The sequence below is a fragment of the Cupressus sempervirens genome, chromosome 7, assembly GCF_028749045.1.
Source record: "Cupressus sempervirens isolate cs-2001-9-10 chromosome 7, ASM2874904v1, whole genome shotgun sequence".
NCBI lineage: Eukaryota > Viridiplantae > Streptophyta > Pinopsida > Cupressales > Cupressaceae > Cupressus > Cupressus sempervirens.
Genome location: NC_143124.1, coordinates 449,684,520 through 449,828,698, shown reverse-complemented (window position 1 = coordinate 449,828,698; position 144,179 = coordinate 449,684,520).

Here is a 144,179-nt window from a genome sequence, read left to right as displayed (position 1 = left end):
AGAAGAAACAAAAGACCAAACTCCTTTGTTCTTAGGTCTTGTCCCTTCTATTTCATCACCACAGGGGAAGATAATTTCTCTAGTGGAAGATAGTGGGGAGGTGGTTTTGAAAGATAGGAGGGGGTCATGGAGAAATTTTAACTCAAAAATGATGAAGATGGGGATACTCAGAGAGACAATGAACCCCAAGTGATGAAGGAAAAAGATGGTAAAGTCCATTTTGATGAACTTCTCAACTTGGCTCTTGTTGCAATCTCTAACAATGCAACAAAATATGGGCTCAACCTTCTCAACAATGTTAAAATATAGTATGATAGATAATTTTTGCTCTATCAAATGGCTATTTCATGAGAGAGAAGAGCTCAAGAAGAAAATGAGCCAGAAGGATGGCCACATGAGAAGTAGTGACCAAGGACACCATACTGACTAGGAGGATCATATCTTAATGGTTGAAGAAAGAGTTTTAAGGATGGAGACTTCTAATAAAAACTTGGCTAATTAGGTGATTGCAACTTTGAACACCCTAAATGAGAATATCAATGGTTTGGGTGAATCACTAAAAGAAGCTGGCTTTGGTGGGGAAAAAGAAGATAAGACTAGTATGGACAATGGGAAAACTGAGGGAGAAAAGAAGGAGATCAGGGGATCAACAGATGATCAAAACCATGATCAAGTGGGCGCAAACAAATGGAGGGTCAATCAAGCTATAGAGATGTTGCAGGTTCTAGATAGGGAGAAGTAATAGCTTTAGTTTTTTCTTTTCTTTTCATTCTTATCTAGGGTTACTGGTTTTTATTTCCTAGCCGTGGGGCTATCTTTCGGTTTTGGCATTTTATAAGCAAATGCATACTTGCTAGACTTTAGTTTTTATTTCTCTTTCAGATATTATGTAAAAATTTTTAGTTTTAGGATCCCAATAAAACATGTTTTACTTAATCAAAAACACTTAATGCTTACAGAATGATACATTCATTCAATTCATGATACAAATAAAAATACAAACAATAGGGTCTACATCTTTTATTAGACTCAAACCTAGTTTTCACAAATGGTACATAGGGTCCAGTTTTGATTCTCTATTAGATTTCTTGGCTAATAAATCCTACACACTCATTTCATACATCAGTAGCTCAAGAAAATCACATGCATATATTTAAAACTTATTTGGATAGTTGCATAAATCAAAACATAAATCTTTCATTTAAATAATCCTTTCTAAATTTGGCACACAAATTTAGTCATCAATAATTGCATAATCAATATAACATAACTTTATTCACTAATCTAGATTAAAATACTAGAATAATCATCATTAGGTATGCATATACCTAAACATCATAAACATCACCAATTAAGGAATACTAAACTATTTTAATGCATATAACCTAATCATCGAGGTACCATAATCAACATCATCATCATTGGGTGAAAACACCTCATATCATCATTAGTGAAATTTTAAAGTTTAAATAGTCAAGATAATATAGTAGCTCTCAAATCACTGAGTATTAAAACATGGATGTATCAACTGATCTCAATTTTCATTAGGGAATTCACAACATAAAACATTACTTCATATCCATTTCAATCTCCTATAATGGTTGTAACAGAGAATTTATATTTGATAATTACATACAAGGACGAACCTTACATTAAGCAAAAAAGAGTGTTGACTGAGCTCACTCAATCAATAAAGGGAAAGTTGAACATAGTCAATGTCAATAAAGTTCACTCAATTACCAAAGGAATTTTGTAAGTTCATAGTGTTAACCAAGACTTTGTTGGTTAGCACATGAAATCACTTTAAAATTAGTTTCTATTAAGCAGGATTGGCTACCAAAGGATTTTGTTGTTTTGGCATGTAAAGTTTAATTATTTTACCTATTGATTCAAGCCAACTAAGGTGATGAATATTGGCCATTCTAATATGTATTTTAGCTAACCTGACAATCTAAAAGGTATAAGTAAGAGGTCAAGTTTTAATTTCAAAGTGTGTGTGAGATGCAAATTGAATGTATATAAAGAAATAGGAAGAGAGGAAGTGAACTTGAAGGATAAGTAGATATCTTTGTGGAGAAAAAAAGTATTATTCAATCAAGAAGGGTCAAGTATGAACTAGAATAGAGATCTATAATTAGCAATTTAGTTGCATCACAAATCAGGTCATTTCATTATTACTCTCTAACCATTGTAGTAGTGAACAAAAATCTCTTAACAGAGTTGGCTTAACAAACATTAGTAAATATTATAACAAGATGGAAATTCCATTGAATTATGTCAAGAGCTTTTGCATGGCCACTATTAATAGGGTGATTAAATCCTTTAACAAGGTTGGCTCCTAATAGGGCTCACTTTAGAAGAGCGAAAAATAGTAACTAGTTACATTGGTAGTTTTTTCCAATTGGGTTTCCATGTTAAATCCAGGTGTCTTTTGTGTTCATGTTATTTCTTTCATGCTTGCAAGTAACTTCTAATAACATCTTAAGATTTACTAAAGTAATTCACATTATGCATTTATCGAGTTACAACAATTTCTGTGTGTTTACCAAGTTTTAGTAGTAATCAACTTTATCAGTCTGAATTTTATAGTTAACATCTAAGGGATCTAGGATTTATTTTAGTGGTAACTAATTCAGCCCCCTCGTAGTTACTCCCCTTATATTTCCAACAATTGGTATCAGACCTTTTGATGCTTGCAGAGAAGGTTTCAATGAACTAAGCTAAAGATTAGGATGTCTTACAAGAGAGAGATTCCAAAGCTGAACTAAGAAAACTTTGTAGCATGACAAGGACTTATGAGGCTTCATGTAGCTACCATCAATGATTCAAGATGCAAATATCTTGATAAAGAATATAAAACTCCCACTAAAACATTACCAATTGATGATATTGCTGAGAAGAAGAACCATAACATCATGATTATTGACATTGCATCTACTCTTAGTTATGCTGAATTTTATGAGATCAAAAATTGTAAAACTACTTTTGATATGTGGTAAAAATTGAAAGAAATATATGAAGGAGATGACAATGTAAATAGATCCAAAGTAGAAAGTCTTAGAGGACAATTTGATCAAATGAGGATGAGAGAAAATGAAAATGTTGCAAAATATGTGGAAAAAATCAAGGACAAAAAATCAAAGAAGAAATTATTGTGAGTAAAGTTATACAAAATTTGCTTCCTATCTACGTAATTAGAGTATCTGCTATTCAAGAAAAGAGATGTGATCCAAATAAGAAGCTAAGTGTGAATGACCTAGTAGGAAGATTAAAAACTTTTGAGCTATACAACTTTGACACCTATGTTCCTTCTTCCAGGAATATTGAGTTTGCATTTGAAGCTAAACTCGTACTTAAGAAAAAGGCAAGAAAATAAAAGATAATCAATCAATAAGTGAGGAAGAAACTAAAGAAGGTTTAGATAGTGGTCTTGAAATTGTTGAAGCTCTACTTGCAAAGAAATATTTTAGGAGTAAAGGAAAGTACAAAGGTGAGATCCCTCTAATATATTTTTCTTGTGAAGAAATTAGTCATATTGCTACTAGGTGTCCAAACAAGGAAGGCAAGGAAGAAGAGAAAAGCCACAACTACAAAGGAAAGAAGGAATTCAAAGGTCACAAATCCTACAAAGACAAAAGTAAGAAAACTTGTTTTATGGCTAAATAATCTACTAATAGTGAAGATTAAATAGTATATATTATTGTAAAAGATGAATTTGTTGAAAATAATCAAGATTAGCTAGGTTACTAAGAGGGTTGGGGTGGATCAATAACCTCAAAAACCTTTTTAAATTAGTTCAACACTTAACCATATGAATCATTTACCATTCATTCTTCTAATCTATTGCATGAATGAGAAAAGATAAACATTCATAACACATAAATATAGTCTTTGGTAACCCAAAAACCTTCCAAATAGAAAGTAAAACTGGGGTGGGGATGATACCCACAAAACTTCACTACTGTAGTATAAAGTCGGCTTGTTAGGGCTTACATTGACCACTTCTAATGATCTATCTTGTTAAGAGCAATTTGGATTGATAGGTTCACCTTGTTAGAGGCTTTAAAAATATACAATGAAGTATGCACTCTATTAGGAGATTTATACAAAGACTGTTAAGTCTACCCTGTTAAAGGATTTGAAAACTAAATCACCTATCAGGACAAAATAGTAGATCTAACTTACAACTTGATTGCTAAATAGATCTTGAAATACAAATCACCTCTTGTGATTGATATGTCTTTGTTGCTCCTTAATGACCTTGCTGAATACTCTACTTAGTTACTTATTTACATTCACTCTTCTCAAAACATTACATATCCATTCCTTAGCATTTCATGATAATAACTATTACATTACAAATGATACAACACATTACATATATATCATTCCAATAATTAAAATTGCAAGGTCAACTAAAACACAAGTAAACAAAACATTAATGACATCCAAATAGTAGAAAACTCAGGCTCTTCAAGCTAACTTGATTACCTTCTGATACTCGACATCCACTACATTACTCAACATTGTCATGCACCAGTAGAAGTAGAAGCATAGTCCATACTAATCACACAACATAGCTTGAAACTCAATAACCATTGGAGACTCAGTAGATATAGTGTCACTCAGTAAATATTGAAACCTTTGTTTACATTGTTGTCACTCGATAAACACTACATATCCATTATTTAGTAAAAACTAATTTTATATCATGCAAAATCTAACTTAGTAGATATTGTGAAGCTCGGTTACCATTATCTATTCAGTAAACACTATTTAATTGCACATTCAGTTGGTAGCTTTAGGAATACTCGATGTGAACTACATAACTACTTAATTTACAAGGTAACCACTAAATTCTTGGTATAAATTGTGGACTGAGTAACGAACTTGGTAAGCATTTAGAATCGAATAAGTTTTTTCACTAATATAAAATAAAACATAATTCCAACAATCTCCCCCTTTGGCATTAGTGACAAAAAAACTTATGAGCCAAAACTTATGTACATTGACATTTTGATTTTGATTTTCCAAAATTTATTTTTGTAAATCTATTATATATGCATATCTTACATATCTTAGCCATACATATGGCATAATATATACATAGCTTTTATCTATACATATATCATTCTATTTTCTTCCTTATTTCTCCACAAGTCTCTCTTTACTACAATGTGATCTACTATCTTCATTATCCCCCTTTTCTTTCCTTGTTCATCTCATACTCCCCATTTTTGATAATAATGTCAAGGGTGTATACAATATATTCAAATAGAGATATCAAAATATGAGAGAAATTTGGAGTGTACCTTAAGAATAAGAGCCACTGTCTTATCCCAATTATCTTGCAAAATCTTGTAGGTGGAGAGTGCCACTTGAACTTTTATAGAAAGTTTGATCTTATGATCTACTATTGAAAAATTGTTATCTTTGATCAATGTTTTTGAATATGCTATGTGTTTTTGCATTGGGTCCATAACTGGAAGGATCATATTCTAGATATCAATTAGTGTAGACATAATATTGGCTTCCTCTCTAAGTTACTTTGCATACATTTCTAACAAAAATTTCACCTTCATGTGATGTGCTGAGGTTGAACTAGGGTCAAGCTGTAACCTTTGATCACTAGCCTTCATGTCCGTATCAATCTTATTCAATTTCTTCTTAATATCCTTGTTATACTCGGTAACATCACAAAGCTTGCCAAAAAGTGATATTACATTAGTGAAGGATTGTTCAAGGTTGCTCAAAATTCAGGATAACTCTAACTAATTTATTGCAATGTGCTAAGCAATGTACTTAAGAACCTTATTGTCAAATTTCTTCTCTACCTTCTCAATGAGCTTACCTTGACCAGAAGTGTCCTCATTGGACTTATTTATAGCCTCTTCTAATTGTAGAAAAATGTGTTGAGAAAGATCAACATCAACACCTATAGCCTCAGTAATTATATTTTTTGCATTATCAATTATTATGAATTCTCTATCTCTCTCTTCTCTTAGTTGTTTCTACCTTGTCTTTCACTCTGAAAGTTGACTGACCAATCTCATTTCATTGGTTGTGGTAGTATCCAAATCTATCTTAGGAATAACAATTTCCTTATCCAAGTCTATATCTTCATCAATTTCATTACCAATAAGCATAAATTTTAGAGGAGTTTTTTTTTTTACTTCAGTGCTTACTTCCTTTGATTTAGAAATAGAAATAATAGTTGAAGTAGTTGGACTAGCAGAAAAGACTTGAATGGGTCCAACTAAAGGAAAACTAAAAGAAGTACTAGCTGAATCCAAAATTGTTGTGCTTCCAAAAAATGATGTACCAATAGGTAATGTACAAGCTAGAACAAAAATTGGTGTAGTTAAGGCTATGGTAGCCAAAATTGAAGAACAAACTGGTAGACTTACTATACATGGTGTAGGCAAAGTTGATATAATTGTAGAACTACCAACTGTGCACACTACTGAGGTGGATTGCTCAAGTGCTAATGAAGAGGGCTGTAACTCAGTAGATAAAGTAACTGATACTTCCATTGAAGATACCTAGAGTTGTGAGGTGGTAGGAACAAATGATATTTTTGATGTAGTTGCAATCAATCCTACTGAAGCTGACTCCAACCTTGATGATGTTACTAGCTTAGGTGGAGAGTGGTGAAGGGAACCAGTGACTTCTACTACAATCTTCATTGGGTCATCTTCTTCATTTTCTTCCTCCTTGTCTTCCTCTTCAACTTCTTCCTCTTTCTCTTCATCATCAATAGTATAAGGAGTGTTATCATCTTCATCATCATCACTATCACCATCATTATTCTTGATCTCAACTAAATTATCACTAGGCTTATGTAGATAATAGATGTTCTTCCACATGTTTGTTGCATCTCTTACACCATGCTCACTATCTTTGATTAAAATCAAACATGTATGGAATCTGATCATCATCTTATCTTCATTATTCTTTGTGGCTGCCTTCACTTCTACATTAGTAAGATTTGGCAATAATTTCTTCAAGGATTGTTCATAAATATCCTTGGCAGTTTGTGCATCTTACTAACAGTTCTTTTGAGATTTTGGGAGCAATCTAGGTTGGGGAATACTTCCATTTTCCCATTTTGGTGAGCACAAGCTCCTCAATCTGCATCTTCTCAATATTAGTTCTAGTTTCAAACTTTAGAGCCTTGAAGTTTGTGATGCTAGCTCCTTCTTCCATCTATTTTAAGCTTTCTTGGAAGGTAAGTGGAGGCTTTTTGAACATAACTTCACCTTTGCCTCACCTAGTGAAAATAGTTGTGGAGGCCTTTAGAGGTTTAGTAATGATAACTTCCCTTTCTTCTTAGTTGGCTCTGCCTCCTTTTTTAATTCTTACTCTTCTCCTTCTTCATCTTCATCTTTCTCTTCACCCTCTCCTTTTCCCTCAGTGAACATTAGGAGATGAGTGGCAGTTTTCATTTTAGCTATCTTCCTCTTACCTTTGTTGATTGCTTGAGGTAGCTTGATTTCCAGTTCAATTCTAGCTTTTGCCTCATCATATGTGCCAAAAACTAGTTTCTTTGGATCTACAGGCTCATCCACCAATGTTTCAATGATGTCCCTAGTTTGATCAATATTGACCTCATAAGGGAGATGTTTCACCCATGCAACTCAGAGCTTGACTGCTTGAATGTATACTATGTCATAGTCTACCATAAAACACACATCATCTTTATAATCCTTAACAAGTTTAGGAGGAATCTTGAACCTATTTTTCATTCTTTCTTTGAAATCCTCAAAATAATTGTCCATTATACAATCAAAATTTACACCAATTTCTATAATAAACTCATTTATCTGATACAAAATGGGAACACCCTTTCTCTAACTGACAGAACCTTTGGATGGAAAGAATTTTTGCACATAGAAGAAAACGCATGTCAACAATGAACCAAATTTATAAGGATCATTCTTTGATGTCTAGATGCTATCCATATTCTTGTTTAGTTGTTTGAGTAGTAGCTCTGATAGGTCAAATTCCATTTTTTTCTTCATGATTTTGAATGCTAAGTCCATTGCCTCACATGACATGCTATTCAATCGACTAGAGCTATAAATTTTATAGGCAATTACATGAATTTCAAACCTCAACTTCACATCAAAAATGGTGCTAATTTTTGAACCTCTACCTTCCCACTTGGCTAGGGTTTTCTTTTGGAGTTCATCTTGGCCCAGGGTTTTGGTGGATTTTTCTTTGCTCAGAATGGGAAGGCTAGTAATCTTCTAAATCATCTTTTTGGTTATCAATACTAGCTATTCCAACCATAACTAACCATTGTGTATATGGCTAAGAACATACCTAATCCATTTTATCTAAAAACTTCTTACTAGGTGTGTGATATGTGTCAACCCTTTTTTTTCAAGATGCTTGTGCTCATGTTTTAGTGAGCCATTAACACATATTTCCTCTAGAGCACTATCCATTTCTAGGGTTCCTATCTAGTGAATTGAAAACTTAAAATGAGTGTGAATATCATTAATTAGAATTACCTTTGGTGGTATTTGGGATTGCACATATTTAGGGTTGAGTGGCTCTGCCACTATTTGAACAAGCTTGAAATCCAGTCCTTTCCACTCCACACCCTTAACCAATGTCTCTGAACCCCTTTTTTCCTTGTTGCTACTGGTGCTTTTGGATGCCATTACTACTCAGTAAGTGATGGAAATTTTCAAACAAATTCCTTATCTACAAATTTTCTTGAAATCACTTGGAAATGCTTGTGTGCACTGGAAATATCTTTGCTCTATGAATACTGAAGACTTGGTAAAAAATGTAGTTAAATTTTGCCCTTTTTCATGAAAATTTGCCATTAATTCTAGGTACCATATTGATGTAGTGCATGATAGACTATCATCCACTTAAAATCTTAGTAGAAACTTGTAACTCAATGATCAAACAAAACTTTTATTACTCCCAACGTAGCTCGGTTGAGTCAACGATCAACATTGCTCAGTATGAACTAAACTCATGTGATCCTTTTGTATTTAATATAATGATTTGGATCTTCTACTTTCTTCCATTTGGAACTACTTGAGATATAGCTTGAGAATGTAGTTCTTGTCCCTAATTGAAGAATATAATTGGAAATGGTGGAGTCACCCACTTCTTGAGTGACATTTCCATCATTTGAATTGTTTTGGTTGGTAGGTTTAGGAATTCACTACTATCTCATTTGCTTCCTAATATTTTTCAACTTTAGATTTCTTCTCATCTTCAACTCTTCCTATGTTCATGCAATTTTTAGCTATGTGACAATTTTAGTGCATGTGAAACATCTTAGTGTTGAATCTCTTTTTCTTAAGTGATGCCTTGTGCAGTCTATGCCAATGTGTCCATATTCTCCACAATAGTGACATCTGCACCAAGTGTTGTAATCCCAACCAAATATTGCTTTGACAATTTTTTCAGCTAGATTGAATGGTTTAGATCTACATTTAGATGCCTTGTGGCCTTGTTTCTTGTATTTGTGACATTTACCTTCAAATTTTGATTTCTCCTTGCATTCATTAGCTTTATGACCATGTTTACTATAATTGAAGCATTTTCCACTGAATTTTTTCTTTCCATTTCTCCAAAATTTGTTTAATGTATGACCTAACTTACCATAGTGATTACAAGTAGGTCTCTATTTGGAAGATTCACCTTCTTCTTTGTAACCAAGTCCTACTTTACCTTTTTTTCTATGAAGATTCTGTTCACTTTGTTCATTCAATTGATCCATGTCTACATGGGATTTCATCATCCTTCCATTGAGTTTCTTTTTAGAGATTAGATCAACTTTCAATCTTTCATTGATCTATCTTTTAGTGATTAGATCATTCCTTAAGTTTTCATTTTTAGATCTTAGATTCATGATTTCCTCATTACAATTGGAGAGCTAATTGATAAGACTTTCTTGTTGAAGGGATTGATTTTCATTTGTGTTACTCCTTGCCTCCAAGTCTTCACTTTCCTTATTCCTATGTTCCAAGATTTCACACATTCTTATTGATTTAGCTTCTTGTTCTCTTTTCAATTTTCTTACCTCTTCTTATAGAGAGCCATTCTTTACTAGGAGTTTTTTTATTGCCTCATTTGCTTCATCTAAACTACTTGATGGGAAAGGGTCTTCAATCTTTTCTTCAACATACTAATGATCATTCATTTGTCTTGGAAGTTCCTTCCTTCTTTTTAGGGATTGGGAAAGATGCTCATTTTCTTTGTTGAGTTGAGTTATGGCAATTTCTATATCTAGCTTCTCATTCTCAATAACTTTGTCAAGTCTAAATATCTCTATTGTCCTTAATCTTTGCTCAAGCTATCAAACTTTATCCTAAGAACCACATAGCTCTAATACCAATTATTGGAAATAATCAAGACTAGCTAGGTTACTAGGAGGGGAGGGGTGAATCAGTAACCTCAAAAACCTTTTAAAATTAATTCAACACATAACCATATGAGTCATTTACCATGCATTCTTCTAATCTATTGCATGCATGAGAAAAGATAAAAATTCATAACACATAGACATAGTATTTGGTGACTTAGAATCCTTCCAAATAGAAAGTAAAATTGGGGTGCGGATGATACCCACAAAACTTCAATACTATTGTATAAAGTTGGTTTATTAGGGCTTACATTGACCACTTCTGATGACCTACCCTATTAAGAGCAATTCAGACTACTAGGTCCACCTTGTTAGAGGCTTTACAAACATATAATGAAATATGCACTTTGTTAGGATATTTTTACAAAGACTATTAAGTCTACCTTAGTAAAGGATTTGAAAACTAAATAACCTATCAAGACGAAATAGTGTATCTAACTTACAACTTGATTGTTGAATAGATCTTGAAGTACATATAACCTCTTGTGATTGATATTTCTTTGTTGCTCCTTAACAAACTTACCTAATACTCTACTCAGCTATGTATTTGTATTCACCCTTCTCAAAACATTATGCATCCATTCATTAACATTCCATTATAATAATTGTTACATTGTAAATGATACAATACATTACATATATATTATTCCAATAATTACAATTGCAAGGTTGGCTAAAACACAAGTAAACAAAACATTACTGAGTCAGCCAAATAGTAGAGAACTTGGGCTGTTCAAGTTAACTCGATGACCTTCTGATAGTTAGCATCCACTGCATTACTCAACATCTTCATGCACTCAATAGAAGTAGAAGCACAGTCCATACTAATCACACAACATAGCTTGGAACTCGATAACCATTGGAGACTTGATAGATATAGTGTCACTTAGTAAATGTTGAAACCTTCGTTTACCTTCTTGTCACTCAATAAATGCTACACATCCATTATTTAGTAGAAACTGATTTCATATCATGCAAACTGACAACTTAGTAGATACCATGAAGCTTGGTAGCCATTATCTATTCAGTAAACATTGTTGAACTGCACATTCACTTAGTAGCTTCAAGAATACTTTGTGTGAACTACATAACTGTTGAATTTACAAGGTAACCACTGAATGCTCAATATAAACTATGGACTAAGTCATGAACTCGATAAGCATTTAGAATTGAATAAGTGTTGTCACTAATGACAAATACAACATAATACCAATAAAATTTGATGATGAAGGAGATAAGATGGTAGCTATCTCTCATGTTAGTAAAAATGACACATGGATCATAGACAATGGATGTTTTCACCATATGACTAGAGAAAAAACTAAGTTTAAACATTTTTATCATTAAGATGGAGGTAGTGTAAGGTTTGGGAACAATGAACCTTGTTGCATAAAAGGGAAAGGTTGAATCTCATTAACCAATGAACTTGTATGTGACAATGCCTATTGGATTGAGGGACTAAAACATAATTTATTGTGGCATAGCTGAACAACATTGGATTCAAGGTAGAATTCATGAATGGAAAGGAAATATTACTAGATAAACAAGAAAATTTGATTGGATTAAGTAGACAAAAAAAAGGCAACCTATTTTATCTTGATCTTGGTAATTGTTCATATTTCATTACTCAAGTAAAAGAAAGCTATATAGGGCATAGAAGACTATGTCATGTCAACATTGATATTATGATCATGATTAGCAAACTTGGAAGGGTAAGAGGTCTTCATAGTTTGAAGAAACCTAATGTTGGATTGTACAAGAATTACCAAATTGGTAAAATGGTAAAGACTAGTTTTAAAAGAAAAAATTATCAATTAGAAGATGTCTTTGAAATTGTGCATATTGATTTATGTGGACCCATTGGAATAGAAACCTATAGTGGAGAAAAGTTTTTCATTCTTCTTTTTGATGATTATTCTGGAATAATGACTATTATGTATCTCAAAGAAAAATTAGAAGCTTTTGAGAAATTCAAATGGTATCTGGATACTATAGAAAAAGAAACAATATAAAGATTGAAATTCTTAAGATCAAATAGAAGTGGTGAATTCATCCCAAATGAATTAAAAAATTTTTGCATTGAAAGAGGAATCAAAAGAAAAGTATTAGCCCCTACTACTCCTGAGTAGAATGGAATAGTTGAAGGAAGAAATAGATCCATCATAGATTATGCAAGGACACTAATGATTGAAAAGAATGTAGCTATCAAATATTGGAAGGAAGCTATTAGCATTGCAATTCATACTTTGAACTGAGTTTAGTTGAAGAAGGACTCAAACAAAACTCCCTATGAGCTATAGTATGGCTACAAACCTAATGTAAGTTACTTGAAATTATTTGATAGAAAATGTGAAGAATCTAGAAAGGGAAAATTTGATGTAAAAGTTGATGAAGGTATATTTCTAGGATATTCTTGGAGAAGTAAAGCATACAAAAGTTTGAATTTATCTACTCACAAAATCGTAGGAACTGCACATGTTGGAATTGATGAATTTGCAAAAAAGACTAAAGAAGAAAGAAAAAAGGAGCCAGACGACTATAGAAGATTTGTAAACTCTGAACTTGATACATTACCAAACACATTTGACAAAAGGAAGACTTTTTCTCTCAAGCTCTCCAAATATCCATCAGCTACCAAGTTACAGGAAGTGCAAACCAAGTCACAAGGACTTGAGTCACATTCAAAGGCTACCAAGTTAGTGCATACTGAGTCCAAAGAACCATAGCCACAAATAGAAGGACCCAAGCTAGAAGTTGAAATTCAAAATAAAGACACTGCATCTCATTCAAAAGTCAAAGAACCTATATTGGCTAAATATGTCAAAAGGCATCATGCATCTGATCAGATTATTGGAGACAAATCTAATGGAACAATGAGAAGTAGAAAATAAAAGGTACATGTTTACTTGCTGAATTTTAACCTAGAAGTGTTAAAGATGCACTAGAAAATGAAAGTTGGATTGAGGCTATGAATGAAGAAATAGAGAAAATTGAAAAGAACAAAACTTGGATTCTTGTATCTAGGCCCAAAGATAAAAATGTAATTGGTACAAAATGGGTATTGAGAAATAAGTTGAATGAAGATGGAAAAGTGTCAAGAAATAAAGCAAGGTTGGTATGTAAAGGTTATTCTCAGGAAGAAGGTATTGATCAAATTGGAATGTGTTTACTTTAGAAAGATATGATAGTAAACTTCTCCCTCTTTGAAAACACATGCCAAAAATAATTCTAATTAGTGTTAATGTACCTTGAGTATAGATTCATCTGCAATTTGTCTTTGTCAATACTACATCGACTAATTGATATTCAACTTGGTTCCTATTGATACATCACTAAACTTTATTTAGTGAGCTTTAGATAGGGGAATGACCCCTAACTTACCTCTTAGATACAAAAATGCATCCTGAGGTAATGGCTTTCTAAATATATCTGTAATTTGTTCTTTTGTATGCACAAAGTCCAATCTAATTTCTTTGTCCTATACTAATTATCTTACAAAGTGATATTTGATAGAAATGTGCTTTGTTTTGGAATGCATCACTGGATTCTTTGATATGTTGATTGCACTTGTATTATCACAATACATTACTATTGATTTCAACCTTCATTCCTTCCAACAACTATTTGAACCAAACAATGTTAGAACAATTTACTCCTGTTGCTACATATTTTGTTTCTTTTGTGGATTGAGATGTATAGTTTTGCTTCTTGCTTATCCAAGATACTATTCTTTTACCATGAAGGAATGCTCCACCACTAGTTCTTTTTCTATCATCAAGATTTCCTCCCTAATTAGTATTAGTAAATACTTTTAGGTCAAGGTTGCCTCCATGTTTGTACCATAAGCCATAGTCTTCAGTACCTTTTAGATATCTCAAGATTCTTTTTATTGCCATCATTTAGTTTTCTCTAGGTTTACACTATCCCAACTACTAAGGCAATATTAAGCCTTGTATGTACCACATACTATAGTTTCCCAATCATTGATCTATATAGGATCTAATCTACTTCTTTGAAGTTATAATCTTTTGTAATCTTAAGTCCAGTACACATGGAGGTTCCAATTAAATTTGAATCTTCCATTCCAAATTTCTTGAGTATCTCTTTGGTGTACTTAGATTGAGTGATATAAATACCATTTGTGTTCTGTTGTATTTGCAATCCAAAAAATTATTTTATTTCACCAAACATGGACATTTCAAATTCTTGATTCATTTGTTCTAAAATTGCCTTGCATAAATTATCGTTTCCTATGAATAGAGTATCATACACAAATATCTCTACCAACACAATCTTTTTATCTCTTCTTCCCTTGATTTATAGGTTGTTATAATTTGTTCTTTGAAAACCAATTTTTATCAAATAGTTATGTAGTCTTTCATACCAAGCTCTAGGAGCTTTTTTTAGACCATATAGGGCTTTGTGTAATTTGTAGACCATGTCCCTTTTGTCTGGATCAACAAAACATTCTAGCTGCTCAATGTAGACTTCCTCATCAAGTATTCCATTAAAAAATACAAATTTAACATCCATCTGATATACTTTGAATCCTTTGTGAGTTTCATAAGCCAGTAAAGTCCTAACACCTTCTAATCTTTCTAAAGTTTTGTAGAGGGAGAAGTTAAACAATTCCTTCACAGAGGAAGAATACTAAAATCAAAGAGGGAGAAACATTTTGATAGAGGAAATCTTTTTCTCAAAATTCTATTATGGTATGACATGTTGTGTTACCATCAATTCTAAAGAGGGAGATTGTTGGATGCAATTGATTAATTGTATGTTGACCTTGATGTTACACAAATGTCATTTTAGTTGATAGTTAGTGCATGCTGAGCTCCCTTGCTTAGTGAAGATAGTTTTCCTAGTCTATCAAGTGTTCTCAAGTTTATGTAGAAGGTAGTTTCTATCAAGCACACTTGGGCGTTGAAGGAAGTTAAGTAGGAAAGAGTGTTAACCAAGCTCACTTGGTTAAAAAAGGGAAATTTGAATAGAGTTATGTTAACCAAGTTTACTCAATTACCAAAGGAATTTCATAAGCTCATAGTAATAACCAAGCTTCTGTTGGTTAATATAAGCAATCACTTTACAATTAGTTTCTACCGAGCGTGGTCGACTACCAAAGGATTCTCTTATTTTGGCATGTAAAGCTTAATTATTTTACCTATTGATTTTAGCTAACTATGGTGATGAATATTAGATATTCTAATTTGTATTTCAGTTGCCTTGACAATCTAAAAGGTATAAGTAAAAGGTCAAGTTGTGATTTCAATGTGTGTGTGAGATGCAAGTTGAATGTATTGAAAGAAATAAGAAGATAGGAAGTTAACTTGAAGGATAAGTAGATATCCTTGTGGAGTAAAAAGGTATTATTTGATTAGGAAGGATCAAGTATGAACTTGAGTAGAGATCTATAATTAAAAATTCAATTGCATCACAAATCAGGTCATTTCAACATTACTCTCTAACCAATGTAGCAGTGAACTAAAATCTCTTAACAAAGTTGGTTTAACAGCCATTTGTAAATCCTCTAACAAGGTAGCAATTCCATTTAATTATTTTAAGAGCTTTTGCAAGGCCAATCCTAATAGGGTGATTAAATCCTTTAATAGGGTCACACCTAACAATGTGTTTTGTAACCTTTAATAAGGTTGGCTTCTAATAGGGCTCACTTCAGAAGAGTGAAAAATAGTACCTATTTACATTGGTAGTTTTTCCCAAATTGGGTTTCCATGTTAAATCCTAGTTTCTTATGTTCTCGTATTGTTTATTTCATGCTTTCAAGCAATTAATAATAACATCTTAAGATTTAATAAAGTAATTCACACTATGTATTTATCGAGTTACAACAATTTTTGTGTGTTTACTGATAAGTTTTATCAATTTGAATTTTATAGTTGACATCTAAGGGATCTGGGATTTATTTTAGTGGTAATTGATTCACCTCACCTCTTAGTTACTTCTCTTATATTTACAATAGGGCATAGGTATTATGTTTGAGTCTCTACAACATTCCTAGACAACATAAAATTACCTATTTAAAAATTGCCCAAACATTGTCTAGGACAACTCTAGGTGATAGTTCATAGCTTGGTCTTGTGGATTATTGTAATGAAGATGCCCATGTGGGTTAGCATATTATAATTTTTAATTCTATAATTCCATATTTGTGGTGAAAATAAGAGGCCTTTCATGATAATAATAAGTCATGCCTTTTGGGTTAACCAATGCATTGAGTACTTTCATGTGACTCATGATTGAAGTATTGAAGGAATTTATAGGTAAGTTTTTCATTATTTATCAAAATGATATATCGATCTTTAATAAGACACTGGAGGAGAATTTGATGCATCTTAAAAAGATGTTTGATAAGTTGAGGGATTAAAAGTTGTTGATAAACTTGAAGTGTAGTTTTGTGATGGAGTTGGTGTACCTAGGATTTGTAGTTTTAGTAAAAGGTTTGAAAATGGACCCAGAGAAAGTGAAGGGTATCCTTGAATGGCCTACTACAAATAGTACTACATAGTTAAGATGTCATCATGGACTAGCTAGCTTTTACAAAATGTTCATAAGAGGTTCTAGCAATATTTGTGGACCCTTGACTAAAACAATGAGAGGGGATAGAAAATAATTTAAGAGGACTGGAGGAGTAGATAAGAGTTTTAATCTTTTGAAACAAAAAGTTAAAGAGAACCCTATTATAGTACTTCCATATTTTAAGAAAGTGTTTCAAGTAGATTTTGATGCTAGTGGTATTGCAATAGGAGTCATTTTGAGCCAAAAAGGTAGACCTATTGCTTTTTTAGTGGGAAATTGAATGGTGTCAAAATAAAAAATTATGTTTATAATAAGGAATTTTATACTATAGTTTAGGTGTTTAAGAAGTGGAGACACTAGCTTCTTCCTAAGTACCTTTTTGAGTATACCGGTCACCAAGCTTTGTAATGTTTGAATAGTCAAGGAAAATAAAACCAAAGATATTCAAAGTGGGTTGAGTTTTTCTAGAGCTATACTATTTTTTTTTTGAAACATAGGAGTGGGAATTATAATAGAGTTGTAGATATTAATAGTAAAAGAAAAAATTTTCTAACAGAGATGAAAATTAAGGTGGTTGGGTTCAAGGAACCCAAGAATTTGTATCTAGAGGATCCTAACTTTGGCTAAGCTTAGAAGGCTTTTATCTAACCTATTACACTTGATGGGACAAAGGGATCATATTTCATAATAAAACATGATATAATGTTCAAAGGAAGTCAATTGTGCAATCCCAAAAGTTCAATGAGAGAGAATATCACCAAGGAGAAGCATAGATGAGGATTCCTTGGAAACTTTGGGAGATATGACCATTGCATTTGTTACTCAAAATTATTATTGGCCGCACATGCAGCAAGATGTGAAAAAGCTTGTGCAGAGTTGTAGAGTATTTTAGATGGAAAAAGGAGTCAAATAGAATACAGGGTTGTATCATACATTTCCTATATGATAAAAGTTGTGGGAGGATGTGACCATGGAATTTTCTCTTTAATTACCAAGGACTTGGTAAGGGCAAGATTCTATTTTTGTAGTGTTTGACAAGTTTTCAAAGATGGCATATTTTATTCCTTTCAAAAAGACTAGTGATGTTTTTCATGTGGCAGAGTTGTTCATGAGAGAAGTGGTGAGACTATATGGTCTACTAAATTATATTGTTTCAAACTAAGATACTAAATTTTTTTTCTATTTCTAGCATACATTGTGGAAAAAAGTGAAGATAGATTTGAAGTTCAATTCATTATGTCATCTACAAATAATTGGATAGACAAAAGTTATGAATCACAGTTTGGGAAATTTGTTGAGATGTTTTATTGGAGATAAAGTAAAAGGATGAGATCTAATTTTAGCATGGGAATAATTCACATATAATTTTATTTTTCAATTTAAGTACTCATAAATTACCATTCTAGATTCTATTTGGGAGTAGTTCTAGAAATGCTTCTAAACTGTGACAATTGGATAAAGGAAAGATAAGTAATTCTAAAGTAGAAGAATTTGTCGTGAGGAAGAAAATTACAAAGATGAATACATATTACAAGGCTAAGGTAGATGTGAGAAGGAGGTGTAAGGAATTCTATATTGAAGATGAAGTCATGGTTCATTTAAGAAAGGAACATTTTCTAATGGGTAAATATAAGAAGCTGAAGATAGAAAAGTTTGGACTGTGCAAGATAGTGTAAAGGCATGATTCTAGAAATGCTCATGGAGTGGATTTTCCTATTGAATTGAATGATTCAAAAAAATTTAACATTTCATATTTGATAGGGTACTATGAAGGTGGTGATGGATATGAAGTTGTAAAAGTATAGTGGTGTATTCTACCAGCAAGTTTGGCTACAAAGGAGATTGAGAAGATACTAGATAGTTGTGTTGGAAAATGTGCAAGGAATAGAAGTTATGAAGAATACCTAGTCAAGTGAAAAAGGAGGCTAATATAAGATTCATCATGGATAGCAAGGGAGGAGGTTAATCATCTTTTCTTTCCTCTAAATGCCTAAGATAAAATGGTGTCACTTCTCAAATTATCCTATGTGTCTGAGTCCTGGGTGTAAGAGAAATCTTGCATCACCCAAAAATATTTCCTTTTTGTTTCTTGACTAAGGGTTGTCTTAGTTTAGAGTTGTTTTTTGTAGAGGCTTTCTACTTAACTTAAGTCATTCATACCACCTTAGAATGTCCTAATTCTAGAGGTGGATGTTCATCTTAGATATATCATCCTACCAGTTTAGGCTCACTATTATATCATGAGTATTCATGAATTTATTATAGATTTTCGGTTTTAAAGTTTTTTTTTAAAAATTTAGGCTCATGTTGAAGACCTAAATTTTCTTAGATGATACTTGAAAACTCAATGAATGGGATCTTGTGAAAATACAATTCTATAGACCAAGTGCTAAGGATTCCAAAAAGTGGTTATCATAGACAATGGGAGTAATGGTTTGAGATTTTTGGCCTTCCAAAGTAGGTCTAACCAAAATATCCAAAATAAATGTCAAAAATGTATTTGATCAACTCTATATGTATTTTTAGGGTCTACTAGCCCTAGGTATTAAGTTTGAGTTTCTATAACCTTCCTAGGTAGCATAAAACTACCTATTTTATAAATGCCTAAACATTATCTAGAACAACTCTAGGTGATAGTTTGTGGCTTTTTTTCTTGCAGATTATTGTAATGAAGGTGCCCATGTGAGTTAGCATATTATAATTTTTAATTTTGTAATTCCACATTTGTGTTGATAATAAGCCCATTTTTTTCTCACAAATCACCATTCTAGATTGTATATGGGAGAAGTACTAGAAATGCTTATGAATTGAGGTAGTTTGATAAAGGAGACATAGGTAATACTAAAGAAGAAGATTTTTTTTGCACAGTTGATCAAGGATGGACATCATCTCCAATCAAAAAATTTATTATACCTCATTTTTACATCTTCCTTATCTTAATACTATGTATTCATTTTAGTAATGTGCTTCCTCACCTTCTCATGGATGTTCTTTAAATGTTGAGAAAATTCTTTACTTTAGTACTACTTATTTCTCCTTTATCTAATTTCCTCAATTTAGAAGCATTTCTAAGACTAATCCTATATAAAATTTGGAATGGTTATTTACCAGTACTCTTGTTGAGATATTTATTTTATGTAAATTATGCAAATGGTAAAATCATATCCAATCCTTTTGTTCATCAATCTATAGATGATGTGATGAAATTAACTTCAAATATATCTTTAATTTCTTCCATAATGTATGTTAGAAATACGGAAAAAATTTGGTGTCTTGATCTAAAACTATACTCTTTGGAAGACCATGTAGTCTTACCACTTCTCTAAAAAACAAATCAGCTACATAAAAAAAATCACTAGTCTTCTTGCAAGGAATGAAATGTAAACCATCTCAACCACCAAAAAATATAGAATCATACCCTCATTGAGTCCTTGGTAATCCAAGACTAAAGCCCATGCTAACATTCTCTCATGGTTTCTCTGGTGTAGGTGACTGATACAACCTCATTTTTTTCTTTAGTCTTTTTCCATATGACATACTCTACAAATTTGTACAAAATCCTTCACATCTTGTTGCAATTGTACTAGTAGTAATTCTTTGCAACCAAAGTAATATTTTTATCTCTACCAAACTTTCCAACCAATCCTCCACTATGATTCTTCATGATGAGATTCTTTCTCATTGAACTTCTTGGAATGCACAATTGGATTCCTATAAACAACATGCCATCTTTGATTATGAAAATGAACCACTTCATCCTATCAAGTGTAATGAGTTCATTTCAATCCTTTCTCACTTTACCAAAACTAGGATCCTCTGCATAAAAATCCTTGAGTTCCTTGAATATGAGCACCTCAATCTTCATTTCTATCAACAAAATTTGTCTTCTAGAAAGAGCATATGAAACTTTGTTAAACTTCTCGTTCTTGTTTTCCAAAAAAAATGTATATTTGTGCAAAAGATCAATCCACTTCAAATGCCTTTGGTTCAATTTTTACTGACTATTTAAATATTGCAAAGCTTGGTAATTAGCATACAAAACAAAATCCTTAGGAAGAAGATAGTGTCTCCACTTCTTCAATGCCTAAACTATAGCATACAATTCTTAATCATAAATAAATTATTTTATTTTGGCATCATTCAATTTATCACTAAAATAAGCAACAAGTTTACCTTCTTGGCACAAAATAGCTCCTGTTGAAGTTCCATTAGCATCACAATCTACTTGAAACACCTTAAAATACGGAAGTACTGAAATAGGCTACTCAATAACTTTTTGCTTCAAAAAATTTAAACTCTTATCTACTCCTATAGTCCACTTAAATTCTTTTCTATCCCCTATCATTATTTATGTCAAGGGTCTACAAATACTACTAAAAGATCTCATGAACTTTCTGTTAGAGTAAATAATTAATTTATTAACTATTTATTCTATTACTTAAGCTTGCATAGGTAAATGCATTCATTTATTAGTTGTAGTCTAGGAGTTAGTTATAATTTGTTGGCAATATGGGAGTTTGTTCTCTCCTAAGTCATACTTATCCTCTCACATTGTTCAAGGACTTTCCACCTTATGTGGATGTATGCTTAGTTGTCACACTTATGTCCTAGCATCTTCTAGCTTGTTCTAGAAGATTCCTTGAGCTCTTTATAAGCAAGCTCCCTCTTTGTATTTTCATATCACATCACATTATCTCTCTCTCTTTATAATACATATTCATATTATAAATACATTTCTTCTTCTGTTTGCATAATTATCTCTCATGTTCATTTAGAGTTTTTCCCTTGCTCCATGCTCTTCCTCTTCTTCACTTCTCTTTGACAGGTTCTCACATGCAGGTGATCTTGGGCATCTTTAGAGTTAGCTTTCATCAACTCCAACATGGTATCATAGCCTTCCTCCTGCTGCTTTGTTGAAGGATTTTTGAAGCCATGATTTGAAGTCACAAACCCTAGTTTGTTTGTGCATTTTTTCTTCAAATCAGGGGATCAACATTTTTTTGGAATGCATTGGGACCAAACGGACATCACCATTGGATCCGAAAGGCCGTTTGCAGTCAGAATTCATATAAAACTTGTCGAATTTGGAGATAGAGCTCCGAGAGGCAAAAAAAATTTGGTTTCAGCCCTTCCATACAGATTGTATGGATGATCTCGGTGAAAAAATTATGAAAAAAATAGTCTACATCGTGCATCGTTGAGCGGCCACCACCATGCCATCCGACGACTACCCGCACTATGCCTAAGCACATCCTCTGGTGGTGCCTTTCCTATCATGGGAAGTGATGCTAGCATTCACCACCTTCATCGGCGGCAATAGCTTCTCCATTGGACAGTGCCACCGTCTGCCAGGTTTTCCACCGCTCAGCCTCCAGGTCTCCGCCTAGTCTCCTCCGCCTCCGTCGAATTTTGCCACCTAGCTCTATCAGTTTTGCCAGCCACATGGACGACTAATAGTAGCCCGCGTCAAAGTTTTTGGTACAGTCAGCAAGTGTATAGTAAGCCAGACAATGGGTCCTCCGGGTGGATTTTGAGCCCCTCGCTGTGTGACACGTGGCCGGTCTACCATGTGGCACTATGCCACACGGCACCTGCCACATCAGCCTTTTGCCACGTGGCACCCTTTTTTTTTCTGTGACGGGCCACAGGCTATCAAATTTTATCTAGCAGACTACTAACATTAGCATGACATCATCCTTGCATCATCCATCCTTGCATGCACCTCTCTTGAATTTGTTTTAGACCTACTTGTGGTTTTTTGGCCATAACTTTTGCATATGGAGGTTTTTTTTGATTCAAAAGAAACACCGAAAAGGTATTTTTGAGATGGAGACATTGGTGTAGGTATTTTTAGGTTTTGATGCATTTTTATTGCCTATTTTTTTAGTCAAAGTTTGAAGTTGTTTTTTTAACTCTGGCAAGCATATCTTTTGCGTCCCATGCCTATTTTTTGAAAACTTTATATTTTTGGAAAGCTGATTCTGTGTACTTTTCAAAAATGTAATCCTTTTTCTTAGTTTTTGGCCTCTTCTCTTTCTATTATATTTTTGGCATTTTTGCTATATGGTGGATATCTTGAGTGTTTTAGGCCCGAGGATCATTTTCCTGGCATGGATTCTCTTGTTTTAGGTTGTATTTTATTTTGTATCAGCTTGTGTTCAGTTTTGATCATTGTAGCTATAATTTTAAAACATTTTTATGTATCACACTGAAATAAAGTGCCACTTTTGCATTTCGGGGGTCATGAATGTTGTTTTGAGTCAGTTGTACTTGCACTATTTTCATAAAGCACCATGGGAGGGATAGTTGTTTGCTATTTTAGTCATTCTCCCTTGGTTAAGTGAGTGTCCCTTCCATGACATTAGCCCCATATAGAGTCATTTTGACCATGTCTTTGTAGGTGTTTGTACCTTTTTTCCTCTCTCCTCATTCTTGGTTCGTTTGCAGGAGACTTTGGCCCACCTTCTTAGTTGCCTGTCATCACACCCTATCTGCATTAAGGGGGGGTTATGCTATTGTTCTAATGCATCTGTGGTTCGATGGTTCGATAGTGTGAACTATGTATGCAGTGGTTGATCCTATATACAAGGCGATTGTAGTGGCTGGCTACCTATGCATTTCAGTGAGATGGATCATCTACCATATAGACATGCTCAGTTCATGCCTTCTTCTTCCATGGAGGTTTTTCAAATCAGCAGCTTGGCAGATTTGTGGCTCTTCATGCTTTATTGATGCTTCTTCATGATCACTCCTTGTTCCTATTTTAGGGGACATTCTCCTAGTTGGAGGCTTCTTTAGTTCTTCACTAAGTTACCTCTTTTTGGGGGAGGTTTTTTCCCATGTGGTTTTCTCTATTTCCCCATTTATAGAGGTTGCATCTTCTTGCATTGTACATGGGTACCTAAAATGGCCTTCTTGCCGGGACCCATTCTACATTCATCTTAGTTTTGTGAGCTTAAGGCATTTCCCTAAGTTGCACTTAAGGGGGGGTGTTAGAGTAAATAATTAATTTATTAATTATTTATTCTATTACTTAAGCTTACTTAGGTAAATGCATTCATTTATTAGTTTTAGTCTAGGAGTTAGTTATAAGTTGTTGACAATACCAGAGTTTGTTCTCCCCTAAGTCATACTTATCCTCTCACATTGTTCGAGGACTTCCACCTTATGTGGATGTATGCTTAGTTGTCACCCTTATCTCCTAGCATCTTCTAGCTTGTTCTAGAAGATTCCATGAGCTCTTTATAAGCGATCACCCTCTTTGTATTTTCATATCACATCACATTATCTCTCTCTCTCTTTATATCACATATTCATATTGTAAATACATTTCTTCTTGTGTTTTCATATTTGTCTCTCATGTCCATTTAGGGTTTTTTCCTTGCTCCATGCTCTTCCTCTTCTTTGCTTCTCTTTGACAGGTTCTCACATGCAAGTGATCTTGGGCATATTTGGAGTTGGCTTTCATCAACTCCAACACTTTCTATAAGAACTAGCTAGTCCATCAAAATATCTTAGCTCTAGAGCACTCTTTGGAGTAGGCCATTCATTGATAGTCTTTACTTTCTTTGAGTCCATTTTCAGACCTTCTACAGAGACTACAAATCCTAGGTACACCAATTCCTTCACAAAATTGGACTTCTTCAAGCTTATCAACAACTTTTCTTCCCTTTACTTATGAAACACCTTTCAAATATACATCAAATTCTCTTCCAATGTCTTGCTAAAGATCCAAAATCATTTGGGTAAACAATGACAAACTTACTAAGAAAATCCTTTAGCACCCCGTTCATGAGTTGCATGAAAATGCTTAGTACATTGGTTAGCCCAAAAGGCATGACTAACCACTTGTAAAATCCTACCCTTATCTTGAAGGCATTCTTCCACTCATCACCTTCTTTGATTAAAATCTAATGGTATCCACTCTTCTATACTATCTTTGTCAAATACATAGTTCCATTTAAACAATCCATAATATCATCCATCCTTGGTAATAGAAATCTATACTTAATTATGATCTTTTTGATAATATTAGAATCTATGCACATCCTCTATTCTCCATTCTTCTTTGGTGCTAAGATTGTTGGTACAACACATGGACTCATAATCTCTCAAATCAGCCCCTTTTGAACCAAATAATGCACTTGTTGATTCAACTCCTCACTTTTTGTTGTTGTCATTCTATGGGCTGCCTTATTTGGAAAACTGACTACTACAATCAAATTTATCTAGTGATTGGTCTTCCTCATTGAGGGGTAACCCATTAGGTACATTATCTACGATAATATATAGAAACTCTCTAAACAAATTTTCAACTTCTATAGGTACCTCCTCTACTTCTTATTTACCTTTTTAATTTATTGAAAAACAAATATGCTCATGCTTCATAGCTTGGAAAAAATATTTTTCATCAACAAAATATATTCTAGCAGCACTATATACCTCTTCTTCTTTCTCCTTCAATGTTTTCAACTTATGATTCACTTCATCCATTGTCAAAGTGTAAGTAATTTCTTGCCCGTCATGTATAACATGCTTGTCAAATTTCCATGGCCTACCCAACAGCATGTGACATATGTCCATATGTATGATATCACACAACAACTCATCTTGGTATCTTCCAATCTTGAACTTCACTAAGAACTACTCATTGACCATGAAATTATGGTCATCTTCCACCTAGGTAATACGGTATGGACATGGTTGTTTCTACATCTTTCGCTTCAAATTTTCTTACCATCTTCTTTGATACTATATTTTAAGAACTTCCACCATTAATGATCACATCACAATATTTATCTTCACATTTGCACCTAGTGCAATATAAACTTCTCCTTTGATCAAGCTCATTCTCTCCACTCAACAACACTCTTATATTGACAAGGACTTGTCCTCTTTGAGAACCTTTAGAATATGAAGATTTAGGATCTTCATAAACTTGCAAAACTCTAGCCTAGCATTCTATTCTCTGATCTAGCCTTCCTTAGTGTTGGAAACATTCAAATACTCTATTCCCTTATTCTTCACAATGAGAACATTTTCTATGCAAATATCCTCTTCCTCTTCCTCTCTAATCTCTATTATTCTAATCAAGGAAATGGTTAGAAATGTTTCCACTCAAGAATTATTCAAACTAGAATTTTTTCCTCATCCTTGTTATTTTTATCATCCTTTCAGCCTGTGTAAGACTATTTGCTAGATCTTCCACCACAATCTCTTCCACTGTTCTTATTATTAAACTTTTTTCTTAGCCTCTCCTCAACTCCTTTGGAAAATTGGCATTCCTCCTCAATATTGGTCATTGATATTAGACTCAATCCCTACAAAATTGTTTCCTTTAACCCATTGAGATAATGTGAAACTCTTTCCTTATCAAATTGTATGGCCAATTCTTATGTAAACTCGATAGAACTCCTTGGTATACTCTTTAACAAATCTTCCAACCTAATTCAACCCTTGCATTTTCTTCAATAGATCAAGCTCATAATCCATAGGAATGAATTGACACTTCATTTAGTTATCATTCAATCTCATTTGGTGATTTTGTCCTACCCTCTTTGATTTCTCTCCAACTTGATCTCTTGCCACAAGATCTTTGCATAACCCATTAGTTTGTCCTTTGCAAACATGAACCTATTTGGATCTTCAATATCTTCATATTAAAATTAATATTCTAATTCATTGATCCAATTGATTAGCTCTAATATGTTAAGACTGCCCAAAAATTTGGGAATATCAAACTTAGGTCTTTTCCCAATGTTGTAATGGCTTTAAAAAATCTTTTCCTCCTTTGGGTTCAAAACTCCATCTTCTACAACTTAATCAATGTTTTCTTCTCTCTCATCCTCACTTTCATCATCTCCTATGGAAAGATTCACTCATCTATGCATTTGTTCTTGCAAGGCTTGAATTTTCCTCTAGAGGGATCTAAGACCCCCAGGTGTAACACCTATGAATCCCTGATTATCCTCTCTTGATGGATAAATCTTCTCACTTCTATTGAAACCCCAGTGCAAACTACCTCACAATTGGTAATATGTCTACACACTCAGCCCAAACTACAATCTTGGTGTGAACTACATCATAATTAGTTATATCTCCACACACTTAGGAACTCTATCTTTGATACCACTTGATGAAGTGTGCTCCCCTCAATACAATAAACACATAATAGAAATAATTAAATAAAAACAATTTCTGAGAACAAAATATGAGCCTCTTATTATTGCCATAAATTTGGAATTATAGAATTCAAAGTTACAATATGCTAAACTACATGGGCATCTTCATTACATTAATCTACAAGACAAAGTTGCAACTATCACCTAGAGCTATCCCATAAAATTTTCATGCATTTCTTAATTAGGAACTTTTATGATGTAGTCCAAGGTAGGAGAATCCCCAAAAGAGATTTCCTAGCCCCTAACAAATAACCACAAAAAGAAAACACAACAACAATGTAAGATTTGAAGCCAAGTCACAATAATTTATTCATAGATATAACTAATTATATGCAATGGGTTGGGCTATAAGGCCTTCTCAATTATGGCCAAATACAAAGAAAGTAATAGTTCTCCAAGATCCCTCAAGATCCAATCCAAAACCTTACTAGTCTAGATCCACACTCTAGTAGAAACCTCCAAGGAAGATCCAACTAGTACTAGCAAGCCCACCAAGAGATCTCCTTTTTTCTCAAGCCCTAGCTACTAGATCCTCTCAAAATTTGCACCTCTACCACCTCCTCTTCTCCAAGATGGATAAATAATGATTAGATAATTCACCACAACCCCTACTTATACCAACCTAAGCCAAAAGTCAACCCAACGGGCTAGAAACTAAAATATCCATTATACTAAATACTTGAAGAGTCATAAGTTGGGCTCCACGAAAAATTAAATACAAAATGAATTGAAGACTTACAATATTTATTAAATAAATAAAAAATAATCACCGAAGAACCTAATAGGTCCACTCAAACCCACTAAAATCCCTAATCATGCAGGATAACCTGCTATCCTAGGATCCTCCTACATCAAAATACCTAGGTGTAAAAAGATGTTCTTAGTAGTTGGAAGAAAATCCTCTCGGATTCAACATATAAATCCAAAACTAGTTCTTCACATACATGTCCTCCAAGTCTTGACTTGTAAAACCTTTCCCTTGTTCCACTTTTGGTTTTGCACATCCATCCTTGGTGTTCCACAGGTTTCTAGTCCATAGTGATTGCTAACCCTTTCAAAATCTATCAACTCAACTTAGTTACCAATAATAAGGTTCTTTTTACTAACCTCTTCATTCTACAAGGAATGCTTCCTACCATCTTTCTCAATTGTAAACACAGTCTTGACAAAATCATACATAGCCTTGCAATCATACTACCATGGTCTACCAAGCAACCGATGATATCTATTCATGTCCATAATATCATAGAACACTTGATCCTTATACTGCCCAATCTAGAAATCAAGAAGGCATTGCTCGCTCACTTCCAAAGCATGGTCACCTTGCAACCAACCAATTCTATAAGGATAAGGATGTCTCACTCTCTTCAAACCATGTTTTTGAACCATCTCCTCAGTAACAAGGTTATTAGTACTACCACCATCCACAATCTTATTGCATCCTTTACCACCATACTTACAATGAGTCCTCAACAAATTACTCCTTTAACAAGATTATCATGTCTTCTAACCAACCAATATGTGCTAAGCTAGTAAGCTCTCTCCTTGCTTAGGTTCATGGTCTTAAACCTTATTTACAATACCAACTCTTCTATCTTCAACCTTTTATAGACACTCATAAGATCTATGTCCTTCTTCATGACATCTAAAACAAGTGCCCTTAAACTCATCTCTACCTATCCTTCTCTTCTACTCAACAGATTTTGATTCATCTTCCATACTTGGATCAACCTTTGCCAAGTAATTTTGTCTATCCTTCACTCAAGAACTACCTTGATTCATTCTCTTCAGCTTCTCTTCTACTCTCAAAGCATACTAATAAGTATCCCTGATCAAAAAAATATTCAACATACCACTCTCATCCCAAATATTGAATCTTAAACCATTAATGTACCGAGCTACCTTCTCCTTTGATAATTCTCTATGCCTAGAATAAACAATCAACTTGTAGAACTCCTTGATATAATCTTTCATAGTCATATCCTTTTGCTTTAGATTTTGTAACTTCTTAAACAACTCAGTTTCATAATTAGCAAGAATGAACTTAGCCTTCAACTTAGTCAACATCAATCTAGACATCTAGTGATCTTCATTTCACCTTGCTTCTATGTCTCTTTGTAGTTCCTTTAACCAAAGAGCAACATGTCCCTTCAACTTGGTTTGTTCCAACCTTACTTTGAGTGGATCCTCAATATTCTCAAGCTCAAAGTAGTCTTCCAATTCACCAATCCAATCAATTAGGTCCTCAAGATTCAAAGTACCTGTGAAATTAGAAACCTCCATCTTATGCTTCAACTTCAACTGAGATCTAGGCCTAACAAACTAACCAACCCTATTTCCCATAGGTCTCTCCACATGACTAGTTCTAGCCTCAATACTCAATCTAGCAACTACAAATTCTTTTGTAGCTTCCTTATAACCATCTTTAGTATCCATATGCTGAGGTACACTACCTATAGCACTTATGATCTTGATGATCATATCACTTTTCATCAAAGACATCTTTGATCTGAAACTATCTCTAACCTCCTTTATTTCAGATCTAAAAATCTACTTTAACCTTCTTTGAGATCCTTTCTTCCATAGCATCTATAAGATCATCAATCATCTCAGGTTCCAATCTTCATAGAGACATCTTCCAGGATTTTTGTAAACCCTAGTGAATCCCCTTCACAAGACCCTTGTGCAAAATGCCTCAACTTTGATGCTCAATCTACACACTCATGATCAACCTTCTCTTTGATACATATTGATGTAGTACAAGGTAGGAGAATCCCCAAAGGAGTTATCCTAGCCCCCACCAAATAACCACACAATGGAAACACAACAATAATGCAAGATTTGAAGCCAAGTCATAATAATTTATTCATAGATATAATTTATTACATGCAATTTGTTGGGCTATAAGGCCTTTCCAATTATGGCCAAATACAAAGAAAGTAATAGTTTTGAAATATCCCTCAATATCCAATCCAAATCCTAGCTAGTCTAGATCCATAATTTGTTAGAAATCTCCAAGGAATATCTAACTAGTACTCACAAGCCCACTAAGAAATCTCCTTGTTTCTCAAGCCTTAACTACTAGCTCCTCTCAAAAATTTCTTCTCTACCACCTCCTATTCTCCAAGATGGATGAAAAATGACTAAATACTTCACCTACTTATACCAACCTAAGCCAAAAGTTGGCCCAATAGGCTACAAACTAGAATATCCCTTACACTAAATACTTGAAGAGCCATGATATCACACTCATCGTCAAGTATTGTGATGATATATCTAAGATTAATTTTCACCTATAAAATAAGGACATTCCAAACTTTTGTGACTAACTTACTAAGTAGAAAGCCTCCAAAAATGACAACTCTAGACAAAGACAACCGTTTTACAAGAAATAAAAAGGAAATATTTTTGGGTGATGCAAGATTTTCTTACACCTAAGATTCTCCTACATCTATTTCTTTCTAGGGTTGTAGATATCATTGTTGTGAGGTAAAAAATCATGTTTTTGACTCATATTAGGACTTAAACATGGATCTTGAAAGAAAGAGACGGTTGTGAAGATGGGAGGTTGATCATTTTGAGTGAAGATTGGATATGATTGGAGATTTTTTGTAGAGGGTTTACAAAGATCTTGGAAAATGTCGCTTAGAGCAGTTAACTCCAGGATGATTGAAAACCAATGTGATGTAGTAGAGAAGAAGATTTTATAGGCATCTTCTTAGTTGGAAGCTAGTTTGACTGATCAAGTTAAGGTAGGGATAGTTAATTTTTGTATAGATTTTTGGAGCTAGAGTCAACTGATCTAGAAGTCAATTGTCTAGCCAGTTAGAAGACTTTTTTGAGAGAGAAGAGGGAATGGAATGGTTGCAGTGGAAGTTACTTTTATTGATTAGTTTATGGAGTGTAATATGAATCCTATGGAGAAACTTATGGTTGTGGTTGAAGAGGTCCCTAACCTTGTTGATCTTGCATAGGATATATGTTTTCATGACTAGTTAGATGGATCTAGTATGAAAATTATAAAGAATCTTATTCTGGATAATGAGATTTCTGATTGTTAAAATTTACATATGGATGTTTCTACTAATATGGACTAGCATGTTATTTGTGTGGATTCACTAGTTTCTAAGATGGTTGAGGATCTACATGATAGTATATATTTGTATGTTCATGATTTCCTATGATTGACTTGTCCAATGATTTAAATATTTCTCTTATTATGGATTTGGGCATACATTTTACTAACTTGACTTTGAAGTTACATAGTTTTTTCATGGGTTTCATGTTTAAGGATATTACTAGTACTAGTTGTGATCAGTTGTAAAGACCATTGGTGAAGCATTATGTTCAATTTATTCTGTTGGTGTGAATTTTTACAGTGTAGAAATATTCTAAATTTTGGGGTATAAAAATTTTTGAAGTCAGTTAAGTCTTTGAGTCTTGCAAATTAGGGTTTTATGTGTGAAATCCTGAAAACTATTAGATTACCCTAATTATGCCTTGTTATTGTAGGTTGTATCTTCCTTTCAATTTCTCAGCGTTTGGTTTTAAAATTATCCACAAAAGGCCCTAAGTGCATAAAAAACCTTTATACCCTCATTTTGTGTTGCACAAGTTTTCAAAATTTTCTAAAGGTTATTGTTTCAAAACATTTTGGCACGGTATTTTATCTTTAAGATTTGTTTGCATCAGAATACCTTTATTCATTATGATAAACCTTTTATGTGCTCTAATTGGATATTTTATTACAAAAAGGATGGCAAGTTGAAATATTCTGCAACACCGTGGATCTAGCTCAGATCAAACATTCCTGCATTATCAAAATGCACGATCTTTAAATAATGCGGGCAAGAAAATTTGTCACACGTAGCCCCGGATGGTTTTTGAGATACAGTGCACCGTAAAAGGTCTAGTATGTCAGCATGGGTCAGGACACTTTTGCAGATTTGTCATATTTTCTTGGACATGTTTTATTTTCCTATGATGTCATTGATTGTCTAAATCAATAAAGCTTCACCTTATGAGCAATATTCATCAACCGTGGATCTAGTTCAAATCAATGGTTCCAGCATTCCCACATTATCAAAATGCGTGATCTTTAACTAATGTAGGGAAGTTGGCTCATGACATGTGGCAATGGTGATATCATGGGCCTACCTTTTGTAGAAGGTAATTATGGTGTGTCCTCCATGGAAAATTGTTAGATGACATGGAACAAAGAGAAAACATTTCATTGATCCGTTTAGATTAAATGAATGCACAGTCATCACATGTTTCTGATCACCATTGATTAAAGCAAGATCAACAGTTCTCGCATTCCTGCATTATCAAAATATGTGATCTTTAAATAATGCAGGCAAGTGGAAATGGTGGGACCTGGACAAAGCTTTAATAATAATGTCGAGTCATGCCACGTTGGAAAAGACTAAATGAGATGGAACATGCCCATTGGTGGTCGAAGATAGGTAGGCCAAGTTAGAAATGGCAATGTTGTGGGCATGAAAACTTTAATTGCTATCAAAAAGAATATGGAAAAAAGAGTAAGTTCTCATTGGTCAAGTTGATCTAGTGGGCCACCAAATTAAGAAATCTTACTTCACCATTGATCAGAGTAAAATTGATGGTGCACGCATTCTCGCGTTTTCAAGTTGTGAGGATTTTAAATAATGTGAGAAAGTGGGTTCCCAACACGTGTTCAAGGATCCTAAAGTTTTAAAAGGATTCTTGTTTTTGAAATGAAGCTGTTTGATGTATGGGAGATCAATGGGTAGAATTCAAATTCAAGATAAAACTTGAAAATAGCAGTTGCAGAAATAAATATGACACAGAGCTTCCTTCGTGCGACCTAAATATTATGATATAGCACATGAATTTTCTTTTTTTGAAACATAATTAGAGATTTTTTTAGTACAAGAGGATTTCAAGATCTAGGGCATAGAATTTTTCAAGGGTTTCAGCGTAATTTGCAAAAGACATTGCAGAGAAAGGAGGGCAAATCTAGTGGGTAAGTGATCTGTAACTAGTAGAAATAATAATTTGTTGTTATAAATTTTTTGAACTCTTAAAGATGCCTCCACAAAAGAAATTTTTTGAGCAAACTGAATACTCAAAAATGGGTGTGCATGATGATTTTCTAAAACAATTTCCTTTGTCAGTACATGAGATAACTAAAGGGAGGGAGTTAATTCCTAAAAATCCTATAGTACCTATAGCAGAAAGTTTTTATGATAAGGCCAATTGGGTACGAGATGCTTAGGTATCCATGGGAGGTTTGGAATTATTCAAAAAGTGGTTTTCAGATTGAAAACTGGATAATCCTCTGAGAAATTTTTGGGAGTTTGATATTGGAAAGTTGACAGTCCCTATAGTTTTCTTCGACAGTGATTTATTAATGGATATGGCCGAGAAGTATGACCCAATTACAGGGTGGATAAAGAGTCATGCTGGAGTAAACCTCTTTAGGGTCTGCCCTGAATTGATTAGAGAAGTTTTCAATCTTAACCCTAACCATGTTGTGCATGAAACCATTGACATGGATAACCTACAAGGAAGGTATGGTGCACAAAACATCTACTTGAAAAGAGGGCCGCTGCAGGAGCATGCTACTAAGGTTGGTAATTTGTCTTTAATTACTATCAGTACCCCAGAGTCACTATTAAAAAGACATTTTAACATTAGGGCTAAGGCATTATATGTTTTCCTTTGTAAGATTTTTGGAATAGATGAGGTAGAACAAATTTCGGGCCCAATTGTCCTCATCATGGCACAAACTCTTAAATTTCGAATGAGCTCCATCCTGGATTTTGCAACATTTCTCACAAAAGAAATTCACAATGGTTTGGTTGGGATAGCAAAAGGAAAAGTAAATAAACCATTCTATTGGTATTCATTGCTTATGTATATATGCTTGTTATAGAGTATAGATATGTCCTCTGAAGCCATAGGTGCCAGTTATGTGAGGTTTGATAGATATTTTGCATCAAAGCCTAGACTTCTTTTAAGAGGAGATAGCCCTAGAATCCCACAAGCATTGTTAGAGTTGGTCAAACCCAAGGACCATGCTAAAGGGCTCCTTGTCAGTCATAACTGGGGGGATATAATTCGCTACAATGTTTCAACAATAATAAGAGTGTATGGTTTTTTGGGAAAGCCTCATGTGCTACCATTTCATGTGTCGTTGAAGATAGGAGTTACTGAGCTGTTATGGCAGATAGGTACCATAGATGAGAGGGAGTTCACTAGGAAGGGCATATTTCTTCCAATTCTCACTGTGGCCCATGATTTTGCTTTTGTAAGGAAAGGTTGGAAACATCTGAACTTGTTTTTAGACATATATAACATGGCAAAATCTCATGCCAAATTTATTAATCCTAAAGGCTTTTATGATATCTTTAGGGAGAGAATAAAAGATTCTCGCATGGTCCAACAAGTTTATTATCTTGAAGATGTGATTAGAAACATTTTCACCTTACAAGAACAAGAATTGAGGAAAGACAAGTGGATGGTGTTTAGCAAAACTCTTGAATTCATTAATGCTTTTGATCCCCACTATGACCAATTAAAAGAAAAGAAATATTGGGGAGCAAAGATGCAAGCCTTGATGAATAATTTTGCTGAGATAACACATGCTATGAATGAAAAAAGGGCTCCATATATTAAGGCATACCAGAAAAGGCTGTAGATGTGCATAAAAGAGTTAATAGTAAAAACATAGTGGCTCCTTGCCAATATACCTTACAAAAAAGGTCAGGTTATGTAATGATTCAAAGTGTGCAACATGGTCCTCCTCATCAAGGAAAAAGACCAGGAAGTCCATCTATAACCAGTGCTCCAAAAAGGAAAAAATTAGAATAGGGACCTTCTTTTTCTCTACCAGCACAATATTCCTCGAGCCAATCCCCAATCAGGATAGATGATGAAGCATCCTTAAGGGAACAATTAAAACAAATTGGAGGAGAAAGGGATATAATTGTTACTTCCACAGATCTAGAGATTGAGGAACCACAAGAACCCCTTGCGCCTTCCTTGGAGCTTATTGTTGCTGACTATAAAGGTAAGGAGATTGATCCTATAGTTGCCCAAGCCTCCGAGAGGTTTGTAAATGATGAAAACTTTGTCAAATCTAGAGCATTTGCACAATTTTCGTCGAGGCTGAATATAGGCAATTTTGAAAATTCTTGTAGCAAAATAAAAGTAGAGCAACCAGATAAACCAGACTCTATTATTAAAGAAGAGGTAAAATCTAAATTTTTGAATACTTTTTCCTAATTTACACCTGAGGCCAGGAGGCAATTAGTTAAGCAATCAGGAGTTCTTATCTTACCAGAATGGGATATAGTGAATGCTATGGTTTTTGATTCAATAAGAAAACAAAAGGATGTCCAGTTACAAACTGAAGAAGAAATTTTACAAGCCCATAGAGGAGTTAAATTTAGAGATTATCACCAAGGCCTTGTAATTTGGTCAATTAAGGAAAGGGATAAACTAGGATGCAGGAAATCTCTACTACAGAACATACTGGTACATTGATAGTATAGAGGGATAGTGATGTAAGCAGCAAGCAAATAATGGGGATGGCCTCAGAAGTGCTGAAATATGGTGGTGTTGTGTCTAACGAGGAAGAAGATAGATTTTCCCAACTCAATGCTAGATTTGAAGAAGTTTTAAAAGCATATGAGGAAAGGGGAATACAAATACAGTCACTAGAAAGAAAAATAGGAGAATCCAGTGCACCTAGGATGACCTACCCTTCACAATCACTTGTTGGAGCAACCCCCATTGTTGAAATACCAAACACCCCTGAAAGGCGCCACTTCTATACTGCAACGGACTTTGAAGAAGAAAAAACCAAATTACATGAATTGCAGGTAGAATTGAAGAATCAATATGAAAGAAAATTGAAGCAGGGTGTGATGTATTTAAGGGATAAAATACAATGGTCAACTTTCTTTGATCAGTTCACAATAGTTACAGCTCTCATGAATGAGTTGAGCAGAGATGAGGATAAATTAACTCCTCTAGCATTAAAATGGAGGGAGAGAAACAATGATATCACATTCATGTGTATATCTGTTGTCCAAATGCCTTGTCATCAAGTAGAGAAAATTTTTGACTTATTAATTAAACTAGGAGATTTTGATGATAAGAGGGGTTCTTTGCAAAAAAGATAAACAAATTGTTTTTCCAAATATATTGCTAAAAAAATCATTTTATTTCCTTGTGCTTTAGAATCTGTTGACACAATAAAGGAAAAAGAAAAGTGGAAAAAAGAGTTAGACGAAATATTTCATGAAAGGATCAAGAATATCATGAATGAAATTGGTCACTGGTTTTGGGCAAGAACAAACAAAGAGTTAGTAAAGATATAGTTATTCTATAATGCCATCAGAAAAGAGCTTGATGATTTAGAGGTATTGGAAAATTCTTTAGTGATTATACAAAGAGAGGCTCTAAATATTGATTGGCCAAATGATGTTGTTTATAATGAGTGGAGAAATTAATTTTTAGTACAAATGTTAGAAGATGATGAGGAGGAAGATGCAAAAGTAAAGGTTACCCTCATAATTACTAATGAAGATATGGAAAATCCCCAGATCAAAGTAAGTTTGCAAGTAGTTAAAGATGATACATTACTTTTTAACCTTATGGCCACTTACTTCGAGGATGAAGAATAAATGAAGAATGAGATCATATTCTCTTGTTTCAACAACCGATAAGCATAACAAAAAGGGACCCACCAAGGAATGTTTGATGTAATAGCTTTTTTTTTTGTTTTCTTTTGTCTTTTATGGTAGACATTTTCCAGTACCTTTTAGAAGACACATGTCACTTTGTCTTGGCCTAAAGCTTGTTGCATCTCACACTATTTAAGTGAGATTCCAAGGCTAAAGAAGGGTTCGAATTCTTTTTTTCTAAGTAATATGCTTAGTCCATTTTTGGTCCAAAATTTTTTGAAAGCAAATCTATGATGTATTTTCTCTGTCAATTCTCTGAGAATACATGAATATAGAATGAACTATGTCTCTTTTTGAAGGTGATTCTGAGTTTATTGTAAATGATATACCATCTTCAAAGAAATGAATATAAATTGTGAACTATCCCCATATCAGTTCTTTATGAATCTTGTCTCCTTCCAATTACATGGTTATCTTGATATTATATAAGTAAAGGCTTGTGCAATTGAATGCAATCTAGTTAGGTTGTATATCTATTTATCACTACTATTAGTTCAATGGATTAAATAAAAGATTTGATGAATGTGATGAGGTTTCTTTAGTAATGGAAAGGATTTTGAATGATGAATTCTGATAAGAATTACTAATAGAATTTGTTGTAAAGCAACAAATTAGATCTAAGAATTAGCATCAAATCAAATTTTACTTTTGTTTCCTTTAGATCTTCAAAGGCTGGCCAATACTTGTTTGCATGGAATGTTTTAGCTTCAGTTAGCCACTATTGTTAAGAACATCTGCAGATCTATAGAAGAAATTTTGGCCATATCTGTTATATGGGATGTGTTTATCAAGCTATCAAGAATTGTGTATGTGCTTGAGGATTTGAGATGAGAATCAGAATGAAACTAAAAATAATCCTCATATAGTTTCCCCAGTATTGAATCATCCCTGGGTATACCCACCCTGGTCTTGTAGAGCCAGACGAGTAGAAAACCACCTTTGGTTTTGTTGAAGTTGGGTCCAAATGCTTTGCACATGCAATTGTTACACAAGAATTGGCTAGTCTTTAGATTGTGTGAGTAATGTCATTTTGGTATTAAGCATTTTGTTGCTTAGTAGTTTTAGTACATTTTAAAACACCAACAAAATGGCGACTCTGTTGGGGAGTTGTCCAACACATTTGTGAAAAGTACTGCAATTTCTTTGGTCCTGTTGTGTACGTGTGTGTCATCTTGTCTAAGTTTTTCCCGTGGTTATGAGGGAATCTTTTAGTGACAAAACTTGAGAATTTAAAGAAGTTAAAGCCCAAGTACCATAACTACACACTGACATATCTAGCTTACCCAAGTGTCTTATCTAACAAGCAAGAGTTGCAGTCTTACGACATCAGTAATTGGTTTGTTTGTGCTGGATATTTTTGTTTCTACTTGTGTATTGTTTTCCTTGAGTCAGCAATAAGTGTCATTACATATTTTCTTGAAATAGGGTGGTGACTCAGTCAAGGTTTTGAATCTAGTGCTTATTTAAAACAAAAAAAGGTGAATATGGCTGACAAGAGAAAGAACACTAGAGCTTACATGAGAGCCAATCCTGATGTACCAATGTATACTGATCTGCCCCAAGGTGGTAGGAAGAATCAAAATAAGAAAAAGACAAATTCAAATCCCACCTAGAAACCCAGAGTTAATGCATCCATCAATTCCTAGTATCAACTAGTATTAGGAAGAGAGTCTTCTTCACTTAGTTCTGAATCTAAAACTACAAGACTCTTAGGAGGCATTTTCAGTACCCCATTACCAGATGACAGAGTTTTTCAAGATAAAGATGTGTCCACTATAGGAGTTGCTTCATCAAGGCCAAATCCTGTAGCAGACATGAATTATAGGCTAGGATTTAGGAATTCATTTGATAATCCTTTTAATCTTAGAGCAGCCCTATATGTGGAACCAAACCTTATAGATCTGGATGATCCCGCTGATTCAGAAGATACTTTTGTTGATCCTAAAGAAGTACACTCTGAGATAAGATTTTTGAAGAAATAGATTGCTAAGGAAGAAGCTAAATGCATTCATCTTGAACAAGAGAAGGAGCAAGCCACTTTGGATGCCTTAATAGAAAGGGATGCTTTGCTAAGAAGGATGGTTGCTTTGAAGGAACAGAATAAAAAGTTAGAAGAAAATACCACAACTCTCCATACTGATGTATTTGGAGATGTAGACAATCTAAGAGCTAATGTTCAAGAACAAGAGAAACTCCTAAATCAAAGGCAAGAACCAATTATTGCTCAAGTCCAAGCTTATAAACCTATTCAAGTGGACCCTGTAGAGCCCACTGCAAAAGCACTAGATAAAGGTAAGGGAAAAGCTATAGGAATCGAAATAAATGAGCCTCAAGCTATATTAAGCAAACCTATACAACCCTCCATGTCAAAATTAGATCTAGATCTAGAGAAGTCTCAAAAAGAGAAGGAAGATCTTGCAAAAGAACTTGAGAAGGTTGAGAATGAAGCTCAAGCTGCAAAAACAAGGAGAAAGATCTAATTCATAAAATCTAATTTTTCATTGGCTTCATGGCCTAATTTATCTACCCCATCTATGACTCCTACACCAGTCAGTGGTCTAATAACCTCAACTCAGAGGACATCCCAATCTGCTCCTGCCTCATCATCCACCATTGGCACCCAAGTTCCATTCTGCTCTTTTGAGTCAAGCTCATATAGCTAGTACCTCAAATGTTCTTGGTTTCCAGAAGAAACTTGTATACTTGGAAAAGTATAGACAAATTTTATTTGCTGGTATTCTTGGTGCTCCACATCTCATATCATTTGATTTAAGAGATAAAGTTGTTAAGTTCTCTGGGAATAATGTTGTTACTGGTGAAAAACATTTGAGAATTTTCATTGATATGGTGAATGATTATGAAGTCAAACATGATGATATGGTAATGAAATTGTTTGTGCATTCACTAACTAAAGATGCAAGAGATTGGTTTAGGAGGTTTCCTGATGACAGTATCACTTCTTGGAATGATTTGGAGAAATTGTTCAAGGAGCAATATGGAGATAACACTAATGCAAGATTCATGTTAAATGAATTAAACAACATCAAGAAGAATCCAAATAAATCCACATTTGATTTCAATGTAAGATTCTAGAAAGACATGTATAAATTATTTTAAGTTATGAGGTTGAATGAAGATGTCTGTCTCACAACATATTTCAATGCTTTTGATAGCAAAATGGCTTATCAATTGAGGGATAAGGATCCCAAGACTTTAAGGGATGCCTATAAAATTGCAGTAAATATAGAAAATAATAGGAAGGCATCTGGTAAACTTAGTAGGAGGGATGATCCAAAGCTTTTCAATCCTAAGAACAATAATAAAAGGGAGGCTGATAAAACCCCTATAGGAAAGAAGCCAAAAGAGCCCACTATAAGCCAGGTTTTGGAATTTCTTAAGAAGATGAATCCCACTAATTTTACTAAGCCAAATTTTGCTAAAATGACCCTCTGTGAATAACAACAGTTTCAATAGGCAGCCTAGAATGCAAAATTATCCTTACACCACACAGTGGAAAGATGGTAAACTAGTTCCCAACCAGATACAGAATGTGAAAGATAAGGGTACTCCAGATCCCCTTCAAAGGAACACTGTAAATATGAATGATGATGTACCATGGTGCATTGTGTGTCAATCACCTCATTCTATTGATTATTGTGTTGTTGCTCAGTCATTTGCCCAAGAGCAAGGTCCACATCCTGAAGAAGGAAGTGAAGATAAAAGCCATGATGATATAAGTTGCAACATGGTGAGCATGTGTGATGACCTTGTAGATTTTGACTCTAAGGAACCTAAAAATGATATTACTAGTCAAAGAATTGCTTATCATTTACATCATCAGCAAGTGCTTTCAGATGATGAAGGTTATGATACAAATAAGATATGTATTGCATCCTCCAATGTAGGACACATAAGTTTAAGGATGCCCTCTAAGGAGGAGATTGATAGAATTACAACAGAAATGATTTCACAAGTCCACAGTAACTACAATTTGAGAAGTAGAACAGTCAATCATGATGTAGGGAATCCATCCAATGTATTCATCAAAGATATCACTCATAAGATGAATGATCAAAACAAGAAATTTAATGAAGATGTGCCTAAGATTAAGGACAACAAGGGTAAGAAGTGGGAACCAAAAAAGAAGGTTTAGTTTCAAATAAATGAAACAACAAAACAAGTTGTGCAACCAAGGAAATCAGAACCTGATACTATCAAGCAAATAGTGGTGCCCGCTGTTCAAAAGTTTCCAACTCCAGGTACTCTTATAAAACCCACTAGTACTAAACATGTTGATATGATATCTATGTTATCCCAAATTACTATAAAATTTCCCTTGTCTAAAATTTTTAGAATTGAAGAGCATAAGAACAAGGCTTTATCATGGTTGGGTGGGATAGGAAACAATGGTATTGTTGTAGGTCAAATGGCTGCCCAAAAAACTCCATTAGTAGTGGAGGAAAGTGGTATCATATCCCAGATTCCTCAGATGTTTTTAGATGATTCCTTAGTGGCATTTATAGAATATATTGACCCTTTTTTCCTCAGCTTGATTATAAAGAGGAAGACCTTAAAAAATTGCATGATAGACTCAGGAGCTTCCAACACTTTAATGTCTTTCAAAGTAATGGAAGCTTTAGGTTTGAAGGTGGATACCAAGCAGGGAAAATGCAGAGGAATGGATGCTAGGGAAGTCCCAGTCATAGGTACCATAAATTCCTTACCATTCAAATTGGTTGCATATCCTAAAGTAGAATTAACCATGTCTGTCCTTGTGGTAGATATATCTCCACACTATGGAATGTTACTCTCTAGGAAATGGAGTGCTGCCATGGGGGGAAGCTTGCAATGTGATCTGACTTATGCCACTTTCCACATAGTGGACAAAGCTATCAGGGTAAATTGAGAGCCAAGGGTTAATCAAATTTTAGGGGAAGAAATTGACAAAGATGCCACTTGTTTCTTAGATAATGGGATCAATGCTTTCAGGGCTGAATTAATTATTCAGGAAGTTGAAAATTTACCTACTGTCATTGAACATGAGGTTGAATGTTGCATGAATTCACCAAAATTATGGACAATGTTCTTTGATGGGGCTAGTTCTAAAGAGGGTGCAGGGGCAGGTGTAGTTTTTTTGTCCCCTGAAAATAACACTTTTAGGTATTCATTCACTTTGAAGTTTTCCTGCACAAATAATATTGCAGAATATGAAGCATTGTTGTTAGGACTAAAAGTTGCCACACATCATAGAATTAAGAAATTATGTGTCATAGGGGATTCTGAACTAATTATCTCTCAGATCAAAGGAACCTACTCATCCAAGAATAAGAGATTGAAGCAATATAGAAATGCAGTTTGGGATTAGATAGAATTTTTTGAGGCATTTGGGATCTCATGGAGAGATAGGACTCAAAATAAGATGGTTGATTTATTAATGAATGTAGCAATCAAGCCAAAAGAAATATCATTTTACAGGAATCTCTTAGATTGAGGTGCAAAGTAGACCTTCCATACCTGATAACATTAAAAATTGGCAGGTCTTTGAAGATGACAAAGATATTACAAATTTTTTGTTAAATGAAGACAAGTACTATAGTCAGGAAATGGATTGCAATGGACTGATTGAAACCATAAATGGGAAGGAAACCATTTTTGGTCAAGAGATTATGTAATTGAAAACAAATAAGGTGCCAAAGGGGTTAGTGGTCTTGGAAAATATTTTTGATAACCAAGACAGAGTAAAATCAGGAGTTAATGACCCCAAACCTCAGAGTTAGAAGAGATAAACTTGGGTACTGATGAAGTTCCCAAAAGGGTTTATATCAGCCAAAATCTACCTGTAAAGATTACAAAAACATTGATTGACCTACTTAGAAAATATAGACATGTTTTTTCTTGGTCATATGATGACCTTAAGGCTTATAGGGAGGATCTGTTCTAGCATGTCATACCATTAAAAGACAATGTAAAACCTTTCAGGCAAAAACAAAGACCAGTGAATCCTACCCTTGCCCCAAAAATGCAAGAAGAGCTGATGAAACTAAGGGATGGTGGGATAATCAAACCAATCAAGCATTCCACCTGGATTTCAAAATTGGTTCCTATCAGGAAGAAGAATGGAGATATTAGGCTATGTGTGGATTTTAGAAATTTAAACAATGCATCTCTAAAAGACAATTATGGGTTACCAAATATGGAAGCCATGTTGTAGCAAGTGATTGGCTCTAAATTAATATCAATGATGGATGGTTTCTCTGGATATAATCAAGTCCTAGTAAAGGAAAGTAAATAGTTCAAGATAGCCTTCACAACCCCATGGGGAACATATGTATATGTGAGGATGCCATTTGGCCATATTAATGCAGGAGCTACCTTCCAAAGAGCCATGGCAATTTATGGTTGTGTACTAGGATGATCTTACAACATATTCTAATAAGGCTGAGGATCATTGCAAACATTTGGAAAAAATCTTTGTCAAAGCTCTGGCATATGGAGTATCTTTAAACCCAAAGAGATGTACATTCAGGGTCACAAAAGGCAAATTACTAGGACATATAGTGTCTAAGGATGGGGTGAAAATAGACTCTAAAAGAGTAGTAGCTATTGATAAAGTCCCCAAGCCAAAAAATGTAAAAGAAATTCAATCCTTCTTTGGCAAAGTCAATTTTCTTAGGAGGTTTGTTACTAATTTTGCTGAAATTAGTAGACCTATATCAAAGATGCTCAAGAAGGGACCTACTATATATTGGAATGGTGAGCCTTCACAAGCATTCCAAAATATTAAAATTGCAATAAAAAATGCTCCCATACTAAGAACTCTAGATTATTAAAAACCCATGCATATTTTTTGTTTTGCATCTTTCCACACTGTAGCTGCAGTCTTGTTGCAGAAAAATCAAGAAGGATATGAGTAGCCTATTGCCTTTTTCAGTAAGTCACTACAGCTTGTTGAACTAAAGTATGAAATAAATAAAAAGCAAGCATATGCTTTAGTAAAGGTTGTAAAAGCTTTCAGATGTTACTTGGTAGGTATTGTTGTTATTTCTTTTGTACCTAGTGCTGCAGTCAAGGATATATTTTCTCAACAGGAAGTATCAAGCAGAAGGTGTAGATGGATCAATAGAATCTAGGAATTCAACATGGATATACAAATAACAAAGTCAATAAGGGGTCGAGGTTTGGCCAAACTCATGGTTAAAGCTAATCTAGAGGCTAATCAGATAAATTTGGTAAATGATGATCTCAAAGCTAACTTATGTGACATGGACCAGTGTGATTGGTACACCAATGTCATATGTTACTTGCAACATATGGAATCTTCTCCCCATCTGCCTAAAAATGAAAAGAGGAATACTAAATTGCAAGCCATCAGGTATGTAATTGTCCAAAGTAGCCTATGGTGGAGAAATTTTGAGGGAGTATTGTTGAAATGTGTTGATAAAGAAAAGGCAAAAGAGGTTTTGAAAGAAATGCATGCTAGAGTGTATGGGGGACACTATATGGCCAAAACTACTACACATAAGATAATGAGGGCTAGATTTTGGTGGCCTTCCCTTTTCAAGGATGCCCAAGTTCTGGTTAGGAAGTGTGACCCTTGTGAGAGGTTTGTTGGAAAACTAAAATTCTCAAGAAATACTCCATTGAAGCCAGTGGAGATTCAAGCACCTTTTCAACAATGGGGTCTAGATTTCATAGGAGAGATTTTCCCCAAGTCTAGCACTGGCTATTCTTGGATTCTAGTGGCTACTAACTACTTTACAAAGTGGGTAGAGGCTATCCCCACAAGAAACGCAACAAGAAAAGTTGTCAATAATTTCTTACTGAATAATATTATATCTACATTTGGCTGTCCACAAAAAATTGTAACAGACAATGCTATGTGCTTCAAGTTTGAGGAATTCATTAAATTTTGTGATAAATATGGAATAAAAAGGTCATCATCTTCTCCATATCACCCACAAGGGAATGGACAAGCCGAGTCCACAAATAAGAGCATGTTGAAAGTCATTAAGAGAACCTTGGATGATAATAAAAAAGCATGGGATTCCAAGTTATAGTTGGCAATATGGGCTGACAGAGTAACTGTAAAGAAAGCCATTAGTGTGGCTCCATTTGATTTAGTGTATGGAATTCAAGCCAGAATGCCTCAGAACAACTTGATGGGACTCTACAATAACATCTAGTTGTATCATGAAGATACTACAGATGAAATGCAAGAAAGAATGGATGAATTGGTAGGACTAACAGAAAATAGAAGAGAAGCATTTCTAAAGAACCAAAAGTTGCAATTGCAAGTTAAGACACTATATGATAAAAGAACTATAAGCAAAAAGTTTGAAGAGGGAGATTTAGTCTTAATGTGGAATGCCAGAATAGAGGATAAAGGAAAACATGGAAAATTTGATCCCATTTAGTTAGGCCCATATCTAATTGAAACTACTTGGGGTGAGAATTCCTATATACTCAAAGATTTATTGAACAATATTCTTGAACTGCCAATTCATGGACATTTCTTGAAGAGGTATTTTTCTTGAAAAATACTTATTGTCTCCATGAAAAGTAGTTATAGGATTTCTTTTTGTTTTGTACATTTTTTATATTCTGTAAATCTCTGTAAATATCCTTGTGTAGTCTATTTGCCTATTTCTGTGTCTTGCTCAGTGCTCTCTGAAGAAGTTGTCATCTTTACAAGGTATGTGGTCTGCTCTCCTAGAGATTTTGAATTCTTGCATAGACTTAGGTATTCTATCATCCTCAGACAGAGCCACTGTTGGTGTGATTTTTTACAGTGTAGAAATATTCTAATTTTTGGGGTATAAATTTTTTTGAAGTCAGTTAAGTCTTTGAGTCTTGCAGATTAGGGTTTTATGTGTGAAATCCTAAAAACTATTAGATTACCCTAATTATGCCATGTTATTGTAAATTGTATCTTCCTTTCAATTTCTTAGGGTTTGGTTTTAAAATTATCCACAAAAAGGCCCTAAGTGCGTAAAAAACCCTTATACCCTCGTTTTGTGTTGCCCTAGTTTTCAAAATTTTCAAAAGGTTATTGATTCAAAACATTTTGGTGTGGTATTTTATCTTTAAGATTTATTTGCATCAGAATACCTTTATTCCTTATGATAAACCTTTTATGCGCTCTAATTGGATAATTTATTACAAAAAGGACGCCAAGTTGAAATATTTTGCAACACCGTGGATCTAGCTTAGACCAACAATTTTGGCATTCTCGCATTATCAAAATGTACGATCTTTAAATAATGCGATGAATCAGATTTTTGACACGTAGCCCCGAATGGTTTTTGAGATATAGTGCATCGTAAAAGGTCTGGTATGTCAGCATGGGTCAGAACACTTTTGCAGATTTGTCAGATTTGCCTGGACACATTTTATTTTCCTAAGATGTCATTGATTATCTAAATCAATAAAGCTTCACCTTATGAGCAATATTCATCAACCATGGATCTAGTTTAGATCAACGATTCCCGCGCTTCTACATTATCAAAATGCGTGATCTTTAACTAATACAAGGAAGTGGGCTCATGACACATGGCAATGGTGATATTATGGGCCTGCCTTTTGCAAAAGGTAATTATGGTGTGTCCTCCATGGCAAATTATTAGATGACATGGAACGAAGAGAAAACATTTCATTGATCCATTCGAATTGAATGAATGCATAGTCATCACATGTTTCTGATCACTGTTGATTAAAGCAAGATCAATAGCTCCCGCATTCTCACATTATCAAAATGTGTGATCTTTAAATAATGTGGGCAAGCAGACATGGTGAGACTTGGACAAAGCTTTAAGAATTATGTCGAGTCATGCCATGTTGGAAAAGACCGAACTAGATGGAACACACCCATTAGTGGTGGGAGACAAGTAGGCCAAGTCAGAAATGGCAATATCATGGGCACATAAACTTTAATTGCTATCAGAAAGCACATGGACAAAAGAGTAAGTTCTCATTGGTCAAGTTGATCTAGTGGGCTGCCAAATAAAGAAATCTTAGTTCACCGTTGATCAGAGTAAAGTCGATGGTGCCCGCATTCTCGCATTTTCAAGCTGCAAAGATTTTAAATAATGCGAGAAAGTGGGCTTGCAACATGTGTTCGAGGATACTAAAGTTCTAAAAGGATTCTTGTTTTTTAAATGAAGCTGTCTGATGCATGGGAGACCAACGGGTAGAATTAAAATTCAAGATACAACTTGAAAATAGCAGTTGCAAAAATAAATATGACACAAAGCTTCCTTCGTGCGACCTAAATACTCTGATATAGCACACAAATTTGCTTTTGTTGAAGCATAATTATAGATTTTTGTAGTATGAGAGGATTTCTAGAGCTAGGGCATAGAAATTTTCAAGGGTTTCAGCATAATTCACAAAAGATATTACAGAGAAAGGAGGGCAAATCTGGCGGGTAAGTGATCTGTAACTAGTAGAAATAATAATTTGATGTTATAAATTTTTTGAACTCTTAAAGATGCCTCCATGAAAGGATTTTCTAAGCAAATTGAATATTCAAAAAGGGGTGTGCATGATGATTTTCTAAAACAATTTCCTTTGTCAGTACATGGGATAACTAAAGGGAGGCAGTTAATTCCTAAAAACCCTAGAGTACCTATAGCAGAAGGTTTTTATGATAAGGCCAATTGGGTATGAGATGCTCAAGTATCCATGGGAGGTTTGGAATTATTCAAAAAGTGGTTTTTAGAGAAAAAATTGGATAATCCTTTGACCAATGTTTGGGAGTTTGATATTGGAAAGTTGACAGTCCCTACAATTTTCTTCGATAGTGATTTATTAATGGATTTGGCTAAGAAGTATGACCCAATTACAGGGTGGATAAAGAATCATGCTAGAGTAAACCTCTTTAGGGTCTGCCTTGAACTAATTAGAGAAGTTTTCAATCTTAACCCTAACCATGCTGTGCATGAAACCATTGACATGGATAACCTACAAGCAAGGTATGATGCACAAAAAATCTACTTGAAAAGAGGGCCACTGCAGGAGCATGCTGCCAAGGTTGGTAATTTGTCTATAATTACTATCAGTGCCCCAGAGCCACTATTAAAAAGACATTTTAACATTAGGGCTAAGGAATTATATGTTTCCCTTTGTAATATTTTTGGAATAGATGAGGTAAAACAAATTCCAGGCCCAATTGTCCTCATCATGGCACAAACTCTTCAATTTGGATTGAGCTCCATCCTGGATTTTGCAACATTTCTCGCAAAAGAAATTCACAATGGTTTGGTTGGGATAGCAAAAGGAAAATTAAATAAACCATTTTGTTGGTATTCATTGCTTATGTATATATGCTTGTATAAGGGATTTCCCTTTTTCTCCATACGTATGGAATTGGAAACATACAAGGAAGGGGAGAAGAATCTAGTATAGTTATGGAGTGTAGATATGACCTTCGAAGCCATAGGTGCCAGTTATGTGAGGTTTGATTGATATTTTTCTGTTGGTATTATGATACATTTTTGTCATTAGTTACAACACTTATTGGATTCTGAATGCTTATCGAGCTCTCATCGGACATTCCTTTATAAGCCAAGCTTTACCTAGTTCTCAGTGTTTATCGAGTGATCGAGGTGAACAAAGAAGTCAGTGTTTACCGAGTGATCAAGGTGAACAAAGCATCCAGTGTTTACCGAGTGTTCGAGGTAAAGAAAGGAATCAGTTTTGACCGAGTGAAGATGTACTTAGTATTGACTGAGAACTTCGTGATAACCGAGCTCCTGAGGTTATCAAGGAAATTAATTTTACCGAGCTCAAACAGTTATCAAGGAAACTAACTATCACCGAGTCACAAGGTTCTATCGAATGTTTCCTTTGATCACCGAGCTACAGTTCAGATAGAAGTGTTCACCGAGTGACATCTCTTCTACCGAGTCTCCAGTGGTTACTGAGTTCAGAACTACTCGAAGTGTTTAGTATGGACCGTGCCTTCACTTCTACCAAGTGCATGACAATGCCGAGTAATGCAGTGGATGTCGAGTATCAGAAGGACACTGAGTCAGTTCAGTGAACTCGAGTTTTTACCTTGGGCCGACTTTGTATAGAGATTTGCACTTGTTGTTTTGGCCGACTTTGTATAGAGATTTGCACTTGTTGTTTTGGCCGACCTTGCATGTATTGTTTATTTGGATGGTATATATATGCAATGTATTGTATCATTCAAATGTAATGGAAATGATAATGAATAAGAAAGTGTGAAAGAAATACATGCGTGCGAAAGTATGTGTGCTGAGTTGTGAAGGTATTCAGCAAGGTCAAGTTTTGGAGCAGAAAAGTTTTATCTATCACATCAAGGTGAATCAGAGCATAGCGGATCTTATCAGCAATCAGTTGTAATCAGATCCACTGTTTCATTCTAACAGGTGAATCAATTTTTGTAAATCCTTTAACAAGGTAGACTTAACAGTCTTTTGTAAATCTCCTAACAGAGTGCATACTTTATTGTATGTTTGTAAATCCTCTAACAAGGTGGATCTAGCAATCCTTTGTGCTCCTAATAGGGTAGATCACCAGAAGTGGTCATTGTAAGCCTTAACCGGCCACCTTCATACTGCAGTAACGAAGCTTTGTGGGTTTCATCCCCACCCCAGTTTTACTTTCTATTTGGAAGGTTTCTGGGTCACCAAATCTGTGTGTTCAAGTGTTGCAAATGATTTTGTTTCATGCTTATAGTAGGTTACTTGGATGAATGGTGAATATATCAGTATGAAGTTTTATTGTTTAAAATTTTAAAAGTTACTGATTCACCCCTCCCCTCTCAGTAACTTGTCATATCTTGAATATTTCCAACAATTGGTATCAGAGCAACAAGGTTCTCAAGATAAAAGTTTCACAGCTTGAGCAAAGATCAAGGACAATGGAGATATTCAGACTTGACAAAACTATTGAGAATGAAAAGCTAGATCTGAAAATGGCCATGGCTCAACTCAATGAAGCAAAAAAGCATCTTTCACAATCCTTGAAAAGAAGAAAAGAACTTGCAAGGAAAATCAATGACCATCAGTATGTTGAAGAAAAGATTGAAGATCTCTCACCATCAAGTAGTTCAGATGAAGCTGACAAAGCAATCAAAGAACTTTTGGAAAAGAATGGATCTCTATAGGAAGAAGTAAGAAAGCTCAAAAGGGAACAAGAAATCCAGTCCATCAGGCTATGTGAAATCTTGGAGCAAAGGAACAAGGCAGCTGAAGACTTAGAGGTAAGGAATAATCAATCCTCTCAGCTTGAAAATCTTGTAACTCAATTATCTAATGCAAATGAAGAAATTATGAATCTAAGATCTTAGAATGAGAATTTGAGAAATGACTTAATTACTGAAAGGAAAATCAATGCAAGCTTACAAAGTGATCTAATCTCTGAAAAACAAGTCAATGAGAGAATGGTAAAATCTCAAAAGGACATGGATCAATTGAATCTGCAAAATGAAGAAAACTTTCATAAACAAAATGGTAAAGCAGGCCTTGGATACAAGGAAGAAGGTGAATCCTCCAAACAGGGTACTCAAAAGAATCAAAGACCTACTTGCAGCCACTGTGGTAAGTTAGGTCATACATCTAACAGATGTTGGAGCAATGGAAAAGGAAAATTTAATGGAAAGTGCTACAATTGCAATCAGCATGGACACAAAGCCAATGAATGCAAAGAGAAACTGAAATTTGAAGGTAAATGTCACAAATGCCAAAAGCAAGGTCATAAGGCATCACAATGCAAATCCAAATCATTTAATCCAGCTAAACAACTTGTCAAAGAAATATTTGGTTGGGACTACAACACTTGGTGTAGATGTCATTATTGTGGAGAATATGGTCATACTGGCATAAACTGTGCAAGGCATCACCTAAGAAAAAGGGATACCACTGTAAGATGTTATACATGTACAGAACTTGGTCATATATCTAAAAATTGCATGAACATAAAGAAAGTCGAGGATGAGAAGAAAATCAAAGTAGACAATATTCGGAAGAAAATGAAGCAGTAATGGATTCCTAAGTCTACCGAGCCAGATAATTCAAGTGATGGAATGGTCACTCAAGAAGTGAGTGACTCTACCATTTCCAATTAAGACTCATCAGGATAAGACTAGGACTGTATCTACAAAGCAATATCCTAAGCAGTCCTAGAATCAAAATATGATCAAATTAGTATTTCAGATACATCAGGATCATAGTCAGTACATGACCTTACCGAGCTCAGTCGCGTGCAATAAGGCTTCTTTCACCAGGTTACACTTACCGAGCATGGTTGGTTCTTCTCTTACCGAGTTAAGGTCAGTTTAACCTATTTTCTTTTGGTCACCGAGTTGTGAAGTTTAAGCCGAGCTAGTGGATGATAGTCTGTTGATCGCAGCTACCTCCGTACTAAACATTAATGGCAAATTTTTCTTCAAAAGGGCAGATTTCGACCTCATTTTTCACCGCGAATTCGAGATTTACACAAAAAAAAAAAAAAAAAAAGGCTTTCAAGCAAGTTCAAGCGATTTGAAGAGATTTTCCAGCAAAGTATTCTTACGAAACCTTTTCACTCACCGAGCACCAATGGCATCCGCAAGCACCAGCAGCAGCAAGGCGAAGAAGGGTTTCAAAATGCTTGTGAAGGGAACGGAATGGAAGGCACCTACGTTCAAGCTCGTTCTTACCATCGCTGAATCGCTCGATCCAATTGGAGCTCAATCACAGATTCCACCCAAGGTACTCCTCGTGAACGACATTCACACTCATTTTAAGTGTGCTATTCAAGAAATAGGGACATTGGACATGGATAATACCCTAGCGGAGTTATGTGTAAATGGTTCTCTCAAAATCGAGCACAAACATTTGGAAACTAAAGGTTTGACTCACATCGCGCATATGCCTAGAAACTTCCAAACCAAATGGATTAGGTATATCTTGAGTCGAGTGCATAATGGTCAATTGTGGTTGGAACAACCTGTTTTGATAACCAAGAAGATGATTCACAAAATCACGGGTCTCCCGATGCTCAGCAAAGCCAAAACCACCAAAACCCTAGGATGGGATGAGTTAGAGAGGCAAACCCTAGCCGAGTGGGACGGTAGAGGTTTGAAGGTTAACACTGTAATAGATCTGGAACTAAGATTTGGCATACATATTATTGCATATAAGTTATATAGTTCCAGCAGGTTAAATAGTGTACCGTGTGAAGCTGTGGATTTGGCCCTGAAAATTGTAAAGAAGAATCTTGAGTTTGATTTGTCAGAAGTAATGTTGAAGCAGTTAAACAAGAATATGGACAGTATAAGGACATCAAAGAATAACCCCTATAAATTTGGATCTCTGTTAATATGTTTACTATTTTACGTACAAAAATTCTTTCCATCAAAGGGAACTGTAGAATGGAGAAAGGATGTCCCAATTTTGTATCATATTAAAGAGTTTATAGCAGAGATGGGAGAAAATTTTGATAGTATCATGGATAACTATTTTGAAGACTTTAAGGAGAGGATGAATAACCGATTCAGAATTCCTCCTAGGCTTATTGAAGAATATAAAGATGATGTATGTTTTATGGTTGACTGTGACAAGGTGTACATACAGGCAGTTAGACCCCGAGTTGCATGGGTGAAACCTCTTCCATATGAGGTAAATATTGATGAAACAAGGGATATCATTGAAGCACTGGTAAATGAGCCAATAGACCTAAGGCAACAGATTTTTGGTACTTATGATGAAGAAAAGGCCAGAATTGAACTAGAAATCAAAATTCCACAGGCCATCAGCAAAGGTAAGAGGAAAGTGGCCAAACTAAAAACTACAATGGGTCCTCTTATGCTCACCGAGGGAAAAGGTGAAGATAAAGAAAGTGAAGAAGAAGAAGAAGGAGAAGAAGAATCAGAAAAAGAGCAACCGGCAAAGAAGAAAGGCAAGGTAATCATTACCAAGCCCAAGAAGCAGCCTACTGCAGTATTTACTCGGAGGACAAGAAAAGGTATTCAAGAACCTATATTGGTCAAGCCTACACCTACATTTGAGCAAAGGCTCAAATCATTGGAAGAAGGAGCTGGCATCACAAATTTCAAGGCATTGAAATTTGAGACAAGGACTAATGTAGAGAAAATACAGATTGAGGAACTGGTACTTAACAAAATGGGAAAATTGAAATACTCCCCGGACCAGATTGCTCCTCATATCTCTAAAGAACTACTGGAGAGAGTACAGTCAAGATGGGAGTTAGCCACCAAGATGGTAAAAGATATATATGAGCACTCCCTGAAGAATCTTCGGCCTAGTCTCACTGGAGCAGAGGTAAAATCTGAATTGAAAACCTATGAAGGTAAAATGATGATCAGATTCCACACTTGTTTGATTTTGATCAAAGATATAGAGCATGTTGTAAATGATGCTACAAACATGTGGAAAAACATCTATCATCTACATAAACCCAATGTAGACCCAGTAGAAATAAAGGATGATGACAGCAGCAGGAGCAGTGATGAATCAGATAGCGCTCCATCCATCACAGTTACACCAGGAGAGTTGCATGCAATGATGGAAGAGAAAGAGGAAGAAGACAAAGAGAAAGAAGCTGAAGAGGAAGATAAGGAGGATGATCTGGTAAAAATTGCAGCAGCAATTATTGCATCCCTTCCTCACTCCCCAGCTAAACTTGTGACATCATCAAGGTTGGAGTCAGCTTCAGTAGGTTCATCTACACTAGATTTACCATCTACACTTGTCATATCTCAGCTCCAGGTATCATCAATGGAAGTGAATACCACTTCATCTATCAAGCTGCACCCCTCTTCATCTACTGAGTTGGCCTCCTCAACTCCGTCATCATCAGTTGGTATTGCTGTGAGTTCTCCAATTTTGACTACTCCAATTTGTTCTACAATTTTGTCGCCATCTACTTCAGGCACAGTGAGCTTAGATACTATATTACCGAGTGTATCACCATTTTTGGCCAGCACTCAAATTTTTGACCCTGCACATACTCCTATTGGCACTCAACCCTCAAGCATCCCAATTTTTACTGCTAGTCCTTCTGTCTCTACTATTTTGTCTATTCCAAAGGTCAAACCAGTCATCTCAAAAGTCAAACAAAAGCAACCATTAAGACTTATGATCACTGGAAAGGAAATTCCTGAAGACATTGACTTGGACACAGAGATAGTAATTCCAAAGATTGACTTTGATAATGCTACCATTGAAGAAATGAGGTATGCTAGTCAACTTATTAAGAAAAAGGCTACTTAGATGCAGTTAAGATCAGAAAGGGATAAGGAATACAGGATAATTGAGGATGCCCGAAACATAATTACTGAGGCTATAGGTGTTGATGTTGATACTTCTCAACACATTTTGATTCAATTGGAAGAGGTAGTTAATAAATTCAATGAAGATGCCTCCGGACAAGAAAAGCTGATTGAGCGTGCAACAAAGAAATTTGATAATAAGGTGTTGGGGCACATTGCCCAGAACATTGCAATAAATCAGGTTGCATTAACCTCAGTTTTGGCAGATATGGAAAATACTTTTAATAATGTAACATCTCTTTTTGCTAAGCTTTGTGATGTTACTGAGTACACTAAGGGAATAAGAGAGAAACTAAATAAAATTGATGAGGATCTGAAGGTGAGTGCACAGAACTTGAAGCTTGACCCCAGTTCAAGCTCATCTCATCACCTCAGGATCAAATTTTTGTTAGAGAAGCAGGCAGAGCTGTTGAGAGAAGAGGCAAGGATCCGATCTACATTGATAGATATCAAAAACATGATCCTTCCCATCATGGATTCAATGTAGAAGCACATTGCACATTCAAAGACATTAATCCATGATAATAACTTCTCCATTGCAGACCATGTGATTAAACTTTTGGTTGAAGTTCAAGTAGCTCTTTCCACCTGCAAAATTTTGCAAGAGAATTGGGATAAGACTCTCCAGCTTATTCTTCAGGTACATTCAGAGTTCATCTCTCATTTTGGTGTTTCTATATAAGTATATATATTCTTTTATTCTTTGGCATTATTGTCAAAAAGGGGGAGATTATTGTTGGATATGTATACTATGGGTGAATAAGTGTTTTCAAAAAAATTGTACAAAGGAAGAGATATACAGCTCATGTAAATACTATATGTACATTCTATGGGGGAGTTGTATATAACGAAGCTATGTATATTCAGAATAAGTCATCAGCATGTCAGATAAATTTTGTCTCATAAGTGTTTTTGTCACTAATGCCAAAGGGGGAGATTGTTGGTATTATGATACATTTTTGTTATTAGTTACAACACTTATTGGATTCTGAATGCTTACCAAGCTCTCACCGGACATTCCTTTATAAGCCAAGCTTTACCTAGTTCTCAGTGTTTACCGAGTGATCAAGGTGAACAAAGAAGTCAGTGTTTATCGAGTGATCAAGGTGAACAAAGCAGCTAGTGTTTACCGAGTGTTCGAGGTAAAGAAAGGAATCAGTTTTGACCAAGTGAAGATGTACTTAGTATTGACTGAGAACTTCGTGATAACCGAGCTCCTGAGGTTATCAAGGAAATTAATTTTACTGAGCTTAGACGCTTATCAAGGAAACTAACTATCACCGAGTCACAAGGTTCTATCGAATGTTTCCTTTGATCACCGAGCTACAGTTCAGATAGAAGAGTTTATCTTGAGAACCTTGTTGCTCTAATACCAATTGTTGGAAATATTCAAGATATGACAAGTTACTGAGAGGGGAGGGGTGAATCAGTAACTTTTATATCTTGAATATTTCCAACATTTGCATCAAAGCTTAGACTTCTTTTAAGAGGAGATAGCACTAGAATCCCACAAGTATTGTTAGAGTTGGTCAGACTCAAGGACCATGCTAAAGGGCTACTTGTTAGTCATAACTGGGGGGATATAATTCCCTAAAATGTTTCAACAATAATAAGAGTGTATGGTTTTTTGGGAAAGCCTCATGTGCTACCATTTCATGTGTTGTTGAAGATAGGAGTTGCTAAGCTATTATGGCAGAAAGGTACCACAAATGAGAGGGAGTTGACCAGGAAGGGCACATTTTTTCCAATTGTCACTGTGGCCCACAATTTTTTTTTGTAAGGAAAGGTTGGAAACATCTGAACTTGTTTTTAGACAAATATAACATGGCAAAATCTCATGCCAGATTTATTGATCCTGAAGGCTTTTATGATATCTTTAGGGAGAGAATTAAAGCTTCTCACATGGTCCAACAAGTTTATTATCCTGAAGATGTGATTAGAAACATTTTCACCTTACAAGAACAAGAATTGAGGAAAGAAAAGTGGATGGTGTTTAGCAAAACTCTTGAATTCATTAATGCTTTTGATCCCCACTATGACCCATTAAAAGAAAAGAAATATTGGGGAGCCAAGATGTAGGCCTTGATGAATAATTTTGCTGAGATAACATAGGCTATGAATGAAAAAAGGGCTCCATATATTAAGGCATACGTAGACAAGTCTGTAGAAGTGCAAAAAATAGTAAATAGTTAAAACATAGTGGCACCTGGCCAATATACCTGACAAAAAAGGTTAGGTAATGTAATGATTCAGAGTGTGCAACATGGTCCTCCTCATCAAGTAAAAAGAGTAGGAAGTCCATCTACAACCAGTGCTCCAAAAAGGCAGAGATTGGAACAGGGATCTTCTTTTTCTCTGCCAGAACAATATTCCCTGAGCCAATTACCAATCAAGATAGATGATGAAGCATCCCTAAGGGAACAATTAAGACAAATAAGAGGAGAAGGGGATATAATTGTTACTTCCATAGATCTGGAGATTGGGAAACCACAAGAACCCCCTGCACCTTCCTTGGAGCTTACTGTTGCTGACTATAAAGGTAAGGAGAGTGATCCTATAGTTGCCCAAGCCTCTAAGAGGTTTGTAAATGATGAAAACTTTGTGAAATCTAGAGAATTTGCACAATTTTTGTGGAGGTTGAATATAGGGAATTTTGAAAATACTTGTAACAAAAAAAAAGTAGAGCAACTAGATAGACTAGAATCTATTATTAAACAAGAGGTAAAATGTAAATTTTTGAATGCTTTTGCCCAATTTACACCTGAGGTCAGGAGGCAATTAGCTAAGCAATCAGGAGTTCTTATCTTACTAGAATGGGATATAGCGTATGCTATGGTTTTTGATTCAATAAGAATGAAAAAGGATGTCCAGTTACAAACTGAAGAAGAAATTTTACAGGCTCATAGAGGAGTTAAATTTAGTGATGATCACCAAGCCCTTGTAATTTGGTCAATTGAGGAAAGGGATAAAACTAGGATGCAGGAAATCTCTACTACATAACATACTGGTACATTGACAATATACAGGGCTAGTGAAGTAAGAAGCAAGTAAATAATGGGGATGGCCCCAGAAGTGCTGAAATTTGGTGGTGTTGTGTTTGGCAAGGAAGAAGATATATTTGCCCAACTCAATGCTAGATTTGAAGAAGTTTTAAAAGCATATGAGGAAAGGGGAATACAAATACAGTCAATAGAAAGCAAAATGTCTCAAATGGAGAAGATACTTGGGAAGAGAAAAATAGGAGAATCTAGTGCACCTAGGATGACCTACCCTTTACAATTACTTGTTGGAGCAACCCCCATTATTGAAATACCAGATACCCCTAAAAGGCCCCAATTCTATACTGTAGCAGACTTTGAAGAAGAAAAAACCAAATTACATGAATTGCAGGTAGAATTGAAGAATTAATATGATGAAAAATTGAAGCAGGGTGTGATGTATTTAAGGGATAGAATACAATGGTCAACTTTCTTTGATTAGTTGACAAGAGTTACAGCTCTCATGAATGAGTTGAGTAGAGATGAGGATAAATTAACTCCTCTAGCACAAAAATGGAGGGAGAGAAACAATGATATCACATTCATGTGTATATCTGCTATCCAAATGCCTTGTCATCAAGTAGAGAAATTTTTTGACTTATTAAATAAACTAGGAGATTTTGATAATAAGAGGGATTCTTTGCAAAAAAGATTAACACATTGTTTTTCCAAATATATTGCTTAAAAATTCATTTTATTTCCTTGTGCTTTAGAATCTGTTGAAACAATAAAGGAAAAAGAAAAGTGGAAAAAAAGAGTTAGAAAAAATATTTCATGAAATGATCAAGAATATCATGAATGAAACTAGTCACTAGTTTTGGGCAAGAACAAATGAAGAGTTAGTAAAGATACAGTTATTCTATAATGCCATCAGAAAAGAGCTTGATGATTTAGAGGTATTGGCAAATTCTTTAGTGATTATACAAAGAGAGGATCTAAATTTTTATTGGCTAGATGATGTTGTTTATAATGAGTGGAGAAATCAGTTTTTAGTACAAATGTCAGAAGATGATGAGGAGGAAGATGCAAAAGTAAAGGTTACCCTCATAATTAGCAATGAAGATATGGAAAATCCCCTGATCAAAGTAAGTTTGCAGGTAGTTGAAGATGATACATCACTTTTTAACCTTATGGCCACTTACTCTGAGGATGAAGAATCAAATCATATTCTCTTGTTTCAACAATTGATAAGCATAACAGAAAGAGACCCACCAAAGAATTTTTCGATGTAATAGCTTTTCTATTGTTTGCTTTTGTCTTTTATGGCAGACATTTGTCAGTACATTTTAGAAGACACATGTCACTTTCTCTTTCCCTGAAGCTTTTTGCATCTCATACTATTTAAATGAGATTTCAAGGCTAAAGAAGGGTCCGAATTCTTTTTTTCTAAGTAATATGCTTAGTCCATTTCTAAGTAATATTCTTAATCCATGATGTATTTTCTCTGTCAATTCTCTGAGAATACATGAATATAGAATGAATTGTGTCTCTTTTTGAAGGTCATTCTGAGTTTATTGTAAATGATATACCATCTTCAAAGAAATGAATATAAATTGTGAACTATCCCCATATTAGTTCTTTTTGAATCTTGTCTCCTTCTAATTACATGGTTATCTTGATATTGTATAAGTAAATGCTTGTGCAATTGAATGCAATGTAGTTAGGTTGTATATCTATTTATCACTGCTGTTAGTTCAATGGATTAAATAAAAGCTTTGATGAATGTGATGAGGTTTCTTTAGTAATGGAAAGGATTTTGAATGATGAAATTTGATAAGAATTGCTGATAGAATTTGTTGTAAGGAAACGAATTAGATCTAAGAATTTTCCATAGACTCTAAACCCCAATGGATTAGGCACTGATCAAATTGACTCACCTGAAGGAGAAATATATCATAAATGGTTATCAAAATGTAGCATCAAATCAAATTTTACTTTTGTTTCTTGTAGATCTTCAAAGGCTGGCAAGTACTTGTCTGCATGGAATGTTTTAGCTTCAGTTAGCCACTATTGTTAAGAACATCTATAGATCTATAGAAGAAAGTTTGGCCATATCTGTTATATGGGATGTGTTTATCAAGCTATCAAGAATTGTGTTTTTGTTTGAGGATTTGAGATGAGAATCAGAATGAAACTAAAAATAATCCTCATATAGTTTCCCCAATCTTGAATCATCCCTGAGTATAGCCACCTTGGTCTTGTAGAGCCAGAAGAGTAGAAAACCACCTTTGGTTTTGTTGAAGTTGGGTCCAAATGCTTTGCACATGCAATTGTTACACAATAATTGGTTGGTCTTTAGATTGTGTGAGTAAGGTCATTTTGGTATTAAGCATTTTGTTGCTTAGTAGTTTTAGTGCATTTTAAAACACCAACATATTCCTACAAGTGAGAATGTTGATTAAGTTACTAAGATTCATTCAATATTGGTTATTGAGTGGATGAAGCATATATGGTTGATTTTAATATTTGCTCTTTTCTCTAGGATGGATTAGAAACCTTTGGTGAAGATGAATTTTGTTGGAGAAATCTTGTTTGGCATTAAAGTATGGTACATACTTTTCTATCTTCCTAGGAAGTTTGATATAGGAGCATCTTGTATAAAAAAAAAAAAAATTGCATGATATATTTCTTAAATAAATAATGGAGGAGAAGAAATTAAAAAATTTAGAAAAAAAAATTATTAAAAAATCAATTTAATGATAAATATAAATTGTGGCTAGGAGATTTATTTAATGTGAGGGTTTATTTAATGTAACTTGCTAGACCAACTTTTGGATAGGTTTGGCATAAATAAAGGATTTTGTCTTCTCATTATTCATCATTTAGCATGAAGTTAGTGAAAGAGAGGATTAGTTGAGTAGGGTGAAGTTTGTGTGAAAAGCTAGTATAGTAGGTTGCAAAACAAGAAGGTTTATTGATGGCTTGCAACCACAAGTTTAGATTCTTTTTAGGGTTTACTACCAGATTGTGGATTTGGGATAGCTAGGCTTGGATCTTGTGAGACCTTATAGAATTAATATTCGTATTGTTTATATGTTTTGTTGTAACATGGAAAGCCTTATAGTTGGGCAGATTAGATGTAAATTTTATGATTCTATTATGAGAGTTTGCATTATTTGGATCTTAATTTTTAGTTTATTTTTATGCTCTTGTTGTGTGGGAATTTAATATATGCTAGTACATCTCCTTTCAGGATTCTTTGGCCTTGTATAGCATCAATATTCATGAACAAATTGAGTGAGAAAGCACAATTTGTGAGGAACAAGGCCAAACTAGTTTTTAAAGGTTATGACCAAGAAGAAGAAATTAACTACAGAGAAATGTTTTCATGTGTAGCTAAATTTGGAGTAATTAGAAGCCTATTAACTTTTGAAACTTACAAGAGATTCAATGTCTCTCAACTAGCTATTAAGTCTTCATTTTTTAATGGAATTTTTGAAAGAAAAGTCTACATTGAACAACGTACAGGATTTGTGTAGCTAAATTAGAAGCACCTGGTATCTAAATTATAACAAAGCATTGTATGGATTGAAATAAACATTGGTAGAATGGTATGAAATATTGCATCGTCACTTGATCAAAATTGTAATTTTTAGAAAAAGGTACAATAGTAATTTGTATTTAAAAAGTGAAGCTAAAAACAAGGTTTTGATTACTAAAATATTTTTTGATGATATAATATTTGGTGGAAATTATTTTCTTTGCAAATCATTTAATAATTAGATGAGCAAGGAATTTGAGATCTTTATGTTTGGTGAAAGTAAATTTTTTTATTGGTCTGCAAGTTCATCAAGAAAAAAGTGGTAAATATGTTATTTAGTCTAAGTATATAAAGGATATATTGAAGATACTTAGTATGGATAACTAAAGGCTAGTTGGGCCTCCTATTATGACTAGATGAAAATTAATTAAGGAAGAAAATTTACTATTGTAAGAATTTGGTATAACTCTGATACCATGTAAGAATTTTTCTAAGGCAATAATTCAACTCCAAGATCAAGAAGCTCAGTAGATAGCACAAGAGAGACATATAGTGATCAAACAAGAATGGATATTCGATGATTGCATATCAGATAATTAGATGAGTATAACATAGAAGAGCCTTGTATATAAAATCAATTGATATGACTAGGAGTTAGGAAAGAGATAAGCATAACAATTAATGACATGTTGTTACGATTAAAGATCAGATAGAAATTACAATTACATGCAAATATAAACAATAAAAAAAAAAAGATCTCATAGAAAAGAACATTAAACACCAAGATTTAATGTGGTTCACCCAATCCCTACTCTACATCCACCAAAAAAGTCCAATATTATTACAATCTAGTGACTACAGCCTAATTGCAATCCAAAATCCCTTATAGCTCAATACTATTGCAAGAACCAATTTTCAAATCACCCACAATGAAACAATACCTAACCCTAAGACCTTTTATAAAAGTATTTTTTATTTCTTTAGGGTTATAATTAATAATTACATGTCAACCCAAAATCCTGATAAAAAATGGCCCAAAATTTTTTTTGTAGGGGCTCACCCCCAAACCCCCATTCGAGGCCCAACCTAGCCCTAAACCCCACCGAGGAATTATGGAGTATGTATACTACTTCCCTAATTAGTCACTAAAATCTAATAGTCTTCCACTTGGGGACCAATTAAACTCCACACTAAAAAACAATCTCTCACTTGGAGACTAATCCTATAGCTATGCCACTACTCCATGAGGCTCCCACTAGATCAAACCATCTTAGACTCTACTATTCTTTTATTCATGTTTAGTCTAGAAGATCAACTAAATCTGAAGAGGATTTTAGCTTCTCCCTTTTCACTACCTTTTTAAACATATCTATGAGATTGTCATTTGTATGTATTTTGTCCAGCTTTAACTATCCTTCATCCAAAACTGACCAAATGAAATGATACTATAACTGTATGTGTTTGGTCTTTGAATATAGACCTGAATTCTTTGCAAGACAAATAACACTCTAACTATCTATAAACAAATAGTTATCCTTTTGAGGGTGTCCCAATTCTTCCAAGAAGAATTGAAGCCATATCATCTCCTTCTTTATCTTTGTAGCAGAAACATACTATGTCTCTATAGTGGATAAAGCATTAACTTTCTATAACCTAGAAATCCAGCTCACTACTGCCCCAACAATAGTAAATAAATAACCTGTAGTATTATTCTTAGTATGAATATCTCCTACCAAGTTTGAGTTGACACATCCTTGTAAATTAGTAGTAGATCTCCTAAATCATAAACACTTATTGGATATTCCTCTCAGATCTCTGAGAATCCATTTAACTACATTTTGATCCTTAATTCCTAGATGACTCATATACCTATTAACAACTCCCACTCCATGTGCAATATTTGGCCTTTTACATACCATTTCATACATCAAACTTCCTCTAGGTTAAGCATAGGGTACCTTTGACATGTTATCCTCCTCTTCTTCTATGTTGTGAGACATCTCCTTAGTTAACTTCAAATGACTAAGTGAAAGTGTGTTGACAACTTTAGCATTTTGCATAGAGAAATAGTGCAACACCTTCTCAACATAATCAACCTGAGATAGCATCAATTTCCTATTCTTCCTATCTCTACAAATCTTCATACCAAGGATTTTTTTTACCCCTAAATCCTTCATAAGAAATGCATGTGCTAACTGCCATTTCAGCCCCTCAATCTAATCCATGATAGACCCAATTACAAGCATATCATCAACATATAAACCTAAAATAATGTAGCTATTGTCATCCAACCTCTTAAAGTAAACACAATGATCTAAATTACACCTACTATATCCATACTTGTGCATAAAATTGTCTAATTTCAAATACCATTGCCGAGATGCTTGCTTCAATCAATATAATTTTTTCTTCAATTTGCACACTAAGCTCTCCTTACCTTTGACTTCAAATCGCTATGGCTGAGCCATATATATATCTTCATCAAAATCACCATGATGGAAGGATGTTTTAACATCAAGTTGCTCTAAATGCAAATTTTTAGTAGCTACAATACTTAAAATAGTATGGATAGAAGTCATCTTAACAACAAGAGAAAATATCTCATCAATATCAATGCCCATTTTCTATGCAAATCCTTTTACAACTAACCTAGCTTTAAATATTTACTTACCTCCATTCTCTTTTTTCAGCTTTTAAGGATCCAAGGGATCCAAAAGAATTAACCTAAATTTTTACCAAGTTTGCCAACCAATTTTTTATTATCATGAAAGATAAACTATTCACATCAATAACATACATACAACTAGAAGCTTACATAAGCATACATAATAGGTTAGATTCCCTAAGGATCCCATGATGTTGAATTGAATTTAATCTAATTAATACTAAGTCCAACAACTACCACATCAACATTAAAAAATACTTTAGGGTAAAAGCATAGATCTGTGTCACCGTTTGTGATACAAAAACCTGTTTTGGTCAAATATCATTTCTCTATCAAAACTCAATTTTTAAAAAAAACTAAAAATACCCTTTTATAGATTTTAGATTCAATATCATCATTATATAAATTTTTGATTGTTTTGATTAGTTATAATATGCTATAATCTAAAAATATTATAAGTCAATATTTCAACATTTCAGAAGATGCTCTCTCAAAAAATTAAAAAAAAATAGTAAATCGTATCAAAAAAATTAAAAAAATATATTTATCACTAGAAGAGAGAATCCTCTTTATGAATATGTAATCTTTTTTCAAGAAGGTATAGATTTGATAGGGAAGTTTTGACAGGAGGAAAAAACTATTGGATTCTAAAAAGGTCGAACTTGAGTACTTATAACAAAGAAAATATACATCAAAAATAATTATTTCTTTTTTTGTGCACTAGATATACATGCCATCTATAAAATATTTTCAAATCATAACAAAAAAAGATGATTTGCGCATACTTGTTTGACGGGAACTACATCCTATATTTTTTACAGTTAAAAAAGGGACTTCAAAATAAAATAAAATGAATAAATTCTTAGTCAAAATAATAATAAAAATTATAGGCATAAAATTCATACAATTCTACATATTTCATCAGTTTACATCATCTTCATATTTTAAACACAAATACCATTTTTTTTGTCATTAATGTTGAACTGTCACATTCTGATATCACTTTTCTTTATAAAAGGTGACACAGGTTTGTGCTTTTACCCTTTAAAAAGTCCACAATCCATAATATACATTTTTCCTAAATGCCTCTTGGCAATTAAATTCAAAATACTCAATCATCCACTGTACATGTCACAGGGTATGAAAAGCTTAAAAGATTAAACATATGTAAAAATAAATATACATCATCCTCATTGAATCCATGATACAATTACAATAAAGTAAATGAAACTATTAACATACATGATACACCCATCCCTCAATAAAGATATAACAACCATTGTAAAAGACAACCATCCATCATAAAATACAAATAACTAAGTGTATGGTTTGTCCCAACTGTCAATAGCATCATTAGACACTTGTGGGCCCTAGCTGTCCCCCACACATAACATCTCAAGCCACTGAAGAGATAATTGGTACTATAGTAATAGGTATGTCACTCCTAAACATGCTACAAAATATGCATAAAGAAATCTAACATACTACAACATATGCATAAATAAATCTAACATGCAAGAATAAAGCATAAGATGATACTACAAAGTAGATAACATCATCTATCACATGTTAGTCATAAATATAAAAAAAATACCAATAAATAACATCCATCATAAGATCCAAGAACATAATGAAGATAAATGCCAACAAAGAATGCTCCAGCCACAATGTCTATAGACAAATCTTAAATGGTAAGAGTGAAAACGCACTACCACCTGACTATGTGGAACCTGAATGGTCCACTCCTACTATGCTAAGGAGATAATCCCAAGTCCCAAATATGATATCAAATCACATAACACAAATACTCTCTAAGTCTAAGAAATCCTAAAAGTACACTAACTCAAGGTTCTAACATAGAATGACATCTAATTCCCAGAGCCACACAAAGACACTTAGGAATCTACTATGTAAGCAGAAAAGTGTCATCTCTCGAATCATGCTAGAGTTACCCTAGTAGTCTCTCAATAGACCCCGCCCACCTAGTGATGCCTATGTGGCCACAAGTATCCTCTTGTACTTATGAGGCGTACTATAGAATGCAAGGTCAAAACCAAGTGTTCTCTCTACTCCCATCCTAACCTATACTAGCACTTGAGGCATGGGAGAGAACATACAGTTATCTTATTATGTTCATTTTAATCCCCCTTTAGTTTAATGTTTTCACTTATTAATACAACTTAAAATGAGTTACCCTGGTAGCCACTTAGGGCCTTGGCCCCCATTGCAAGCCACTTCTTGACACTACATGTAGATAACCTACCCTAGGCTCATGAAATCACAAATCACAAAATGACCTCAGTCCTATACAAGTGAATAGAAGGCATCTAAAGATAATCCACAATAATCACATCAGTTCTCAATGACCAACTAAAAAGCATCCCAAAATAATATTAATCGAAGACTCCAAAATGGTCAAGTCAAACATGTCACAACATGACATCATCAAGAATTAAATCAAACACTTCAGTCTCATCAAGGCAACTAGAAAGTAGTCCAAGTATAACTAATCGATGACTCAAAAATGGTTAAGTCAAGTATCTCAAATACATACTCCTCAGCTTCACACAAGAAGATTGGAAAGCAATAACAATCAATAAATACAAACATCTTATAGAGCATACCATCACATTACCATGGTTGGGTTTTAAAAAGATTGAGATCAAATAACATTAGCATGACATCACATCTCATAACCTCCAAGCCTCTGGTAACATCTTGTGATTGGTCAACAATCTAGTCAACCCCAAAACCCCAAAACATAGATAGCATAAAGAAACAAGATACAAACACATATTTTAGTTTTTTTTTGCAATCACACTGTTAAGCCAAATATGAAGTTTTAGTTAAATATAAAATTATTCATTTAATCTCCAAGTCAACCCATTTATCTCTTCAAATTAAACATAGAATTATCCCTCCATTATTTTAAAACAATTTTGTAAAATAATCAGAAGATAATTATTTACATATTTAAATCATTGAACTAGTTTCCATTGAATTTTAGATAAAATCATTTGCATTACTTACTAAAATCAATTAAATAAAACTTCCTTAATTTCAAGAAGCATCTCCTATTATTCAAATTATTAGAATAAGACTTATCATCTTTCAAATAATTAGTTTACAATTTCCTTAAAACACTTCAAGGACAATCATTTATTTAAAATAATCTTCATTTATTTTAAGTAAAATCATTCTCATTAATAATTAAATTATTTAATTCCACTAAACACTTATTAATATCTCTTTTCTTTTAATTTGCCCTCATTTAAAAATCCATTTACTAAAATTGACTAATAATTGATTAGACTCCTTCTACTATTAACTAATCTTAATTAGATTAAATTTAATTAGACTAGTTAATAAGTCATATAAAACTAATGCATAATAATAAGATTTTATTTTCAAGTAAACTTTTGAGTAGCTACGATTCACAATTTACCCTTACAATTCAATTCCTTCTTATTTACAAAATCATACTACGACTTAAAAATAATCATTTATTAAAATAATTACAATTGATTACTAAATAAAAATATACCCAAAACCAATAAACATCGAATTTCTAAATGATAATTATAATTAATAATTATTAAATGATATCTATCATTAATTCAAATTTGTTTCAATGTTCATTCATATAGAATTATTTAGACACACATAATAGACATGATGAAGATAGAAAGAGAAAGAGCATAATAAAATATGCAAAATAATCATGAGTGTCTACTTGGACATTGATGCTAATTCACTACGACTCGGAAAATTGTAGAGAAGCTACTCCTCTTAGAACCTTCTCCTTTCTAAAAATTCCTTCCTTCTCCAACATTCACAATTCCTCCAAGAATCAAACCCCCAAGTGACTATAAGTGCTTGTAGAAGCATATGAGCTTGTAGAAGCCTATGAGGATGTCCATACACACTAGGCGAGCCTATATATAAAGGCCTTTAAGATGCATCTAGAATGTGTCTAGAAAGAACTAAGATATAAGCATGACAACTAAGCACATATCTTCCATGATAAGAAGATAAACATGATCAGGTGTCCAGAATGTTGTAGACATCATGTGCTCAAATAATGTGCTAACTCCTAAGTGTAGACAACACGTGCATAATTAGAGTGCAAACTCCTATGTTGTCAAGATTACAACTCCCAAGAGCTTGCATACTCCTATGTGAATAAATATTAAAATAATGCACATTACTTTATTTAATATTCACTTTACTCTTTTTTTTAAATTAATTTATTAATTTTAAATCTCATGCACTTATCATGTGGTCATGAAATTTTAATAAATTAATTTATTTTCCCCTTTTAAATTTATTTTCAAAACTTAATTGATAAAATATTTATTAACTTAAATGATAATATTATTTAGCATTTATTTAAAAATGAACTCTAAATATATTATTATTAAATTAAATAAATATTATCACGTTCCAAATTTAAACTTATAACTTTTACCTTTAAACTTAATTCTTTTATTTAATTAATTTCCCAATTAATTAAATAAAATAAAATATTAAAATAACATTATAATTTTCCATTAAATTAAATCATTAATTAAATCTTTTAGTTAGGCTTAATTAATAAAAATTTGCCAAATATTCATAAAGTAAAATATGAAAACCCATCATAGCAAAACACATACAAAATCAAACCAAGGGGTAATAATCACAAATTACATCATCCAACACATTTGGAGGATACACGACTCATATACTTACCCTAATTGTCAATTAGGACAAATGGCTTAAAGGTTTAGGATTAGGGCTTGAGAATTTATCTCCCCTCTCTTACCATTGAGATAATGTGATAGGGTATGCTCATCTTGGCAATTTAGAGAAATTGATACCTGATACCTACAACCTACATAAAAATCCATGCATGTACAAACATAATATTCTAAGCTAAAAGGCAATGGCACAAATTGGTGTGTCATGTAGATCCTAACTAGTAGGTGACTACGACTCCCTTCCTTCACCACATCAAAAATTCCATACATAAAGAAAACAAACACGCACACCATACACATGTAAGTATGGGGTAAGTATCCATAAGACAACACATAGGGTAATAAACCATCCAAAAAATCATCATCAATAACAGAAAATGTAGTAATAATCATCATACATACATGAAGTATAAAGTACCGAGTAATCTCATCATATATCTACTAAATCTAAAACCATATTTGATAATCTCAAAATAATGTCACTAATCATCAATATGAAATTGACCTAAAAGAGTTTGTCAATGATAACATAAATGAAAACTAGGGAACGCACTACAAAAACCACTTATTCTATTAAGCCATTTTACCTATAGGCAACTTACATAAATCCCATGTCTTATTTTTCAGCAAAAAATCCATTTTGTCTTTCATTGTAGACCCTCACTGAATCTTAGTATCCACTAGCACAACTTCATCATAACATTCAGGTTCACCACCATCAATTAGTAAAATAGAATACAAAGAGGGAGATATTCTTTTTAGAGGTCTAATTAGCCTTGTTGATCATCTAACATTCACTATGATGTGTGATATTTTTTTTTGCAGTTGTTCTACATCATGAGGAATGACTGGAACATCATCTTTTGGAGTATCATCCAACACTAAATAATCATCTTATTTCTTTCTCATTGAATATGACATTCTTGCTTCTAACAATTTTACAATTTTCAAAATCCCAAAGCCTATAACCAAATTCATTAATGCCATGTAGTTTCATTAATTTTCAAAATCAAAATCCAAAAGTTTGTTTATGAATACCATTAGTGGAGAAATGATATTCACATTCATGACTACAATACTCACCACCATTATCAAATCTAAGACATTTTAATTTCTTACTATTTTGATTTTCAACCAAGCATTTCCATTTCTTAAAATATTGAAATTTACATTATATTTCTAAGGAAATAAATCCACACTTTCCTAATTACATCATTAAAAAATGTAACATAATAATGAGAGCCACCAAGGGAAAATAACTATGTTGGTCCCCATACATTGATATGCACAAGCTCTAATTTCTGCTTTTTATTTTCCTTTCTAGTCTTCACAAAAATCACTCTCTTTTGTTTTCCATACACACAACTTTCATAGAAATCCATATTAACACATTTTAGACCAGATAAAACTTTCTTTGAATGAAGTTTTTTCATACCTTTCTCACTCATGTGCCTGAATATATTGTTCTGTAATGTTGTATTAGAATCTATAATAGCTATTTTTTCTCCTTGCTCAACTGTAGCAACTATTCATGAACATTCCTTTTTCTTTGAAACAATTAACAAGTTTCCCTACTCAAATTAAATTCCTACTCATCCTTAGAACATGTCTTACCTCATGTAGTAGCCAATGATTCCCATTCTACAATGTAATCTTAATTTTTCCCTTTCCAACAATCTTATAGGGTTCATTATCCCCCATTAAACAAGTCCAAAATCCCCTTGAACATAATCAATGAAATAACCTCTATGTGATGTAGCATGTAATGAAGTACCATAATCTAAAAACCATGAATCATCAACATTTTCTAAAGACAAAAGAAAAGAATCCTCTTTGGATTTTTCACTTACCACATTTGCCTCTTTATCTCCATCTAGTTTATCTCCTTCTTTTTTCTTTTGAGTACAACAATCTTTCTTTTTATGCCCTAGTTTCCCATAGTACTAGCACTCATTCAATCCTCTCGATTGAGACTTCCTCCCCTTTGACTTTCCTCTTGATTTCCTATGATTTCCAAAATTACTTCCTCTCTTAGTCATTCTACCTTGAATTTGTGCATTCAAAGCACTTCTAGATGTAGATCTGCTTGAGGATTTCCTACAAGTTTCCTCACTCAAAATAATAGTGATCACATCATCATATTTTAGGGTACTAGATTTCTAACAAAATTACTGACAACCATCACCATGCCATTCCAACATTTAGGCAAAGAACAAAAAATCAAGAGAGCCCTAATTTCTTCATCAAAATTGATACCCACAAAAGATAACCAACTAATAATAGTATACAATTTATTTAAATGATCTATAACAAATCCATCTTCTATCATTTTCATATTAAATAAATGCTTCATGAGAAATATTGTGTTTGAAGTAGAGGGATTTTCATACAATTTTCTAGGGTTTTCATCAACTTTTGTGTTGTCTTTGCTTTTGTAATGTTAAATTCCTTCAATGGTGCTAGGCATAATCAAATTCTTCCAAGTAGCTTTCTATACAAAAGATCCTAGTCATCATTTGACATAGATCCCTAACTCTAGGTTTTGTCTTCCAATAGCTTTCATAAATTCTTTTGATAAAGATAGTCTTCCATTTGCATCTTCCATAACTAAAATTTCTACCCATTAAAATTCTCAACCCTATTTACACTTATTTTCCATCATTCCTATTGGGACGAAAAATTGCATGCTTCATTTTAGTCCCATTTAAAAAAATTGATAAATCAAGCCCCTTAAATGCTTTTAATTGGGATTGTACCTAGCGGTACCTTTGAGGCCCAATGGTGTTCAATGCTTCTAGCACCTTTCATTCAGCATACCTAAGTATTCTGTAAGGATAAATTGATATTTCGAGTTGTTTTGTGAAGTCTCGTTTTGAGCTAGTATCAAAACTTGCAATTGTTCCTAAGTGTCAAAAAGCGACAGAAGGCAATGTTTTCCATTGAATATCTTGCACCCAAAAATTTTTTGTGACTTACTGCTTTGGGAATGTCTACTATCCATAACTAAGAACCTATGTTTTAGATTTTGAGTCATTTCGAGTCCGTTTGACTAGGTTTTGAATCCCTCAAATTTGGCAATTTAATATTTTCATGCTTTTGCAATTTGCACATAATTCTAGGAAGCCCTGTTTGGCGTGCTGTAACTTTTGACCAGTTGACCCAAATGTTGAAATTTCATATGCGTTACATTGTTGACATCAAAAAATTGTTATGTTTCAATTTTTAGCTTATGAAAAATCCATTTGATCAATTTTCAAACATGATTCCAAACGCAATTTTTATCTTTTTACTGGTGTTAGCCTGTTTGAGACGTTATAACTTGAAATCCATGATAAGTAAAGTTGAATGGTTTGTACCATTTTTTTGTACTACGAAAATATTTTAAGTGTGATGGATAGATCAGATATCTAAAGATATACATATGTTTCATATGTATGCATTTGATTCATGGATTTTCCCAATAGATAAGACACTGGTCATTTGTAGGATCACTTGTTCATGTTGCTACATTTTAGGGGTTTTATTGAATCAACATCATTAATCAAACGATCTTTACTTTTTATGTTGAAGAGCTATAATAGAATTCCCTCACTCAGCTTATGAGGTTCTTAGATCTACATTTAGCTACTGTAGACTGATGATCATTTCATGAGTTATCAGGAGAAATAAGGGTTTTATCTACTTCATGTTAGATTCAGTGTATGCTTTGATAACTGGTACCATACAAGGAATCTATAGGTTCACTCACCCAGGTTTTGCAGAGCCTAAAGTGCAGAAGGAGTATAGCCTTATAGTTGGCCTGGTGTCTAAATGGGCATGTTGAAAATGGGAGTTAGCTGCCCCTAGATGTGCTTTGTTCTCATCAGGGTAATTGGAAATGGGTAACATTTTCAAACACCAACAAAATGGTGACTCTGCTGGGGAGTTGCATTCAGAAAGAACCAAAGTCTCTGCCATGAAATAGATTGGATATAGCAAATCTAGAGCAAGATGTGTTCCTTTTCCTTGATGAAGTTTCATGTTCCCCAGTTGAGCTTTATTCATGGACAGTGGTATGTTGTAAAACTGGATGAAAATTGTGTCCTATGACTGTTATAGGTCTATCTTCAATCAGTTCAGTTTGTAAGTGTTGTTGAGAAAAGTTCAAAGTCAAGAATTAATTTATAAAGTGTATTTTCTTTTCAAGGTCCTAGTGATCTGCAAGTTTTTTCTACATTGAAAGTCTGGTTCAGATTTGTCAAGTGACAAATTATGTTTTATTTCTCACCAAGTGTGAGTGGCAACTCTCAAATCTCTGTACTAGTTTGTTTCTAATTGTTTTCATTGCATAATTTTGAAGGACTTTTAGTTGTACGAGAAGATTTGAAGTTTTTGGTAGTTTCTTGAAAAGGAATTTTAAATTCTTGATAAGTTTTAAAGTGTTGTTTGCAATCTATAGTTATAAAGAATTGAAGTGTAAAAGTAGATCATAGCGGTGATTATTTCATTCCTCTTGCAAAGAGGTGGCAGCTCTACAAAGTTTGATCAATGGTGTAAATGATTTTCAATCTTACACCTGTGCCAAATTAGCAAATTGAATTTCAGCATCAGCACTGGAGGTATTTTGATTTTCATGCTTCTTTTCATGGAAGTCAAGTGTTTAAAAAAGTTGCCTCTATTCAGTGATTTTCAGCACTATAAAGAAGAGGTAGAATTTTTGTTCTATAATGGAGTTAGATCTCAGATTTGAGATTAGTTTGCCAAATTCTAAGAGTTTAGAAATTGTGAATAATAATGTTGCTATGTTGAATAGACTGGTCTATAAAAGGATTGTCAATCTCATAAGAATTGAGGTAGGAAGTACTCAAGGTTTAAGTGTCGAACAATGTTATTTAAGGCTTAAATCAGTAATCAGTAAGATGCCTTTTCATTGTAGACCTAGGGAATCTTCCCTACCTGGTATCTTCCTTGATGTTCTAGTACCTGATTCAGTGAATTGGCCAACACCTATAAGATTACAAAGGTTTTTGGAAATTGAAAGATTCATTGAGGAGATGGAAGATGATGATTATAGATTTCATGTTATGTCTCCTGATGAGAATGAGTGTGTTGAAAGCCAAGGTAGTAATGAATACAATGAGTCCATAGACAAAGATAATCTATCTTCTAAATGTGAAGAGGTGGATTCAGATGTTAATGAATCAGGTAATAGCAATCACAATGAAAAAGATGGTTATAAAAGAGAAGATAAATGTTGTTACAGTACATATGAAGTTGAAGAAAGCTGTAACAACAGTAGATCTAGTGATTTCCATGATAAGAAAGAATGTTGTAATAATACTAATTTTCTAGATTGTTACACTAAGGATCCTATTGTTGTAAGTTCTTCATGTTATCCAGATAATAACCACAATTGGGAGAAGATTTGTGAGGCAATATTCTTGAGTTCTGATGAAATCTCTATTTTGTTGGCTCATGAGTTTGAAAAGCACGTAAGTATCTCTAAGGATCTTCATATTTTCTCTCATAATACTTTCTCATTTAGTCAAATCAATTCCCCAAAGTTTGACGCGGAAAAGGAGGTAGAATTTGAAAAATCTTTGTTAGACTTTGGAGGTGTGGATGACAATACCTCAAATGTCTTTGCACATGACAATTTGTTGAATGTTGATTATGTCAATGAAGGGAAGGTTAATGTTGTTTCAAATTCTTTTCATGTTGATCTTGCTGAACATTATTTTGATGTTTCATATGGTGAAGTGGAAAACAATGAATATTGTCAATCAGGTTATAGATTTTCTTTATATGCTGATAGGTCTTGTAAAGATGAGTTCAAGGTTTATTCCGACATTCAGTTAGATGAAGAAAATGATTGTGATCAACATAGCTTGGATCAGTACTTTCAGAATGAGTTTTCAATTTTGGTGACTAATCAGTTGTTTAAATGTGAAGAGGTTTCAGCAAAGGATAAATCTGATTCAAAGAGTAACATGATTGTGAGTAGGCAACGATCAGATTTCACATACTCTTCATTTATGGAGGCACAAGGCGAGTTACAATCTACTCCATGTAACTTGTTGAATGAAGTTGATTATGAGCACTTTGTGTTTTTGGTTGAAAGAATCCATGATTTAGTCAATAATGATCAGTTTCAGTTTGTTGTCAGTTGCTATGATCACGCTGATTCATATTTTCATAGTGAGCAAAACGAAGAAAGTATGTTTGATTTTTATATGCACTATGAGAATGAAGGAAGTTGTTTTGTTTTGCCAAGTTATTTGTTTCAATATGCTGATCTTATTGGTGAAACAAATGGAAATGATAATTTTAGTTTACCTCTGGAGAATGTAAATGAAAATCAAGTGTATGACAGAGGTAAAGAGTTTTGAAAACTTTTCGATGTCCTGGGGCCACCGCTTGTACATAGTAGGAGTAGATTTCTTGCTTTTAATAAAGTTGTTTGAGAGAAGTTTTGAAGTTTAGGTGTGTGGTCTACTTCTCCCAAAGATCTAAAATCTTGCCATCCCCGTAGGGGGCATGCATCCCCAGATAGAGCCACTATTGGGAGGAAAAATTGCATGCTTCATTTTAGTCCCATTTCAAAAAATTGATAAATCAAGCCCCTTAAATGCTTTTAATTGGGATTGTACCTGGTGGTACCTTTGAGGCCCAATGGTGTTTAATGCTTCTAGCACCTTTCATTCAGCATGCCTAAGTATTTTGTAATGATAAGTTGATATTCTGAGCTGTTTCGTGAAGTCTCATTTTGAGCTAGTATCAAAACTTGCAATTCTTCCTAAGTGTCGAAAAGCGACAGAAGGTAGTGTTTTCCATTGAATATCCTGCACCTAGAAATGTTTTGTGACTTGCTGCTTTGGGAATGTCTACTATCCATACCTGAGAACCTATGTTTCAAATTTTGAGTCATTTTGAGTCCGTTTGACTAGGTTTTGAATCCCTCAAATTTGTCAATTTAATATTTTAATGCTTTTGCAATTTGTACATAATTCTGGGAAGCCTTGTTTGGCATGTTGTAACTTTTGACCAGTTGACCCAAATGTTGAAATTTCTTTTGTGTTACATTAGTGTGTCAATTTTCAAATCTTGACGAATCCATTCACATACTTTTCCAGGTCAATTCCGTTTGCCATAATCACAATCTTGCCATTGTTCCAATATGCAAAATCTGAGTGGCCTACTTTGAGCGTCTACCATTTGCGTCCTATTTTTTTTAGTGAGCCTAAATTGCATATCCATATTCACCTCATGACATAGAACCAGTGTCCCAATTTTTGTTTCCCCATGTGCTCATTTGCCTAGTTTTCCAAGCCAAATCCAAACCCAGTTTATGGTTTTCTGACATGTTTTTGTGCAGGTAATTCTAAGAAGGTGACTTTGATGGTCAATATCTTTTGACCCTAAATTCATCATGAGACAAGATTTGACAGGGTAGAATAATGTGGAGCAAAGAGTTAGTGTACCAAGCTTTAGGGCCTGATCAGAGGTTTGAGTAAGTTTTCAAAGGTAGTTAATAGACCTCTTGGCACTAGATTCACAGTTTGCAAAAAGTGACAAATTGAGTTTTTGACGATCAATTTGTGATCAAAATTGATTCAAAGAAATCTTAAAAGGTCAATGGGCCAGTTTGAGGATTCAGTTGTCCAACAACAAAAATTTTTAGCTGGACCCACTTTGGGGCCCGACCAATTCAAACTGATTGTTGCAGAATGATAAGACATTGAGATTTTAATGTTTTCCATGCAAAGTTTATAATGTTTGTCATCAATTATAATTCTATAATTGATGCCTTCGGGAGGAATAGTTAGGTATGTCCTAGAAGTTGTAGCGATAGTTAGTGAGGCATGTGATGCCACTGCAATGTTTGAGCACCTTGGAATCAAGAGAAGGCTTACTTTATATTTTTCCAAGGATGTGAAATAGAGGTCTAAAGAAATTTTGAATAGGGTCAAAATGTTTCATAAAATGCACGAATTGGGAATCAAACCAAATATAATCACATTTTTCCATTTATAATGCTTGTAGTTATTGTCAATCCTTCAAAGAAGCTTCCATGTTGTTGGAAGAGTTGCGCTTATTTGATAAGTCATGTGTGCGGCATTGCCCATGGGCTACTTATGGGTTTTAGGGATCAAATATGGGGGCAAGCTCAAGTGCTTTTCAAAAAAGTTACTCGGATGGACTCTTCTAATGCTTCGTCCTTTTTTAATGCTCCCACTAATATGCTTTGGCATCCTCGCCAGAGGCAAGGGGCACAACTTGTAGTTCTTGCAGGCAAGCATCAACAAGTATGGGAGAATGCATGGTTACTTAGTATTTATTTTATTCTATTTGAGGGGCATTGACTGCCAAGATTATTAAGTGAATTTGCAGGGATAGTGTTCACTGAGCAAGGAAGCACACATAAGCCACACTTTTAAAAGAAGTTGTCAAGCTGTAGTTCATGCATTCAAAACTCACACCATTAAGAAACACAGGCACATAAACAGGATGATCACATTTTTTTTTTTTAAGGGGGAGTAGGCATCTTTTTGAAAAGAAGTTACAGTTGGAAGATTAGAGGATGCCACAATGAAGAGCTCTGCCCACATTTGTAGGAATCCACGCATAAAAAGGAACTTTTGAACTGTAATTTCTAATATGCTAGTTTCATAGTAAAAAGCTAGGCTCCATGCAAATTAAAAAAAAGACTCCATACGTATAAAATGTGTGACCCATGCAGTAGGGAGGAACCTATAAGTTGCAGCCACAGCAGATCCAAAAGTCAGCATTTTAAAATAGAGAAAGGACACCAAAGCAGAGCCTCACACACTTTGCAAACAGATAAGGAATTGCTCATGAATTGGAGGTAGGTAACATGCCAAAATAAAGAAGGACCAAACACAGTTGAAGAGCAGAGGAGTCATCTTTAGAAGATGAATGCCGTCAAAATGTGGTTTGAAGCTGGAGAAAGGTGAAAGGTCATTTATCCCACATTCATCCGACTAAGAAACTTTTAAAAATTTATATACCTTTTCACACCGATGGTAAGCATCTGAAAAGCCATGTCTTTTCAAAGACAAGTACGTGTGGCGGGGTTTAGATGTGGTAAGTATTTTGAGTAACCTCTGCAAATGAGACATGTGGCAATTGTCCGAGAGATCGGGAGGCACATTTCAAAGCTTTCTGATGCGATGAGAACATCTTTAGCGTATGCTCGGGAAGCAATTTTTGAACCCCTTCGGTGCTACGACTATGAAAGGTTCCTTGTAAAAGCGCAAGGCAAGTTTGAAACCTTTTTGGTAATACGCGAGCCGCAAGAGTGGCGTAAGCACGTAAAGTCAAAAATTTGAGCATATGGTCAAGAAGTGATTTTTCAGAGGTCCCGATACTACGCACATGAATGTAAAGATGTAAAGGGCAGTGTTCAGCGTGAGAACAAGAGGCAATTTTCAGAAGGTTTCGCTCTTACAAGAGTGGAAAGCGTATGGTCGTAAAAGAAATTTGAAGAGTCTCCGAGGCTATAGGATATGTGAAAGGTTAATAAAATATTAATATCTTATCATTTTTGAATGCGTATAAATGTAAATCCATTCCGGTGTTACGAGGATGAAAAGATGGGTCCGAGAAAATAAGAATCTGCCACATGGCGTCATAGTAATGAAGGAATGAAGAGATTTGAGTATAAAATCAAATTCAAATTTTTTCAATGCATGATTTGTTTAAATAAAAAATTTGAATAAATTTAAAGTTTATATAGTTCAACTATATTTTTTTTTTAAATTTTTTGAATTTTAATGCCCTGGTTCAGTCCAAGAGCCTTGATTTTCAAATGGCCATTACAAGGGAAATTTTTATCGAAAATAGGCACTTCAATATACCGTTGGAACTGGGAGAAGCTAAATTTTTTGAATTTGGGGTTAGATTTTGCATAGGTCTTTTCTGGTTCAGTCTATAAGGATATTTTCAATTTTCAGAGGCATTCTCAATGTAATGGGCAGAAGTCGTCATAGAGCATCAAAGTTAGTTACAGAGTAGATTTGAATAGTTTTTGAAGCCTGAATGTGGAGAAAATAAACAAGAAAGGTTATATTGGCTTCTTGAAGTCACTTTGTAACTGGTTTTTCATTTTTACCATGAATGCACTTTAGAATCATAAATCAGTTACGTGGGTGAATAAAATATCTTAGATATATATGCCTTGTGAAGCTATAATGATGAAGATTTGATTTTCAGTTTGAGGGAAAAGATAAAAAAGTTGTTTTTAACCTATTGAGAAGGTTTTTCCAGGTGGACAGATGTCAGTTGCAGATTTAGATCCGGGAATTATCTTTCTCCTATATCTTTCTTTTCTTTCTCTATGGAAAGGGTTCCAGTTTTTGTCACTAAGAAACCAGTTGGTTCCAGGCTTTGGAGAAAAACCAGTCACTACTGAGATACCAGGTTTTGGATCCAGTTTTGATGTGTTCCCATACTGTGATACCACATACTTTTCAGCAATTTCTCTCATGTGAGCAGCAAATGTAAAGATGATACAGATAGTCCAGACATGTTAGGTGTTTTCATGTTTTGATTGCATGCTTTTAAATGTATTGTTGTAAGGAAATTAATACAAAGGAACATGAATTTCATTAGTTTCTTTCTAATTCTCGTCTCCCTTATTAGTGATCTTCAATGTTTTACAATCTCTAGACAAAGATCTTAAGTTGTAATTGCAGCTCCTTAAAGCTATATGTTAGTTCATTGTTGTTGATAGCCCAAGAGGTTATGTAAATGCTTTAGAGAATCAACAGGATTGCAGGTTTGGTGATGGGGATATCATACAAGAATGAGGTTTAGATTGAGCATAGATGTCCATTTACAAGTTAGATGGATAGATTAGATATCTAAAGATACACATATCTCTCAGATATTCATATGTATGCATTTGATTCATGGATTTGCCCAATAGATAAGACACTAGTCATTTACAGGATCACTTGTTCATGTTGTTGGGCTTTGTTGAATCAACATCATTAATCGAATGATCTTTACTTTTTATGTTGAATAGCTATAATAGAATGCCCTCACTCAGCTTATGAGGTTCTTAGATCTACATTTAGCTACTGTATATTGATGATCATTTCATGAGTTATCAGGAGAAATAAGGGTTTTATCTGCTTCATGTTAGATTCAGTGTATGCTTTGATAATTGGTACCATATAAGGAATCTATAGGTTCACCCGCCTAGGTTTTGCAGAGCCTGAAGTGCAGAAGGAGTATAGCCTTATAGTTTGCCTGGTGTCTGAATGGGCATGTTGAAAATGGGAGTTAGCTGCCCCTAGATGTGCTTTGTTCTCATCAGGGTAATTGGAAATGGGTAACATTTTCAAACACTAACAGTTCCTACTCAACAATGAGACTCCCATTCAACCGTGAAACTTCTCTATAGAGGATGACTAAGAAAACAAACATTTTCTAATACCAATTGTTAGGATTAAACCCCTAATAGAAATAATAATGACATACAAATATAAATAATATCAAAAAATAATAGATCTCATAGAAAAGAACATAAAATACCAAGATTTAACATGAATCACCTAATCCCTGGGCTACATCCACCAAATAGAAAATCCAATATTATTATGATCCAGTGATTACAACCTCATTACAATTCATAATCCCTTACAACTCAATATCATTGCAAGAACCAATTTTTCCATCACCCACAATGAAGCAATCCCTAACCCTAAGCCCTTTTATATAAGTATGTTTTATCAATTTAGGGTTATGATTAATAATTACATGGTGGACCAATATCTTGATAAAATAGGACCCAAAAGATTTCTTGGGGGCTCCATCCCCTAATCCTCAAATAGCCATGGCCTAATGACACTAGCTATATTAGATGTTGCCACCCCCAAACCCCCATTCCAGGCCTGACCCAACCTTGGACCCCACTAAGGAATTATAGATTATGTATAGTACTTCCTTCATTAGTCATCACAATCTAACACATGCCCAACAAGAGTGGATTATCCTCCATTATGCATGAATGTTCGTGTAACAATGAGAGGACAAGAATGCAAAGGTGTATCTCATAAAGAGATGTAGTAGAAAACATGTCCTCAGTTGGAGTACAAACTACTATGTTATCAACATGACAACTCATGTGAATATGCAAACTCCTAGGTGTCTACATGACAACTAATATGATAATGCATTAACCTAAGTAAACTTAATTAAAGTGTAACTAGTAAATACTTATTTACACCAACACTCCCCCTTAAGTGAAACTTAGGACAATGTAGTTAAGCTCACAAAAGCTAGATGATAATGCAAGATGGGTCCTAGTTACTAGACCATGTTAAGTACCATGTACAAACTACAAGTGCAAATGATATGCAATGGAATCTCCCATAAAGTGGATTAAGAGGGAAAACCACATGGGAAAGACCTTCCCACTAAAGAGGAGAAGAAAAATTAAGTAAGATGCATGTATGGATGTAGTAATAAAGAGCCCCTATTATGACATACATCATGCATATAGAATAGATAATCCCTCCACAATAACAAAATAAGTAGAAATGAAATTCCTCTATAGTGAATGATGTCCTTCAACAATGATGAGTGCTTGAAGAGGAAAGAGAATCCCATGTGTACAAACAAAATTTATCCCTTTAGGAAGAAGATACACCAAATACAAATGTAAGAAGGCTTCCCATTATTCATAGGAAGATGGAAGGGGAATCCATATGAAGTATCTTGTCTCTAAACTATGAAGATGTCATGAAATAATCAAGATCAAGTTCAATAGCAGAAGGTGACATACAAGGAACCAATGGCAACTACTCCTATAGGAATGTGGATCAAACTCCAAAAAACAAGATATCTCCTCAAAAGATGAAATAGGAAATGAAACAAAGAATCCCCCTCAATGTAGAATCTACACCCACAAAATATGCTCCTAGATCAATATCAAAGCCACACCATGAAAATTGAATGATGTTTCTCCTTTGACGAAGAAATGGTGGCATGGGTGTACAAAGGAATCCTTCCCAATCACTAGAAAGAACTCTCATAATGTAATTTGTCTCAAGAAATTGTATAGGAATCTACAACACATGAGTATGATCAACCATGCAATCTAACATCTCAAGTGAATTTTGAGATTCATGTAAAGCAATTTTCAAAGACTCAAATGTCTTATCTAAAGTAAAAGGGACCTCCTACAAATGTTGTAAGAAAGTATTCACACTCATGTAAAACTTGAAAGAAAGATGAAGTGGAGAATCATGAGGGTTAGAATGTTCCCTCACAACAATTGAGAGAGGATCATCCTCGATAAAGAGAAGATGTATATCATCAATAATGTCTCCCATATCCTCAATGTAGGACTCCACAAGCAAACCTACAATGTCTATCAAGAAGTCATCCCAAGGAACTCAGTCAGGAAGATAGTGAATATCTTGTTGCACTGAATCATGTGAATCCATTACTATGTGAATACAAGGATCATCAAGAGAAAAAATAGATGCAATATCAAGAGGAGAATTAGTAACTACAGCTAGAGGTTAAAGATCTTTTGGGAATGGAGGATTATTTGGATCTCCATACATCTCCTAAAAAATAGATCCAAATGTCATAAAAATCAATTGAATTCATGTCATCAAGTGAATCCATAACTTCCATACCCATATGTAGAAAGAGTGCATGGAAAAAGATTGTAATAGTTTCACCATTATATGAAAGTCCTTTCACATATGGCAATGTATTATGCTCACTAAGACAAGTGAGAACTAATTCACTCATTGTTTATAGTTTTGATGGGGTCACAACCCAAGTATAGAATGGACACAATAGGAAAGGGAAATTTTATTAACTTTGTAAATAATCTAATACATTCAGTACTGAGAAAATAGACTTCAAAACATGCCCTGTGGGCTTACAATAACATAAATCTAGAGATAATTTCTCCTTTCAGTACCTCCTCTCAAACTCCCCTCCGAACTGCCTTTTACAATGCCAAAAATGTTCTTAAATAGACCTCGGACAGTTAAGGATTTGGAATAAATTCTAGAGAGTGTTAGTAGGCATCCACCAACAAAATAGAAGGCTCTAGAAGTCACATTAGAAGTCAGCACAAAATTAGAAGAATCCAGAAATGGTAACCGAACTTTCGGGAGGCATAACTTTTGAACCGTAGCTCCGATTGATGAACTATTTACATTTTCGAAAAGCTCTCAAAGTGCTCTATAGCCTTATGGACTAGCTTCAATCATTCCCCATTATTTGGCCCTGTTCAAGGTCATTTAATGCCTCTAACTTGAATTTTAAGCATTCTTAGGATATCTCCAAAAATTGAAAAACTGCGATAAATTTCAAATTGTGGGGCCTTTTTACCTGATTCTTTTTCTGGAATGCTCTAAATTACAATTAAAATAATTTAAACAATTTACACCTTCTAGTTCACCAAAATGATGGCTCAATTACATACTCCTATTTTTTTGATATTTACACATATCCCAAGGTGTTCAAATACTCTATCCTAGAACACTGATAGTGGAACAATGAGAGTTGGAACCTTTATTTGACCCAAATGGGTATCCAAAAATGAAAACACATGAAATAGAAACTAAGTCTAGGTACTTTTTTTGGGTGACATAGGATTGCCCTTATACCTCTAGATGCTCCTGCATCAGACACACAGGGTAGATTGAAAAGTGATCCTATCACTTTATGAATGATAGAGGAAATCCCAAATGGGAAACCTCAGCTGCTAATATCCAAGTTGAGTCCTCTATCGGCCGTCCTTTCCACTTGACCAGATACTCTTCATACTACCTATTTTTGGTACTCCTACCTACATGATGATCCAAAATGTCTTCTCTCTCATCCTTCTTGGAAGCAAGAATTGGACATGGCTCTAATACCGGCTCCTCATCTATACCATCATCATGATATTCTATTAAGTCTGCAATGTTGAAAATAGGAGAAATGTGAATACCATCTGGCAACTCTACCTCATATGCATTTCCTAAGTCATGTTTCTTCAAAATTTTGTAGGGGCCAAATTTCTTCATTTTCAGCTTGTTGTAAGTACCGGCTAGAAATCTTTCTTTTCTTAAGTGTACCATGACTAGATCCCCTACTTGGAATTCCTTATGTCTTCTCTTTTGATCAGCCCTAGATTTATACTCTTGATTCATTTTGTTAATGTGTTCCTAAACCTCCTCATGTAGACGCTTGATATGTTTAGCAAATTCTTCAACTTCAACACTTGTCCTCTCCCCTTGCTCTATCTTCCTCAATTCTGGTGCAGTTCTTGGGCTGCTTCCATGTACAATTTGGAATGGTGATTTTCCAATACTCCTATTTACAGAGTTATTGTAAGCAAACTCTACTTTTGGTAGAATCAAATCCCATCCTTGGGCTTATCCCCAACTAAACATCTTAGTAAATTTCCCAAACTTCTATTTACCACTTTTGTTTGGCCATCAGTCTGCAAGTGATGTGTGGAACTGAATTTCAAGTCTGTTCTCAATTTCTTCCACAATGTTCTCTAGAAATACCCCACAAATTTAGTATCTCTATCAGAAACTATACTACTTGGAAGACCATGTAGTCTTACCATTTCTCTGAAAAACAAGTCTACAATATGGATGGCATCATGAGTTTTGTGGCATGGAATGAAATGTGTCATTTTGGAGAGCCTATCAACCACCACAAATACTGAGTCATTACCCCTTTGTGTCCTTAGCAATCGAAGAACAAAATCCATACTTATGTCCTCCCATGGCTTTGATGGAATAGGCAATGGCTGATATAGTCCAGTATTGTGATTAAATCCCTTGGCTACTTGACAAATCTAACAACTCTGTACAAACTTCTTCACATCCTGTGACATTTGAGGCCAAAAATAATGTTCTTTGAGAATGGCAATGGTCTTGTGTTGACCAAAATGTCCTGCCATCCCTCCACTATGTTTCTCCTTAATCAGATTTTCCCTCGTGGAACTCCTTTAATTGACTACCCCTGAATAACATACCATCCTGAATCAGATAGTCTAACCACTTAGTTCTGTCTACAGCAACAGGCTCTTTGCAAGCTTTCCATGTTTCAGCAAAATTAGGATCCTCAGGGTACAGATTCTTGAGCTCATCAAACCCAACTACTTCAACCTGCATTACTGTTAGCATCAACTCCCTCCTACTTAATGCATCTACAACTCTGTTAGATTTTCTATTTCTATGCTTCAACAGAAATGTATAGCTCTACAAGAACTCTACCCACTTCATATGCCTTTGATTCAATTTACCTTGTCTATTTAGGTACTGTAATGCCTGATGATCAATGTACAAAACAAATTCCTTTGGCAACAAATAATGCCTCCATTTCTTTAAGGCTTGAACTATTGCATAGAACTCTTGATCATAAACAGAATACTTCTTCTTTGCATCATTCAATTTTTCACTAAAATATGCAATAGGCTTACCTTCTTGGCTTAATACAGCCCCAATAACACTACCACTAGCATCACAATCCACCTAGAACACCTTTCTAAAATTTGGAAGTACGAACATAGGTTGTTCTGTCACCTTCTTTTTTAGTAATTCAAAACTTCTCATAGTTGTCGCACTCTATTTGAACTCTTTTCTATCCCCTCTTATTGTGTCAGTTAGGGGAGAACATATGCCATTTAAATTCTTAATGAACTTTCTATAAAAACTAATCATACCATGAAATGATCTCACTTGAGTAGCAGACCTTGGAGTAGGCCATTCCAAGATGGCTTTTACCTTCTCTGGATCCATTTTGAGACCTTTAGGTGATATAACAAACCCCAAGTAGACTAACTCCCTTTTTGAAAAGATACCAAAATCAATTTAGACTAATGTGTATACCATGAAATTCTACCCTAAAAAAAAAAAATTGCTCGAAGAAAGGAGTCCATACAAGGGAGATATCACTATTTGAAAATCACCTCTATAATTATTTTTCCTGAATCACTATCATTGCACCTTCAAAAATTAAATGCCTCTAGATTTCACCTTAGATGTCTAATTTTGATGAAACAAAAAGTCAATTGTAGGTTTTTTTGACCTTTTGAATGTAATACCAATATCTAATTTGTACTAACAAGCTCCAATCTTCACCTAAAAAAATCTCTCCAATGGTTATGCAATGAAACTCCAAGGGCTCTTATACCATGTAAGACTTTTCCTAAGGCAATAATTTAACTCAAAGATCAAGAAGCTCAGTAGATAGCACAAGAGATAAAAATAGTGATCAAATGAGAACGGATATTAGATAATTGGATGAATACAACATAGAAGTGCCTTGTATATAAAGGCAACTAATATGACTAGGAGTTAGGAAAGAGATAAGCATAACAACTAAGCACATGAACACCAAGAGTAGATGATCCTCCATTATGCATGAATTTAGGTGCAACAATGAGAGGATAAGAATGCAAAGGTGTATCTCATAAAGAGATGTAGTGGAAAATATGTGCTCAATTGGAGTACAAACTACTATGTTGTCAATATGACAACTAATATGATAATGCATTAACCTAAGTAAACTTAATTAAAGTGTAAATAGTAAATACTTATTTACACCAACAACTATTGTAGTGAATGAGACATGTTATATATTAATTATTATAAAGTTACAATATGTTGTATACAATAGATCTAATATTGCACATCTAGTTTGTATAGTTGAAATAATCTCCTAAAATCCTAAGGAGAAACACATGACTATCATTAAGAGGATTTCTTTTTATTTAAAAAGAATAGAACACTATGGACTATGGTAGAATAAAGAAGATGATTTTGAGGATAAAGTTTATGTTGATGTTAATTGGGCTAAAAAATTAATTAATATCTCAAAGAATCATGTGAAGCATGCAAAGACAAGGCCCATATGTATCAAGTATCACTATTTAGGGATAAAGTAAAATAAAAATAAGTCAAATTGGAGTATGTGAATTCTAAGGATAAAATTGTACATATATTCACAAATCCATTGTATAAGTATTCTTTTGAGTAAATGAGAGGTAAGTTAGGGGCCCTTCCCCTATCCAAGATTTAGTGAAAATAGATCCATATTGCATTTATTCATGAAATATGAGAATATCTATATGGATTTGATGCAAGATCTCACTCATTATGGACTATTTCCTAAAGTTTTAAAATTGGATGTAATGAAAAAGATGTAATTGGTGACATAAAATTTTACACCCTATTGGACGTGTTATCCCTAGCTGACATTGTATAACATGTAAACAATCTCAAAAGTGTGGGACATTACAATCAGAGATTGAATCTCTCAATAAAGTTAGTTTCCTCACAATCTAGGTGAACCTAACTAAGACTTAGAAGAGAATGGGAGAAGAAACCCAAAATTTAAAATGTTCAAGAGGAAATACGATGATACACCAAATATATTGTTGATCTACTTCTTCTAATAATTGTAGTAGAATCCAATAGATTTCACTAGACATGCCATTATTTGTACCCTTTCAACCTTAACACTCTAGGAAAGCCAAGAAATAATATAACCATGCAAGGAACAAAATAGATTCACTTAATAGATTAGTTAATTGAAATGAAAATATTCATAATGTGTTACAATTGTCAATATGCTTCCAAAAAAAAAGGCATAATAGATTGCACAAATTTAATTAGATAAGAATGGATGAAAAAATAGTAATTTCTATTGAATAAGAGGCAAAAGTATTTGTAAAGAATAAATCTACAAAAAATCAGAGGAAAGAGATCTCGACAATAACAATAAAACTTGCCTTTATGGGGTGCAAGCATAAGCTAGATACAACCTTGAGCTCAAAATCTAACTACAATGGAATTAAGATTATAGAGTACATAATAAATGAAGAATTACAAAGAAATGTTATTTTTGTTTCCACCTTATTCATGGAAGTGATAAGAAGTACCAAAGAAAGCATTTGGTGGCTAAAAGGATCATGAATCCTTGCAAAAATCATTAAATAAGCATAGAGGGAAATTAACATTGGCATTACAAGGCCTAAGGATTTTTTCTACATTAAATGAATAGTCCTTGCAACATGGGAAATTTGCATCAAGCTAATTCATATCAGTGTCAAAAATGTCAGGTTGGGTAACACACAATGTCAACCCACCATGAAATTGTAGAGTTGACCAATGTGCAACGAATCAAGTCTTCCCAAAAATGCTAACAGTCAATTTAAATTTCTTCATTTAAAATAGATAATTTAGATGCCCACAAAAATCTCCATCTCCAACAATTAAAGCATGGCCATAAATCAAGATTTTGTTCATATCAAATGGATGGTTAAGATGCATTCTATAATATCTCAATGAGTGATTAAAATTTAATTGTTGATGTAGATCTTTATTATATCGAATGGACGACTGACATGAAGCTAGGAGACCCTTGAATATGCATCCAAATATGAGAAATGTCACTATTGGAAATATTATGAAAGGCTAAGTTACTGAGTTGGGAGGGTGAATTAATAACCAATACAATTTAATCCTTAATTAGCAATTAGTCCTTCATATTCATTCAGATCTAATTGCATGCATGAGAAAATGAAAGCATTAAAGCATACATGACACTTTTGACACACAATTTGGTGACCTAGAAACCTTTCAAATAGAAAGTAAAACTTGGGTGGGGATGATATCTAAAAGCTTTAGTACTACAATATAAAATTGGCATATTAAGGCTTACAATGATCACTTCTAATGATTTTTCATGTTACGAGAAATAAAGACTACTAGGTCCACCTTGCAAAAGGATTTACAAACATACAATGAAGTATGCACTCAAAAAAGATATTTTCACAAGACTATTAGGTCTACCTTGTTAAAGGATTTGACTAATCCACCTATTAGGATGAAGCAGTAGTTGATCTTTGATCTAGAACTTGGTTTGCTAAATGAGATTACTTTGAGTGTACAAATTACCATGCTGTGATAGATAAATCTTTGTTGCTCCTTATACTATTCTATCCTTTTTAATTCTCCCTTCTCTAATTGCACTACTTGCATTTGATCATTTGGATGCAATATAATGCATTACATATTTACCAATCCAATTACAAAATTACAAAGTCAGCCACAATACATGTTTACACAAATATTACAATGTCGAGAAAAGTGTAGAAATTTACATTCTAAAGACTAACTCGGTGAGGTTCTGATACTTAGCATCCACTATTAATGCTCGGCATCACCATGCACTTGATAGATGTAGAATCTTGATCCACTATAGTGCCTCTCCCATTTGACTTTTCTAAGTCATCCTAATGCATGCAACCTTGTTGATCTCTCCTTGAGAAGAGATCATGATTATGACCATGAGTGTTCTACACCATTGAGGTGATTGGATTTATGTTTTTGTATCAGTTTCTTTAATTATGCTTAAATATTTAGAAATGTATTGTCCACATTGGATTCATTGGTTATGGGTTGCAGATATTTACCTTGTTATATTTTGATCGGAGAGATATTTGTTACTTATGTTTTACATTTGAGATGGCCTGAGGGTCAAATGTCATACTTTGATTTGAATATCATAGATGATAGACTACTATGATGTTCAATTGATCATATTGCATGATGATGTCATTTTTAGATGATAGTGTGTTTTATGATGATATATGGTTATCTGGTATTTGGACATATGTCTGATTATGTTATGTGATGGATTTAATGCTATAGTTATTTACTTCATTCCTATGTTGTTATGCTTTATGTGAACATGAGTGATGTAAATAGATTATTTCAATATAATGAATTAAATGGTTAAATGAGGTGATTTAATGCATTTATTGCTTTGGCTATGTTATTATATGCAATTGCACTTGATCATGTTGTTTGGTGTGCAGGATTTATATCCATGGTAGTGGCACATGGAGTTAGTGATTCAACAATTCATATTTTACCAATGTTATCCATGTATGGTCAATCTATCCTTATTTTAATTGTTTAATTAATCCTTTTAGTGATGTGATTAAACTAGTAACCATGTTTGTTCATTTAGAAGTTTGCATTGTCATGAAAGTTGTTAAGGAAATTTCTATGTTTTTGGGTTTTTGAGCTTTTAATTTATTTTAATTTAATTTTCTAGCAACTTTGCCATGGTTATTTAATTTTATGTGATGGATTTAATGCTATGGTTATTTACTTCATTCCCGTGTTGTTATGCTTTATGTGAACATGAGTGATGTAAATAGATTATTTCAATATAATTAAATAAATGGTTAAATGAGGTGATTTAATGCATTTATTGTTTTGGCTATGTTATTATATGAAATTGCAGTTAATCATGTTGTTTAGTGTGCATGATTTATATCCATGGTAGTGGCACATGGAGTTAGTGATTCAACGATTCATATTTTACCAATGTCATCCCTATATGGTCAATCTATCCTTATTTTAATTTTTTAATTAATCCTTTTGGTGATTATTAAAACCAAACTCATTTTCATTACGTGATTAAACCAATAACCATGTTTTTTTAATTAGAAGTTTGCATTGTCATGAAAGTTGTTAAAGAAATTTCTATGTTTTTGGGTTTTTGAGCTTCTGATTTATTTTAATTTAATTTTCTAGCAGCTTTGCCATAGATAAATTATTTTTACTAGGAATAGCTTGTTTTTATTTGGGTCAATTTGGGGTTTAACTAGGTTGGCTGATTATTTTGCATTATCAATTATTGGCTCAAAAAGTGAATAAGTATCCAAAAAGGAATTGAATTCCCCACTTCCAATTTTTGAATTAAAATTTTTGAGAGTAAAGCCCAAAATCCTCTTCATGAGGATTTACTATTCTATTTTTTTTGGGAGTTACGGGCATGGGACCATCGTGAGGTTGAGCTCGTTGGATCTATCTTAGGGAGACCTTGGATTAAAACAATTTTTAGTTACTTTTGTGGGATTTTTAATTTATGCTTTAGATTCCCATTTTTCCCTTTTTTCTATGAGGTAGGGCTCCCCCATTTTATTTTTTCTCCTCTATTTCAGCTTTTATCTTTGGTAGCCATTTTCTAGCAGGCTGAGAACTAGTGTTCCCCTCTATTTTTGTTTGCTAGTTCTACCTAGTTGGTTGGGTATGAGTGTTTCCCTATTTTTCAGGTTGAGGGTTTGGGGTTTCACATAGTTATGTTGGCTAATTTTGCATATGGTGTCCGAACCCAAATTTTATTGGATTTTCAAGGTTTTTGTGCCCAAAGACCAAATGGCTTTTAATTTCAATTATTTTGAGTTTTAAGGTTTTTACCTCGATTTGCATACCACCCAATTTTCTCAAATTTTCTTGTCATGATGTTGGTTGTGGACTTGGATTATTTGCAGGATGTCTTTCAAACCATTTTTTCACTTTTATGTTTACATTGAGATGCATGTTGCATTTTTACTTTAATTGTTATTTTTAGTTGAGTTATTTTATACTTGCTATTATGGTTTCTTTTAAACCTTTGCTCTTCTATCATGGACACTAGGATTGCATAGAATCTATACTCCTAGATTGAGGCCGGTTGAGTGAGTTCATGTTGTTTTATCTTGATGCATTACTAGGATTCATGTAGAATCTAGAATCCTAGATTGAGGCTAGTTGAGTGAGTTCATGATATATGGTTTTATTGTCCTAAGGATTTGTGTAGTATCTATCCTCCTGAGTTGTTTTTGGTTGAGTGATATTTTTCTTGTGTTCTCATAAAGTCCTTGTTTTTTTATCTTTGTGATGGTGGTGCACCACACACAAGTACATGCATGTACACTTGTTGGGTGACTTGCAAGGGCCAATCTTCTGTGAACTTGTTGGAAGTTATGATCAGTGGGGTTGGGTCAAGAATTTGCATGCCTACAGGTACTAATCGTAGGATGAGCATGGGTAGGGTAGGGTAGCATATGGAGTTGGATTCTATCCCATAGCTTGGTGATCATTGTGCCTAGAGGGTTGGCAAAGGAAGTTTTAAGTGATAACTAAATAAAATGTGTGAATGGTAATAAACTTAAGATAATAAAAATGTGGGGTGCTAGAGCCTTCCATTTAGGAGTTGAATCTGCATAGTCCAAGCTTTGGCTTTTGGATGACAAGTGACTCTCCATGATGTCAAACCCTACTTAGTATCCCATTAAGTGTCTAATAGGACCTATATTTTATGCATTATTGATGTTCTTGGTTTTAGTTATTATGTTGTTTGGCGTGTGTGTTAGTTATGGATGTTGTTCTTTGTGTGTGATTTTGGTTGGATCATTATCTTCATCAGTAGGATGGGAGTGGACCTATAGGTTCCATTTGGTTGGGAGTCATAGCTACCTATTCCACTACTAGGGATTGGTGTACAAAGACATTCTACTATCCTTGTACAACCATTGATGTATGTTTTCACATGATTCTTCAAGTTCTAGAGTAAGCTTTCTTGTGATTTATGCTTTCATTAGAATGCTTGGATATCATGTTTAGATGATTCTAGTTTATTTGAAGTATTCCTATATAATTATGTTTAGCATATGATGAGATGATGTGAATTGCTCTATTGGTGTATCTATTGCTTATTGGTTTAGCATGTTACATTCCATATTCATATGATGTTTAGTATATTATAGATGATGTGGTTGACTTATTGGACTATCTAATGCTTTAAATTTAGCATGTTAGATTTCCTTGATCTTATGTTGAGTATGTTTTAGTAGTGACATCCTCATAAGACAACACCGATGATTTGGTTGATAGTTTGGGATGTTACGCATTAGGGATGACTAGGATCCATGATGTTCTTATGATGCTATTGACAACTGGGAGGAATCACATACTTAGTTTGGTTGTTCTACATATTTTGATATTGTTTTTAGTTATTGCAATGTTGGTTTCAGTTATTATGATGTCGTTTTAAGTAAATTATGATGTTACGTTTTGTACTTTCCCTTCACTGATTGTTAGATGGTTAGATTGTGTTTCCATCTTTTAATTATTTTTTGAGTGTCCTTGCCTTAAGATGTGGATTAGATACTCCCTAGTGTAGAGAAACATTATCCCTTAGCTCTATTATCTTTTCATTCCTTATTTTTTGTTTTGGGAGTTCATGTGAATTTGTGTATCCTTTCACGAGGATGCAAGATCTCATGTGACATTTTGGGTTTCTTTTCATTGTGGAGCAGTACCTCACATGAAACCCAAAACCAATGTTGGGTGCTTGGGTTGTTTTCCCAAGCATTTTATCATGCCACATGGTGCACATATTCATGCAAAAATATGTCTACTATTAGTCCTTGCATGAAAAATAGGGGGCATCTCCACTAGTTTTTAAGGATTGATTTTTGGTGATTCTAGTACCCATTGGGTTTACTTAATTTTCCATTTCTTAATAGATCTTATATTCTTAGTATTGTTTTCTTTTTTAATTTCAATTTCCTATTGTGTGTATGCTAGTTTAGATAGTGGCATTTGGAGATTCATTGGTTATGAGGATGGTAGTTAAGTCTTGCATTGTGATCTATATGATTCATGTATGATGTTTTCATGTGCACTAATACTTGTACAAAAAAAATCTTGTCTTGAATTGAATCCTTTTTCCAAGGACCTCTAGGTAGGGCATTACATCTTGTATCAAAGCTCATGTTCCAACATTGAGATTTCTATGTATATGTTGCCCATATAGTTGTTGTTTTCTTTTGGTTGAGTTCGAGTGTCTTGGTGAAGGGCTAATGATCTTGTGTTTCTCTAGTGTCTACTTGGGATGGACTTTCGTATCCATTAGATCCAATGAGATTAGTGTGAGGAGAAGGAAGGAAGTCTTCCCTTGTTTTTTAGATGGAATTGATGTGCCTTCTTTGGTTGGTTGTGTGCGTGACCCTTCAAGAGCATTGTTTCCCTATTTTCTCCTAGTTTTAAGTGAATAAATGGATGTTATTTGTGAATCTATGTTTTTTCATTATAGTAATGAAATAATTCCTTTCATTTAGAAATGAGCATTATTGTAAATAATTTCAAAGTAGTAGGTTTTGCATTAGATCCTTTGGGTTAATGACTTAAGTCTCTAATCTAATTTCTTCATTACTTTATGGAAATTGTATTGAAATTGATGGATATCTAAATGTTGCATTGCATGGAAAATAATTAAGACGGTTATTGTAGTTTGCATATGCATGTGGTTATTGATGGTACATTTCTTGATGTGTGTGAGTGTGTTCTCTAATGCAACTAGGATAACATATTCCTTAGCATTGTGTGGTGACTTATCCCTATTGTGTGATTGTCCTGAGTCATCACATGTAATGTGATTTGATTGATGCCCCATTTTATTTGGCTAAAGGTACTTTCCTCATGCTGTTGGGATAGCATTGGTTTTTGGTATTTTCCTTCATGGAAAAATTCATCAAATTGGTTCTATAACTCTTTTTGTGGCTATTGTCACACTTGAATTATTGTTCAAATGAGCTCTTTCTTAATTTACTGTTGGAGTTAATAATTAACCCATTTTAGATTTTTATTTTGGTTCATGATGACTATTCTAAATTTGCTTTAACTGCTACTCAGTTTTGTGGCATGACTCTATCATGTTCATCTTGAACCTCTGGTAGTATGTACAAGGGATAATACCATAGAAAACATGCTAGTGTATTTTTAATAGAGGTGAAGTTGTTAATATAATTGGATGGTTTTACATGGTGATTGGACATGATGTTATTCTAGAAAGAAATTGAAAAGATATGCACTTTTTATATGAAAAGTGACTCTTGAAGCTTTTCTTTGCAAAACTTTTAGTTTCATTACGCTTTAGTGCCTATGTTACAATTAATCGATTAAATTATGAAAGATAAGTTATGATAGTTTCAATGTGTTAATTAGATTTCTTTTCATTTCTTATGTCATTTTGGTCTTGTGTTATCTTTGGTTGTTTAAGACATTTCGTCTATTACTCGTCTTAATAATTGAGATAGTCTAAGTTGCCTATGATGTTTTATCTTGAGCAGTGATTAAAACTCTTAGGTTTTAGGACTCTCTAAGCTCCATCATGTCATAGGCCTCATTCATACATTTTTAACTCTTTTCAAAAGGAGTCAATCTGAGTTTAGATGTGAAAGTTATGGCCTCTAGTGTGAACAAAATTTTATGTTGATTTGAAATTTCATGAGAGAAATTGGTGATCATGCACTTTCTTTCTTGGTTTGATGAGAAAATTCATGCAAGACTGTGCTAATGCAAAAAATTTCTTGCAGAACAATGAGCAACTTGTTCACACTTCTAAAGGTGCAGATCAATGTTTCAAGTATGCTTTATTGAGTAGAGGCCAATTCAATCATGACACATCACATTTATGGCCATTAGAGAAGTTTAACCCTTCATGTTATTCTCAGTGAGGTGTTAACAAATATTCATAATCTACTAGGTTCTTGTTGGGATTCATGCTTGGGTTTGTGTAGTTGCTATAGCACTGACCCACTCTTGTGAGGTGAATTGTGGTTTGTGAGAATTCCTTGTTTGTGGTGGATGTTGCCTTGTTATTTCAGAGTGACTTAGTCTTTCAATGAGTCTAGATCTACCTTTTAGATGTTGACTTTGGCACATCAATGTACTCTTTTCTCTCTTGAGAAAGTAAGCTATCTTGTTTATGCCATTAGCCTTGTTAGTATCATTTGAGTATGTCAGTGGTTGGTGGAATTGTGAGTTTTCCCTAACTCATCTTGGGCTGATTTAGTGAAGAGGTTGAGAGAGACTCCCTATTAGACCTAATACTCACAATTTTCTTTCTTCCCAACCTTTTTTATTGAAGGGGATTGTCTTAGTTGAGTTTTTTCATTGACCATTGAGTTGAGGTTGGAGATTCAGTTTAGCAATAGGTTGGGTGTGGCATTCCCATCATGGTGCTGGAGGGACATGGTATCATTCGACACATGTTATGATCCTATGAGTTGGTATGTATATACTATATAGTTTTTTCCATTATTGAATTCTTAGCAACCTTGTTGAAAGGTGGTACCTTGTCTGATTAGGTTATGTAACCCTAGTTCCCTATAATAGTTGAGCTTGTGTACTATAGAGCCTATGTGCTCTTACACTAGGTGGATTGTAGTGGTGAGTATCCTCTTGGAGTGTGTAATTTTGTTTGTAAACCATAATCCTCTATGTATGAAGGATGAGTTTATGTGGATTCAAGGATGCTAATGTGTGACATGATAGTATTCTTGGGAATTTTGGGATAGCTATTCCCCATGATTCCAACTCTTTTTGAAAGTGTGTAGTGTGTTAACCTAGTTTTGTAGTCATGTGGTAGGTGCATGTTGTAGTTGGACACCTATAGATGAGGTAGAATGACTTTTTTCTTACCTTTTATTGTTGACTTTATTACTAGATGGGTTTTTCCAAGAGCATAGAAGGTTCCTTCTTGGAGGACCTTGTGTTAGTGTGACACCTTTTATCCTTTGGTTAACCTATCTTGGGGTTGACATGATGGTTTGAGAATGTTGGATGATTTGGTTGGACTTGTGAAGGAGTCACTGAGTCTTTCCTAGTGTTCAATTTGATTTTCCTCTTCATTTGTTTTGGTTTCTTTTCTTGGACCACAAGCTATTAGACATAGATAATGATACGGGGGGGGGGGGGGGGGGGTGCGTCAGTCAATATTTTCAATCCTTTTACCCAAAATTGAATATTATTAATTACATTAATACATGCATAAGGAAGTAAACCAACAATGTTGAATAGTATAAAAAACCATATATAAAAAGAGCACAAAACGCTATATTTTTATAACTAGGGAAACCCTAGCCAAGGGAAAACACTAGTGGGGATGAAACCCAAAAATGATTCACTATATATAAGAATCTAGTTAAGAATATTGACCCTGTTAGGAGATTGGTCCTTGGTAGAAGCCTCAAACTTGTTAGAAGTTGGTAGATCATATACAGATGTGTGTAAGAAGAGACCAGTACCCTAACATGAAACTATACAATTGAGTTCTTCAAGAGAATAGATATAAATACAACACTCTATCACTTGCTATACTTTGTAATTCCTTGGATTGTTAGCAACTGCACGTATATTAATTTGCATCATATCTCACATCACATACCATCACCTCACATCACATAGTATCTCATCGCATTTCCATTCTAACTTTGAAATTTAAGTTCTTTACTTTATCAAACATATTAATAAATTCTTCCTTAGTTGGCTCACATATCATCCATGGAGTCGACTCGTTAAGATTTGGTAATTAAAACAATTCTTCAAGTCAATCAGCATAATTTATTGGCATGCTCTATTCTACACTATGGAATAAATACAACAATATTTCATCAGGATGATGTGATGCATTTAGGGTTAATTGTGCAAGAGAATATTCCAAGGGAATATTTTTCAATCAACAAATATTGTTATGTTGTTGTAACATTGTCCAATACTTAGACAATTTTCATGCACAAATATTTATAACTAAACTGCTAAAATTATGTTACCATAAATGACAACCACACATCTTATGTAATTTGATTGATTGCTCATATTGTCAACAATATCTCTCTTTGGTATTGATGAGAACATTTTTGGGAAAATTGGCTAAGTCCCAAACATGTTGTCATACCAATCAATGTAAATAACCATACAATAGTAAGAACATTGTATTCATAGTTTGAAAAAGGCCACATCCCTTATTGCTTTGATTACAAGATTTTCTTTAAGAAAGGGTTACTACTATACTTCAAGATACAACTATATGACTTACATTTACAATTGCAATTACAAGTTTCCTTATTTCTCCCCCTTTGCCATCAATGAAAAAGGTGTTAATAAAAAGAAAATCCTATCAAAATCTGAAATCTGCATCAAAACTTGGAGAAACAATCACTAAAGTTAGCCTTTAATTGTGCAAGGTGTTTCTTTGAACTATCTTTTAGTGCATCAAACGCACTAACTAGCACACATAGAGAATATGTAGCTAACTCTATTGCATTCAAATCTATAGCCACAAACTTTTCATATGAGGTCTTGGCTACTAAGCATTCCTCCAATTGATTTTGTAGTAATGTAATCTATGGGGATAAATGGTCCCTAAAAAGGGTAAATCGTTTTAGAAATTTCTCCTTTTCTACTTGTATATCTCAAATGCTATCATGAATTGTTTTCATTTTATGCTCAAATGTTTCTAATTTCTAATTCTATTTTAGAAAGTTATTAATGAGCATCTGAAGCTCAGTTATATTTTCTTTGATTTTCTCATCAAAACTATGAAGGTAAAGGCATGCCATGTTGCACGTAGCATATGTTTTCTTCCCTTCCTCCACACTCTTTGTTAATGCCTTAATGAATATGTTTAATGTTTCTATATCATTTCTTATATTTGTACACATATTGTTATGAAATTTACCATCATGCTCAGTATGTACTTGAATTGTAGCCACATTGGTAAGAATTATAAACTCATTATCAAATGTTTTGCACAAAATTGCTTCTCTCTATTGAATTTTTGTAGATGTATCAATAGAACTTATTGTTTTCTCCAATCTATCCATAACTGAGGTTAAATTCTTCTCAATAGACTTGACCAATTTCTTGTTTTCAATGAATTTACTTAAAGAGGATATAAGGTTTTGTGCCTCATCTTATTCATTTGATTGTACTACTTTGTAGTGACCATTGTTTCTTGTGTAGATGGTGTAGATGGTTTTACTACTTTTGTGGCTTTGGGCACACTTGTAGTAGCTACTTCAGTACTAGGTTCAAATTTCTTTGTAGAAGGTGCATCTTCTTCCTTTTTCTCCTATTCTTTTTCTTCATTAGATGAGTTTTTTTAATCAACGATATTGCCAACAATGCTAGGGCCAAAATCTTTAAATGGTTTTTTAGTTATATCCACTATCGCATTGGTGTTATCTAATTTCATAGATTCATTGCCAATGGTAATGTGTGGTGAATCACTTGGAATTGAAGTTTCATTTGGTTGCTCAGAACTGTGAGGTGGACTAATTGTTATCACAATAGGACTTGTCTCCTCTATTTACATAGTCTTCTTAGCTTCTTTAGCCATAGTAGACATGTATGTAACTATAGCCTTTTGAGTTTCCATATTCACTTCTTCATAATTTCCTCCCATTAAAAGAATGGATCTCTTCTTATTCCACAGCAATAGTGTTATTCCTTTCAAAATTTCTATTATCTCTTGCTCATTATTTAATATACATAACTTTTTCACCATATTTATTCTTATTTTCTTATCTTCCTTAATTACTCTGCTTTTCATATTTTTTAGTCTATTGTACAAATCTTCAGGTATTTGACCTCTTATGCTATCAAATCTTTTATATTTTAGGATCATATTTCTAACTACAACATTCTCTAGTTGTTTTCTATCCATATTAGTAAAAATGTCATAATACTTATTCACTTGCAAAAAATTATTGTCATTAATAATTTGCATGTTAAGATTTTCTATCTCTAGTTTCCATGCTTTTCTTCTTGGTGAAGTCTTTGCTTCCTGATCTACTAGTTCTACTAGTCTATCACCAGTCTCTTCCTCAGATTCATATGAATTGATCTACAAGTTTCTTTTCCTCCTACTTGGTCCACTTGTAGTTTACTTGAATTTCTTCTTAGTAGGGTTTTTTTTTCTCAAGCTTTCTAGACTCCTTTGCTGTTGATGCTTCCTCTATTTTCTTTGGGTACCTCTGAGGTTTCTACTATGCAACAATTGTATATGACATTGTAGGTGCTTGCACACATGTCTTTGCAACTCTGACATCTTTGGTAGGTCCAACCACTACAATAGGTGTAGGGGTCAATGGTTCATATTGACCATTGGCCTTCATTTCCAAGGCTATCCCCTTCACCTCTTCAAATTTCTTTCTTGACATCCTTGACTCATTTTAAGATAGAATTAATTACTTTTTCTACCTTCTTCCTGGAGTCCTTGACTATTTGATCTATTTTGACTTCTCTCATCTTTGCAGTGTATGTCCCCCATCTAGGTCATTTAGAATCAACTTCAATGTGTAGAATTATTTGTGTGTATCCTTGACTTAGTTCATCATTCATTTCATAACCCATATTTTTCATGAAATTTACTCATGGAACTACTACCTCCATGCATGTGAAATCTATTTCTACCATAAAACATAGTTCATCCTTATATTTTTCTACTAGTGCAGGAGCTATCCCATACCTTTGATTCATTTTAGCTTGGAATGATTTCATCATTTTGTCAATATTATTATCTCTAACTATTTCTAGTTTAGTTCCTTATGCATTATGTTGGTTTTTTTCAACTATTGAACAAGAAAAGCTCTATATGAAAGTAATAATGCTCAAAAATCTAGGGATTAGCTAATTTCCATTAACAATTATGTGTGTATACCATTTGGGTCCAACTTCAACAAAACAAATTTTTTTCTTCTCTTTAGGCTATGCATAATGAATGTGGGTATACCTAAGGGATGATTCAAAATGAATGCTCTTGTATGAGAATTTTATTAGTTCATTATTGATTCTCATCTTTTATCTCTAATATATACATAGTTATCCATTCCTTAACACTTTTAGATGATATACACCACTTATAAGTAGATATGGTCACAATTCTTCTTAGATTTACAAGTATTTCCAGCAATAATAGCTAACTAAAGCTTAAAGGTTACATGAAAACTAGTGCTACCATACTTGAAAGTCTTGAAACAATAAAATAAAGTTGATTTTGATTTTAGATCTAATGCTTATTCATGATCTAACTATTTGCAGACTAGATTAATTAGATCAGTGACTATTCCATTGGGATTCAGAGCCTACTCCAACTTATAGATCTAATTTGTTGTATTATAACAAATATTATTTGTAATGCTTACTAGTATTCATTCTTACAAACATCATTTCTATTACCATAGTAATCCCATCAATTTCATTAAATCATTTACTTAATTCATTGATTTAATAACAATAATGAAGTTGCATACAACCTAAGTGAATTGCATTGAAGTGGACAAGCTTTGCTCACACAATATTAGAATAACTAGGTAATAACAATGGAGACAAACTTTAGTAAGAAAAAATATGAGGATAGTTCAAATTTTTATTAATCTCCTTTGAATATTTGCATACAATTGTAATAAAAACTCAAAATGACTCTAGAAAAGACATTAGACCCCTACAATGTGAATATATTACAAGTATTTATAGAGAGAATACATCATAAGTTTTGCACCCTTTTTAACTAGACCAAACCATACTCAATATAAACTAAAGTATATTTATATTAGAAATCAAACCCTTTTCTACCCTTGGAATCTCACTTATATAGACTGAGATACAACAAGCTTCAAGCATCAAGATTCTACAAGTGTTCTTTGACAAAAGAGATTTACATTTTTCTTGACAAGAAAACACAAAACTTTTTGTAATAGAAAGGTAATACATCATATTATTCTCTTGGTAGGCCCCTCTTCTATTACATCTTCAAATGCTACAAATCCCATGATTGGCCTTTATTCACTCTGAATCCTCAACATATGCAGCTATCAAATTTTCCAATGATGTGTCATGTTCTAATTCCTACAAATTTACCTCTATTCTGGAATTTCAACTTGTATCATCATGTACTACCAAGCTGATAGTTATATTTGGCTTTATTTTTGCCACATCATCCATCTGGTCCACTGTATCTTTCACATGAGATGGTTACCCTTCTTTGTCTTCTTCTTTCCCATGCACAAGTGGAAGTGAGTTGATGATTTGTATTTCATCTTCATGTGTCTCATCATCATCACTTTCAAGACCTTCCAACTATTCATCAGAAGCAATATCTGCTATTCACTTGTCAAAAAGTGTGTCATCTGGCCAATTAAATTGTAGAATATCCTTTTTCTTCTTGATAACATATTAACCTTCTTTGTCAATATCAACAAAATCTTATTTCAAAGAATCAAAGAATATTTCGGCTTTCACCATTTCTTTTTTTGTGGTGGCCCACCATGCATGTCTTGTTTCATTGATGATTTTATTCATTCTTGAACAAAATAAGTAATATAATTCTTTAGCCCATTCATCTTTATTTTTCAGTCTAGTTTTTATATTCAAAGCATGTGGGAATAAATCCAATTTCTAGCTCTTATACTTATCCAGATAGCCTATAATTCTATTTTGTAACTCAACTCTCTTATCATCAAATTTTGTGAGATCATGAGAAAGATCAAAAATTATTTCAATCTGATCATGTGAAGAACTTTTGTTAGAGTAGCAGAAGAATGCAATTTCTTTTCTTCTATTTCCCCACTTATTCACAATAGGCTTTAAAGCCTCATCATTTTCTTTTATTTTATCCCATGTGTTTATTATTCTTTTTAATTGATCATAAACTAATGGCCATTCAATTTTATCTTCTAGATACATGAGAGATTTTTTTAATTTGTCCTCATATTACACATTTAGCTCTATATCTAAAGCCCACAATTTGCTCTTTTCTTCTTCAAAATCTTTAGTTGTGTAATATTGTGGCCTTTGTGGAGTATTAGGCATTTCTATGAGAGGAGTGGATTTAAAAGGTTCCACTGGAGGGCTAGGATATGTGATTTTTGGCCAAGAAGACCTCCCCATTACCTTATTTTCAAGTTCAATTCTTTTCTAAACATCTTTATTATAAGCCTCCAAAACTCTTTCATACTTACTCTATAGTTGAAACATTGTCTTTTCTTTTTTTGCAATAGCCAAAAAAAATTGAGATCTTCCAAAACCCATGTGAGCTACCTCCACATGGGAGGTATCTACTACTCTTTTTACAATGATATTTCCCATTAACCCAAAGTCATCTAGCTATGATAAAACAACTCTTGATCCCTTCCTTAATAACCATATAAGCAAAGTGCTCTAGTCCTCATTGAAAGTAGAACCTTTAAGTTATTTATTACTTTGGTCCTGTAGGTCCAATTTATTTGAAACAAAATTAAAAATTAGAGCATTTGCTATGTCCCAATTGGGTAGCAGTAAAATATTTGATGCTCTCACCACCTGCCTCCCCTCTTTATCAGTTATACTTTGGAATTCTTGCATCATCTTTTCTTTTACTTGATTTTGTAAGGCTACCTCCTCCAGCTTTGGATGCTCTATTCTTAACTTATTACATCCTTCTTCATACTTTCCTATGTTTGTTCTCCATGAAAACTAGTGAAAGCTCTAGACATAACAAAACTATTATCTAACAATTTTTTTTGACTAGTTTTCTCTATCATATGGTCTAATTCCCTTCCTTTAAAAATTGCTACTATCAAATCTATGCTTGGCATAGGAGGTTCTTGGGGGTTTCCATCATCTAATTCTACTTGGGTAGGAAAAATTCCTCCTTGTGACCCCAATTGTTCAATTTTCTCTCTAATAAGTTGTTCCTCTTCAATCCATAATGGGGATTGTGTAGGTGAATATAACTCAGTGTGAGGACCTTGATCTTTTGTTATTTTTTACCTTTTAGGGGAGATCTCATCAGTTCTTTCTTCTAAGACAACACTAATGGATCCTTCTATTTGTTTATCTTTATCCATAGTGGTCTTCTTATTTTAAATGATATTATACTCTAGATTTTTTTGCACAATCAATTGACTTACCCCTAGATTGAGAGTGAATCCCAATCTTCTCATTACCTCCTTAGCCTTATCTAGATAAGTATTAATAATAATAATAAATTCTCATTCATAGTTTCCATTGTTTTAGGGAAAGTAATCATGAGCTTATTTATCCTATCTACCTCTGTAATGGCATTTTTGGCATTATATTGTATTTTTTTATTAGCGACAACACTTATTTGATTCTAAATGCTTGCCAAACTCATCACTCAATGCACAGTTTATACTAACCATTCAATGTTAGATCTGACTTACAATTTGACTACTGAATAGGTCTTGAAATATAGATCGCCTCTTGTGACTAATATGTCTTTTTTGCTACTTGTAGACCGTGTTGAACACTCTGCTCTGCTATTGATTCACATTCACTCTTCTCGAAACATTACATCTCCATTCCTTATTATTCTTATGACAATATTACTAATACATTCAAATGATACAAATCATTACATATATACCATTCCAATAATTACAATTTCAAGGTTGGCTACAACATGAGTAAATAAAACATTATTGAGTTGGCCAAATAGTAGAAAACTCAGGCTCTTCAAGCTAACTTGGTGAATTAGTTTTATAAATCCTTTAACAAGGTAGACTTAATAGCCTTTGTATAAATCTCCTAATAGAGTGCATACTTCATTATATGTTTGTAAAACTTCTAAAAAGGTGGACCTAGTAGTCCAAATTGCTCTTAATAGGATAGATCATCAGAAATGGTCAGTGTAAGCCCTAACAGGCCAACTTTATACTACAATAGTGAAGTTTTGTGGGTATCATCCCCACCCCAATTTTACTTTCTATTTGGAAGGTTTCTGGGTCACCAAAATACTATGTTCATGTGTTATGAATATTTATCTTTTCTCATGCATGCAATAGATTAGATGAATGAATGGTGATTGATTTATATGGTTAAGTGCTGAATTGATTTAAAGTTTTTGAGGTTACTAATTCACCCCTCCCCTCTTAGTAACCTAGATAGTCTTGATTATTTCCAACAATTGGTATCAGATCTTTTTGGTTATCAGGATAAAACTTGATATCTTGAGAAAAGATCAAGGACAATGGAGATATTTAGACTTGACAAAGCTATTGAGAATGAGAAGCTAGATCTGGAAATGGGCATAGCTCAACTCAAGAAAGCAAAAAAGCATCTTTCCCAATCCTTGAAATTAAGGAAGGAACTTGCAAGAAAAAAAAATGATCATCAGTATGTTGAAGAAAAGATTAAAGACTTTTTTCCATCAAGTAGTACAGATGAAGCAAATGAGGCAATCAAGGAACTCCTTGCAAAGAATGACTCTCTACAAGAAGAGGTAAGACAATTGAAAAGAGAACAAGAAGTTCAATCTATAAGAATGTGTGAAATCTTGGAACAAAGGAATAAGGCAAGTGAAGACTTTGAGGCAAAGAACAATGCAAATCAAAACCAACCCCTTCAACAAGAAAGTCTTATCAATCAACTCTCCAATGCAAATGAAGAAATCATGAATTTGAGATCTAAAAATGAAAGCTTAAGGAATGATCTAATCACTAAAAGATAGATCAATGAAAGATTGAAAGCTGATCTAATCTCTGAAAATAAACTCAATGAAAGGATGATGAAATCATAGGTAGATATGGATCAATTGAATCAACAAATTGAGTAGAATATTCATAGGGAAAAAAGTAAAGTAGGATTTGGTTAAAAAGAAGAAGGTGAATCTTCCAAACAAGGTGCCCAAAGGAATCAAAGACCTACTTGCAATCACTGTGGTAAATTAGGTCATACATAAAACAAATGTTGGAGCAATGGAAAGGAAAAAATTAATGGAAAATACTACAATTGTAGTAAACATGGTCATAAAGCTAATGAATGCAAGGAGAAACCAAAATTTGAAGGTAAATGTCACAAATGCAAGAAACAAGGTAAAAAAGCATCTAAATCTAGCTCCAAACCATTCAATCTAGCTGACCAAATTGTCAAAGAAATATTTGGTTGGGATTACAACACTTGGTGTAGATGTCACTATTGTGGAGAATATAGACACATTGAGACAGAATACACAAGGAATCACTTAAGAAAGAGAGAGTCAACAGTAAGATGTTATACATGCATTAAAATTGGTCACATAGCTAAAAACTGCATGAACATAGGAAGAGTTGAAGATAAAAAGAAAGCTAAAGCTGATAATATTAGGAAGTAGATGAGACATCAGTGGATTCCTAAATCTACCAAGTAGAACAATTCAAATGATGGAAATGTCACTCAAGAAGTGGGTGACTCCACCATTTCCTATTAAATTCTTCAAAGAGAGACAAGAACTGCATCTTCAAGATAAATCTTGAATAGTTCCAAATGGAAGAAAGTAGAAGATCTAAATTAGTATATCAAATACAAAAGGATCACATGAGTTTAGTTCATACTGAGCAAGGTTAGTCACAGACTCAACCAAGCTAGGTCAGGAGCAATGTAAGTTTTATTTGATTGTCAAGTCTCAAGTTTCTACCAAGCTAGTAAGTGGATGATAGTCTATCACACACTATATCAGTATGGTGCCTAGCATTAATGGTAAATTTTGATCAAAACGGGCAGAATTTGAATCCATTTTTCACCACGTCTTCAATATTCATAGAGCAAAGAGATTTCTAGGTGCACACAAGTAGTTGCAAGTGATTTCGAGAAAATTTGTAGCAAAGAATTTTTTTTGAAAATTTCCATCACTTACCAAGTAGCAATGACACTAGAACCACCAGTAGCAACAAGGAAAAAAGGGGTTCAAAGATGTTGGTCAAGGGTGTAGAGTGGAAAGAATCAAATTTCAAACGTGTTCTAGTAGTGGTAGAAGCAATCGACCCTAATGGTGTGCAATCCCAAATACCACCAAAGGTACTATTAACTAACAACATCCAAACTCATTTTAAGTGTTCAATTCAAGAGGTAGAAACCCTAGAAATGGATAGTGCTTTAGAGAAAATGTGTGTTGATGGCTTATTGAAACTTGAGCACAAGCATCTTGAAACAAAAGGTTTGGCACATATCACACACTTGCGAAGAAGTTTTCATATAAAAAGGATTAGGTATATTCTTAGTCACATGCACAATGGTCAATTATGGTTAGAGCAGCCCATGTTGATTACCAAAATGGTGATTCATAAGATTATAGGCCTTCCCATGCCGAGCAAAGAAAAATCTACCAAAATCATGGGTTAGAATGAACTCTAGAAGAAAACCCTTGTGGAGTGGGATGGTAGAGGTTTGAAAATTAGCACCATTTCTAATGTGGAGTTGAGGTTTCGTATTCATGTAATTTCCCACAAGATTTATAGTTCTAGTCATTTAAATAGCATGCCATGTGAGGCAATGGACTTAGTGTTTAAAGTTGTGAAGAAAAATATGAAATTTGACCTTTCAAAGTTACTGCTCAAACAATTAAACAAAAATATGGATAGCATCCGAACATCAAAGAACAACCCTTGCAAATTTGGTTCTTTTTTGGTGTGTCTTTTATTCTATGTGCAAAAATTAATTCCATCTAAAGGTTCTATCGTATGGAGAAATCATGTTTCCATTTTCTATCAGATAAATGATTTTATTGTAGAAATGGGTGTAAATTTTGACAGTATAATGGACAATTATTTTGAAGATTTTAAGGAAAGAATGAACAAAAGGTTCAAGATTCCTCCTAAAATTGTTGAGGATTATAAAGATGATGTGTTTTTTGATGCAGGAGCATCCTACGTTTCCATGTTATCCTGCTCATTTTTTTTCATTCTTCAATTGGTGCCAAGTTACTGTAGCACTCTTCATGTGCCGAGTTACTGTAGTACTCTTCATGTGCCAAGCTATTGTAGCACTCTTCATGTGTTGAGTTACTATAGAACTCTTCATGTGCCAAGTTACTATAGCACTCTTCATGTGCTGAGTTACCTAGTGTATGTCGAGTGCCAATTTTGGAAAGCTTTGTTTTGCCAAGTAATCTATATTTGGTTCCTATTTGGGACAACTTTTCTCACATTTAATTTTGGTATAGGTAGTTATATTTGTTGAGAGCCAACTTGTGGCTTCTCTATGTTCTAGAATGTTCTATAAGCCATTTTGGAAAATACATATAGAGTATTTAGGCTTAGATTTAGGCAAGTTTTTGGGAGAAGTTTTTGGATGAAGATTAGAGAGGAGAACTAAAAGTGCAAATTTGTAGTTGGATCTTTGAATGTGAATGTATCTGTAATTGGTCATAACCTAGAAGACCTTACAACTGTGCATGTATGAAGATATATTGATGAATCAATAAAAGTAATTCACTCTTCCTCCTCCTTTGGTTGTTGTTGTTTGTGTTTGTTTCCATTGTGTTGAATCTTGCAGGGTGGTTTGGATAGCTGGGTGGGCCTTTGGCCCTAGTTATTCACCCTCTTGCCTGAATCATGTTCCATGGTTGATTGTGATAGAGTGTACATTCAGGAAATCAAACCTCGAGTTGTATGGGTGAAACCTCTCCCTTATGAGGATAAACCAACAACATCATTGAAGCACTGGTAAATGAGCCTATAGACCCTAAGCAACTAGTATTTGGCACATATGATGAGGCAAAAGCTAGAATTGAACTGGAAATCAAGCTACCTCAAGCAATCAACAAAGGAAAGAGGAAGATAGCTAAGATGAAAACTACCACTAGTCCCCAAATTCTTACTGAGGGAAAAGGAGAGGATAAAGAAGAAGAAGAAGGAGAAGAAGAAGAAGAAGAGAAAGAAGTTGAGAAGGAGGTAGAGCTAGCAAAGAAGAAGGGCAAGGAAATTATTGCTATGCCACCAAACGCCTCTATAATTTTTTTCACTAGAAGAGGAAAAGGAAAAGGTGAAGTTGTGCTAAGAAAGCATCCACTCCTCTTCCAGGAAAGGCTAAAATAAATGGAAGGAGTTGGCATCACAAAATTCAAGACTCGAAAGTTTGAAATAAGAACTGATGTTGAGAAGATGAAAATTAAGGAACTGGAACTCACCAAAATGGGAAAGTGGAAGTATTCCCTAGACTAGATTGCTCCTCAAATCTCAAAGGAATTATTGGTAAGATTACAGCCAAGGTGGGAGTCAGTTGCACACACAGCCAAGGATATTCATGAATAATCCTTGAGGAAATTATTGCCAAATCTTACTGATCTAGAAGTAAAGACAGTCATGAAAAATAATGAAGATAAAATGATGATCAAATTCCACACATGTTTGATTTTAATTAAGGATATTGAGCATGTTGTAAGAGATGAAACAAACATGTGGAAGAACATCTATCATCTACACAAGTCAAGTGATGATCTAGTTGAGATCAAGGATGATGATGGCGATAGTAATGATGAAGAAGATGATAACACTCCATGTGCCACTATTGATGTTGAAGACTATCAAGCACTAAGGGTTGATGATGAAGAAAGAGGAAGAAGCTGAATAGGAAGACAAGGAGGAAGAAAATGACGAAGATGACCCAATGAAAATTGCAGTAGAAGTCATTGCTTCCTTGCCTCACTCTACACCTAAGCCAACATTATCATTAAGGTTGGAGTCAGCTTCAACAAGATTGATTACAACTACATCAGAAATATCATCTACACCTACCACCTCACAGCTCTAGGTATATTCAATTGAAGTTTTAGTCACTTCATCTACTAAGCTACATCCTTATTCATCAGCACTTGAGTAATCTACCTCAGTAGTGTGCATAACTACTAGTTCTATAATTATGTCAACTTCTACTATAGCTTGTTTAGTAAGTTTATCAGTTTGTTCTACAATTTTGTCCACTACAACTTTAACTACACCATTTTTTGTTCCAGTTAATTATTCAATTGTAAATATTCCAGCTTTTACATTACCTATTGGCACATCATTTTTGGGAGGAACATCGATTTTGGATACAGTTGGTCCTTCTCTCAGTTTTCCTCTAGTTAGACCAATTCAAGTCTTTTCTACTAGTCAAACTACTTCAACTATTGTTTCTATTTCTAAGTCCAAGGAAGTAAGCACTAAAGTAAAACCAAAGACTCCTTCAAAACTTTTGCTTATTGGCAACTCAATTGATAAAGACATAGACTTGGACAAAGAAATTGTTATCCCTAAGATAGATCTAGACACTACCATAGCTAATGAAATGAGATTAGTTAATCAGCTTTTAGAGCAAAAGGCAAGGTAAAAGCAGCTTAGAGAAGAGAGAGATGGAGAATTTACAATAATTAAGAATGCCAAAAACATAACTACTAAGGCTATAGGTGTTGATGTTTATCCATCTCAACACATTTTGTTACAATTAGAAGAGGCTATAAATAAGTTCAATGAGGACACTTCTAGTCAAGAAAAGCTCATTGAGAAGGTAGAGAATAAATTTGACAATAAGGTGCTTGAGCAAATTTCCCAACACATTACCATAAATCAGGTACAATTATCCACAATTTTGAGCAACCTTGATCAATTCTTCACAAATATAACATCACTTTTTGGCAAGCTTTGTGATTTTATCAAGTATACCAAGGATATTAAGGAAAAATTGAATAAGATTGATGTGGACATGAAGGCTAGTGCTCAAAGTTCATAGCTTGAACCTAGTTCAAGCTCAACACATCACACAAAAATGAATTTTTTGTCAAAAATGCTGGCAAAATTACTTAGAGAGGAATCCAAAATTAGGTCTACATTGATTGATATCCAGAATATGATCCTTCTAGTTATGGACCCAATGCAAAAACATATTGCATATTTGAAAACATTGGTCCACGATAAAATAATTTTAGTAGAAGATAATATGATCAAACTTTTTGCAGAAGTTCAAGTGGCCCTCTCCACCTATACCATTTTGCAAGATAATTGGGATAAGACATTGGCTCTTATTCTTATGGTGCACTCTGAATTTCTCTCACATTTTGATGTCTCTATTTGAATATATTGCATATACCCTTTGGCATTATTATCAAAAAGGGGAAGAATGAAGATAATAAGATCACATGAGATACTAAGAAGCTTGTGGAGAAATAAGGGAGAAAATAGATTGATATATGTACAAATAAAGCTATGTATATATTATGCCATATGTATGGGGGAGATATGTAAGATATGTATATACAACAAATTTACAAAGATTGATTTTGATAAATCAAAATTAGAATATCAATGTACATAAGTTTTGGATCATAAGTGTTTTTTTCACTAATGCCAAAGGGGGAGATTGTTTGCATTATGTTGTATTTTGTCATTAGTGACAACACATATTCAATTCTAAATTCTTACCAAACTCATCACTCAGTCCATAGTTTATACCAAGCATTTAGTGGTTACATTGTAAGTTTAGCTATTAATCAGTTCACATTGAGCATTCCTGAAGCTACCAAGTGAATGTGCAGTTCAATATTGTTTACTGAATAGATAATGGTCACTGAGTTTCATAGTGTCTATCAAGTTATCAACTTGTGTGATGAAAAGTCAATTTCTACCAAGTGATGGATGTATAGTGTTCACCGAGTAACAACAAGGTAAAGAAAGGATTTAGTATCTACTAAGTGACACTATATCTACTGAGTTCTAAGCTACATTGTGTAATTAGTATGGACTAAGATTCTACTTGTACTGAGTGCATGATGATGCCAAGTAATGTAGTGGATGTCAAGTATTAGAAGGTCACCAAGTCAACTTGAAGAGCTTGAGTTTTATACTATTTGGCCAACTCAATAATGTTTAGTTTAATCATGTTTTAGTCAACCTTGCAATTATAATGCTTTGTATCATTTTCAATGTATTTGTATTATTGTCATGAGAATAATAAGGAATTGACATGTAATGTTTTGAGAAGAGTGAATGCAAATGAGTAGTAGAGAAAAGTATTTAGCAAGGTCTACAAGGAGCACCAAAGACATATTAGTCACAAGAGGTGATCTACACTTCAAGATTTATTTAGTAATCAAGTTTTAAGTTAGATCTACTCTTTCATCCTAATAGGTGAATTAGTTTTATAAATCTTTTAACAGGGTAGACTTAATAGTCTTTGTATAAATCTTCTAACAGAGTGCATACTTCATTGTATGTTTGTAAAACTTCTAACAAGGTGCACCTAGTAGTCCAAATTGCTCTTTATAGGGCTGATCATTAGAAGTGGTCAAGGTAATCCCTAAAAAGCCAACTTTATACTACAATAGTGAAGTTTTGTGGGTATCATCCCCACCCCAATTTTACTTTCTATTCAAAAGCTTTTTGGGTCACCAAAATACTGTGTTCATGCATTATGAATGTTTATCTTTTCTCTTGCATGCAGTAGATTAGATGAAGGAATGGTGAATGATCAATATGGTTAGGTTTTGAATTTATTTAAAGTTTTTGAGGTTACTGATTCATATATCCCCTCTTAGTAACCTAGCTAGTCTTGATTATTTCCAATAGGCATTACCCAGAGGACTATAATTTTCATCAAAATAATGAATAAAATCCAAAACCCTTGAGAACACTCTCCATTTTTCTATCTTTGTTTGCTATTCTTACTAGGAGAACTCATTTCTTATTATGTCTTTAGAGAAATATGACTCATAATCGATTTTTCCAAGCTTGATTTTGTGCCTATAGGGCAAGTTATAGAATCTCTCAATTACACAAGAAAAGAGAAGAGAGATAGGCATCTTGTACTGATCTAGTATTTTATACAGAGAAAGCCAACCCCCTTTTTTTTATCACAAATTGGTGGGCTATAGTGCAAGTTGGGAATATTGATCCTCTTCAACTTTTCAACAAATAAGTTTCCTCAAATCCTCCTAGCTACCACAAAAATTCAGCAACCCCTACCTTTAATTGCACCTGGTAAGGTAATACATGAGGAGTACCTCTAAAACCATAAATCTTAAAGACAGTTGAAACTGAGTATGTGATGATATCTCCCCAATTATCTGAAACTTTCAAACCAATAGTATTGTTTAGGGGCCTAATAAGACTTACTAATGCCTTAGGTACTTTGGGATTGTCACTTAATAATAGGCACCTCAACTTTGAACTAAAGTACCTATCAAACTTGACAAAACTAGCCTTTTCTACTTCCTAGGTCATATCTGCACTCCATAACTAAATTGGCGGTGCTTCCCCATCCTGTTCTCTATTCAATTTTATTTTCTTACCAAAATATGTTACTCCTTTGAACAAAAGTATATGCATCAACAAGGAATAGTGACCAAAAATATTCTCCACCTTGCCTCTTGCAATTCCAACCAGGCCATTGTGAATTTCTTGAGCTAAATAGGAGGAAAAATAAAAAAAAAATTTCTACACCAAAAGAAGAAATCTGAGTGGCCATATGCATAAAATATATGGGTGTAAATCCTCTTCATCTTCACCAAAAACTCTACATAGAGTCCTATATGCCTCCACGAACCTGGTATTAAAATATGCCCTTTTGAAAGGTTCCCTAGAGGATGTTGTAATTACTAGAAAATTTCCTATATTGCCTATATCTTCCCTCAGTGCACCCTGCCTAATTACATCCTTCTTTGACACATAATCTTTCTCTAATTCTTGTAGGTCAATAGGCACAAGATAGTTTGTTAGAGTCCCTAAACCAAATAGCCCTCAAATTTCCTCTAGGTTGATTGTGATTAGAATTTCACCATCAATTCTTCCCACTACTCTGATTGCTTGATCATAATTTTTTGCAAAAGCTTCTAGAAGGTCATAATCCATAAATATACTTGGAACTAGTAATTTTCCTAAGTCAAAGTTCCAGATATTTGCATATGGGTCAAATAAATTCCTTTCTGAAAACCATTTCTTAAATAAATAAAGACCAGTTTGAGAAGTTTTGGCATCACAGACCCAATTCCCCTTATCATATAACTTGTCTTTGATTTTGAGGCTATATTTTAATGAGGTTAACTTTTTTACTTTCACAGTTTTAGTGCTAGAATCAGGGAGTAATTCAAGGAAGTCATCATGGAAATTCTTGGCCAAATAATCTTCTTGCCTAGGGAATACCTTCTTGGGAGGCACACTACAGACAGTTTGTAGAAAACTAAATTTCTACAAAGGTCAGACTATATGGGAAGTTACATGATTTTCTTTCTTTCTCTTCTCTATAATCCTACAATTTCTTGTGAACAATGGGAAACTACTTCATGTTTTGATCAAACTTAGCATGAATTAACATTGATTTCTTCTACCTTAGAAGCTTGAAATCTTGTTTACATTGGATGAAAATGGCAAGATCTTCATCAATATGCTCTAGTTGTTGCTCACACATGAAGCTTTCATTCCTATAAATAAAATGTAAGGGAAACAGAGTGGCACAACCTTCTACATTTAAATTCACATAATTGATCTCAAAAAATCCTATGATGTAGAAGTGAAAATATGGATGACTCATTTTCCATTTGACATCCTAGTAGTCACTCCAATGAAAATCCTCCACTTTTACTTTTCCTCCACTACTGGCATTTCAAACTAGACCTACTAATCCTTGAGGACACATGTTGCTGAGTCACTATCTCACTATACATAAAGAATGAGCATGTTGCCTATGTGATATAGAAAAAACCACTAATTCCATCTTGATCAAGTGAAGGACATTTGATTCATTACTTAATAAAAATTTGGTGGGCCCCATATCCATTTGCTTCACTCACTATGTCATTATCCTTAAAATTTGAGCAACTCTCCATAGCAATGAAGTGATAGCCATAGATATAAGCTTGATCTAAAGGTGAGGAAACAACATTACATCCATATAACTATGGTGGGTCCCTCAGTTCTCATGTCACATTGAGTAAACAACATACAACTTTCCATAGTGACTTGGTGATGATAGTTGATCTAATTCAATCAAATAGTCACTATCTTTCATGTAACTTTTGACTTGGGTGTGGGTCCATGGTATTGATGATGTAGAAATGTCCTGTCAAATTGACATATAATTTTAATACTCTAATCCTTTTTATGACATCATGTGATTTTGGCCCCATTGCATGCACATTTTTAGGCTAGGGGCTATGTCACTACTAGCGAGGCACAAATATTTTCCAATCATGAAATAGCAACCTCTAGTGTTCTCAAAAATTTTGGTGCATATGTGTTTCCAATAGGGTGCCACCATTTCTAGGAGATTACATGGTTTATTTTTTATGAAGCAAATGTTGGGACCGGCCTTCAAATTTTTGCTACCACAGAACCATTTCTTATCAAGTTGCTATGTCACTATTGAGAAAATCCATTATTTTTTTGGTCATGACATAATGACCTCACAGATGCAGTTGAAATCTAGTTGCAAGAAGATATCTACTTTTCAAACATGATTACCATAATCAATACCACTAACAAAGTAACAAAAGTGCACATCCATAATACCACTGGGGAAATTCATGGCCACCAGATTTTTTAAAATCTACCATCCTCTACATTCTTTTATAAGGTAGTATGTCACTACTGGTAGGATGTAAACTTTTTTTCATCATGACATAGAGACTCATTAGAAGAAACTAGATTCTGGTGATGCCATTTGTAATTCATTATATTTTGTTCCTTTTCTAGTTTTGACAATTCTGACATGAAGCACGTGACTGAACCTTTTTGAAACAATGCAATTTCTTAATGTTGGTCCTCCACTTTATGACACTATCAATCAATTTCACAGTAGTCGCTATGTCACTATAATTAAAAAACATGCATTTTCACATAGCAACAACATGGTAGCCATAGATCTTACAAAGATCAGATAGTGAGAAAAAAATGAGTAAAAGGAACTTGGTATAATAGAAGATTTAAATGGGTCAAGGAAAATTTGAAATTTGAATGCAAGACTTGGGGTTTAATAGGTTTTTATTTTAGGTTATTAAAAATGCTAGGCCAAAAACCAAAAACCCTAGCAGGCAAGCAATGGATTCAATTCTAATTTTTGATAACTAGACTAGAAGAAATTTATTTTGTAAAAAATTAGACCAATAGTGTCTCTATCTGGGGATGATAGACTAACCAAGTCTATGCAAGAATCTAAAATCTATGGTAGAGTAGACCACATACTTGATAAATAATGATGACTTCTTCACAAACCATAGAAACAAAACAACAAACACAAAAAACCACTATACAAAGGTATTTACAAGGACTTACAAAATATACAAAATATATAAGGAAATAAGAAGACCTAGAACTACTATTAATGGATAAACAAATATTTTAGCAGAAACACCTCTTCAAGAGCTATCCATGAACTAGCAGCTCAAGAATATTACCTATTTGATCCTTTAGTAAATAAGAATCCTCTCCCCATGGATTTTTAATTAAGTAGGGACCCAGCCATATAGGGTTAATTTTGCCTTCTTTTCCCTTTTCCTTAATTCTTGGATTCCACATAAGGACCAAATCTTCAGGTTCAAATTTCTTACTCATTATTCTTTTGTCATATAATGTCTTGACTTGTAGTTGCAACTTTTGGTTCCTGAGAGATGCTTCTCTCCTAGTTTCTACTAGTCCTACAACCTCATCCAACCTTTCTTGCATATCATTAGTAGTATCTTCATCATATAACTAGATGTAATTATAAATTCTTACCAAGTTGTTCTGAGGCATTCTTGCCTAAATTCCATACACCATATCAAAAGGTGCTAGACCAATAGCTTTCTTCATAATTACCCTATTAGCCCATATGGCTAATTATAGCTTAGAATCCCAAGATTTCTTATTATCATCTAGTGTCCTTTTTTTTAAATTTTCAACAAACTCTTTTTTGTGGACTCAGCTTATCCAATCTCATGTGGATGATATGGGGAAGAAGTTGACCTTGTAATTCCATACTAGTCACAAATTTTCATGAAATCCTCAAACCTAAAGCACATTTCATTATCTATTACAATTTTTTGAGGATAAACAAATTTGGAGATAATGTTATTTAGCAAGGAATTGTTGATAACTTCACTAGTTGCATTTCTTGTAGGGACTACATCCACCCACTTTGCAAAATAATTAGTGGCAACAAATATCCATGAATCACCAATATTGGACTTAGGTGAAATTTCTCCTATAAAATCCATTCCCCATTGTTGAAATGGCATTGTAACCTCTACTAACTTCAATGGAGTATTTCCTAAGAATTTCAACTTACCTAAAAATCTCTAACATGCATCACATTTTCTAACCATCACCTGAGCATCTTTAAAAAGACAAGGCCACCAAAAACTAGCTCTCATTACCTTGTGGGCAGTTGTCTTGGCCATATAATGTTTTACACAAACTCCAAAATGCATTTCCTTTAATATCTCTTTTTATTTTTCTTCATCAACACATTTGAATAGAACTCCTTGAACATTTATCCACCATAAATCATTTTGGACAATAATATATCTGATAGCTTGTAACTTGGTATTTCTTTTTTCATTCTCATTCAACTATGGAGAGTCTTCCATATGTTACAGATAATGGATGACATTGGTGTACCATTCACATTGGTCCATATCACATAGGCTTGACTTCAAATAATTTGTTACTATATTAATCCAATTTGCATCTAAGTTAGTCTAAGCCATAAGCTTAGCTAATCCCCAGCATATTGCCAGTTTTGTTATCTTTATCAATGTTAAACTCTTGGATCTTGTTAATCCATCTACATCTTCTTCCTAACACTTCTTGTTGAGAAAATATGTTCTTGGGGTATAATCAAGTCCTAGTGAAAGAAGAAGAGAAATTTAAGACAATATTTGCAACTCCATGGGGAACTAATGTATATGTGAGAATGCCATTTGGATTGATTAATGTCAGTGCCACTTTTCAAAGGCCTATGGATGTAGCTTTCCTTGAGTACATCAATAAGTTTATGGTTGTATACCAAGATGACCTTATAGCTTATTCCAAAAAGGTTGAAAACCACTATAGGCATTTGAAGAATATTTTTATTAAAGCATTGAAATATGGAGTTTCATTAAACCCTAAGAAATGTACAGTTGTGGTAGCTGAAGGAAAACTATTAGGGCATATAATATCAAAAGATGGATTAAAGATAGATCCTGAGAGAGTGGAAAACATTGATAAGGTCCCTAAGCCAAAGAATGTAAAGGGAATACAATCATTCATTGGGCAAGTAAACTTTGTAAAGAGATTTGTTACAAATTTTGCTAAGATTAGTAGGCCTATTACAAAAATTCTTAAGAAAGGAGCTATTATTAACTGGGATGGTGAACCTTCATAAGAATTTTAGGACATTAAGACTATTTCAAATAATACTCTAGTCCTTAGGACACTTACTACATAAAACCTATGCACATAATAGAACTCCTTCACCATTTATTCACCATAAATCATTCTGAACAATAATATACCTGATAGCTTGTAACTTGGTGTTTTTTTTTTCATTCTCATTCAGATGAGTAGGTTTTTCCATATGTTATAGATAATGGATGACATTAGTGTACCATTCACACTAGTCCATATCACATAGGCTTGACTTCAAATCATTTGTTACTATATTTATCCAATTTGCATCTAAGTTAGTCTAAGCCATAAGCTTAGCTAATCCCTAACCTGTCACTAGTTTTTTTATTTATATCAATGTTAAACTCTTGGATCCTATTAATCAATTTGTATCTTCTACCTGACACTTCTTGTTGAGAAAATGTGTCCTTTACAATAGCATTGAGCACAAATGAAATGACAATGAAACCTATCAAATAGCATCTAAAAGCCTTAATAGGTTTTACCAAAGCATATGTTTATTTCTCATTTATCTCATATTTTAGTCCAGCAAGCTGCGGTGACTTACTTAAAAAAGCAATAGGTTGTTCATACCCTTCCCTATTCCTATGTAACAAAACTACAGCTACAATATGGAAAGATGTCCTAAGTGTACTAAGGACTGGAGTATTATTTACAACAGTCTTAATGTCATAAAATTCTTATGAAGGTTAACTGTCCCAGTTAATAATAGCTCCTTTCTTAAGCATTTTTGTAATAGGCCTACTAATCTCAGCAAAATTTGTAACAAATCTCCTTAGGAAGTTTACTTGCCCAATGAAATATTGTATTCCCTTTACATTCTTTGGCTTAGGGACCTTATCAATGTTTTCCACTCTCTCAGGATCTATATTTACTCCATCCTTTGATATTATATGCCCCAATAGTTTGCCTTTAGCTACCGCAAATGTACATTTCTTAGGGTTTAATGACACTCCATATTCCAATGCTTTAATAAAAATCTTCTCCAAATGCCTATAGTGGTTTTCAACCTTTTTGGAATAAGCTATAAGGTCATCTTGGTATACAACCATAAACTTATTGATATACTCATGGAAAGCTACATATATAGCCTTTTGAAAAGTGGCACTGACATTAATCAATGCAAATGGAATTCTCACATATACATTAGTTCCCCATGGAGTTGTAAATGTTGTCTTAAATTTCTCTTCTTCTTTCACTAGGACTTGATTATACCCCAAGAACCCACCCCTCATTGACATAAGTTTAGACCTAGTTGTTTGCTGCAACATAGATTCTATGTTTGGCAACCCATTATTATCTCTTAGGGAAGCAATGTTTAGATTTCTAAAATCCACACATAGTCTGATATCTCCATTCTTTTCCATGATAGGTACTAGATTTGAGACTCAATTAGATTATCTAATAGGTTTAATTATCCCTCCATCCCTTAAATTCACCAATTCCTCTTGTATTTTAGGGGCCAAAATGGGATTGACAAGTCTCTATATTTGCCTAAAAGGTTTTAAATTATCCTTTAATGGTATGACATGTTGAAAAAGATCTTCACTATAAGCCTTTAGGTCATCATATGACAATGAAAAAACATTTCTATAATTTTTGAGTAAGTCAATTAAAGGCTTTCTAATTTTAGCTGATAAATTTTTGCCAATATAAACCTTTTTGGGGGCTTCATTAGTACCCAAATTTATCTCTTCTAGCTCCTAAGGTTTACAATATTTAGCCCCAGGCCTTACCCTATCTTGGTTATCAAACATGTTCTCCAAAACAATCAAACCCTTAGGTACTTTATTAGTCTTTAATTGTATGACCTTTTGATCAAAGATTGTTTTCTTCCCATCTATGGTTTCAACTAAGTCACTATAGTCCAATTCTTGACCATGGTACTTATCTTCATTCAACAAGAAATTTGCAATGTCTTTGTCATCTTCAAATACTTTGTAATGTTCAATATTGTTAGTTGTTAAGGGTCTATTCTACACCTCAATCTGTGAAACTCCTACAAATGATACCTCATGTGGTTTAATTGCTAAATTTTCTAATAAGTCGGCCATCTTATTCTGAATTCTATGTCTCTATGAAATACCAAATGTATCAACAAATTCTATCTGATCTTAGATAGTGTTCCTATATTATTTCAATCTTTTATTTTTAGATGCATATGTCCCCTTTATATATGAGATAACCAATTTTGATTTACCTATAGCATGCAACCTTTTAATTCTATTGTGGGCAGAAACTTTTGATCCTAATAGTAGGGCTTCATATTCAGCTATATTGTCAGTGCATAAAAAAATTAGAGTGAAGAAATATCTAAAGTATTCTTTTCAAGAGAAAAAAAAACTATCCCTACCCCTACACCTTCTTTAGAGTTGGACCCATCAAAGAACTGTTGAATACAATTATTCAATTATGTGTTGTCTTTGATGTTACACAAATTTCATATCAGTTATTAGATAGAGTCTACCAAGCTCAGTTGGTCAACAAAGAAAATTCCAAAGCCTACTAAGCATTCCTGAAAAATACTATGCGGAAATAGTTTTTACTAAGCTCACTTGGGTGCCAAAGGTTTTTGTGGTAGAAGTCAATTTCTACCAAGATCAAAAGGTCAGTGAAGGAAAGTTGGTATTTACTAAGTTCACTCAATCTCTAAGGGATTATGTAGAGTTTGCACTATTCACTAAGCTTCAATTGGTTAACACTAGAAATCATTTCTGGAGTAGTGTCTACCGAGCAAGGTCGGCCAATGATGAATTTTATTGTTTTGGGAAATAAGGTTTAATTGTTTGATGTAATAATTATAGCCAACTAATGTAATGATTATTGGTAATTGTAACTTGTAAATGAATCAACTTGATAATTTCTATGGTATAAATAAAAGGTCAAGTTGTGAATTCTAAGATGTAATGAGTGAGCATGCAAGTATACTGATTGTCTGAAGAGGAAAGTGTAAGAAAATTTTGAAGAATGATCAGATATCATAAGGAGCAAAAAAGTTGTATTCAATTAGAGAGTATCTAGTGAAGTAGAACAAAGATCTATATTAGTAATTAAGTTGCATCTAATTCAAGTCAACTCAATGTTACTTTCTTACTATTGTGGCAATGATCTATAAATCTCTTAACAGAGTTGGTTTAATAGCCATTTTGTAAATCCTCTAACAAGGTGATAGATCAATGGAATTTTTCTAAAGTCCTCTAGAAATACCACTCCTAGCACAATTATTAAATCCTCTAACAAGGTCACACCTAATAGTGTATTTTGTAAACTTAAATAGGGTTAGCTCCTAATAGGACTCACTTCAAAAGAGTGAAAATTAGTAGCTAGTTATTTGGTGTTTTTTTTCCATATTAGGGTTCAACACTAAATCTAGTACCTCTTGTGTTCATGTTATTTATTTATGCATGCATGTTAATAACAATGAATGTTGAAGTACTATTAAAAATAACATACACTACATCTACCATGTTACAAAAATTTTCTGTGTGGCTACCAAGTGACAGCAGTAACTAGTTTTATAAGACATCTAAGGGATCTGTGGATTTGTTTTTGTGGTAATTGATTCACCCCCCCTCAGTTACTCCATCTATATTTCCAACAATTAGTATCAAAGCATTTGGTGCTTGTAGGAAGGATTTCAATAACCTAATCTAAAAATCAGGATGGCTTACAAGAGGGAAATTCCAAGGCTTAACAGGGATAACTTTTCAACATGGAAAGGTCTCATGAGACTCCATCTAGCTTCTATTGGATATACATGATTGAAATATCTTGATGAAGCATATACAACTCCTACTGGAACATTATCTATCAATGACATTGCTAAGAAGAAGACTCATAGCACCATGATGTTAGATATTACATCTTCCCTAAGCTATGAAGAATTTGATGATATAAAGGACTCCAAAACTACCTTTGAAATGTAGAACAAGCTAAAGGAAATCTATGAAGGTGATGACAATGTGAGAAGAGGAAAAGTAGAAATTCTAAGAGGACAATTTGATTAGATGAGGATGAGAGAGGATGAGAATATTGGCAAGTATGTTGAAAGAGTCAAAGCAAGTGTTAGTGCAATCAAAGATTCTAGAGGAGATATCAAAGAGGAAATAGTTGTAAGTAAAGTTCTTAGAACATTGCTTCCCATTTATGTAATTAGAGTTTTTGCAATTCAGGAAAGAAGATGCGAGGCAAAACATAAGATAAATTTAGAGGCCATAGTAGGAAGATTAACTGCATTTGAACTAGATATCTATGACAACTATGTTCTAGCTTCCAAGAACATTGAATCAACATTTAAAGCCAAGCTTTCACTCAAGGAAAGGAAAAAAGATAAAGGATTCTCAGTTAGAAAGTGAAGAAGAATCAGAATAGAGTTCTAACAGTGATCTTGAGGTGGTTGAAGCTCTACTAGCAAGAAAATATTCTAGAGGCAAAGGAAAATACAAAGGTAAAGTTTCTCTAATCTATTTTTGATGTGAAGAAATTGGTCATATTGATGTTAGGTGCCCAAACAAGAAAAACAAGGATGAGAAGAAAGGTCACAAGTGCAATGGCAAGAAAGATTTCAAATTATTCAAGGACAAAGGTAAGAAAATATGTTTCATGGCTAAAGATTCTAAGGATTCTGACAATAGTGAAGATGAAATTGTTTACATTGTTAAAAGATGAATCTAATAATTATGAGGAAGATTAGATGGAACTTATGTCTCATGTAATAAAAAATGATATATGGATCATAGACAGTGGTTTCTCTTACCATATGACTGGTGATTAAAAAAGTTTGAACATTTTGAAGACTATGATGGTGGTAGTGTGAGGTTTGATAATAATGAACCTTGTTGCATAAAAGGAAGAGGAAGAATATCACTAACCAAAGAGCTTGTATGTGATAATGCCTATTGGGTTGAAGGACTTAAACACAATATGTTGAGTATGGTACAACTACTCAATAATGGATTCAAGGTGGAATTCATGCATGGAAAAGAAAGACTACTAGATGACAAGGGAAATGTGATTGGATCAGGCATACAAACAAAAGGTAACTTTTTCTATCTTAAACTTGGTGAATGTTCATGTTTTATTGCTCAAGTTGAAGAAATTTGGTTATGGCACAGAAGGTTATGTCATGTGAACTTTGATAATTTGGTAAAAATAAGAAAATTCAAGAAAGTAAGAGGCATTCCTAGTATAAAGAAACCTAATTTTGGTCTATGCAAGAATTTCCAGATTGGTAAGATGGGAAAGACTAGCTTTAAAAGTAAAAACTATCAATGTAAAGAATTTTTGGAAATTGTGCATATTGATTTGTGTAACCTATTGGAATTGAGAGCTAGACTAGAGAAAATTTATTTATTTCTTTTGTTGATGATTACTCTAGAATGATGACTATCATATATCAGAGAGAGAAATCAAAAGCATTTGATAAGTTCAAATGGTATTTAGCTAGAGTAGAGAAGGAAATAGGGAAAAGACTGAAATGTTTGAGGTCAGACAGAGGTGGTGAATTCATCTCCCTTGAATTCAATAACTTTTGCATTGAAAGAGGAATCAAAAGACATGTATTAGCTCTTGGAATTCCCAAGTAGAATGGAATAGCTTAAAGGATGAATAGATCTATCATGGATCATGCAAGAACTCTAATGATTGAAAAGAACATTGCTATCAAATACTTGAAGGAAGTTATCAATGCTACAGTTCATACCTTGAACTCTGTACAATTGAAGAAGGAATTAGTCAAAACCCCTATGAGTTATGGTATGGCTATAAACTCAATGTAAGTTACCTAAAAGTATTTGGAAGTAAATATTATATTTTGAAAGAATCTAGAAAAGGTAAATTTTTTGTGAAGGGTGATGAAGGAATATTTTTGGGATATTCTTGCAAGAGTAAGGCATACATATGTTTGAATTTGTCTACTCACAAAGTTATAGAAAGTGCACATGTGAAAGTTGATGAGTTTGTAGAAAGGACTAAAGAAAAAAGCAAAAAGGAACCAAAAGATTATAGGAGATTTGTTTTCATTGAACCTGATATAGCGCCAGATAGATCTTTCAATTAGGAAACTTCTACTCTCGAGTCTTTAGTAACTGAGTTGCAAGAAGTTCAAACCGAGTTACAAGAACCCAAGTTAGATTCAAATGCTACCAAGCCAATGCCTACTAAGTCTAAAGGACTTGATAAATAGTTAGATCAACCAAAGCTAGAAAATGAAATACAAAATGAAGATAGTGGAACTCAGTCAAAAGGCAAGGAACATGTATTAGCCAAGTATGTCAGGAGACATCATGCACTAGATCAGATCATTGGTGACAAATCTAAAAGTACTATGACAAGAAGTAAGATAAAAAGTAATTTTTTACTTGCTGATTTTGAACTTAGAAATGTCAAAGATGCATTAGAAAATGCAAGTTGGATTGAGGCTATGAATGAAGAGATAGAGAAAATAGACAAGAATAAAACATGGACTCTTGTACCAAGGCCTAAAGACAAAAATGTGATTGGAATTAAGTGGATATTTAGAAATAAGTTGAATGAGGATGGTTAGGTATCAAGAAAAAAATCTATACTAGTATGTAAAGGCTATTGTTAAGAAGAAGGAATAGAATATGGAGAGACTTTTGTAGAAGTTGAGAAAACCAACTTCATAGATCCTCAAGAACACTTGCATGAAAATATCCTACAATGAAAAGAAACCAAAAAATGGAAAAATTAGAGCCCAAAAATTCTCAACAATATGAGAGTGAAAATGTATTCCAAGTTATGAAATGAAAAAAAAAAAAAGTTCAACCTTTAAAGGTGAAAAAAACCCTAGAGGAAAAAAAAAAACTAGGTTTGCACAGTATAATTAATATAAAAATATTAATTATATTCACCTAAGAGAGCTAAAGAAAATAGAGTAATAAATAACTTACTCTAACACACACCCCTTAAGTGAACCTTAGGAGGAAGCTAACCTAGCAAAGATATGAAAGAAGGACAATGGGTCCTAGTAACAAGGTCTGATTAGGTACCCAATACAAGGAAATCTCTGTAAACCAGAGACAAAGGAGAAAACCCAGTGGGAAAAACTTCTCTCAAAAAAGAGATAGAACAAACATGCTAAAAAAAACTAAAGGAAGGAAGGCCTCAATAAGACCTCCCAAGGAAAACTTCTATAATCACAAGCATAGATTGTAGCTAAAGATAGCGAGGTGATGCAAATGACTTGGTCAAGATGTTAGCAACATATGCATCAGTGGAAATATACTCCAAAGAGAGAATACTATTCCAGATTAGATGAAAAATGAAATGGATATGAAGCTCAATGTTTTTAGTGCATTGATGCTCCACTCGATTGTAGGAAATATGAATAGCACTTTGATTATCACACCATAGAATAGTATGATGATCAGGAGGAAAACCAAACTCAATCATCAATTGTTGAAGCAATAAAATTTCCTAACTAACAAGCATTGTGGCTTCATACTCAACCTTTCTAGATGAAAGTGCATGAGCCTACTGCTTCTTGTACAACCATGTGATAGGACTAGAGCCAAGATAAAAAAAAAAATCCAGAAGTAGACTTTTGATCATCAATATCACTGGCCCAGTCTAAGTCAGTGTAGCAAACAATGTGAGGAGTCCCTACTATGTAATGAATGGCATACATCAATGTGTCATGAATGTATCTAGAAATATGCTTGGTAGCTTGCCAATGACTCTCATGAGGCTCATGTGAAAACTGAGAGACAAGACCCACTATGAAGGAGAAATTAGGATGAGTTTGTGTTAGGTAAAACATGTTGCTAACCAACTACTAGTACAATATGGGATCTAGTGAAGGCAAATTGCAAGAGGTAGACAAAGTAACACCTGACTGGAAAGATGGAGGAGTAGGCTTGCGATTAAACATCTCAAAGAATCAAAGCATGTCAAGAGCATACTTCTACTAGTAAAAAATTATTCTAGAGGTGACTAAATAATCTAGAGACCAAGAAAATAGTGTAGCAGGCCAAGATTAGTCATCTCAAACTATTCCATCAATGCTTTTTGAACATCCTTAATCATAGAGGATGAGCTACCTATGAGAAGATCATCAACATATAGCAAGAGGATCAAAACCTCAGCCTCAAGATGGTGAATATAGACTATAGGATTGAAATGGTAGCGGGTGAAGCTTATAGAAAGTAGAAAAGAGTCTTTCTCATACCAAGCCTGAGGTGCCTATTTGAGACTATAAATGAAGCATCAAAGTCTACAAACCAAGGTGGAATCCTACAAAAATCCATAAGGCTACTCCATGTCAATTTTCTTTGTAAGATCACCGTGCAAGAATGCACTCTTCACATCTATCTAAAAATTGGGCCATCCTTCTGAAGCTATGAGGGATAAGTCAAGGCTAATAGAGTTCATCTTGGCAATAGGGGCAAATGTCTTAGTGTAATTGATACCCTCAACCTATGAAAAACCTTTCACAATAAGATGGGCCTTGTGCTTATCAATGGAACCATCAGCAACAAACTTAGTACAACACAACCATTTACATCACACTAACTTGGTTCCCTTAGGAAGAGAACAAAGATCCCAAGTATGATTCTCCATCAAAGAAGAATACCCTCCTCCATTGCACTATCCCACTCAAGATGTCCTGTCACTACTACAAAACTCTAAGGATCATCACAAATAGCATGACTAAGAATACAAGAACCCACAATATGTAAATGGGTGTGACAAAAAGTGTAGGGTTACTAGCTAGTGATCCTACAACCTCAACTATAGCTCAACCCTATTTAGGCATCAAGAGAGGTTCCTATAGTGGAGGTAAATGGGGATCAACATGATCATCATCCTCATCATCTAGAAAAGAGACTATAAAGGATGAGGGAGTGGTGGTGAGTGAAGTAGATTCTAGAGGTGGGGTATTTACTATAGGAAGGCACTCATCAAACTGGACATCCCATCAAAAGAGGACCTCTCTAGATTTAGGATCAAACAACTTGTAGGTCTTAACATCATCATAGTAGGCAACAAAAATAAGTTTCAGCTCTTCCACTTTATGTCTCTCCTCTAAGCATCTGGTATAAATGCCCATGCTTCACTACCAAAAGCTCAGAATGAAGATACATTAGGCTTGACATGAGACCAAGCCTCCTTAGGAGTCATATTTTGAATTTCCTTGTAAGGCATCTAGTTCTAAATATAATTGGCACAATTAACTACCTCTACCCAATAACACAAATCTATGGACCTAGATTGAATCATATAATTAGCCATCTCCTAAAGGGTTCTGTTCTTTTGTTTAGTGACACCATTCTACTAAGGGGTGTAGGGCACTAAAAATTGATGTTGAAAACCATGTTTAGAGAAAAATCTCTGAAAGCTTGGTTCACATATTCTCCACGATTATCTATTTATATCTACCAAATAGAAAGACTAGACTACTTCTCAAAAAATGTCTTGAAGACTCAAAATTAATTGAAGACATCAAACTTTTACTTCAAAAAGTACACCCATGTATGTATGGATAAGTCATTAATGAAAGTAAGCACATATCTAGCACCTAAAAGATATGGAGTGGGATCACTATGAATTAACTCTAATGGTGCCAAACCATGAGTGGCTTGTCCATGTGGAAAAGGATTGCTATGTTGTTTTCCAAGAGCACAACCCTGACAAACACCATCTATAGAGGAAATCTAAGGAATCCCAAGAAGAAGTTCCTGTGTGCTTATTTGCTAAAGATATCTGTAATTGACATGGCCAAAATGCTCATGCCAAAGTCTAATTACTAAATCTACATGTGCAACAAGACATGAATATGTGTCATCAGAAGACTCAAATGCATCAAATCTATAGAGGCAACATGTAGAATCAACACTTCTAGTAGTCACAATCATCTCAGAATCATGTAAGTCACAAATAACTACATCATGTGGTGAGAACTCAACTATCTTACCAGAGCTAGAGTGGCAAATTTGATAGATAGAAAATAGGTTCATCAAAATATTAGAGACAAGAAGAACATCCTGAAGAGAGCACTCAAATAATGCAACAAAATTAGAACCCATGACAGGAAGATGTGATGAGTTCCCAACAATAATCTGGGAAGTAGGACAAGGTGCAAGTGAGGTAACCAACTATTAAGTGTTTGTCATATGGTGAGAGGCACCAGAATCAAGAATCAATGTAGGCCTAGAAGTCATTACTTGTGAAGTAAGAGCATGACCTTTCTCTATAGGGGGGATGCAGACTTAGGAGCTGAAATGGGATGCTCCTGCATGGCTTCCTCTAAAGCCTCCAAACATTTCCAACACCTAGAAATGGGATGTCCATCCTTTCCACAAAACATTTAGCTTTTAGCTATTTTGTTCTTAGTCTTGGAGGTAGACTCAGTAAACTTCAATGCAAATTTACCCTTGGAAGGGTTAGCTGGAGGTTTGGCATCAGTTTTTGGTGCATCTTTCTTCGGTTTAGCTTTCTATTTTAGTTTCCCCTAAGAAGTCTGAGTAACCAATGCTTGGCTAAAAGAGCTAGAGGCTTCCACCTATTGGATCTTAGCCTATTCTCATGTCAACCAATCATAAAATGTCTCAAAAGAAGGTACCTAATGTATATTACCCAAGGCATCCATAGTGAAGTAGAAAATGGAAGAAAAGATCTGATATTGTCCTCGCAACTTTGAGAGTATCAAAAAATAACACTCATCATCAATTTTTTTTTTACTACATCCCTATAAGAATATACACAAAGATTAGAACTTCATCAAGAAGTCTTCAATAGTGGGAAGGTTAGCTAGTTTCAAAGAAGTCAACTTTACATCAAGCTGTAGAGCCCAAAACTCATTCACTATGCCAAACAACATGTGAAATTTGGTCCAAATAGCTAGTGGAGTGGTCAAACCATCCAAGTGAAATAGTAGGCTATCAGAGATGTTTAGTGCAATCAATCCCATTTCTTTATCCATTTTGTTTCTATGTTGAAGAACCATAAAATAGTGTTGTAGAATACATTGGTTCACATTTAGATATGACCATAAGCTTCTTGACATGAGAAGCCTAGTCATCTATGTCTCCTAGGTGTGATATTTGTGTGGCATGAGCCGGATCACAGAAGGATCTGACATTGAGAGAAAGAAGAAGACATAAGTAGAAGGGTCTAATTTTGAAACAAATTATAGAATAGAAATTGCTCCCCCCACAAAAATAAATATATACCCCAAAACCAAAGCAAGAACTATGGAAAAATATAAAAAACTAAGAAAGGGACCAAGAATTTTGATGCAGAGAAGAGGAAAATAGAAGCCTCTATTTCAACACCAAATTTGGAAGCCCAAATGAGCTCAGAATTAAACAAAACTAGCACCATTGTCTCCCTCTTTGAGTCAGCTTTTTGACATTTCTTTCAGATCACAAAATACATCTGTATGCTAAAGTTATGAGCAAAATATTGACTACAAGTCCAAAAGGGAAGCTCACTAGAAAATTATAGACACTATCCTAAATTTGATGCATGTACGGCCATCACCAAGGCATCACTGAAAGAAAATTGTTTGCTGGAAAGATGACATTAGCAATCAAAAAGATGATGTTAGTAGCTTAAATAATGATGTCAGCAACCAAAATGATGATGTCACTAGGGGCTCTGCTGGGATGACATCAGCTATTAGGAAAATGACATTAGCAAACATAATGATGACATCAACTTATGGATTGCTAATGTGGTCATGACTAAAAGTGAAATTAGGGTGACGTCATACACTAGAGTCACAAGTAGGTGAGGGCTGTCAATGGCAGTGGAACCCAAGAGAACCCAATAGCATCACTAACTAGAGCTAGGTAGAGGTGGCACCTGGGTAGCCCACTAGTGGTGGTGAGGCATTGGCTAGGCCATAGGTGCTACACTAGCTATAGTTGAGCATTGGAAAAGCACACATAGTGCTCTGATGGTTGTAGGGTGGCTTGTCAGTGGAGCACCCAAGAAATTGCACTTTTTAATTTCTAATTTTTTTTCAAATTCTGTGTCTGTATAACAATACCACAGGGCCAGGAAATTTTTTCAAAACATCTTGTAGCCAAAAATGAAAAGTTTTATATGTTACTTGACTGCAAACAACCTTTTGGATCTAATGGCAACATTTGTTTGGCCCCAAAGTGCCCCAAAAAATTACCCTTCACCCTTTTCAAGAAAAAAAACTCTGAAAAAGCTGGGGATTATGACTCCAAATTATGGCTTTAAGAATATTTAGATAAGGAAGTAGTAGGTATGCTCTATACCATGTAGAAATTGAGAAAATCAACTTCACAAATCCTTAAGAACACCTACATGCAAATATCCTACAATGAAGAGAAACAAGAAAATGGAAAAAGCAAAGCTTAGAAATTCTCAACAATATGAGAGTTAAAATGTATTCCAAGTTATGAAATGAAAAAAAAAATCAAACTTTAGAGGTGAACAAAACCCTAGAGGGAAAAAGAAACCAGGTTTGCACAATATAATTAATATAAAATATTAATTATATGCACCTAAGAGAGATAAAGCAACTAGAGTAATAAATAACTTACTCTAACAACTTTTGCTCCTATTACAAGACTGGAAGGTTTCAAGACCTTACTTGCATATGCTACATACAAAGGATTTAAGGTACATCAGATGGATGTCAAATCTACATTTCTTAATGGTATTCTAGATGAAGAAGTGTACATTGAGAAATTTGAAGGTTTTGTTAATCCAGATAAGAAGGACATGGCTTACAAATTACACAAAGTATTGTATGGTCTGAAAAAATCCCCTAGAGCATAGTATGAAATATTGCATAACTATCTTATTCAGATTGGTTTTTATAGAACTAATGATAATAGTAGCTAGTATATCAAGGAAGGACTAGATAATAAGATTATTTTAGCAAAAAATTTTGTGGACGATACTTTGTTTATAGGAAATGATGATCTATGCAAAGACTTTTTAGAAAAAATGAACAAGGAATTTGAGATGTCAATGTTTGGTGAGATTAAATTCCTTTTTGGTCTGTAGTGCCTACCCTTGTTCACATCTTTTCTAGACACAATGTTGCTATTATTATCAGACTTTGATGGACTAGTTTTATGTTGATGGTTTAGTGGTGTTGTTTTGACACTATCAGATATTATGATATGGATTCAGTGTTATGTGATGAGATCATTTAGACTTTACATTCCATGTATGTATGATGATCATTACATTGCTTTCAATTATTGTTGATGATTAGTTAGATGGTTTATTATCTCATGGGTTTTATTATGGATACTTACCCCATACTTTGATGTGGTTAAGGAAGGGAGTCGTAGTCACCTGCTTAGTCGGGATCTACACGATGCACCACTTCCTGCCATTGCCTGTTTAGCTTAGTATTATATATATTGTGTGTACATGCATGGTTTTTTTGCAAGTTGCAGGTACCGGGTATCAACTTCCTTGAATTGCCAGGATGACCGTACCGTATTATACTATCTCAATGATAAGAGAAGGGAGGTAAATTTTCAAGTCCAAATCCCAAACCCTAAAACCATTTGTCCTAGTGAGTAGGACAAGTATTAGAATTGAGTACCCACCGAATGTGCTGGCTAACATATTTCATGATTTTTAACCCTTTAACCTGATTTTGTATGATTTGTTCTATGATGGGATTTCATATTTTATCTTGGAGGTCTATGGTGAATTTTCTATTAATTAAGTCTTAATAAATAGATTTAATTAATAAATTAATTATTTGAGAAAATTAAATATCATGATCTTTGATATTTTGATTATAATTAATTAAAGGAGAATTAATTGAGAGAAAAGAATTAAATAAAAGAAAAATAGAAATTAAAGTTAATAATAATAATAAAATAATAATAAAGTAATAAATAAATAATAATAATAAAAGTTATAAAAATTAAAATAAAAGTTATAAATATTTAAATGGAAATTATTTAAAAAGTAAATTGGAGTTATAAGTTTGCATGGGAATTAACGCATTTGTCTATTTCTCATATGTCAACAACACGGGGGTTAGTGCATCAATTAAGCACATGGTGTCTACAACCCTATGGCTCATCAAAAAGGTTGGAAAGGACCCATGCTTAGTTGGTGACACCTTCCAACTATTTCTAGAAGCATTCTAGAGGTTTCCTAAGAGCTCTTTATACTCAAGCATTCCTAGAAGCTTAGACATAGCGTAGATAGCGTGGATAGGGTGGAGAGCAATTGGAGCATTGGAGGATCCAAGAACTCTGAAGAAGGGAGGAGCTTGTTCTGCGAGTTTTTTGAGGAAGAGTGAATTAGCATCAGAATTTGGGTAGATTCTTGTGATTTCACTTATGCTATTTCCGCATCTTGCTTTCCTTGTCTTCTTCGTGTCTTCCATATGTCTTCTAAGGAATCTCATATTTCTATTGTATGCATTATCAATTTGAGTAGTTAATTTATTTGAGGATTCTATATGCATGGATCTAAAAAGAACACGGGGCTAGGGTTGAAATTTTGTAGCCATATCCATTAGAAAACTAATTGAGTGAATCTATAGTGCGAGTATTTTATAGAAAAATTCTTAAGTGTAGATATATTTTTCGTGGAAAAACATACATGATTATATATTCAGATCTGCATACATATACATATATAAATACATATTTATATATATGCATAGGTATACATTTATTATGGATCTATTTATAAAATTCAAATATATATATATATTTATATATATATATATATATACATACATATATATATATATATACTGATATATACATATATATATATATATATACCTATGTATATTTATATATAATATTGAGCGATTGATAAATTGCAGTGAAAATATATGAATTCGCATCGCGATTTTTATCACATGAGAACATTTTTTTTTATAAAAACGTTATAATCACATTTTAAAAATATATATATATAATTGATTGGAGGGGCGGGTTATACCCCATACCCCCCTCCCTTTCCACCACATATTATTATGGAGGGACTGTTGCGGCAGACACGAATGACGTCGTGACCCGTATATAGTACAACGACAGTAGTCACAGGCATTCACTGCTGCCGTGGGTGGTACAAACCCGACACTTGCAATAGGTATGATCGCACGTCTTCGACGGCGGTTCAAATATATATTGCTTTCAGCTTTGGTTATAAATTTTGATCGATTTTTATATATATATATTTATGTATGTATATATATACATACATATATATATATATATGTATATAAGTATATGTATATTAGTTATAAATAATTATTTATATATTATATATGTATATATGTAATATGTAAATATGTAACTGATAAATTTGAATTATTATTATTTGATAAAAGATTTAAGGGTTCATCTTTTATAATGAAGAATAGTTTTGTAATTTTATAATTTAACTATTAAGATTTGATTAATAGTTTTAAATTATAAAATATATAAAGTATATGAGATTTAATTAAAAGTTGGTGGGGAACGATTTCAATAAAATATTATATTTGGAAACTGGATTTTAGAGGAAAACTTTTATCCATCCAAAAATAATATTTGGAAAAAACGTACAAAATGTTTCTCTAATTCTTTCTCTAGACTTGGAAATGTAAACCGAGACTTTTACATTTAAATTCAAATTTGAAAAAACTTAGCAAAACCAAAACATGTGTTTACATTGTGTATTCTTTGTGCTATTGTTTTGGGTTTTGGGTTGACTAGTGTTGACCAGCATAGGACGTCCACCAGAGGCTTGGGGGTTATGTGATTGTGATGTCATGATGATGTTTTAATCTCAATCTTTATAAACCCAACCATGGTTATGCGATGGAATAATCTATGTATTGGATGTGATTACTGACTGTTATAGTTGAGATTCTTATGTATGAGACACTTGACTTAACCATTATTTTTGGTCATCAATCAGTTATCCTTGGTTATTTTCTAGTCACCATGATGGGACTGAAATGTGGATTTATTCTTGATGATGTCATGTTGTGACATGTTTGACTCAACCATTTTTGGAGTCTTCGATCAACATGATTGAGATATATTTTGGTTATTGAGAACCATTGGATACTTTGATTATCAGTGATACTTCAGTTGCCAATAGAGAGTTGTTGTGGTCATGATTTTCTATGGATGTTTGCTCATGGAGATTTGATGCTTTTATGCATATTTGATGATTTCATCATGGATATTTGATTATTCTTATGATTTTATTATGGAATATCTTTTGTGATTCTAATATTTTATGATTCCATGAGCATTAGGGTAGGATATTTGCATGTAGTGATGGGAAGTGGCTTGCAATGGAGGCCAGGGCCCTAAGAGGCTACCAAGGTAACTCATTGTAAGTTGGATTAATAAGTGATAACATTCAGACCTAATACTAACTGAATGAACCTAAAAATATAAGAGTTTTGGTTCTTGCCCATGCCTTGAGTGCTTATATAGGCTAGGATGGGAGTAGTGAGAACACATGGTTGCGACCTTGCATTTCATAGTATGCCTTGTCAGTACGAGAGGATACTAGTGGCCGCATGAGATCTATATGGACCCATGGAGTTTAGCTAACTGGCAAGGTAACTTGTACGAGATAAATGCGATGACACTTTCCCGCTTGCATGGTAGGTTCCTACATGACATTGTGTGCCTCTGGGAAGTAGATGTCTGTTTTGTGATTGGAACCTTTGAGTTAGTATACTTTTAGGATTCTTGAACTTATAGAGATTTGTGCTATGTGATTTTGTTAACCTGTTTGGGACTTGAGATTATCTCCTCAGCACGATGGGAGTGGACCACTTAGGTACCATGCGGTCGGGTGGTAGTGCATTTTCCACTCTTATCATTTGAGATTCATTGAGACATCGTGACTGATGCGTTCTTCATGATGGTGTCTACGTATCCTTTCATTAATGATTAGAATATGTTAGATGATGTTATCTTATGCTTATATTTGCATGTTAGATTACTTTCTACATATGATGTTGTTAGGAGTGACATTCCTACTATATTAATACCGATGATCTTTTTGATGATTTGGAATGTTACGCACGGAGGGATGGCTAGGGCCCACGATGGTCTAATGATGCTATTAACGATTGGGAGGAGCCGTGCACTTAGTTTATTATGTTTGATCTTATGATGGATGTATATGTATTCTATGATGATGTATCATGTGATTTTCCTTGATGTATCATGGATTAGAAAAGGATGATGTACCTTATTTCACAAATGTATATTCTTTTTAAGCTTTCATACCCTGTGACATGTACAGTGGATTATTGTGCATCCTAGAATGTAATTTAGAAAGGACATTTGTATATTGGATGTATCATTATTATTTCATGTGGATGTTGTATTAGATGGATTTATGTATGTAATTCATGTTAAGGGATCTTTGAAGAATGTAATCTGTTAAGTATGTTATGGACATTGCTATTGCTTCCGTTATGATGTATAAGTTATATGGGGTATTTACTTTCATGTTATTTTTTTTTTTAAAAATGTTACCAAACTTAGTGAAATTCTAGGTTAATTCTTTGGATCCCTTGGCGGGGCATTACATTTGGTATCAGAGCACGAGTTTCTACATTGGGAGCTCTAGGTATTTTGGAACAACTAGAACTTTGAAACTAAAGTGTATCTTTTCAGAACATGAGACTAGGTGAACTAAAATAGAACTTGAACTGTCACTGGTATATTTTTCATACTTCAACACTTAGTTATCAAAACTAAAAAATTTACTTAAACTCAAACATAGAGCTAAACATAGTCTATTGTAGCACGTGATTTTAATAGTACTTTGTACTATTGTAGGATGGTGTTTGGGACTAGGTCTTCTGTTAGAGGCCGTGGAAGAGGCTATGGTCGTGGTAGAGCTGTCAGTGCCAATGAGTCTTCCCATGAGGGATCGGCTCGTGTAGAGAGCAGAGAAGAGCACTCTAATAGGCAGCAGGAAGAGAGCCGTAGAGAGGACCAAGCTGAGTCTAAAGAGGTTGGTTTGAGACAGATGATGCAGACTATTCTAGAATGTCTACCTCCTGTTCAAGAACAACCTAAAGTGCATCAGATAGAACAAGAGCATAGACCCAGGTCTAGGAGTCCTCGAAAGGATCGTTAGAGATCCATTGTGTCCACTCAAATGAAGGATCTTTCGAGATCCAAGGTCAAGCCTTTCAATGGGCAAGGTTCTGGTTATGCGGCCGAGCAATGGCTTATTTCCCTCAACAGGATTTTTGCTATGAAGGAGTTTGACAACAATGTTAAGGCAAGATTTGCGATCACCAATTTAGAGAATTTTGGGGCCACTTGGTGGATGATTGAGGAGAAGAAGCTGGGAATTGATATGAGCAGTGTCACTTGGGAACTATTCTTAGAAAGTTTTTGTGAACGATTCCTACCAAAGGAATGGAAGAAGAAAAGGGCTGATGAATTTCATAATCTTAGACAATACACTTTTTCAATGATCGAGTATGAGCATAAGTTTTATGAGCTCATCTCTTTCTCAGGATTCAGTGAAAACTCAACTCAGTTGACACAACACTTTATTAGGGGTTTGAACAACCGTATTATTGGGGGTGTCAAAATATTTGAGCCAAAAACTCTCAAGGACATAGTACATTGAGCTATCCTTGTTGAGAAAAGTGTCAACCTTGGTCAAGGTGGTTTTGTAGGAGCACCAGCATCATCAGGATCTAAAGGCAACTGCAATTCAGGTAGTAACAAGAAGCCTTTCTTTTCTAAGGGGAAATAGCATCAACAGTAGTCTCAGTAGACGCAATAGCAGAAGGGATCAAATTCTTAGGCTCAAGGTGGTAGCAAAGGTTCTAACTTCAAGAACAACTACAATGCTCAACGCAATAAACAGAATCAGCCCAATCAGCTAGCTCAGAGCAGCCAGTCTTTTGTTAGCAGGAACAGTGGTCAGCAATCAAATGTACCACCTATGGGTAGAGGATCTGGCATAAATACAAAATGTTTTTCATGTGGATAGATTAGACATTATGCAGCTCAATGTCCATAGCGAGCACCTCAGTTTTTAGGACCTAGGCCTATAGCTTCAGAGCCTACAGTTGGTGATGTAGGTAGAGCTCATAGAGTATTTGTAGTAGTTGATCACCGTCAGGCAGATCATTAGGGAACAGTGGTCGAGACCAGAGGTGCTATTCAAGGTATATCTCTTTCAGTATTGTTTGATTCAGGAGCTACAGATTCATTTATTTCACCATCTATAGTTTCAAAGTGTAAGTTGGATGCGGTGAAGCAAGATCATGGTTGGCAAGTGGAACTAGCCTCAGGGATTAAGGTCTCCACGGACTCTGTAGTTCATAAGTGTGAGCTTAGCTTAGGAAGCTTTGTTTGTGTAGTGGATCTTTGAGTCATACCCCTTGGTTCCTATGATGTGGTTGTAGGCATGGACTGGCTTGGAACTCATAGAGCTAGTATAGATTGCAAGAAGAAGATTATTATGTGCCAAGATGACCAAGGGAATGATGTGAAGATAGTTGGGATACCAAGGCCAATATCTCTGTGGATGATTTCTAATATGCAAATAAAGTGAAGTTTCCGTAAGGGATGTCAGATTTTTGCTATTACGGTTAATGATCTTGATGAGGAAGATTCCGTGAGGAAGACTTTAGATCACCCAATTTTGTAGGAGTACACAGATGTCTTTCCAAGTGAGACTCTAGGCATGCCTCCAAAGAGGGACATTAATTTTAGTATTGATCTGATTCCTGGAGCGGAGCCTATCTCTAAAGCTCCTTATCGCATGACTACATAGGAGATGGGTGAGTTACATCTTCAGCTAGAGGAACTTCTGGCCTAAGGGAGCATTCGACCTAGCATATCACCATGGGGAGCTCTAGTGCTCTTTGTGGAGAAGAAAGATGGTTCTTTGCACCTTTGTATTGACTACAAATAGTTGAATAAGGTGACTATTAAGAACAAGTATCCTTTGCCTAGGATTGATGACTTATTTGATCAGATCAAGGGAGCTACAGTATTCTCCAAGATTGACCTTAAGTCAGGATATCACCAGCTTCGTATTAAGGAAGCTGACATTCACAAGACCACTTTTCGAACTTGCTATGGGCATTATGAGTTCACAATGGTACCTTTTGGGTTGACTAATGCCCCATCAGTGTTCATGAGTTTGATGAATGGTGTATTTTGATCTTATCTTGATAGGTTTGTACTTCTATTTCTTGATGACATATTGATATATTCTAAGACTCAAAAGGAGCATGAGGAACACCTGTGGTTGGTATTGCAGTGTTTGAGAGACAATCAGTTTTATGCTAATGCAGGTAAGTGCAAATTCTTCAAATTGAAGATTTAGTATTAAGGGCATGTCATCTCAAGTGATGGTATTTCAGTGGATCCTACAAAGATTCAAGCGATAATAGATTGGTCGACACTGACTAACATGTCAAAAATTCATAGTTTCACGGGTTTAGCTGGTTATTATCACAGATTTGTCCAGAACTTCTCTAAGATAGCACATCCTATCACTTCCCTTTAGAAGAAAGGAAATAAGTTTGTGTGGACAGAGAAATGTGAGGAAGCATTTTAGAAGCTCAAGGAGCTTTTGACCAGTGCACCAGTTTTAGCCATACCTGATTCAGAAGGATCTTTCATGGTGTGTACAGATGCTTCTCTTGAAGGGATTGGGGTAGTGTTTATGCAGAATGGACGGGTGATAGCATATGAATCACACAAGCTCAAGGATCATGAGTTAAATTATCCTACGCATGATCTTGAGTTAACAGCAGTAGTTCATGCTTTGACAAGATGGAGACATTTCTTGTTGGGGCATAGATTTAAGCTACATAGTGATCATCGCAGTCTTCATTATATTTTTACTCAACCAAATTTGAATGCTTGCCAGAGACGATCGATGGAATTTCTATGCGAGTATGATTTTGAGGTTAAGTACATTTAGGGGAAGGAGAATGTGGTGGCATATGCTTTGATTCGCAGGAGACATGTGATAACATCGATGACTCTTAGTGTGGATTTGAGGAGTTAGATTCTTCAGGCACTTCCTATAGATTCTTGGTATCAGGAAGTGTGCAGAGAGATAGATTCAGGAAGACCCTTGGAAGGTAAGTTTGCAGGTTATGTTTGAGAATCAGATGGTCTTTTGAGACATTTGGGGAGGATTTATGTGCCATTACTGGATGAGCTTCACACCTTGATTCTAGAAGAAGCCCATTGTACACCGTACTCAGCACATCCAGGTGTCAAGAAGGTGCATGCTGATTTGAGACATTTGTTCTTTTGGTTTGGGATGAAGTGAAATATTGCTGATTTTGTGGCTAGGTGTCTTGAGTGTCAGAGAGTTAAGGCAGAACATCAACACCCAGCTGGACTTTTGCAGCCTAATCTCGTTCCTTCTTGGAAATGGGATATCATCTCTATGGATTTCATTGTAGGATTTCCTATGACTGTTCATCGTCATGATGCTATCATGGTCACTGTTGATCAGTTGACTAAGGTGTCACATTTTTCACCTATCAGGTCTTCCTACATAGTAGCTTTTGTGGTGAATGTCTTCATGCGTGACATTGTGCGATTACATGGTATTCCTAGAAAGATCATTTCTGACAGGGATCCTATATTTACATTTGCATTCTGGACATCATTGCAGCATGAGCTTGGAGCCCAGTTAAACTTCAGTTTGGCATATCACCCAAAGATAGATGGTCAGACAGAGAGGGTGAACCAAGTTTTGGAGGATATGTTACAGATGTATGTGATGGATAGGCAGACACGTTGGGAGGACTATCTCTACCTAGTGGAGTTTGCTTACAATAATGGGTATCATAGTTCTATTGGCATGGCACCTTTTCAAGCATTATATGGTCATCCTTGTCGTAAGATGCTTCATGATATGGAGCAATAGGTAATGTGTATCCATGAGCACCTGACTACGAAAAAGGATAGGTAGAAGAAGTATGCTGATGCTCATAGGATAGATAAGCAGTTTGCTGTGGGTGACAAGGTTTTCTTAAGAGATTTGTGCTATGTGATTTTGTTAACCTGTTTGGGACTTGAAATTATCTCCTCAGCATGGTGGGAGTGGACCACTTAGGTACCACGCGATCAGGTGGTAGTGCATTTTCCACTCTTATCATTTGAGTTTCATTGAGACATCGTGACTGATGCGTTCTTCATGATGGTGTATACGTATCCTTTCATTAATGATTAGCATATGTTAGATGATGTTATCTTATGCTTATATTTGCATGTTAGATTACATTCTACATATGATGTTGCTAGGAGTGACATTCCTACTATGTTAATACCAATGATCTTTTCAGTGATTTGGAATGTTATGCACAGAGGGATGGCTAGGGCCCACGATGGTCTAATGATGCTATTAACAATTGGGAGGAACCGTGCACTTAGTTTATTATGTTTGATCTTATGATGGATGTATATGTATTCTATGATGATGTATCATGTGTATCATGTGATCATCCTTGATGTATCATGGATTAGAAAAGGATGATGTACCTTATTTCACAAATGTATATTCTTTTTAAGCCTTCATACCCTGTGACATGTACAGTGGATGATTGTGCATCCTAGAATGTAATTCAGAAAGGACATTTGTATATTGGATGTATCATTATTATTTCATGTGGATGTTGTATTAGATGGATTTATGTATGTAATTCACGTTAAGGGATCTTTGAAAAATGTAATCTGTTAAGTATATTATGGACATTGCTATTGCTTCCGTTATGATGTATAAGTTATATGTGGTATTTACTTTCATGTTATTTTATAATAATAAAAATGTTAGCAAACTTAGTGAAATTATAGGTTAATTCTTTGGATCCCTTGGCAGGGCATTACGTGGTCTTCAAATTTAGTAGAGCAAGAATGTTATCTACATCACTTAATCTAAATACATCAAGGAGCTACTCAAAAAGTTTGATATGGAAGATTGCAAACTAGTTGGGACCCCCATGTGTACTACACTAAATCTTACCAAGGATGATGAATCAAAAGAGGTAGATCAAACTTTATATAGATCAATGATTGGAATGTTGTAGTATGTAGTTCATACAAGACTAGATATTGCTCTTGCAATTAGTATTGTAGCAAAAATTTTAGCAAAACCAAGAGAAAATCACACAATGACAATCAAAAGGATCATGAGATACTTTAAAGGCACTAAGGATTATGGATTATTGTATAAATTTGGAGGTAATCTGGACTTGAAAGTGTTTATCAATGCAAATTTGGCAAAAAACATTGATGACAGAAAGAGTACAAGTGGAGGAGCATTCTTTCTTGGAAAAAGATTGGTTTCTTGGACAAGTAAAAAGAAAAATTGCACATCCCAATTAATAGCTGAAGTAGAGTATGTTGCTATAGCAGTAAATTGTTCTAATATTGTTTGGTTCAAGCAATTATTGGAAGGCATTAAAGTTGAAATCAAAGAAACTATTTTTATGTTTTGTGACAATACAAGTGCAATCAACATATCTAAAAATCTAGTGATGCATTCAAAAACCAAACACATTTCAATAAAGTATCACTTTGTTAGAGAATTGGTGTAGGATAAGGAGATTGGATTGGAATATGTCCATACAAAGGAACAAATTTCTGACATATTCACCAAGCCATTATCTAATCATGTATTCTTGTATCTAAAAGGTAAGTGAGGGGTCATTACCCTATTTGAACCTCATTAAAATGAAGCTTTAGTGATGCATCAACAGGAACCAAGTTGGAGATCTATCAGTTAATGCAGCATAGTCATGGAAACATTGCATATGAATTAGTACTCAAGGTACATTGTTACTCATTTGGCTTGTGGTGTCTTTAGCATGTGTTGTCAAAGAGGGAGATTGTACTATCATATCTTTCTAATATTTGAATTTGATTGTGGAGAGTTTTCTATTTAAAAAAAAGCTATGTGATTCCTTCACTGAGGGAGATTACAATATTAGAAAAGTTTGTGGCATAAAATCTAAAGTTTAACTGTTTGATGTAATAGTTGTAGCCAACTAATGTAATAATTATTGGTAATTGTAACTTGTAAATGAGCCAATTTGAAAATTTCTATGGTATAAATAAAAGGTCAAGTTATGAATTCTAAGATCTAATGAGTGAGCATGCAAGTATAGTGATTGTGTAAAGAGAAAAGTGTGAGAAAATTTTGAAGAAAGATTAGATATCCTAAGGAGTCACAAAGTTGTATTTGATCAGAGAGGATCTAGTGAAGTAGAAAAAAGATCTGTATCAGCAATTCAGTTGCATCTCATTCAGGTCAACTCATTGTTACGTTCTCACCATTGTAGTAGTGATTTCTAAATCTCTTAATAGAGTTGGTTTAATAGCCATCTTGTAAATCCTCTAGCAAGTTGACAATTTTATGGAATTTTTCTAAAGTCCTCTATCAAGGTCACTCCTAGTGGGGTGATTAAATCCTCTAAAAAGGTCACATCTAACAGTGTTTTTTGTAACCTTTAATTGGGTTGGCTCCTAACAAAGCTCACTTTAGAAGAGTGAAAATTAGTAGCTAGTTACTTGATGATTTTTCCCATATTGGATTTCCATATTAAATCTTGTATCTCTTGTGTTCATGTGATTTCTTTATGCATGCATGTTAATACTTGTGAATATTCAACTTCTTTTAAAGATAAAATACACTACAGCTACCATGTTACAACATTTTTCTATGTGGCTACCAAGTGACAATAGTAACTAGTTTTATAAGACATCTAAGGGATCTATGGATTTTTTTTTGTGGTGATTGATGCACCCCCCCTCTTAGTTACTCTATCTATATTTTTAACAAGAATATGGTCCATAATATTTGTCAATCCATATAATAATCAACTTCATGCTCAATCATATTGGGTACCTTTTCAACTTCTTGGATAATTAACTCAGTTCTGAATGCATTCACACCCATCTCTAAAAAAAAGCATCATCTTTGTCAATTTATTCTCCCAAAATATGACTAACCCTTGGCTCTCTATGTACTTTGACAACCCTATCTCCTATGTGAAAATTTGCATAGGTTAGGTCACATTGTAAGCTACCTCCCATAGCAGCACTCAATTTTCTAAAGAGCAACATTCCATAATGTGGAGGAATATCAACTACAAGGACTGACATGGTCAACTCTACCTTAGGGTATGTAGCTAGCTTAAATGGTAAAGCATTAATAGTACCTATAACTAGAACTTCTCTAGCATCTGTACCTCTGCATTTGCCTTGCTTAGTATCTAATTTCAACCCTAGGGCTTAAATTACTTTATAAGGCATGATGGTGTTCAAAGCTCTTGAATCTATCATGTAATTTTTTAGGGTTTTTCCTTTTATAATCAAGCTAAGAAAGAATGGGTAAATATCTTCTATATATGATATTGATGAATCATCCAGAAACATTTAGGGAATTTGAGACATAATACCACTATCTTCTACTAACAATGGGGTTTGATGAATGTCATTTTGTTCTACATTGTTATTATTATTTCCTATCCCTCCCAACCATGACAAGGCTTTGCTTTTATCCTCTTCAATTATAAATAGTTTAGATAAGGATAATTTAATAGTAATTTGTGACAACATGGATATCATGTCAATAGGATTAGATATAGTAGGTTTCATAATCATACCTATAGTAGAAATCTTCTGAACAGCAGGGACTATTATTTGCTTGACAGTATCAGATCCTAATCCCTTTTCTTGCACAATTATTTTTGCTATCTCAATTTTTTGGAAATGAACTTTCTTTTTGGGTTCCCACTTTCTGGTTTTGATGTCATTAATCTTAACTATCTCTACATTAGTTGTATCATCTTTTATAAATATACCAGAAGGCTTCCTAGCATCATTGTTAACTATTTAGTTTCTCAAATTGTAATTACTATGTACTTGGGAGATCATCTCTGTAGTGATCCTATCAATTTCCTCTTTAGAAGGCATTATTAAGTTCATATGACCAACTTTAGAAGATGTGGCACATAACTGATCTTTTTCATACCCTTCATTGTCTAACAACACTTTTTGATGATGTAACTGATAGGCAACTCTCTTATTTTCAAGATCACTTTTAGTTTCTTCCAAATCAAAATACAAATCAAGATCACCATATTATAGCTTACATTATCAAAAAGTGTTGTGTGTATTGAAAGTGGTTGGGTTCATCTTTTTTAACAAATCCAACACCTAACCTATTGTGGGTTCTTTAGGCTTCTTTCCTATAGTATTTTTATCAACTTCCCTTTTGTTGTTAGTCTTAGGATTGAAAAACTTTGGATCATCTCTCTTACCAAGATTTTTAGATTCTTTTCTATTATTTTCAATATTCACTACAATATTATAAGCATTCCTCAAAGTTTTAGGATCTTTATCCCTCAACTAGTAAGCCATCTTGCTATCAAAAGCATTAAAATATGTTGTAAGTCAAACATCCTCATTCAATCTCATAACCTAGAACAATTTGTAAATATCCTTTTGGAATCTTATATTGAAATCAAATGTATAATCATTAGGGTTCTTCTTGATATTACTAAAATCATTCAACATAAATCCAGCATTAGTATTATCTCCATATTGTTCTTTAAACAATTTCTCCAAATCACTCCATGAACTAATGCTGCCATCAAGTAATCTTTTGAACCAATCCCTTTAATCTTTAGTCAATGAATGAAAAAATAACTTCATCACCACTTCCTCCTATTCAACTTCAAAATCATTTAACATATCTATGAAAAATCTTAAGTGCTCTTCACTAGTGATAGCATTATTTCCAGAGAATTTGACAACTTTATCTCTTACATCAAAAGATATAGGATGTGGAGAACCAAGAATACCCACAAATGATATTTGTCTATATTTTTCCATGTATATGAGCTTCTTTTGAAAACCATCAACATTTGAGTTGCTTTCTACATTGGCTTGGTTGAGAAAAAACTTTGAGACAGTTGGGGTTGGATAACATGGGCTTGAGTACTAATGGTGGATGATGAGGCAGGGGTAGATTGAGATGTTCCCTAAGTTAAAATTACTAGTCCACAAGCTAGTACAAAATATGTAGCTGGGGTGGAAAAATTTGGCCATGAAGCTAATGTAGAATTAGACCTTATGAACTAGATTTTCCTAATAGTTTCTATGGCTTGGGCTTCATTCTCAATCTTCTTGAGTTCCTTTACAAGATCTTTCTTCTCTTTCCTAGCCTTTTCTAGATCTAGATCTAATTTTGACATGGGGGGTTTACAAATTTACTAGTTGATGCTTGAGGCTCATTTATCTAGATTCCTATAGCTTTTTCTTTTTCTTTATATGTCTTCTTGATAGTAGGTTCTACCTGGTTACTATGGATATGCTTGTAGGGTTGAACCTAGGAAATAATAGGCTCT